General features: G+C 36.8%; 1 protein-coding gene across 1 annotated transcript; it reads left to right on the forward strand.

Moving 5' to 3' along the window:
* The first annotated feature begins 4007 nt into the window (after window positions 1-4007).
* LOC149846593 (uncharacterized) lies at window positions 4008-113680 on the forward strand. The gene is made up of 12 exons (XM_089996441.1): window positions 4008-4372; window positions 4454-4535; window positions 4616-4703; window positions 77725-77874; window positions 78197-78328; window positions 108315-108471; window positions 108583-108621; window positions 108950-109024; window positions 111239-111298; window positions 111470-111534; window positions 113278-113368; window positions 113492-113680. Exons 1-12 carry the CDS (start codon window positions 4250-4252, stop codon window positions 113552-113554), a joined length of 1125 nt encoding a protein of 374 aa, XP_089852567.1. The 5' UTR covers window positions 4008-4249; the 3' UTR covers window positions 113555-113680.
* The last annotated feature ends 9033 nt before the right edge of the window (window positions 113681-122713 follow it).

Here is a 122713-nt window from a genome sequence, read left to right on the forward strand (position 1 = left end):
CGAGTTCTCTCATACTTGCGAGTGCACATTTGGGCATGTTGGTCTCTGGGCTGTCGATGGTCCTTTTAGAGAATCAGCCTGTACCGAGCCAGCCCATTGATGGCCCAGCCAACCTTGTCAACGGTAGACACTAACCTGATTAACATATAACCTATTCTTAAGTAATTTAAAATATATCTAAAATAAATTTACTTGCATTACAGGTAGGATCAAGAATCTCATTTGTCAACCTAAATTGTATTCTGTAGCACCTAAATGGGTCTGATACTTTTTTTTTTGAAAGGCAAACTGCCAGTTATACAACTATACCATTGGGTTTTGAACCTGCAGCGTCTCAACATAAGGTGACGTGCACTAGCTGCTCCTACCAGACAAGGCAGCCCTAGTTTCATCCATTGCCACATATCTCATAATCGGATTTCTTGATAGCAAAATTCAAATTTTTTTTGAAGTATCTTAGAAAAGAGCGCTTCTATGGTGGTACTTTATACACTTGATTTACATATAAATTTAAGCTCCAAATGGAAAATACCTTTGGATCATGTTTAAAAAGCTGGGTGAGATTAGCAATCTTATCCAGCCTCCTTTCTCTGGATCCCACTTGTACTGAGCTACAGTACAGTGAGGTGGGGTTTGTGCTTGTAAACGCTGTGTGAGATTAGCATTCTCACCCAGCGTTTTACAGGATCCGTTCTCTCATGTTTAACGTATTCTACTTACTATTTGCATGGGTTAAAGTTTGACTGAAATATGATGTTTTATATAGGGGTGTCAACGGGTGGGGTTTGGTCGGACACAGGTGGAACCAGACCTGGCCTCGATTTTTGGGTATGATATCGGGTCCGGACTTGAGTTTAATCGAACCCACCATAAGAGCAACAATACTCAAATCTGATAAAAACTACATAAACCAGACCTCGGACATACCCAGTAAAATAATATTTTTTATTATTTTTACATTAAAAAACTGTGGGTCTTAATTGAAATTCGGGTTGGGCCTGGGTCTGGGTCTGGTATAAAATTTTACAAATTATACCTGGATCCATGTATTAATGGGACCTTCTGGTCCGAAGCTGGATCTTAATCAAGTCTTCTTATTTATAACCATAACCGGACCCTATAAGGTTTGGTATGGATCGGGTGTGGGTAAACCTAATCCATTGACACCCCTAGTTTTATACCAGTCATAGATCACTGTTATTTTCATGAATTGTAAGCTGTTGATTTTCAATGTCTCAAAAATATTTTCTTATGCTGTATTAAACATGATAAAACCTTTTAACATAATAAATAAAATATGCTAAAACACATCTGTACATTGTTGGTAGCTGGATCAATCCAAATAAGAGTGTACAAAACCACCTTATATTTTTCGCTTATAAAAATGGTATCATGTATCATACAGGCTGCACGTCTAGGCTCCACGTCTTAGTATTTTTTCTTTGAAAAGGCAAGCTGGGGTTATGCAGACCCCTATCAGTTATACAACTATACCATTGGGTTTTGAACCTGCAATCAGTGTTGTGAGAGGCATACGCCTCAGTACTTGAAGCGTACGCCTCACAGGCGAAGTGCACGCTCAAGGTACTGAGGCGCACACTCAGTACCTGAAGCGCTGCCTCCTCAACGGGGATTTTGAGATTTTCTTTTTTTAACGGTCATGGTCAGGTAAAAAATGATGAAGATATCAAGCATTAAATTCAATCCATTAACATCCCTACAAAAATGCCACATATTTTTACGATATTTTAAATATACCACGAATACTTGAGAGTCTCACTTTGTGAGAGACGTACGCCTAAATTCAATCCATTAACATCCCTACAAAAATGCCACATTTTTACGATATTTTAGATATACCACGGATACTTGAGAGTCTCACATTGTGAGATACGCCTTAGAGGCGAAGCGCAGGCTCAGCGCCTCGCTTCGCCTCATCGCATTTAACAACCTTGCCTGCAATGTCCCAACACAGGGTGACATGCACTAGCTGCCTCTACCAGACAAGCGGAGTCCCCGTTGGGACGGCTTAATATTTTTGGTAAAATATATGAACACAAAAAAAAATTGAACAACATAATTTTTAAAGACCTGTAAAATTTTACTACGATATCATGATATCTTGATAAGTTGATATTTTGCAAATTCGTGCCTTATCAAGATTTCGTTACTTTTGATATTCACAACTGCGGTCTTGCCATTTTTTGAGAACTTTGGTTAGTGCATGTTTCGTTTCAGGACGCAGATACCAGGGTCGAACTATCTCACAGGGCACACCATTTTGTTGCCGTGTCGTGAATATGGTCAATGATATGTACGGTGGTTATTTTAATATCATTTAATGTTTTTATTGTAATTTCAATCAAAATGCATTTTTATTATTAAAATATCAAAAACTAGCTTTTATTAACTAAAAAATTTAAAATTCTGTATACTCTTGTCTTACTGTCTTACTGTTCAGTTCTGATATACGTTACGACCCGTGCAACAAATTTGTGGCATCAGAATGCCAGTGAAACTTCAACTTTGATATGCGGGCTTAGTTTTTTTTACAGGCAAGTTGGGGTTAGGCTAGGGATGGCAGTGGACGGGGGGCGGGGGACAAGGTCTCCACACCGGCCTCGTTCCAAAATCCTGCCCTCCATTCTCAGTCTCCATCCCCGCACAGGTTTTGATTTTAACCTTCTTCCCCGTCTCCATGCTCGTTTCATGTCTTCCATTCCCAGTCCAAACCAGGTGAGGAGGGGTGGGGGCAGCTACATCTTGGTCCATTGCCCTCCCTAAAGAAGGATTGAGGATGGAGCAAGGCGGGGCAAGCCGGGGATGGGGCAGGGGAAACGTAAGTCCATCCCCGCATGGGTTTTGATTTTAACCTCCATCCTCATTTAAGGTCCTTCATCCCCGGTCAAGAAAGTGTGAAGCTGAGCGGGGGCCCATTTTCCTTGGGTCAACTAGCATGCTTAGGTTAGGTGGACTCCACGAGTTATTTTTCAACATATTCTCCTTGGTGCTTATAAGTTATTGCGTACTTTGTTAATGTCACCAATATTTTGAAAATATCATGATTTTGTCATAATTTTTTCGTAGATCAATGTCACTTATTTTTAAATATTGCATTGTTAACTAAGAACTTTTTAAAGTTTTATACTTTTATATATTAGTAATGATAAGGTGCTCCCCCGAGTACCTAATTTCACCTAATAAAATATTTAGTTTTTCAAATTTCTTATACTTTTTTTTGTTATCATACCATGATCTATAATAGGGATGACAGTGGACCGTGGCTGAGGCAGGGGACCACCCCTGCCCCGTCTCAAAATTCTGCCCTCCATCTTCGCCTTCATCCTTGCAAGGGTTTTGATTTTAACCTTCATCATCACCCTATAGGTATTTTAGTTATTTTACTAACAGGAATCAAATGCAGGGCGAAGCAGAGGAAAGTGTAAGTCCATCATCGCCTTTATCCCTCACGGGTTTTGATTTTAACCTTCATTCCCACCTCTATCTCCGTTTCATGTCCTCCACCCCCGGTCCACTGCCACCCCTAATCTATAAGCATTAGATAGTAGAAAATAAGTTTTAGATCATGTGAATATAGCATACATGGATGTCTTTAAAGACCTTTTAAAATTCAACAACTCACAATGTATAAAAAATTCATTATTTTTATATCCGAAAATCATGATTGTGCATGATTCCTGTCAAATAAACTATGTTGAGCAGATCATAGAGCCAACAACCATGATTTATGATACGTGGGAGTAGTTTCTCAGGAGCACCATAGCATTACTCTTTATATATTATCGTTTATATTATTCATTTTTTAAGATTTTATGCCTGACAAAATATTTTCCCAAAAATTTCCGGAAAAACAAAAAGTTTGATTTATTGATAAATTTTCCCTCGCAAAGAAAATGCCGAGACCAAGATTTGTGACATTTGGTTCTGACCTCTTGATCCGAACCGAATCAGACCTGTTTAAAGATACCCGTGAGTAAATTGTACGCATCCAGGAATGTGGAGCGAAGCGGGTGTGTGGTTGGGAATCTTCTCTCTCTAGCCATGAATCCTAGGGAAAGGTGATCCCCCCCTCCTCTCTCTCTCTCTCTCCCACTGGATCGCGCCATCCGAAGTCCGAAAGAAATCGCGGGAATCCGTGCGCGGAAATGCAGGGTAGGGAGAGGAGAGATTCGCCGCTCGTGAAGTGAAGAAGGCGGATTCCTCGAAGCGTCGACTTTTACAGAGATTGATGCCGGAGAAGATGATCGCAGTCGCACCAAACCCTAATTTCCAGACGCACAGACTCTTTAGGCAGCTCTCTTTCGCACTCCCGACCGCGGAAACCTCGCATTCGGCCTTCGTTTCTTCTCAGGTAAGATCTCGACGATCGGAGCTCGTTTCTTCGCGAAATTCGCGTTTCTCTATATGAGTTTGTTTCGATCGGAACCTGCAGGCCTTTAGTTATCGGAGGAGGCCGCGTTGTGGCCTGAGGTTCTCGTGCTCGTCGCGCTCGGCATTGCAGGAGAGAGCTAATGGTGGAGTCCGGACGCTCTCTGTGCTTCGGTTGCTCTGCCGTTTTCGATTGCTCAATAGTGATGGATCGAGGTTTTTGCAGGTGGTTTCGATTCGGATCTCCGGTCGGTGCTTGAATTGGCCACGGATAGTGAGCTGTCTGAACTTGCGAGCATTCTCTTCGGTCGGAGGTAATTCGATAGTTTCGACTGTGTCGGTACTGATTCCACTATTGATTCCTCCTTTTCTGCATTGGTAGTTCGATTCTGTAGTAGGTGATGGTATACAGAATGCTTGAATTGCTACTCAGGAGTTCTCGTCTTTTACTTTTTTCTTTTCTCTTGTTTTAATGTGTTAAATTGAATTCATTTCCCTTCCACTGAGAGGGAGAGGGAATTTATGTGTTTAAATTTGGTTAAGTTATGTGAACACATTGCCTAGAAAGTGAGAAGAGGAATCTAGACGCTTAAGATAAAATGCGTTGCGCTAGTTAATTGTGAATGCCGTGTGCAAGTTTTGGAGCCAACACGTGATTAAGATGTGACAAGGCATCTTATCCATAAACACTGCTATTGAATTGTTTGATTAAGAATTTTGTGTACGTGAAGATTTTCTTGATAGTGAGAGCAATTAAGATTGGCCTTTTCTGCTGTTAAATAGTGGGAAGAGATTGTACTAAGCGATTAGTGTTCTCTTTTTTCTGCTTGCAAATGGTGAGAGGGGTTCATACTTCATACTTTCCGAATCAAGTTTGTTTTCTTATTGTTTCTCTCCAGAATTTGTTAGTTTCTCTATCTCGTTGTCAGTGGACTATTTAATGATGTTTGAAGATATTCCAAGTTCTGCTTCATTAGCGTTTCTTGAACTTGATGTGGTGTCCTCTTTGTTAGAGAAGATAAGGTCAACAAGAATCGTGTAGACCATGAAGATCAGCAAGGAGGCCGATCAAATCAAGACTCTCAAGAATCATGGAGTCTTACCAAATGTGGAGTCGTTGAGAATAGCAAAGATATATCCAGCTTGACAAATAAAGAAAGAAACCGAGTAGATCTTACCAAAAGTCGATCCAGAGAATCCACTATCATCAAGAGTCTAAATATAGCTGAAAGCTATGTCACATAGGTGTAGGTGTGGGTGCGGCGATGTGGCACTTTAAAAAAACTTGGGTGCGGGAGTATATATATATATATAATTTTTAATAGTTAACAGTAACACTAATGAAATAAAAAACAATGATCATAATATCATCAAATCAATTCATTATGCATGCAATAAATCAAATTAACAACTATGTCACATGGGTGCGGCAAATATATATAAAGTCCAAAAGTTGGACATAAATGACTCTGGGTGCGGTCAACGCACCCAGGGTCAGCTGTCTCATCTCTCTGAGGGCTTTACTCGTTGGGCGTAGGTGTAAAACCCACGATTTTACAAAAAAAAAATGGACCCAGACCAAAACCGAGTCCATCCCTTTAAATTTTTTTTTAACGCCCCCGCAACCGCAGGCCTTCGTCCCCCCCTGATAAGGGAAACCCCTTTGGGGTTTCCCGATTTGCGTCCTCTCGTGCCCTTTAAATCACGCAAGGGTGAGGGGGAAGCCCTCACCCCTGCGCTCCTCCTCCTCTCCCTCTCGATTGTGCACTCTCTCGCTCCCAGCGTGCGACCAAACCCCGGTGCCGCCGCCGCTGCCGCCGACTCTCTCTCAAGTACACATCTCCTTCTTCTTTTCTTCTTTGTCTCCTTCTTCTGTTTGCCGAAGCGCCGACAGGAGGCCGATGGCTCCATGTCGTGCCCTCCCTCTTTCTCTTTGTGTTCGTCGGAAGGCTGACGCCCCCCTGCCGCATCCTTCCCCTCTCTCTGCGTTCACCGGAAGAAAAGTTGGGAGCATTTTTTTTGTCCAAAAATTGGACACAAATGACCCTGGGTGCGTTGATCGCACCAAGGGTCCCGTTGACCGCATCGGGTGTCACACCCGCATTGCGTCGACGCGGTTGCGACACCCAGTTTGCCAAGTCCCTGTGACATAGATTAACAATCTACAATTCTATTCTTCGTAATAAAAATTAACACCACAATTAAATTAACCTAAATATATTATAGAAATAATCAAATAAGTAAAGCAAAAAAAAAGTAAATTATAAGTATACTAATAAAAGAAGCAAACAATGCATAATTATTACATATCAAAAGTATATCCTACACAATGTATATGACGATGAGGTAATGAATCCTAATAATTTTCTGCTTCATCATCAAATACATCATAAGAAGGAAGACTAGGCTCAGATAAGTCCATGTTTGTAATGTTGAAATCATGCTCTCCCTCTAAGTCACACTCTTCTGGGTTTACATCCCAAAATTTGGATGATCCTTGTCTGCATTACCAACTCAATTTGAAAATGTTAAATACAAGTATATTTAAATGAAGAAACTAAGAAATAGTCAAATAACTAAGAGAGCAATTAGTACCTGTATTCATTATTGGTTTGTGAAAGTAGTCGAAGATTAGAATAAACATATACTAAATCCTCTGCACACTTGCTCGTGAGTTTGTTTCTTTTCATGTTGTGGATTTTAGAATATGTGCTCTATTTTTTTTCACAATAGGATGAACTAGCAGGCTGAGATAACAATCTCAATGTAAGACGTTGGAGAAGAGGAGTTTCTGATCTAAATGTTGACTACCATGTGATATGATCTATATTTTCCTCCACCCTCGCTATTAATGACTGTCTATATAATCTCGAAGATGAAAATTTTCCAAACTCTTATGTGACTTGATTTAGAATATGTGATTCTCGATAGTCTTGCCATACACATATTTCTATGCCTTAATAGCTATGGGTCTAAATTTGGAGGGACACAACCAACACCACTTTCCTGCCACTTCTTGACATAATATTTGGGATTGAGAGAATGCGTCATGTAATGCAAATGCGTGTGTTGCTCTTATCTCATATTCTAACTAAAATTGAATGAATATTATTAAAAAATTCTGATTAATCTAATCTAGGATTTTTTTCTTCATGCTTGAAAACTACAACTTGTATTTTTTTAATTATATTATCTCACATTTCATAAACTTTGTAAAGCATGGGCTCATCCTTATCAATTTCTCTCAACATTTCCCAAATAGGTCGCGTAAACTGAATTAAGTATACGACTCTATCCCAAAACTCATCATCAACAATGAATTTTTTAATTTCTTGAGCCTTGACAACATTATCAGCATGATAAAATGTCCAATTCTTATCAGTTACCATGTTAACCAAATCATTTTTTCACTTAATCCTTTTTACCATCACAATGATAGACGCAAAACGTATTTTAGCAACCTTCAACAATTTCAGATCAGAATGCCTATTAAATATATCATTAGCATGATGGAGGTTGACAACAAAATTCCTAATGCTTTTGACATTTTTTTCTAATTCCTCAATCCATGAACATAGAGCATATGCTCATGATTTTTCTTCTTTTTTGGGGTTGCAGATGCTCTTGAAGGTCAGATTCAAGCTGTGTGCTACACAGGGAGTCCAAAAAATATAAGGATACTCACTTTCCAAATTCAATGTGGCAATTTTATAAACTAGAGTATTGTCTGTGATGATTTTCCCTACTTTATGATCACTCACTTCTTTTATTACTTCTATAAACAACCCCTTCAAATACTCAATATTTTTATATTGCCTAAATGCATCAATTGCTTTCAAGAATACTAGGCCACTAAGCGAAGAAGTAATGAAATTAATCAGTAGATGCTTTGAATATCTGTCAACCCATCAGAAACAATAGAAACTCCATTTATTTCTCATGAATATTTCTTAATCTCTAGCAATCTCTCAACTTTTGCCCTCTCTTCTGCAAAAATTGTCGTTCGTAGTTTTTGTGAGCTTGGAGGTATATAGAGACTCAAATTACAATTTGCCAGTGAAGTAATTAAATCTTTCCAATAAGGATTTCTAGCTGCATTAAATGGAAGTTAACTAGAATAAAAATACTTCCATACTTTTTTATTCATATCCTCCTTTTCATATATATTGAATAATGCTTTTTTTGTTCATCTTCATCTACCTCCTCTATCCATTTTTTTTTGAGCATCTTCTTGGTGGCTTAAAAATGGTACACTAATTGCACAAGAATCACTCATTGTCTTCCTCTTCTTATATTCATCTTGTATTGTCTTCGCATTGCCTCATCAACTCTTTTGCATCCTGAAATGCCATGTCCTGATATCTTCAACAAATGAGCCTTAACTCTTTTATCTTACAAAGCTTGCATCAAAATCTCTTGTTTCCACCACCTCCTCCAGTTTTTACAAGCTTATTCACATGTGCCCATAGTGGCCCCCCATTATCACATGTTACAGCTAACGAACTTGAATCAACACTCCCACTACCACTACCAGCAACACTAGCAGTAGAACTTACACATGGGGATGAGGATGATGCAAATTCTTTCCCTTTATCCTTCATTTTTGTCTTAAAAACAAAAATAAAATTATATTAAAATCAATTATGCATATAATCAAGATTGAAAACATTGAATACAAGGTCAATAAGTTATATATTTGGATGATTTCACAGTAACACACTTGCAAAGCTTGTCTGACCTTTCTTCTAAAAAATATAGTACGTAAAATTATGTTTTAACAATAATAAAAATATGATAAACAAAAACTAAAAAAAGATCTTTCACTTGTGTTCACAGGAATAATTAAAAAATTTGACAAAATTGTAAAGAAGTGTGTAGAAATATAACTCAAGAATGCACAAGCATTTACAAAGTCCAATAATGGACAAACACTAAGGCATACAAGTAAGAAGTCCATAATGGACTACACAAAAGCCTAAAAAGGCTACACAAGCATGAAAAACAATGAAATATTTATTAGAGAGAGCCTTGAAAGGCATAAGCAATGTTAAGATAAGTCGACCACTTTAAAATTTATTTATTCTTAAGGTTGTTCTGGTATTTTCTAAATAATGAGGGACCCAAATGTAAATTTACTCTTTTGTCTAATCTCTATTTAAATTAAAGGAGATTAGACCTAATTAAGTTTTTGACGTCTTTCCCTCTCTCTCTCGTTTCTAAGTATTCTATTAGTTTTTTGTTCTACATGGTATCAGAGCAGTCGACCTTGAGAGCGTGATCTCGTGTTCTACGCCAAAGCTCGAGTGAAGGGTATTAGATTGCGTGAAGGGGATCAAATCTAAAGGTGTGTCTGATTTTTTTTTTTGAAGAACGAGTGGTACAAATATGAGGTCTGACAAGAGTCATGACTCAGATCTGTAATCAGATCTAAAAGTCGCGGTGGATCTATGTGTCTATGTCGACCTGATCGGGTAGATACAAGTATGGGTGCTGTGCAGAAGTTGTGAAGTGGGTGACGTTTGACAATCATTTTTTTTATTAAATGGAGTCTATTGTCGTGGATCTGCATTTTTTTTTATCGTATGCTCTGGGTGGTTCAAATCTGATCACAAATCTGCGTGTGGTGAAGATTAAATATACTTTTCATTAGTGGACCTGCATACTTTTGTTTTTGGTTCGTTCATATCAGATCATCGATTAAATGCATCATCTGTTCAGTCGTGGACCTGGATGTCGGAGAAAAAATATTAAATAGCCATGGATCTGTATTTTTTTTTCAGATCTGATCATTTATTCTGGTTAGTTCAGATCTGATCATAGATCTGGTGTCGTCGTGAGTTCTGCATAGTGTGGAGCAGTTTGTTTTTTATTCGTTCATATTAGATCATCGATTAAATGCATCATTTGTTCAGTCATGGACCTGGATGTCGTGAAAAAAATTTATTACATAGTTGTGGATCTGCATATTTTTTTTAGATCTGTTAATTTGTTCTGGTTCGTTTAGATATGATCACAGATCTGGTGTCGTGGTTAGACTACTCACCGTAGTGGATCTGCATAGTGTAGAGCAAATTGTGAGTTGAATCTTTCAGATCTGATTTCTTAGTGGATTGGAGAGTCAATCTGAACGATTTTTTTTGGTAGTCTACCAAATTTACAAACTGTGACGATTTTTTTGTACAGATGGACGTTTATTGCAGCAACGATATTGGTTGTGACTCCTGAGTTAGTGTTATTCATTATGGGTGAAGTTCCGAAATCTGATTACAAGAATGAGATTATTGGGGAATATAAAGCCTTCGCAAATCCTTTCTCTTATGGTTCTTCCGTGAAATTAAATGAAACAAATTATGCAAGGTGGTCCAGAACGCTTATGATGTCGGTGTCTGGACATCGTAGAAAACATATTTTGTTGAAAACTCAACCAAATGATAAAGCGAGAAAATACATTACTTGGGAAGAAGATAATGACATTGTTATGTCATGGATCATGAATAGCATGAAACCTCATATTGCAGATGGTCTAATTTATTATAATACAGCTAAACAGATGTGGGACAATCTTCGAGATACGTACTCTCAAGAGACTAATGTAAGTCGTATTCTCCAAGTTGAATAGGAGATATATAATTTGCAGCAAGGTGATCAGACCTTGGCCCAATACTATGCCTCTGTTAAAGCTGTTTTTGAAAGGCTTAATGCTCATAGGCCACCGTGTTGTTCAAAACAAAAGGATCATCAAGAACAAACTATGGTTGTTCGGTTCCTCACAGGCCTATCTTCAGAGTTCTCAGTTGCTAAAGTCCAAATGTTGTTCGGGTCTGATGTTCCTACCCTTGTTGATGCATACAATCGTTTGAGTAGACTTGCCATCTCTCTTCCACAATCTCAACCTGCATCTCAGTCATCTGCTTTAGTTGTTCCATCTAGTTATGGACGAGGAAATACTTTGAATGTTAGAGGACGAGGTCGTGGAAGAGGTATGGGAGGTAGAGGTAAACTTCAATGTATCTTTTGCGGAAATTCAGGACATTTAGAAGATCGTTGTTGGGATAAACATGGACGACCTGCCTTTTCTCCATTGAAGCCTAATGTTCCAAAAGCTAATATTACAAAACTAGAGTTAACGAATGAAACCAATTCTCCTAATGATTGTATCACTCTTAGTCGTGCAGAATATGATGAACTGGTCGCTCATCGTCCTTCAAGTTCCTCTTCTCCTGTAGCTGGTGTGGCCTACTCAACAAGAGACCATCTTTCTCCCCATGATAGTAAGTGGATTATTGACTCTGGTGCATCTAGACCTCTATGTGGAAACTCTAAAAAAATTTCAGATCTAAAGGCTATTACTGCACATCGGGGAGTCTCATTAGTTGATGGGAGTTCCTCCCCGGTTATTGGTCAGGAAAATGTTCTTATATCCTCTTCCTTGCAGTTGAACAATGTCCTTCATGCTCCTTCATTTCCTCAAAGTTTACTCTCAGTTAGTTGCCTTACGAAAGAGCTAAATTGTAGAGTGATATTTGATCCTGTGTGGTCATTTTCAGGATTTGCTCATGGGGAAGAAGATTGGTGGAGGCTATGAAGATAATGGAGTCTACTACCTACATCACCCTGTGGGAAATATTTATGCTGCAGTCGATTATTTTTCGAGTCCTGTTTAGTGACATTGTCGTCTCAGATATCCTTCATTGTCGAAGTTTCGTCGTGTCATTCCTCAAATTCTGTCTACTACATCATTCCGGTGTGAAGCATGTCAGTTGGGCAAGCATCATAGGAGTTCGTTTCCTTCTAGTAAGAGTCAACCCAGTCATAAGGTCTTTGAACTTCTTCATGCGGATGTATGGGGTCCTAGTATGATTCCTACCGGGACCCAATGTTGTTATTATCTTGTTATTGTCGATGATTTTTCTAAGCTGCCTTGGGTGTTCTTAATAAAAGAAAGCTCTGAAGTTCCTAGTGTTAAAATAGAGCATGCACATGGATCTGGATCCAGATCCATACGCACGTCAATTTTTTTAACTATGCAACTGACGTCTTTCTCATTAATGGCACTTATGTAATATGAATGTTATGGTGTGATATTTTAGTCCCCATTGTAAAAGCCTTTTAATCTGTTAAGAATCCAGAGTATACAACTTGGAGGAAACGAGATCAGTCTTTGGTTGCTTATATTACGTCAACACTTTCTCAAGAAGTGTTGGCTACTCTTTCAGATGATTGCACTGCGGCAAATCTATGGAGTAAGCTGTCTCAGACATACTCTCAGATATCAGAAGCCCGAGTTATGTACTTAAAAAATGAGTTTCAAAGTTTGAAGAAAGGCTCCATGACAATTATGGAATACATAGGCTGCTTGAAGAGTATTACTGACCAATTGGCAGTTATTGGAAGTGCTATTTCAGATAAAGATAAAGTTTAACAACTCCTCAATAGATTGGGCCCTGATTTTGACATGTTTACCACAACTTTGTCCTGCCTTCCCCACTTCACCTTTGACGACCTTCAAGCGAAACTTCTCCAACATGAGATGATTATGAAACAAAGGGTAAAAGAAAATGAATCAGCTCGTTCTCATTCAGTTTTGGCCATTGACACTTTTGTAGGTTTTGGATAAGGGAATGGAGGGCATTAAGGAGGCAGAGGCCACAAACGTTTTGGGCAGGGAGGACGTTGTATCTTGCCTACACCTAATATTTCAGGTGTTTTAAATGCAGGGAATCAGAGGAGAGTGCCCACTTGTTTCTTATGTAACAAAAGAGGACATGTGGAAGCTGATTGTTGACTTAATCTGCAGAACAAGGGAAAACTAAACAAAATTGAGAATAAGTCAGCTACTACTGTGGACATGAAAGCGCCATCTACAAATGTGCAACAACTTTTGCTATCAACATTATCACAGATGACGATCAAGCAAAATGAACAAGGAGAATGGTATATTGATTTCGGTGCTACCACAAATGTCACGGGTAATGCGGGTAAGTTATCTCACTTATTGCCTTATCTAGAAAAATGTAGTATAGTTACGGGAGATGGAACTTATCACTCCATTAGTCATACCAGCAATGCACATATTCCTATGTCAAAATCCTCACTTCACTTGTCTAATGTCCTTCTTGCTCCTAATATTAAAAAGAACATTGTCTCTGTAGCTAAACTTGTTGACGATATAAATTCTTCAGTCGAATTTACTCCCTCTTCTGTTTATGTTAAGGATCTACGAACAAAGGAGACGTTAGCTAAGGGGGAGCGACGAGGAAACATGTACGTCTTCAAGGAGATTCCCTCAGTTCCAGTTCTCCAGTTGAAGCCGTCCAAGCATTCTTCAATGTCTTTGTCTTTCACTCCATTGGAAGTTTTTAATTCATCTTATTGTAATAAGCCAGATATCTGGCACAGTCGCTTGGAACATTGTAGTCGGGGTTTCGTTGAAAGTCTTGTATCTGATGGTCTTCTTCCAGAGTCTAGCTTATGTTCTTTTTTAGAGAATAAAAAATGTTCATCTTGTGAACTTTGCAAAAGTCATGTTCTTCCTTTTCATATTATTAATAAAAGAGCTTCAAAGCCATTTGAAATTGTTTGTTCCGATGTTTGAGGAGTCACACCTATTCCTTCTCTCTCTGTCAGTCGTTACTATGTTATCTTTATTGATTCTTGTTCCCGCTATACTTGGATATATTTTTTGAAACACAAGCATGAAGTTTTCCAAATATTTCGAGAATTTCATTCGATGGTCAAAACAAAATTTTCCTGTGATATTGTGCACTTACAATGTGATGGTAGAGGTGAGTATTCATCGAACGAGTTTATTGCCTTTCTTCGGGATAAAGGAATAAGTTGACAGGTTTCTTGCCCCCATACCCCTCAACAAAATGGGGTTGCGGAGAGGAAACACAGGCATGTTGTCGAAAGTGCGATGGGCATGTTACATGACAGCAATGTGCCCATTAGTCTCTAGACAAAAGTTTTTCACATATCTGTTCATGTCATAAATCGTCTTCCTATGGTACTTCTGGATCGGAAATCCCCTTATATTTTATTTGGGCAACATTCCTCTTATGATGAGCTGCGTGTTTTTGGTTATGCATGTTATGTGCATATTGATTCATCTTTGCGAAATAAGTTTCAGGACAAGACCGCTAAGTGCAGATTTGTTGGGTATGCGGATGAATACAAAGGCTATCGATGCTATGACCCTACTACAAAACGTATTAGGACTTCCAGGAATGTTGTTTTCGATGAGCAAAATTTTCAGATCAATGACTCCGAAGCGTTGCCATCTCGAGAAGTAGAGGTATGTGATCCATGGATGAGCGCAGATCTTTTTGCCAATACAGGAGAGACATGTCAGGCGACCTGCCCTTCCTTCGACTTGAGTAGGGAGTTGGATGACTCACAGATGTATGTTGAGCCATCTTCAGTTGAGCCACCTCCAGTTGCACGCTTTTCTGGACAGATATACACTAGAAGAGACAAAAATACCGAAGGATATGGAAATCATCTCTAATGCTCTAGCTCAAAGGCCGTTACGCATCAGGCATTCTATTCAGCGATGGGTGAGTTATGAGACCTTTTCTCTTGATTTTAAGTTGTTTCTATCTCAGCTCACAAAGCAGAATGAATCCACTTGTTTTCGTCAAGCTCTTCAATCTCGTCATTGGATTGAGGCTATGAATGAAGAAATGGAAGCTCTTCATGAGTGTCAGACTTGGGAATAGTACCTCGGCCAGAAGGAAAGAATGTAGTTGACTAAAAATGGGTTTATAAAACACAATATAAGCCCGAAGGAAGTATTGACAGATATAAAGCGCGACTTGTTGCTCGGGGATTCACACAACAATATGGTGAAGATTACGATGAAACTTTTAGTCTGGTAGTCAAAATGGGCACAATTCGTGTCATCATATCCTTAGCAGTCGACCGAGGATGGAAGCTTAGCCAGATGGATGTTAAAAATGTATTCTTGCATGGAAATTTAAAGGAGGAAGTATATATGGAGCAACCTCCTGGGTATGCCGAGAAGGATCCTACTGCCTGGGTGTGCAAGCTAAGGAAATCTCTGTATGGGTTGAAACAGGCGTCTCGTTCTTGGTTTGAAAGTTTCTCCATGCAAATTCAAGGCTATGGTTTTAGAAGATGCTCTCTGAACCACTCGCTCTTTATTTACCAGAAGATGGACATCGTTACACTTCTTCTTATATATGTTGATGACATTGTGATCACTGGGAGTTTAGATAATCATGTGCAAGACGTGAAGCGATTTTTGATGAAAAATTTCAAGATGAAAGATTTAGGGGAGTTGAGGTACTTCCTTGGTGTGGAGGTTGATAGACAAAAAGACACATTGACACTTATGCAACAGAAATACACGCTTGATCTTCTAGAAAGAGCCGGGATGACAAATTGCAAACCAGTCAAAACTCCGAGTGTATTACATCAAAGGCTGAGTTCTGAAGATGCCCACCTTTGTGTCAACCCTACAACGTATAGAAGCCTTGTAGGGATGATGCAATATTTGATCTTTACCAGACCTGATATAGTTTATGCTGTCAATCAGGTATCCCAGTTTATGCATGCTCCAACGGAAGGTCATATGGAAGCTGTGAAGCGCATTCTACGCTATTTAAAAGGAACTATAGGAGACATACTTGTTTATCGCAAGAACGATAACCTACATAAAGGACATGAACTCATCACTTATACAGACGCAGATTGGGCACGGGATCCAGATGAGAGACAGTCTGTCTCTAGATATTGTGTATATATTGGACACAATTTAGTGTCTTGGAGCAGTAGAAAACAAAAGGCAGTGGCACGATCGAGTACAGAGGCTGAATACAGGTTGATGGCTGCAGGCACGACAAAAGTTACATGGATTAGACATTTATTGAGTGATCTTGGGGGAGACAATTATTCAATCATTTCTTCTATGCGACAATCAAAGCGCAATAAACATTGCGTGTAATCCTATTCAACATAGCAGAACGAAGCACATTGAGATTGATCAACATTTTATACGGCAGAAAGTCGAGATGAAAGAGATAGAACTACGTCATGTTCGAACAGAAGATCAAGTGGCAGACTTGTTTACCAAAAGGTTAACAACACGTCAATTTTGGCTATTGAAGAGAAAGTTGTACATGCTCCAAAATCATGTACAACTTGAGGGAGGGTGTTAAAATAGAGCATGCACATGGATCTGGATCTAGATCCATACGCACGTCAATTCTTTTAACTATGTAGCTGACATCTTTCTCATTAATGGCACTTATGTAATATGAATGTTATGGTGTGATATTTTAATCCCCATTGTAAAAGCCTTTTAATGTAAAGAGATTAGGGCTTGGAGGTCGTGTCTAACGTTAGCCGCCCCAGCCATTCTATATCTCCCTCTCTTCCTTTTCTCTCTTTTCTGTGTAGGCTGAACAAACCCCTCACGAAATCTCATACCTAGTATCCTCAAATCATTGGTTATTGAAATAAAAACTCAGTTTGAATCTGTTGTCAAGATTATCCGCACTGATAATGCCCTTGAGTTTAAAACCAAAGCACTACTGCAATTTTATCGAGACCGTGGCATTCAACCTCAAACTACTTGTGCCTATACTTCCCAACAAAATGGGGTGGCTGAGCGAAAATACATGCACCTCCTTGATGTAGCCCGTACCCTTATGATTCAATCCAATGTTCTTGCTTCATATTGGGGTGATGCGGTTACCACAACTTGCTATTTGATTAACCACATGCCTTCATCATCCGTGGAGGACCAAATTCCTTTGCAAATCTTGTATCCTAATGTACCTCTCTTCTCTCTTTCGCCCAAGGTATATGGGTGCGTTTGTTTTGTGCACAAACTCGGACCTGACCGTGATGTTTATAGGCTACTAAGCCTATGTTTATAGGCTATCCAAAAAATCAAAAGGGGTATCATTGTTATGATCCGATTTTCCGTCGGGAGTATGTTAGTGCGGATGTATCTTTCTTGGAGTCTCTTCCATATTATTCCAGTACGGGTGCTCCGATGCAAGCTGATCAAGATGACTCCTTTCCTCTTCCTGTTCCTCCTTTTCCCTTGGAATCAGTGCCCCCATTACCGAATCCAACTCCACCTACCTCACGGTTTCACAATCCTTCATTGGTGTATATGCGTAGAGCTCCACCTCTTCCAGTGTCTCCATCTTCTTCTTCTCCTGAGGTAAGTGCTCCCGATAGCAATGACATTCATGTTGATGATAACATGCCAATCGCTCTACGAAAGGGGACACGACAATGTACCTTATATCCTATGTCTCAGTTTGTGTCAGATGCCAGAATTGGTAATCAGATGAAAGCATTTATTTCAGCCTTATTTGTTGAAACTATTCCTCTGAGTTATCAAAAGGCAGTACTCGATAGCAGGTGGAAGCAGGCTATGCAAGATGAAATGGATGCTTTATTGTCTCAACAGACATGGGACCTTGTTGATCCCCCATTGGATGCGGACATTGTTGGATGCAAATGGGTATATACCATTAAGTACAACTCAGATGGTTCAATTAAAAGATACAAGGCCAGGTTAGTAGCAAAAGGTTATACTCACACATATGGTGTTGATTTCTTTGAAACATTTTCTCCTGTAGCACGGATGAACACCATTCGTCTTGTTCTCTCCGTAGCTGTTCATCGTGGATGGAGTTTGTGTCAACTAGATGTGGAAAATGCATTTCTATATGGGGATCTGTCTGAGACAGTCTACATGCAACAACCTCTTGCGTTCGAGGTTGAGGGGGAGTGTCAGAAGGTGTGCAGATTGAGAAAGACGATATATGGTCTAAAGCAAAGTCCTCGTGCATGGTTTCAAAAGTTATTTGAGGTGATGTCAAAGTTTGGTTTTAATAGGTCAACGTCAGACCACACATTATTTATTAAGAAAACTAACTCAGGCATAGTAGTTATGGTGGTATATGTGGATGATATCATCCTTACAGGAGATAACATAAAAGATATTGCAGCTACGAAGGCTCATCTTCAAAAACATTTTATTACAAAAGACTTTGGTCCTCTTAGATACTTTCTGGGCATTGAAGTGGCCAAGAGTAGTGAGGGAGTGGTTTTGTCTCAACGGAAGTATGTTCTTGATTTATTAAAAGAGACAAAAATGTTGGGAGCTAAACCAACAAATATTCTCATGGATCACAAAGTTCATTTATTGGATGAGGGGTCAAAACCTATTGATAGCAGGAGCTATCGCTCATTGGTAGGGAAGTTACTATATGTGACAGTGACTGGACCTGATATTGCTCTCGCTGTAAGCAAGGTTAGCCAATTCATGGACAAACCGACTGAGGTACACTGGAATGCTACAATGATGATACTAGGTACTTAAAATCTTCTCCTGGAAAAGGGTTATTATTCAAGAAAGGGGTACCCTGGAGGTAGTTGCTTACTCTGATGCTGATTATGCTGGGTCTGTAGAGGATAGAAAATCTACCACAGGATTCTGTGTATTTGTGGGATGTAACTTAATTTCTTTGAGAAGCAAGAAGCAAACCGTGGTTGCTAGGTCGAGTGCCAAATCAGAATATAGGGCTATGGCCCAAATGACAGCTGAATTGATGTGGGTTCGAACTGTGCTGACTGATCTTCAAGTGAAGATTTCATCTCCTATGATGATGGTGTGTGATAACAAGGCAACTACATATATAGCCAATAATCCGATATTTCATGAGAGGACAAAACATATTGAAGTTGACTACCACTACATAAGAGATATGGTTCAAGCTGGACATATATCTACCAAGCATGTAATCTTTGAGGATCAAGTTGCAGATATTTTTACAAAGCCTCTTGCCAGGTCCAGTTTCTCAAAATGTTGCGGCAAGCTGAGCATGATTGATATCTATGCTCTAGCTTGAGGGGGAGTGTTAAGATAAGTCGACCACTTTAAAGTTTATTTATTCTTAAGGCTGTTTTGGTATTTTCTAAATAATGAGGGACCCAAATGTAAATTTACTCTTTTGGCTAATCTCTATTTAAACTAAAGGAGATTAGGCCTAATTAAGTTTTTGACGTCTTTCCCTCTCTCTCTCGTTTCTAAGTATTCTATTAGTTTTTTCTTCTACAAGAAATACAAGGGGAGAGGTCCCCTATTTATATAAAAAGTGAAGACATGATAAGCCACTGGGGGTTCCCACATAGTCGTTGGGAGCCCCTAACGACGACTCTATGTTGGGACCCCCAATGCATAATATAAAAAAAATACAAAAAAAAAGAATCAACTTAGTTAAAATTGTTGTTTCTAGAAACAATTATGTTAAAAGACTAAAATACCCCTATCAAGTATATTGACTAAACTACCCCTATCAGTATATATATATATATATATATATATATATATATATATATATATATATATATATATATATATATATATATATATATAAGTACATATATTTTGACACCCTCCTTCAAACTTTATGGGAAAAGTTATCCCGAAAGTTTGAAAATACAAAAAAAAATCAAGGGAAGGAATCCAAGTCTTCAAGGAAAATCTCTATTTTATGGCATATAAGAGGATTTTGCAAATATAAGTCTTCAAATGTTTTCATTGGTGATCATCCTCAAGCACCTTCATTGGCTATCTCCATGATGTATAGAAGGTATTACATCTTTAAGAACCTGTAGAGAAAGAACAAACCAAAAGAAGACTCCAAGTACATGAAAAATATTCTAGCCTAAGAGTTGCAAAATTTTTAAAACCAATATATTTTAAAACAAGAATAGAATTATTTAAATAAAATAGTAATAATTTTCAAATCATTAGATAATCATTAAGAACGACAAGAGGAATATCCCTCAAAGATGATCTTTTATGAAATTGAATTATAATCAACTTATTTTTCAAGAAACCATAACATTGATCATAAAAAAAATTTGATCATTAAAAGACATGATTCGTCAAGAAGAGATAAACAATTATGCATAAATAATATCCTAAGCATTTCAATTATGCAAATAAAAAGAAGAGCTAATTAAATTCATGCATACAGTTATGTGAACCAAGCTAATACACACATATATGCATCATGCAGTTAAAGCATATTTAATACACATGAAACAATAATTGAAAGATAACTATTTTTATCAATAAAAGATGAGTTAATTAAATTTATGCGTACAACAATGTGGACAAGATAATCAATTTAGAAACATATATATATATATATATGCAATATATTTAATGCACATAATAATGAATAAGAGCAATCTCGTTAAAATTCATTCACACATCTTAGAATGAGTTTAAGTATAGAGGACCAAATAACAATATATATATATATATATATATATATATATATATATATATATATATATTATCAATGAAATGCATGAAATTTTATCGATAAATATTTTTCCATACATGAAAAAAAATAAGTAGTAAAGGTTTGAAAAATCTCACATAACAAAGGGAATGATATATGCAAATCAAAACCAATTTGCGGAAGATAAGAAGAGATTTAAAAAATCCCATAAATATTTGCAAATCTCAACAATAGTTTGACCACCACAAGCAACTAAAACAAGAGCATAGACACAATGCCACTAAAGGGCCAAAGACAGACATAAAGATGTATAAACATCTCTTGTCTACATATAATGACACTTAAAACTAGTGTATCAGCGACTGGAACAAGAGCACAATGTCAACAATGGGCTAAAATCACACACGAAGGTGCAAATAAACAACCCTTGTCTACATATAATGACACTAAAGATCAAGAGTATAATGCCAACAATGGGCTAAAAACACACGAATGTGTGAATAAACATCTCTTGTCTATATATAATGACACTAAAAAAACAAGCGTATCAACTACTAGATCAAGAGTATAATCTTAATGCCAACAAAGGGCTAAAAACACACACGAAGGTGTGAACAAACATTTTTTGTCTATATATGATGACATTTGGATAATAGGCATAAAAAGGAGAAGACACCTCAGGTAAGAAAACTTGTAATGGAAATACACTAATGCTATAAAAATACCATATTTCGAAACACCATGGTTTCAAAAATAAATAGCCATCAGAGATACACATAATTATAAGCATCCATAATAAAGACAATGGCCATTAACAAATGAGTGATTCAACACACTCACAATCAGAGTTCACATAACTGTCAGTTAGAGTCAAACTACAAGTTGATAATATAAAATGACATAAAACGAGGTGCACACAACTCACCCCAACAAACATCTCTAATTCAACAATAACAGGTCAAGAGAAAAGAATGCATTATATAAAATTTTGTGATGGACAATCCAAATGCCATAAAAAGGTAATACATACGGAAATCAATTTCCAAATGAGTGAGTTTATATCAAAAAAACTGATTTAAAAAAAAACAAGTTTCAAATCAAATTCAATAAAGGTAGATGACCAACCTCAGGATAAATAAAGTGCATTCATATGTACAACAATATGTCTCATGACAACTTTTTACCATCTTGAATAAACAAGAATCATGCTTAATATAATCAATTCTTCAAATTGAAGTCATAAATTCACTAATCAAGGAATAAATGCACTAAGGCACATTACATTATAAAGGATCTAATAACTCTTAAAGAGAAGACACGAACATATTATCTTAAAATGAAGTCTTTTAAATCAAAAGTCTACTATGAAACAAATAAAACATGTAACATTAAGGAGATAACACATATAAAGTTTTTAGAAGAATCTTTTACAATCCTAAAAGTAAACGTAATTACTACCAACCATGAATAATTAAAGCAATAAGATAATCTAATAACTCATAGCTGAAAAAGGTGAATAGTGTTTCGGGTCTGGATCCTGTACCAGACCTGAATTCACTCATGTATTAGCCCAGACCCGAGTTCATTCATGTATAAGCCTTTTTTTTTATTTGTATTCGTGTTCGGATATTACACCAGACCCGACGCAACCCACTGTGTACACTTAAGTGTATTAATACAACCATTAGGTCACGATTTCTGTATGAAGAAATCGTGACAGCCGCAGTCGACTTTTTGATTCCCCTTCTCGCCTCTCTCTTTCTCCCTCTCTTTCTCTCTTTTCTCTCTCTCAATGCAGGTACAAATGAAAATCTAACATGGTATCAGAGCATAGATCCATCTAGAGGCAAAAAAAATTCTGGCACGTGACAACGATCAGGAATTTGAGGTTTTCGTTTCTCTCTCTCTTTCTGTTCTCCTTCGTCCCTTTTTTTTTCTGTCCCTCTCTGAACCTTCCTACGTACTCACACCTCACGTGAGTTTTACCTTTGTGAATCTGTGATTCACGTGAACCCTATTCACGTGAACCCAGATCGTGGATTGACAGCATTTCACGTGAACTGGTTCACGTGAAGCATCAAATTATTCCCAGATCGTGGATTGACAGCATTTCACATGAACTCGTGAATTGATTCACGTGAAACATCAAATTTATCTTTATTAATTATTTGATTCCCTTTTATTCTACCTTCTCCAAAGTTTATCTCTGCATATTCGAATGCTATAGTGTTTCCCTTGATTCCTTGTGTTTTGCTGTGCATTCTAATCCTTGATTATTCTTTACTGTACTAGTAAAAAAAAAGGGGGGAAAGGAATACTTAACGTGTGATTTTTTTATCGCGTAAACCTCCTTTTTGGTGCGTAGAAAAGTTCCAGTTCCTTCATTCTCTGAATTTAACAGTCTGTGATCCTCTGACAGCTGCAAAAAAAAAGGGTTGGACGAGGGTTGAACATTTCTGTTGATTCTTATTCTCTATGGATCCCTATCACTCTCAATCAAATCTTTCTTCAAGTTTTCTCATTCAACTTGTTTATGAGAAGTTGAATACCTCAAATTTCTTGATCTGGAAGAGGCAAATTATTCTTTTCATAAGGAGTCAAGGCCTCTTAGGTCACATGGATGGAACCACTCTAGTTCCACCCGAATTTATTCCGAGAGAAGAAAAAGATGATCAAGGGACGAGTTCAATCGTGTATGTCAAAAATGCTGAATTTTTCATTTGGGAAAGAAAAGACCAATCACTTGTTGCATACATCACATCAACCCTGTCTCAAGAGATTCTTCTTGCCATTCCTGACAATTGTACAACTCTACAACTCTGGGAACGACTGGTTCAAACGAATTCGCAGGTTTCTCAAGCAAGAGTAGTTTTTCTAAAAATAGAATTTCAGTTAAGAAAAGATTCCATGACCATCATGGAATATTTGAACAAGATAAAGGTCATCACAAATCAGTTTGCAGTTATAGGGTGTGCCGTTAGTGACAATGACATGGTGCAACAAACCCTGAGTGGATTGAGATCTGACTACAATATGATAGTCACTTCACTATTGTGCCTCCCTGTTCTTCCTACCTTTGATGAGCTATGAGCCATTGATCCAGTATGAAATGACTCTGAAGGGATTCTCTCAAGAAACTCATAATCATCCAAATTCTCAAGAAGTTTTTGCTAAAGGAGTGACTTATGGTAGAGGACGGGGACGAGGAGGACAAGGGCGAAGTGGACACGGAGGGCGTGGTCTACTTCCTACTCCAAACATGTTAACTCATGCGCAGGGACCAAGACCCATTCCTACTTGCTTCCTTTGTAACAAGAAGGGGCATATCAAGGCGAATTGCTGGCATAATCCAGAGAATAAAGGAAAGGGTCCACAGACAGAAACCAAAAGAAAGTTCTCAAATACCAGAGACAGTGGAGAGATTAAAGAATTGTTGATATCTGCCTTGTCAGAGTTAAAATTGAAGCAGAGTGATGAAGGCACCTGGTTTGTCGATTCAGGGGCAACAACTCATGTAACCGGCGATGCAGGTAAAATTTCTAACCCTATTCCTTATTTCGGAAAAAGTAAGATTGTCATTGGAGACAGATCCACCATCCTGTTTCTCATGTTAGAAAAACTGTCATTCCCATGTCACATTCCATTCTTACTCTTTCTGACGTTCTTCATGCTCCTGACATTAAGAAAAATATTGTCTCCGTCTCCAAACTTATTGATGATAATAATGCTTCAGTTGAATTCACTCCCTTCTCTGTGCAGGTCAAGGACCTACGCACGAGGGAAACATTCACTGAAGGAAAGAGACGAGGCAACATGTATGTCTTTGAAGAAGCTCCATGTCATGATGTTCGCCCTTCTCACCTGATTTCGAAGCCTTCATCAGAGTCGTGTTCATCTTCTTCTGCCAATGTTTTTAGTATCTCTGAATGTAATAAGCCATTCTTATGGCATAGTAGGTTAGCACATTGTGGGAGTCATTTTATTGAGAAACTTGTTTTTAATAATCTCATTCCAAAAGAAAGTCTTAATGGGGGATGAGAGCAGTCATAAATGTTCCAGTTGTCTTTCATGCAAGAGTCATGTATTGCTTTTCCATTCCATTAATAAGAGAGCTTCAAAACCTTTTGAGATTATTTGTTCAGATGTGTGGGGACCCGCCCCAATTGTCTCTGGGTCTGGAAGCAGATATTATCTAATCTTTGTTGATAGTTATTCTCGATACACTTGGATATATTTCATAAAAAATAAGTCATAAGTCTTCTCTTTGTTTCAAAATTTCCTTTCCTTGGTCAAAAACCAATTTTTTGAGTCCATTCAATTTTTTCAATGTGATGGAGGTGGGGAATTTTCATCCCGTGATTTTATTTCTTTTCTTCGAAATAACGGAATAGGAAGAAGAGTGTCCTGCCCTCACACTCCTCAACAAAATGGGATTGCTGAACGAAAACATAGACATATCGTTGAAAGTGCCATGAGTATGCTTTATGACAGCAATCTTCCCATCAACCTATAGACCAATATTATTAAAAACGCGCCTCAAGGCGCAAAAAGCGCGCCTCGCCTCAAGGCGAGGGGCTTTATGCCTTGAGGCGCATGAATAAAACGCAAAATCTCTAAGGCGTGCGCCTCATACGCCTTGAGGCGCACGCCTCGAGGCGAGGCGCGCCTCAAAGTGAGGCATATACGCCTTTACTGCTGGTGGTCAAATTAGGGTCAAAGCCCAGATTTGACTAAAAATTGGGGTATAAACAAAGAGCGCCCGACCTTAATTAGGGTTTTATTTTTGCTTTCTGTTTCTCTCTCTCTCTCTCACGCAGCTTCTCACTCTCTCATCGTTCACACGCAGGCTCTCTCTCGTCGTTGAGCCCAGAAAATAGGTATGTTCCCTCTCACATGCCTGGACTCTCTCTCGTCTCGTCTCTTATATGCATGTACTCTCTCTCGTCTCTCATGTATGTGACTGTGTGTATCACGCAACTTCTCTCTCTCGTCGTTCACACGCAGGCTCTCTCTCGTGGTTGAGGTTAAGCCAAGAAAATAGGTACGTTGTCTCTCTCTCTCTCTCGTCTCTCACAAAAAAATCTACGATATGCCAACATAATGATGGTAGCCACTAGCCAGCATTACGGAAACAATTATAAATTCAGAGAAAAATGTTGGCAAGCAACCAACAATTAGACAGCCCCATGCCAAGAAATCAGCTACCAGTTCGTAAATATTTTGGCAGTGTATAAGCAAGGTTCGTGCTATAACTCTTTCCATCTCTGCTGTTTTTCATAAGACCAAAGCAAGAAAGTCTTGGATCACCATCCTGCAAGTACAAATAAGAATATAAGCTGAAACACAGCCACAACCATGTGTGCGTGCATGTGTGCATGCCCCACTAATGTTCTCAGGAAATTCTTGACAGGATAGTATTTAGGGATAAAACTCATTTCTCCTGGAAAATATTGTGAGCAAGTCGTGAAGCTGTCTGTGCATGCTCCACTGGTCTCAAGAAATTCTTAGGGAGATTTTAAAATTCACTTCTCCTAGAGAAAAAAATTGCGAACAAATCAATGATGTACAGGGACTCTGCAAGCTATAAACAAAGTCCAAAATTTCCAGCTATTTCCAGCCTCTTCCAGTTGAGAGAAGGGCACCTTCTCTCAATTAAACAACTCAGACTAAATGGGACTAGCAAACTTTTCTAATACAGGATTCTGTTAAAATATATGTAATTCATATATTTATATATATATATATATATATATATATATATATATATATATAAAATACCCGATAGGGGTATTTCTGTCATTTCACAAGTACCCGATAGGGGTACTTGTTTTTCTTAGTTTATTTTTCTCTTTATTTTTTGTAAAATGTATATTTTATTTTTTTGTTTTTTTCTCACTCAAAAGGGGCCCCACCATGTAGTCGATGGGGCCTCCAACGGTCACATTAGTGACCGTTGGGGGCTCCCAACGACTACATGGGGAGCCCCCTAGGTGGCTCTCCTTTTAAGGCCTCTTGGCCCTCTCCCTCTCCTTCTCTTGTGTATAAATAGGGGTGCTCCCCTCTTGTATTCCTTACGCTTGAGAGCTCTCTCTCTTTCAATAAGAGACATTTATATTTTTATATTGTGTTGTCTCTTGTGGGTTTGGGTATTAGCCCCTCTTTGTTTGTTCATTAGTAGATGTTGTAAGTGCTTAGTGCACTCTTTGCTTTTCCGCATATTTCATTACATGGTATCAGAGCCTTGTGTATGCTCTTCTTTTTAATATAGCTAGTGGTGTAGCTATATTTGTTTTCTTGTTTCTCTCTCCTTGATATTCTCTTGTAAGTGGTTGTTATGGAAGGAGAACAAAAGATTGATCTCTCCTTCAAGCTCAATGGTTCCAACTACATGATGTGGGCCGCCGCCATGGAAAACAACCTCAAAGGGAAAAAGCTTTGGGGATACGTTATGGGCACCATTCCGGAACCACAACTCCAACTAACTAAGATGGAAGGCGATCAAGAAAAAGCTCTTGAAGGAGATGCCCGCATAAAGGCCATTGAAGATCACCAATCTAAAATAGAAGATTGGGAGAGTAAGCATGCCAAGATTCTTGCTTGGTTCATGAATAATGTGGAGCTCAAGATTTGCGCCAACATTGCAAAATTTAGGATGGCAAATGAAGCATGGTTCTTCATGAAAGGTATGTTTACACAAAAAGACCTTGCTCGTCAATTCTTTCTTCAAGAAAAAATCCGGACTATCAAGCAAGGAGAAATGAGTGTTAGGGATTACTTTAGCACTCTTGGCCCTCTATGGGATGAGCTATCCTTACTAGAACCAAAATGGGTTTCTAGTATAGATGTGGAATTAAGGAGAGAACAAATGGAAAAAGAACACTTTTTCCAATTTTTACATGGGCTTAGGCCCGAATATGAACAAGTTAGATCCTCCCTCCTACATAGATCAAAGCCTCTTCCCTTGGAAGATGCCATAGCCGAAATATGCCAAGAAGAAACCCGTCTTGGCATGATTAAAGGAGGAAATGATGTCTTGGCCGTATCCAAACCCGGCAACCATATGAAAACCTACAAACCTCCACATTTTGGAAGACAAAATAATTATAATGGCAACTATAGAAAAGCCATTTGCCATCATTGTCAAGAACCGGGTCATATAAGACCTAATTACCCTAAGTTGAATGAAGCACCAAAAAATAATGTTGCTTCCGTTGAAGAAGCTACTCAAAAGAAAGAGGAAGCAATCAAAGGAACGAACTCTTTTTCTCTTGCTCAACTATCAGAGGCACTACAAACTCTACTCAAGATTCCATCAACTTCGGGTGCCGCCGTAGCTTCCTCCTCTCCTCCAGGTATGTCGTCTTGGATCCTTGACTCTGGAGCTTCCTTTCATATGACCCCCCTTGAAAATGAGCTTTCCGATTTATGTAATAACTTTAAAAACTCCTATGTTTCAACTGCCGATGGTACATCTTTACAAGTTAAAAGTCTTGGAACCTTAAACTTTTCAAAAGACTTCTTTGTGCCAAACGTGAGAGTTGTACCTCAACTTAATTTAAATCTCCTCTCTATTGCTCAAATATGCGATCATGGATGTAAAATCTCCTTCTCAACTAAGGATTGCTCTATACAGGATCTCCGGTCCGGGAAGCTGATTGGGCAAGGCCATAGAAGGGGAGATCTCTATTACATGAGCAACTTGAAACTCCCCAATAACTCTTTTTGTAACCATGTCCAAGATAAAAATATTGATATTTGGCATCAAAGACTTGGACATCCAAGTTTCTAAAAAATGTACTCCTTTCCATTTGGAAAGAAATTTTGTAATGAGAAACATTTTGTTTGCAAGAATTGTATTTTTGGCAAAATGAAATCTACTCCTTTTCCAAACCGGACTTTTGTATCCAAAAGACCTTTTGAGTTAGTCCATTCGGACGTTTGGGGTCCTTCCCCCGTCATGTCTAAAGGAGGGTACTCCTATTATGTCACTTTCATCGATGACTATACTAGGTATGTATGAATCTACTTTCTCAATTTAAAATCCGAAGTCTTTGAGTTTTTTAAAAAATTTCATATGATAGTTAAAAATCAATTTTCAAGTAATATCTCTACTCTTAGATCCGATTCGGGTGGAGAATATTTATCAAATGAATTTCAAAACTATTTAGAAGTAAATGGGATTTGTCATCAAAGATCGTGTCCTAGGACTCCTCAACAAAACGGCTTGACCGAAAGAAAGCATAGACATATCATGGAAACCACTAGGACACTCCTTATTTCCAAAGAAATTCCAAAGAATTTTTGGGCCGAAGCGGCCTTAACCTCAACTTATTTAATAAATAGAATGATATCTTCATCCTTACAAAATACATCTCCATACGAAAAACTATTTGAAAGAACACCTGACTTCAATAGATTAAGAGTTTTTGGATGTAAATGTTTTGTCCTTACTCATAAGCGGGACAAATTATCTCCTAAAGCTATTGAATGCGTTTTCTTGGGTTATGGAGAAAATCAAAAGGGTTTTAGATGTTTTGACTTGAAAAATAACAAACTCTATGTATCCAAAGATGTAACATTTTTGGAAAATGAAAATGGTTTTGTGAAAACTAAAGATATTGACGAAAGTGAATATACTTTTTTATTTGATCTTCTATCTCAAGAAGATGAGACTCCTCAAGAAGAGGAAATCTCTAATGAGTCTTTGAATGACCTAAAAGAAATCCCTCTTGATAATGCTGTAGATGAGAATAATAGACCAATCCAAACATATGTTAGGCGTGGTCAACAAACTCAGATAAGTGCCTTAGAAAAATACTCTCAAGGATCCGACATTGAAGAAACATCTTTAAGGAGATCCAGTCGGATCTCCAATCTTCCAAATAGGTTTGTTTCCTATGAGTCCCTAACTCCTAGATATAGAGCATGTCTAATTGCATTACATTCATTTCATGAACCTTCACACTATAATGAGGCCAAAAATATTCCCCAATGGGTTGAAGCTATGAACTTAGAGCTTAGTGCCCTTGAAAAAGCAAAAACTTGAGAAATAACTTCGTTACCCACTGGAAAGAAATCAATAGGATGTAGTTGGGTCTTCAAAATTAAAACCAAGAGTGATGGTTCATTAGAACGTTATAAAGCACGATTAGTAGCTAAAGGATATGCTCAGGAATATGGTATAGATTATGAAGAAACCTTCGCACCTGTTGCTAGAATAACTAGTGTTAGGACTCTTATTGCTATTGCGTCTGTAAAGAAATGGCCTATTTATCAACTTGATGTTAAGAATGCATTTCTAAATGGCGAATTAAATGAAGAAGTTTACATGGATCTCCCACCAGGAGTATGTATTGGTAAAAATAAAATTCTTAAACTTAAAAAGGCATTATATGGTTTAAAACAAGCTCCAAAGGCATGGCATGATAGATTTAGTAATGTAATGACAAGTTTAAATTTTCGTTCATGTTATACTGACACTGCTTTGTTTGTGAAAAGTGCAGGGTCTTCTGTAGTTATTTTACTACTTTATGTTGATGATATGATCATCACAGGAAGTGATGAGCAAGGCATTAATGATATTAAAAAGGTTTTGAAAGAAAATTTTGATATGTCTGACCTTGGTTTCTTAAGATATTTTTTAGGAATTGAAGTGGCGTACTCTCCTCGAGGGTACATTGTCTCTCAGATGAAACTTGCTGCTGACATCTGTTCCAAATCGGGTATCTCCGATGACAAGAAGACAGAAACCCCAGAAGTCATCAATGCAAAATTAAGGTTGGAAGATGGAACACCTCTCGAGGATCTTACTCCCTACCGGCAACTTGTTGGGTCTCTAACCTACCTATCCATCACACGGCCTGACATTGCTCATGCCGTCCACTCTGTCAGTCAGTTTCAACATGCACCTACAACCGTGCACATGAGTGCAGTCTTAAGGATTGTCAGATATATCAAAAATACCATAACTAAGGGAGTTTTTCTTTCTTTTGCCTCGTCACTTGATTTAATTGCTTATACTGATGCAGATTGGGGAGGAAATCCCAATGACCGTGTCTCAACTACCGGTTTTTGTGTTTTCTTAGGTGACTCTATGATTTCGTGGAGATGCAAGAAGCAACACAAAGTATCATTGTCCTCGACGGAAGCAGAATATCGTGCTATGGCCACTACAACCATGGAACTTGTGTGGCTAAGAAGCCTCCTCAGTGATATGGGCATTGTCATCTCTACTCCTTCCAAGATGTGTTGTGACAACAAAAGCGCAATCTATATTGCAAGCAATCACACCTTCCATGAGCGTACTAAACATATTGAGATGGACTGCCATTACGTTCGGGATGAATACCTAAGAGGAACTATAGCACTACCTTACGTCACATCAGAGTACCCGTTGGCGGACTTCTTCACTAAGGCTCTTGCGGCTCCTCGGTTTTTGTTTCTCCTTAACAAGCTTTCGGTTATATCCCCGTAAAGCTTGAGGGAGGGTGTTAAAATATATGTAATTCATATATATATATATATTTATATATATATATATATAATACCCGATAGGGGTATTTCTGTCATTTCACAAGTACCCGATAGGGGTACTTGTTTTTCTTAGTTTATTTTTCTCTTTATTTTTTGTAAAATGTATTTTTTATTTTTTTGTTTTTTGCTCACTCAAAAGGGGCCCCACCATGTAGTCGATGGGGCCTCCAACGGTCACATTAGTGACCGTTGGGGGCTCCCAACGACTACATGGGGAGCCCCCTAGGTGGCTCTCCTTTTAAGGCCTCTTGGCCCTCTCCCTCTCCTTCTCTTGTGTATAAATAGGGGTGCTCCCCTCTTGTATTCCTTACTCTTGAGAGCTCTCTCTCTTTCAATAAGAGGCATTTATATTTTTATGTTGTGTTGTCTCTTGTGGGTTTGGGTATTAGCCCCTCTTTGTTTGTTCATTAGTAGATGTTGTAAGTGCTTAGTGCACTCTTTGCTTTTCCGCATATTTCATTACAGATTCTTGCTGCACTTGAGACAAGCATACATTATTACCTGATCAAAGAGAACTCTGTATGCATTGAGATCATGATACAATGGATGACCTTCACTACTACAATAGTCTAAAGCTTCGGCCATATAAAGAGCAACTCGTAGAGTTCTAAAACTAAGAGAATACAACAAATATCACAGACACATACACACACACAAAATTAACATTGCAGTGCCTAAACTCTGTGTACTTTTGTATAGTCCTGCAGTACACAAATATTGAAATTTATGCTTGACAGCACAAGTGGGAAAAGATCACTGAGTATACAAACCAAATTGACATGGATTTAGAATAGGGATAAAAAATAAACACGAAAATTTGAAATTAATTAAATATCCTAATACACACTTTTAATCATGGTTATTTAAGCCATTAAATTTATCAAAGCACATTAATCATTGAAATATCAAAAACTATGGGAACATAAAAAGAAGCAACAAAAGTTGCTTCTGGAAGAAATATGCTCTTTAAAATGACTGACTTCTTGAAGTAAGATTCTAACCCGACATCTAGGTTTCCTTCCAATGATGGTAAGAGAACAAATAAACAAACATCAGTTTGCTTATTTGTAGGAAACTTGATCAGCATACTGTTACTCTGTTTCAAGTTTGCATTCTGTTACTTTGTTTTATTATTTAAATATGTTGATTCATGTTGGACTGTTACTTCCTCTGATCTTTTAAGCTGATTATTATATTGAATTTAGATGGGAGATAAATACTTTCTGTCTCCCCTTTTTAGTTTTTCCATGGGTTCTTTCTTTCTTCTTACTTCTTTTTTTGATGCTATTTTTTACATTTTAATTTGTCCATCGGAAGCCATTGATTTTATAAAATCTGTGTGTATGTGACTGTGTGTCATGCATGGTTGCATGCTATGAAGGAATTTGATCTTTGCACGTGTGTTCTCTTTTTAGTGGCAAGTAATTCAAATTGGGTCCTAAATAAAAAAAATTTAAACTAACAATTTTCTAGTTCTCACTGACTTCGTTTGTTTGTGTTTTCATTAGTTTTCAATTTATATATATATATATATATATTGATTCTTATTGTATTTTTGCAGTTGAACAATGGCAAAAGATGTAGGATGGGATCATGGAGTTAAAGTTCCAAATCCTACTAAAGATCCCAAACTCGTAGGACATGTAATTTGCAATTACTGTCATAAACAGACTACAGGAGGCATCTATAGGCTAAAACATCACTTAGCTGGCACAAAGCATGGTGTAAGCATGTGCGAAGCGGTTCCACCTGACGTGAAAAGATTTTTTCAGAATCATCTAAAGGATCAGAGGCTAAAGAAAGAAGAGTTAGAACAAACCAAGTTGGATATCGGGAGAAGTGTTTATTTTGGATCATCAACCGGCGATAATGTGAATAAAGAAGCTAGTGGATCAGGTAGTGATGCAAAAACAAGTGCAGCTGGTCCTATGAACCTTTTTGTGAACAAAGAAGCACGACAAACCACAATAAACACTGCTTTCAAAAGGGATGAAAGAAAAAATGTATGTCGTGCCATTGGTAGATTTTTTTATGCAAATGCTTATCATTTAATCTTTGCAATAGTCCATATTTTGGTGCAATGGTAGAAGCTATTGCAAATTATGGGCGAGGGTTCAAACCACCTTATCACGAGATCAGAACATGGATTTTAAAGGACGAGGTTGATTGTACTCACGAAATTTTAAAAGAGTTCAAAAAGGAATGACCAAAGGTTGGTTGCAGCATTATGACAGATGGTTGGACAGATGGAAAAGGAAGAAACTTAATTAATTTTCTTGTGAACAGCTCATCTGGAACAATATTTTTGAAGTCTGTTGACATAAGCGACATGGAAAAAACTGTTGCAAATTTGTGTAAGTTGTTTGAAGAAGTTGGTGAAAGTAATGTGGTGCAATTCATTACAGATAATGCACCAAATTATGTTGTAGCTAGAAATATGCTAACAGCAGAAAAAACATGTTTTTGGACACCATGTGCAGCGCATTGCTTGGATCTTATGTTAGAAGATATTGGAAAGATATCAATTTTTAAAGATACAGTCGAAAAAGCAAAAAAAATTACAAGATACATTTATAGTCATGCATGAGTATTAAATTTAATGAGAAAGTTCACAAAGAAGAAAAAACTTCTACGTCCTGCCGTCACTCGTTTTGCCACAACATATCTCACACTTCATAGTATTGGATGTTATAAGAAAGAGTTAAAGTCGATGTTCTTATCTTCAAATTTTAGATCATCTAATTACTATAAGAAATCTGATGCTAAAAACATTTCTTATATTGTTCTTAATGATCATAAGTTTTGGGCTGCCATATCATATGCAATTAAAGCTACACTGCCTCTTGTGAAAGTGTTGCGATTAGTTGATGCAGATGAACCTGCTATGGGATTTTTGTATGAGGCAATTGATAGAGCAAATGAAGAAATTGCTTCAAACCTTGACAAGGTTGAAAGAAAATATAAACCTATTTGGGATATCATTGATAGACGATGGGACTTGCAACTTCATAAGCCTTTGCATGCAACTGCCTACTATTTAAATCCACATTTTCATTATGCTGACAACTTCAACCCAGATGGAGAAGTGATGAGTGGCTTTTATGATTGTGTTGAAAAATTGGTTTCTGATGCAAATATTCGGTTGAAAATTACAACACAAATCGATGCATTTAAAAAGGCAAAGGGGTTGCTTGGTAGAGAGGCAACTGTTACAACAAGAAAATTAAAAAGTCCTGGTAAGTTTGCAATTATGTTGTTATTTGTCAATAATTTTTTTTATGATTTTATTAATTATGGCATTCTTAATGTTTTTATTATTTTTTATTTTTTTATTTGAATGCAGTTGATTGGTGGAGTTCATTTGGACACGAAAATTCTGAGTTAATGAATTTTGCAATTCAAATTCTAAGTTTGACGTGCAGTGCATCGGGCTGTGAGAGGAATTAGAGTACTTTCTCATTGGTTTGTGACTTTGTATTTTATTTTTGAAATACATTTTTATAAGTTTAATTATCTTATAATTGATTATCAATGATTTGAAATTATAGGTACATACAAAACGAAGGAATAGACTTGAACAAGAGAAGATGAATGCATTGGTTTTTGTAATGTACAATATGAAATTAAGAGAGAGAAATATGAGAAGGAGGGCTACCAAAGACCCTATATGTCTAGATCATATAGACTCAGACGACGAGTTGATTGTGGAGAAGGAAGATCCAATGCTGCCTAGTGATCCTAATTGGTTGGAGGATTCATGGTTGGATCCAAACTTCGACATAAATGCCATTGAGAATGTGCCTATTGAAAAGGTCACTTCACCTCATGATTTACAAAGTGGTTCTAGGCAAGAAAGATCTTCAAGAGATCGAGGTAAAGCTATATTCCTTTTACCTTGTTATGAATATAAGTGTATTTTTTTAATTACATAACATAAGTATTTAATACATGATTTTTTATTGAAGGAAAAAGAAAAGCAAAAGAAGTTATCGAGGACGTGGAGGAAGAAAGTGCAGACGATGAAGAGTCAGAGAATGAAGATGAAGGAGAACCTATTTATATGGATTCCTCCGATAATGACATTGAAGACTTAGATATTGATGATGATGAAACACAAGAAGAGTCTAGGCCCTAATTCATATTATAGAGCTATGGCCATTTATATGTTTTTTTATCTTTGAATTGTAATTATGAATGTTAACACTTTCATTTTAAAGAGTTTTGGATAAATATATTAACATTTGGTTAATGTTAACATGCATTTTCTAATTATGACATGATGTTGTCAGTGCTAATATGCATTTTGTTGTTAATGTTAATTTTTTATTGAATGATTGCTCATATTTTATTTCTTAGATACTTACATAGATCAAGTTCTTGCATTAATATTACTTTTACATGTTAATCTCATATTTTTTCCGTATTTATTTGAGATTTTTTATTTTTTGTTGGTTGTTGCTTCATCAATAAAGCATTTTTTATTTATTTATAATTTTAGATCATTTTTATAGTTTTTTTTAAGTTTAAAAAAAAATTTGTTGAGGCTTACGCTTTGCGCCTCGAGGCTTACGTCTCGCCTCAGATTTTGGTGGAGCGCCTCGCTACGCCTTAATGCTTTTCACAACACTGCTATAGACAGAAGCTTTTCATTCTGCCGTGCATGTGATAAATAGATTGCTAATGGTCGTTCGGGAAAATAAGTCTCCTTATCACTGTCTCTTTGGAGCTCATCCCAGTTATCATGATCTGCGTGTTTTTGGATGTGTTTGCTATGTGCATATTGATCTGTCCCTGTTGAAACAAGTTTCAAGACAAGGCCCAAAAGTGTAGGTTTGTGGGATACGCAGATGACTACAAAGGATATAGATGTTATGATCCCACCAACAAACGTATCAGAATCTCAAGAAATGTTGTCTTTGATGAACAAAATTTTGATAACAAAGCTGATGCAATGAATATACCAACTGAAGTTTACTATCCTTGGTTGAGTTCAGAACTTTTTGCTGGCTCCAGTGAAGCATGTTAATCAGATTCCATGCAGCAAGAAGAAGAGATATCTGAAAACACTGAGACGTTGGGGCCACAAAATTCAGAAAAGGTACCGGGCAGATACAAAGGCATTGTCTATTCTAGACAGAGACCGACAACATCAAGCCATTTAGATCATGTCTCAGTCAGCAATCCGACTCCTTCTCACACCCTTGAGGTTAGAAAATCGAACCGCATACGACATCCCATTGACAGGTGGGTTAGCTATAACAACTTCTCCTTGGATCTTCAACTTTTTTTAACTGCTCTCAATAAGGAAGATGGGCCCACTATGTACTACCAGGCAGCCACTTCTACCAAGTGGGTAGAAGCCATGAATGCTGAAATGCAAGTTTTGCATGAATGTGGAACTTGGGAAGTTGTTCTCAGACCGCTTGGCAAAAATGTTGTCGGATGTAAATGGGTCTACAAGATAAAGTACAAGCCAGATGAAACCATTGAACGATACAAGGCAAGGCTCGTGACAAAAGGATTCACTCAAGAAGCAGGGCAAGACTATGATGAGACTTTTAGTCCAGTTGTAAGAATGAGAACAATTCAGATTATTATCTCTTTGGCTGTTGAACATGGATGAAAGTTGAGTCAACTTGATGTAAAAAAGTGCTTTCTTGCATGGAGACTTGAAGGAGGAAGTGTACATGGAGCAACCCCCTGGATATCAAGAACAAAATTGTAAAACTCATGTGTGCAGGTTAAAGAGAGCTATCTATGGTCTGAAGCAAGCATCTCACTCTTGGTTTGATAGCTTCTCACTAGAGATTCAGAAACATGAATTTTCACGTTCCATGCTGGACCACTCATTGTTTATTTTCAGAAGTCAGACTGTGATCACTCTGTTATTAATTTATGTCGATGATATTGTTATCATAGGAAACTCTGCGGCCCACATCCAAGAAGTAAAAAACTTACTAGGTCAGAGGTTCAAAATGAAAGATCTTGGAGCTCTGCGCTATTTTCTTGGTGTAGAAGTTGATAATCAGGCTCATGGCTTGACACTCACTTAACACAAGTACACCGTAGACGTTCTCAGCAAGGCAGACATGAAAGACTGCAAACCTCTGGGAACTCCGAATGTGCTTCATAAAAAACTTAGCGCTCATGATGAAGATCTGTGTGATGACCCCACCAGGTATCGAAGCATAGTAGGAATGTTACAGTACCTCACATTCACTAGACCTGATATTGTTTATTCAATCAATCAAGTGTCTCAATTTATGCATGCGCCACGTACTGGACATATGGAAGCTGTCAAGAGGATCCTTAGATATCTGAAAGGGATTATTGGGGATGGATTGACATACTCACCACAATCATATGGCAAAGATGAACATAGATTCACTCTATATTGTGATGCAGACTGGGCAGGAGATCCTGATGAACGAAGATCTACATCAGGATATCGTGCCTTCATTGGAAGAAATTTAGTCTCTTGGAGCAGTAGAAAACAAAAGGCTATCGCTGGATCAAGTACTGAGGCTGAGTATAGATCTATGGCTGCTGCTACTGCCGAAGTCACATGGATCAGACATCTACTGACTGAAGTAGGAGAAAAGATCTCCCACACTATCTTGCTATGTGACAACCAAAGTGCTATAAACATGTCATTCAATCCAGTACATCACAGTCGTGCTAAGTACATTGAGATTGACCAACACTTTGTGAGACAGAAAGTTGAAGAAAAAGAGATTGAGCCTGAGTTCGTCAATACTGAAAGACAAGTTGCGAACCTATTTACGAAAGGGTTAACAAAGGATCATTTTTGGATGCTTAAAGGCAAGTTGTGCATGGTGTTAAAATATATGTAATTCATATATATGTATATATTTATATACATATGTATTTGTATAATCTAAAATACCCGATAGGGGTATTTTAGTCATTTCACAAGTACCAGATAGGGGTACTTGTTTCTTTTCTTTCTTTTTGTAAATTTCCTTTTTTATTTTTTGGTTTTTTATCCACCTAAAAGGGGCCCCACCATGGAGTTGATGGGGCCCCCAACGGTCACATTTGTGACCGTTGGGGGCTCCCAACGACTCCATGGGAGCCCCTAGGTGGCTCTTCTTTTGTGTATAAATAGGGGTGAACCCCTCTTGTATTTTTCACTCTTGAGAGCTCTCTCTTTTTCAATAAGAGACATTTATATTTTTATGTTGTGTTGTCTCTTGTGAGTTTGGGTATTAGCCCTTTTGTTTGTTCATTAGTAGATGTTGTAAGTGCTTAGTGCACTCTTTGCTTTTCCGCATATTTCATTACACATGGTCCATAACCATGATCAACTTGAGGGGGGGTGAAAAAGGTGAATAGTGTTTCGGGTCTGGATCCTGTACCAGATCCGAATTCACTCATGTATTAGCCCAGATCCGAGTTCATTCATGTATAGGCCTGTTTTTTTATTTGTATCCGGGTTCAGTTATTACACCAGACCCGACCCGACCCACTCTGTACACTTAAGTGTATTAATACAACCATTAGGTCACGATTTCTGTATGAAGAAATCGTGACAACCGCAGTCGACTTTTGGATTCCCCTTCTCGCCTCTCTCTTTCTCTGTTCTCTCTCTCAATGCAGGTACAAATGAAAATCTAACAATAGCCACATAGGCTATACAGAAGTTATGAAATTTAATATACCAAGCATCATTCATAATGCATTAAACATAAACCTTCTAAGGGGCACAAGCACTAGAACCCCCTAAGGGTCAAAATACAATCTATTTTGTATGTCTATGACACATTTTTAAAGAAAACAAAAATGCATTCAAAGCATCCAATGCAAGATTCATTTTCTATATGAATGTCAAATAGAGATGAACACAAATATCTAAGATCATTCTCAAGCGTAATCAATCGAGTATGTTTTTTAAAGAATTAGTTTGCACAATAAGAGAAACATCTTAAAGTCAACTATTGAAATCACATAAAATATGGGACATGAACATGTCAATATACAAAATATCCACGGTATTACCAAAGAGTTAAAAAGACATGATGACTTTAAGATGTTTCTCTCATTGTGCAAACTAATTCTTTAAAAAACATACTCGATTGATTATGCTTGAGAATGATCTTAGATATTTGTGTTCATCTCTATTTGACATTCATATAGAAAATGAATCTTGCATTGGATGCTTTGAATGCATTTTTGTTTTCTTTAAAAATGTGTCATAGTCATACAAAATAGACTGTATTTTGCCCCCTAGTGGGTTTTAGTGCTTGTGCCCCTTAGGAGGTTTATGTTTGATGCATTATGAATGATGTTTGGTATATTAAATTTCATAACTTTTGTATAGCTTATGTGGCTATGAGTTATTAGATTATCTTATTGCTATAAGTATTCATGGTTGGTAGTAATTATGTTTACTTTTGGGATTGTAAAAGATTCTTCTAAAAACTCTATATGTGTTATCTTCTTAATGCTACATGTTTTGTTTGTCTCATAGTAGACTTTTGATTTAAAAGAGTTGTTCTTTTTTTCTCTTTAAGAGTTATTATACATCATACAAGATTCTAAAGTTTTAAGGAACACATAAAATTCATATAATATACCTAAAAATCATGTTTTGACAATGCCTAGAATCACCAATGATCATTATGATAAAACCAAATACATACAACAAGGGAGTTAGCAACATGAAAGACATATAAACATAATATTTAAGATTTTAAAGGAAAAACACATATTCTTGTAAAATATAATTTTTATGACGATATGCATAATTAAAACAAATATTTTATGGAAACATGCTTACCCATAAGTTCTAATAATTAATTTAAAAACCTATTCATTTTTAATATATTTAGCAAGAAGCTATTACATTTCAAATATATTTTCAAATGCATATCATAAATATTTGAAGTAAAGAATTCAAAGAAAATACATATATCTAGTTCAAATAAGTTTTAATAAAAAAACAAGTCCAACGATTATTAAAAAACCATTTAAAAAGATTTTTTTGTTTTAAAAATAACATATATATATATATATAATGATAAAAAAATAAGTGTTTTCTCATGCATAATGCATGAAATAAATAATACAAGAAATACTTAAAAAATATGAGAAACATACTGGGTAAATACTTCCTTGAATCCAAGCCACACAACGATCATGATTTTGAAAGAAACTTTACTTTTTTTTCCAAATTTTGAGTGGCATGTTTCCCGATACACCAAAAATAAATTTAGCTTGATTACTAAGCTCTGATACCATGTAAGGAAGTATGCGAAAATATAACTTAAGAATGCACAAGCATTCACAAAGTCCAATAATGGACAAGCACTAAGGCATACAAGTAAGAAGTCCACAAGGGACTATACAAAAGCCTAAAAAGGCTACACAAGCATGAAAACAATGAAATATTTATTAGAGAGAGCCATGAAAGGCATAAGAAATACAAGGGGAGAGGTCCCCTATTTATACAAAAAGTGAAGACATGAGAGGCCATTGGGGGCTCCCACTTAGAGTTGTTGCAAGCCCCCAATGACTATGTTGGGACCCCCAATGCATAATATAAAAAATAAAAATAAAAAGTAAAAACATAATTAAAATAGTTGTTTCTAGAAACAACTATATAAAAAGACTAAAATACCCCTATCAGGTATATTGACTAAACTACCCTTATCGGGTATATTGTACATATATATATAAGTACATATATTTTAACAAAAATCAGTACCCAAAAAAAGTACATTCAATTGAAATCCCTCTATCGAGTGAACCAATTAATCATAAAGATCTATATTTTTCTTAGAGGGCATTTTTTATAAAGTAGCACTGCATGATGCAACATCGCTGCCGTTGCTGACAACCACCCATCTTAACATTTCGCCACCATGAAGACAACCACCCATCTTAACATTTCGCCACCATGAAGAATCAATTAATCAAGGTTCGATTCTCATGGGCGTCGCTTCTCTGCGCAAGTCAATGCGTAGCTTAGGCTTCCGGAGCAGGGGTCCTAACTTTGGAGCTTTATGCTGCTGGTACGATGACCGTAGGTATGGCAGGCTGAGCCAGCGCAATGTGCAGGGTGCGGTTTCTTAGGGTTATAAATTCAAAAAAAGTCTTCAACAAGGTTTGTTTAGCTAAAAAAACAAGGTGCTTGGTTTTTAAAGATGTATAATAATCAGGCGTCAAGCCATAACAATAGTTTAGAGACAAACATCTCTAGAAGCAACAAACAACGCAGAGACCCAACAAAAAACAAATATTGAGAGGGGCTAAGTCATAGGGATTCAGCCAATCGGGTGCTGCACCCGCGTCAATGTGACGTGGGTGCACGTGCGGGTGTGGCACCCAGTGCAGTCAACAGACCCTGGGTGCAGTCAATGCACCCAGGGTCATTTTTGTCCAAATTTAAGACAAAAAAACCCTAATCCTCCTCCCCAGCCTCCCTTCTGAAGCTGACGCCGACATCGCCTCTGACGACTTTGCCGATGCCGACGTCGACGTTCTCCGACTCCTTCCAGCCGCTCCTCACTTATCAGTTACGTCTCTCTCTCCCACTCTCACTCTCTCTCTCAGTCTCACGAGCTCTCCATCACTCTCAGTCTCTCTTCTCTCACTCTTAGTCTCTCTCTCTCTCACTCTCCATCACTCTCAATCACTGTACCCTTACCTGCAAACCTACACCCGCAAAGGCACCTGTACCCGAGTTTTCTTCTTGTTGGTTTCTGCTATTTTTTGGAATTGTTATGTGAACATTGGGCCCTATATGTGTGCCAGAAAATGGCCATTATGAATAGATTTCTGATATTCTGTAAAGCTCTCAATGAAAGCGTGAGCTGTTATTAAAACATTATAAAGTTAATTATTCTGTAAAACATAGGTTTCTTGTAATCTGTAAACGATTAACCTGTTAATGACAAGTTATATTTTTTCTCTGATAAGCAAGCTAGGCGATAACCTTCCTGTGTTCGAACTGGAGGACCTCATTTAGGATAGTGGGACCTATCTCATTCGACCCTATAGCCTGCCATATGTTGCTGTGGAGTGTTTGTTCTGTCACTGCAGCACCACCCTCAGTTTAATGAGCTGAAAATTTTGAGATGCAAGTTATTTTTCGAGTGTAAATGCGACTTGTGTTCTGTCACTTATTTTTTCTGGGGGGTGTTCCTAAGAAATAACCAGGCAACGAATAGTTAGGCTTATAAAATTTCTAATACCTAAGATTCCTATATTGGTGCAAGTGCCACTTATATATAAATCTATAGCATTATGTTCGTAAGTTTCTTAAGATAATTTCCCCCCCTTTTTACTCCCTTTCTTTAAACTGTTGTGACTATTCATTGCATTCATTTGTTAGCTGTGACCATGTAAGCAACAATGCTTTTTAATTGTTTCCCAATCATTAATCATCAAGATGATGACCACATAGAACTCTTAAGCAGTTTGGCGTTGTGGTTGGTCATCTCCAATCAGCGCCCAGCATTAGAGGCCTATCAATGTATCTCAATTAGTCTAAGTTTCCATCAGTGGTGTTGCACAAGAAACATAGGAACAAGCGTAAATCTTCCACATTTCCATCAGGGGTGTTGCACAAGAAAGTTTGTTTATTGTGAATATGCTTAGAAGATACTGCAATAGTGCAGGTTTTATTCAATGTTTTTATATTATTGTTGCAGTCTTGGATGTGCATTAAAAATTCAAAATGAATGTGATTTTGTCTAACTGATTCACATTTTTTGATATTAGAATGGGTTTTGACTATTTTTTTTGTGTTTTCAGGACAAAAATGATGGATAAAGCGAAAGGACTTGCGTCATCCTCATCCCCACGTGTGAGTTCTGCTGCTAGTGTTGCTGATAGTTGTAGTGTGAGTGGTGATGTGAGGCCACTATGAGTACATGTAGATAAGCTTGCAAAAACTGGAGGAGGAGGTGGTGGAAAGAAGAGATTTCAATGCAAGCTCTGTGAAAGAGATTTTGTTGGGTCTTACAAAAGAGTTAATGTTCATTTGTTGAAGATACCAGGACATGGCATTTTAGGATGCAGAAGAGTTGATGAGGCAATGCAAAAACAATACAAGAAAATACAAGAAGGATATGAGAAGAGGAAGACAATAAGTGATTCTTGTGTAATTAGTGCGCCATTTTTAAGCCACCAAGAAGATGCTAAAAAAAAAGAAAAGTGAATGTAGGAGGTAGAGGAAGATGAACGATACAAGCACCATTCAATACATATGAAAGGGAGGAGATGGATAAAAAAGTAGCGAGGTATTTTTATTCTAGTTCACTCCCATTTAATGCAGTTAGAAATCCTTATTGGAAGGATTTAGTTACTTCTTTGGCAAATTGTAATTTGAGTGACTATGTACCTTCGAGTTCAGAAAAACTACGAACAACAATTTTTGCAGAAGAGAGGGCAAATGTTGAGAGATTACTAGAGATTAAGAAATATTCATGGGAATAAAATAGAGTTTCTATTGTTTCTGATGGGTTGATAGATATTCAAAGCATCCACTGATTAATTTCATTACTTCTTCGCTTAGTGGCCCAGTATTCTTGAAAGCAGTTGATGCATTTGGGCAATATAAAAATATTGAGTATTTGAAAGGGTTGTTTATAGAAGTAATAAAAGAAGTGAGTGATCAAAAAGTAGAGAAAATCATCATAGACAACACTCTAGTTTATAAAATTGTCACATTGAATTTGGAGAGTAAGTATCCTCATATTTTTTGGACTCTCTGCGTAGCACACAGCTTGAATCTGACCCTCAAGAGCATCTGCAACCCCAAAGGAGAAGAAAATTCACCAACATATGCTCTATCTTAATGGATTGAAGAATTAAAAAAAATGTCAAAAGCATTAGGAATTTTGTTGTCAACCATCATCATGCTAATGTTATATTTAATAGGCATTCTCACCTGAAATTGTTAAAGGTCGCTGAAATACGTTTTGCGTCCATCATTGTGATGGTGAAGAGGATTAAGGAAGTGAAAAATGCTTTGGTTAGCATGGTGACTGATGAGAATTGGATATTCTATCGTGCTGATGATGATACCAAGGCTTAAGAAATTTATTATTGATGATGAGTTTTGGGACAAAGACATATATTTTCTTCAATTTACTCAACCTATTTGCGAAATGTTGAGAGAAGTTGATAAGGATGAGCCCATGCTTCACAAAGTTTATGAAATGTGGGATAATATGATTGAAAAAATACAAGTTATAGTTTTCAAGTATGAAGGAAAAAATCCTGCATTGAATGATTCAGAATTTTTTAACCATATTCATTCAGTTTTAGTCAGAAGATGGGATAAAAGCAACACTCTTTTGCATTACATGCCATATTCTCTTAATCCAAAATATTATGCAAAAAAGTAGCAGGAAGGTGGTATTGGTCATGTCCCTCCAAATTTAGACCAAGAGCTATCAAGACATAGAAATATGTGTATGACAAAACTTTATCCTTAATCACATATTCTAAATCAAGTCACACAAGAGTTTGGAAAATTTGCATCTTCGAGATTATATGGATAAGCATTACTCGCGAGAGAGGAAGATAATATAGATCTTATTATATGGTGGTCAACATTTGGATTAGAAACACCGCTTCTCTAACGTCTTGCATTGAGATTGCTATCTCAGCCTGTTAGTTCACCATGTTGTGAAAGAAATTGGAGCACATATTCTCAAATCCACAACATGAAGAGAAACAAATTCACCAGAAAGCGTGCATAGAATTTAGTATATGTTCATTCAAATCTTCGACTAATTTTGCGAACCAATGATGAATACATGTACTAATTTGCTCTCTTAGTTATTTAACTATTTCTTAGTTTTTTCATTTAAATATACTTGTATTTAACATTTTCAAATTGGGTTTGTAATGCAGACAAGGATCATCCAAATTTTGGGATGTAAACCTAGAGGAATGTGGCTTAGAGGGAGAGCATGATTTCTCTAATGTCACGTATTTTTACACTTAGTTAAATTTGAGATTTTTAAAAATTTGGCTAAGTTTGAGGCTCGATTTTTAGACTGAAGTCTTTGAGTTTGGGCTTGACCCAGGTTCCATCGACAAGGTCGAGGTGAGCCAAACGAAGCGTGAGAAAGAGTTTTATTTTGACCTTTAAATTCAAGCGAAATTCGGGTTATTTTTAGGCGAAATTCAGATTTTGATATTTGTGTAATATATCGTTGGATGCGTCTTGGAATTCTGAGTGCAACGATATTTTGTTTTTCTGAATTCGAGTTTTGGTTTGTCCAAAAATCATGTTTTTCTAAAAATTGAGCAGTTTGTCGGGTCGGAACCGGATTTGGATCAGACCGAATCTGAGGGATTTGATCCAAATTAATATGGATTTGGACCCTATCCAAGACCCATATTAATCTAGATTTAATCCAGATCTTGATTCATTTTCTTTTTGGGTATGAGTTTGGATTTTGGATTTGGATCCAAATCCAAGCCTCATGTTTTTTTAGCCTTAAATTCAATGTAAAGCTTTAATTTGGGGTTTAATAAGGTTGAGAAGCCTTCTAGGTTAATTTGGTTATTTTTGGGTACCTTTAGATAAATTTTAATTAATCAATAATTATTAATTAATTAAATAAATAATATTAATTTCGGATTTTTATTTTAGGGCTGAGTAGGACTCCTTAAAAGAGTCCTTAAACTTACTTAAAGAGAGTTTTAAAAGGGTTTGGAAAGTTAAAAAAAACAACAAATGTGAAAAAATCAACATTTGGAAGAGTTTCAAAAAAATTAGGAAACGGAGAGAGAGAGAGAGAGAGAGAGAGAGAGAGAGAGAGAGAGAGAGAGAGAGAGAGAGAGAGTTTCATCTTTTGAAAACTCTCTTAGAGAGGGCTGGAGAAAAAGGGAGGGGCGACCTCCCCTATGGGGCCTATAAAAAGACTCAAAAAAAGAGAGAGAAAAGAGAAAGAGAAGGAAAAAAAATGAGAGATAAAGTGAGGAAAAGCGAGGAAAAAGGAGGAAGAAGAGGAGGAGTTTGGGCCATCTCCATGTAATGAAAAGAGGCAGAAACTCCAATGGAGTAAAAAGCACTCTTTAAGAGTGACCTCAAGAGCCAAGAACACAAACACTAAAAGTGCACACACGAAACTCTCAAAAATAGAAAATGACTTAAAGTCATAAGTTGAATTCATTGAAGAAAGGAAGAGAAGGGTGAAAACCCAATGCTTACAAGATGAGAATACCTCCTCTATTTATAGAGGAGGGAAGCTCAAAGAAGGGACCACAAGGGGCTCCCTTGTAGCCGTTAGGAGCCCCAACGGTCATAAATCTGACCGTTGGGGCCCCAACGACTACAAGTGTGGGGCCCTTGTGGTCTTACAAAAAAGGAAAAAATGAAAAAGAAAAAAGTAAAAAGAAAAAGAGAAAAAGAAAAAAAGTAAAAAAGAAAAGATACATTGTGGTTTTACAAGAATACCCCTATCAGGTATTTCACAAAAAAGGAAACTGTATATATATACATATATGTATATATATATATACTTATATCTTATATATATACGAATGTATATATATATAAGTATATGTATATATATATACATATTTTAACACGCCCCCTCAAACTTTACGGGGAGAAGACCAAAAGTTTGCTAAGAAGAAACATAAATCCTGGAGTTGGGAGCGCCTTGGTGAAGAAGTCAGCTAGTTGATACTCTGAAGTAACATATGGTAATGAGATAGTCCCTCTGAGATATTCGTCTCGAACATAATGGCAATCCATTTCGATATGCTTGGTCCGCTCATGAAAGGTGTGATTGCTGGCAATGTATATCGCACTTTTGTTATCACAGCAGAGCTTGGTAGGAGTGAAAATGAGGACGCACATGTCACCAAGGCCGATATTCAGCTTCAGTGGATGACAGTGAAACCTTCTGCTGCTTCTTGCATCTCCACGAAATGAGGGATTCACCTAAAAAAATACAAAGACCCGTTATTGAGATACGATCATTGGGATTTCCTTCCCAGTCTGCATCAGTAAAAGCAGTTAAGTCAAGAGATGAGGAAGAGGATAAAAAGAGTCCCTTGAATATAGTATTTTTGATATATCACACAATTCTCATTACTGCCGCCATATGAACCGAAGTAGGTGCATGCTGAAACTGGCTTGCTGCATGAACCGCATGAGCTATATCTGGACGTGTGATGGATAGATAGGTGAGAGATCCGATTAATTGACGATAGGGGGTTGGATCCTCAAGAAGAACACCATCTCCAAGTCTCAGTTTCACATTAATAACTTTGGGAGTCTCAACTTTCTTTTCATCAGATATTCCTGATTTGGTACAAATTTCTGCAGCTAATTTCATTTGGGATAAGATGTATCCTTGCGGGGAATAAGCCACTTCAATCCCTAAAAAATATCTCAAATAACCAAGGTCATACATATCAAAAGTTTCTTTTAACATGGACTTTACATCATTTACTCCCTTTCTGTCATTCCCAGTAATGATCATATCATCAACATACAGCAGAAGCATAATAATGGAGTCACCTGTCCTTTTAACAAAAAGAGCAGTGTCAGTATAACAAGAAAAAAATCCTAAATTGATTAATACATTACTAAACCTATCATACCAAGCTTTAGGAGCTTGCTTAAGTCCATATAAAGCCTTTTTTAATTTCAAAATTTTTCCATTTAAATTCATACCTGGAGGCGGTTCCATATAAACTTCTTCATTTAAATTACCATTCAAAAAGACATTTTTGACATCAAGTTGAAAGATTGACCATTTTTTAACAGAGGCTATAGCAATAAGAGCTCGAACACTAGTCATTTGAGCAACTGGGGCAAAAGTTTCATCATAATCTACCCCATACTCTTGGGCATATCCTTTGGTTACCAACCTAGCCCTATATCTTTCCAATGAACCATGACTCTTAGTTTTTACTTTAAAAACCCATCTACATCCAATGAGTTTCTTGCCATTGGGAGGATCAATGATTTCCCAAGTTTGCGCCCTTTTAAGAGCATTAAGTTCTAGTTCCATAGCTTCATTCCAATGAACATATTGTTTAGCATCATTGTAATGAGATGGTTCATGAAAGGAGTGAAGAGCAAGTAGGCATGCTCGAAAGTTAGGAGAAAAAGAATCATAGGAAACAAATCTATTGGGTATTTTGGAAATCCGATTTGATTTTCTTTGAGAGGTCTCTTCGATTGACTCACTTTGAGAAAATTTTTCAAGGGCACAAGGAGGATTTCTTTCATTCCTTCTAGAGTAGACTTGTATTTGTCTTGAAACATTTTCTTCTAAGTTTTGATCATCATTGGGATGTTCAAAATGATTTTCACCAAGGGGTTCACTAGGATCAATATGATCATCTATGATGTTTTCTTGAGGCAATAAGTCAAATAAAAAAGAATAATCAATATTTTCATTTGGTTGGTGCGAAAAACCATTTTCTTCTTCTAGGAATGTGACATCTTTTGAGATATAAAGTTTGTTTTTGAGTATGTCAAAACATCTATAACCTTTTTGTTTTTCGCCATATCCCAAGAAAATACATTCAATAGCCCTAGGAGAAAGTTTATCATTTTTGTGAGTTAGAACAAAGCATTTACATTAAAAAATCCTGTCTTTTATAATCGGGAGACATATTGTAAAGTTTTTCAAATGGAGAAAGATTTTTCAAAGAGGATGAAGGGGTTCTATTGATAAGATACGTTGAGGTTAGAACCGCTTCGGCCCAAAAGGATTTTGGGATATTTTTTGAAATTAATAACGTTCTTGTAGTTTCTATTATGTGTCTATGCTTTCTTTCCGCAAGACCAATTTGTTGCGGAGTGTTGGGACAAGAACGTTGATGACAAATTCCATTTTCTTTTAAATAGCTTTGAAAATCATTGGACATATATTCGCCTCCCGAATCGGACCTAAGAATAGATAGATTTCCGAAAAATTGATTTTTAACCATTGCATGGAATTCTTTAAAGAAGGAGAAAACTTCGGATTTGCGACTTAGGAAGTAAATCCACGTGAATCGAGTGAAGTCATCAATAAAGACCACATAATACGAAAATCCTCCTTTAGACAAAATAGGGGAAGGTCCCCACACATCGGAATGAACAAGTTCAAATGGCCGAGTGGTAAAGTAACTTCTTTGAGGAAATGGAGTAGCTTTAGATTTCCCAAAAATGCAATCTTTACAAGTCATGTGATTGTCTTTACAAGTATTGTTCAAAAACGGAAAAAGAGACATTTTTACAAAATTTGGATGACCAAGTCTCTCATGCCAAATTCCAATACTTTTGTCTTTTACAAGATTGCAAGATGATTTAGATGGAAGAGTCAAAAAGTCCATAAAATAGAGATCACCCCTTCTATGGCCTTGCCCAATCAGCTTCCCTGACTGGAGATCCTGCACGGTGCAATCTTTAGGTGAGAAAGAGACTTGACATCCATGATCGGTGATTCGAGAAACGGAAAAAAGATTTAAATTATTTTTTGGAAAGATTCTTACTTTAGGAACAAATTTTTTTTGAGATTTTTTAAAATCAAGCTTTCCGATACTTTCAATTTTCAATGACGTTCCATCGGCCGTTGAAACATAAGAGGATATGGGTTCGGAAAAAACATTTGAAAGAGTGTTTTTATGAGATGTCATATGAAAAGAAGCACTGGAGTCTAGTATCCACATACCTGGAGGTGATGAAGAATAGGCGATGTCGGCTCCGGATGTTGAGGAAGAAGTCTTGAGAAGATGTTGGAGAACTTCGGAGATATGATTAAGAGTCTCTTTGATATCTCCCTCTTTGGCATTTTCTTCTTCCTTCTTTGGAGAATTTTCTCCAACCGCGACTACTTTTCCTTTAAGTTTGGGATAAACCGGTCTAATGTGTCCCAGTTCATTACAATAATGGCATATTATTCCCTTTCTAGGCCCATTACTTTTTTTTTTAAAGTGAGGAGGTCTATAGACTTTAACATTTGATTCGGGCCTTGTAACGGCCAAAACTTCATCATTCTTAATGCTTAAGCCAAGTCGAGTTTCCTCTTGGCATATTTCGGCGAGGGCATCTTCAATAGGTAGGACTTTGCTTCTATGGAGAAGAGATGCCCTAACTTGTTCAAATTCCGGGCGAAGACCATGAAGAAATTGAAAGAAGTGCTCCTTTTCAATTTGTTCCCTTCTTAATTCAATATCTTCCGGAGCCACCCATTTAGGCTCAAGAAGAGCAAGTTCATCCCAAAGAGGGGTTAGAGAGCTAAAATAGTCCTGGACACTCATATCCATTTGTTTGGTGGAACGAATTTTTTCTTGACAAAAAAATTGTCGAGCAAGATCCTTTTAGGTATACATACCCTTAAGGAAAAACCATGCCTCATTACCCCTTCTAAATTTGGCAATATTAGCACAATTTTTAAGGTCAACATTGTTCATAAACCATGCCAAAATTTTGGCATGGTTACTTTTCCAATCCTCAACTTTGGATTGATGGTCATTGATAGCTTTGATGCGCTCATTGCCATCTAAAGCTTTTTCAATCTCATTTTCGATTTTAGTGAGAACAAGAGAGGGTTCGGGAGTAGTTCCCATAACAAAACCCCAAAGTTTCTTACCTCTTAGATGATTTTTCATCGCGGAGGCCCACATGAGATAGTTGGACCCATTTAGCTTAAAAGAAAGCTCCACTTTAGAATCACGTTCCATCGGCACCAAATCTTTCCTTTCTTCTTAAAATTTGAGAGGCACACGTTCCAAGATAATAAAGAGAAGCCCAATCACCAACCGATCTCTGATACCATGTAATGAAAAGAGGCGGAAGCTCCAATGGAGTAAAAAGCACTCTTTAAGAGTGACCTCAAGAGCCAAGAACACAAACACTAAAAGTGCACACACAAAACTCTCAAAAGTAGAAAATGACTTAAAGTCATAAGTTGGATTTATTGAAGAAAGGAAGAGAAGGGTGAAAACCCAATGCTTACAAGAGGAGAATACCTCCTCTATTTATAGAGGAGGGAGGCTCAAAGAAGGGACCACAAGGGGCTCCCTTGTAGTCGTTGGGAGCCCCAATGGTCATAAATCTGACCGTTGGGGCCCCAACGACTACAAGTGTGGGGCCCTTGTGGTCTTACAAAAAAGGAAAAAATGAAAAAGAAAAAAAGTAAAAAGAAAAAGAGAAAAAGAAAAAAAGTAAAAAGAAAAAGAAAAAAAGTAAAAAAGTAAAAAAGAAAAGATACATTGTGGTTTTACAAGAATACCCCTATCGGGTATTTCACAAAAAAGGAAATTGTATATATATACATATATGTATATATATACTTATATATATACGAATGTATATATATATAAGTATATGTATATATATATACATATTTTAACACTCCAACCATTTACCCACGGTTTTCAACTTTTACCATCGTTTTTCTTCAAGTTTTTATTCATGGTATGAGTTTTCTCTCTTGAATCAAGTGAGAAATTGATATAGATTGGATTTCCATGCAATAATTTGATGAAAATCCATGAAAAAAGTGTTTATAGCTATGTTTTTGCAAAAACACATGGAGGGTGATGCATGGATTTCTTCCTCCGTGGTTGTACTGTTGATTATTTTCATTCTTTCATGAAAAAAAATTCTGTATATGCTAAAACAGAATTTTTATTGGTAGTAGATGTGCTTAGGTAAAGGTTTCTTTTGATAGGTATTGATTTTCATGGATGTAGTTTTGAGTTTATGCATTTTTTTCAAAGAGAAATTTTTTGTATATGTATCTTCCATGGTAAAACAGAATTTTAACCATGATAATAATGGCGTATTATGAGCTTGTGTCTTAATGGTTAGGGTTTCCATGATTAACATAATGTGTAAGTGTCTTAATGGTTAGGGTTTCCATGATTAACATAATGTGTAAGTGTCTTAGAGTGCATGTAGGTTTATGAAAGCATACATATTTTCAATACAAGTCTGTATAAGCACGCTAACAACCAATGAAAATATTCATGCAATGTATACTTGAATTTTCCACATGCATAGGGCTGCATACTACGCATATTTGAATGTAAACATGCACGTGAAGTATATGTAGAAACCTGAATTTTTCTCATATTTCTGAATGTGGAAATGCATGTACATGTTTATTTGCTTTTCAAGTCCGTACTTAACCATATCTGATAAAAAAACCCGGCCTGTACATGCATGCTGAAATATTTTTCTGAACATGAAGGTATTCCTACGTTTTCAATATATATATATATATATATATATATATATATATAGGAAAATTTTCTGTTGGGTTTCCGAGTAGGCTGGCTGTCAGGCCAGCCGAACCTGGCCTGGCGTGCCAGGTATGGCTGGGGTCTAGTTGGGCTAACCCAGACCCAGCAGGGTGCTGGCTGGGGCACCTGGCAGCCCAGTCAAGTGGCTCGACTGGGCATGCCAGGCCGTGTCGGGCCTTGTCCAGCCTGCGGCTGGGCTAGTGCAGGCCTGGCAGCTCCCTGCCAGGACTGCCTTGGGTCAGACCCAGCTGATTAGGTTCAGCTGGGCCTGAACCGAACCCCAGCCGACTGGGTCGGCTGAGTGCAGTTGGGTCATGTATTTCAAAAATAAAAAAACTTAACAATGCATGATAAATTTTCAGTTTTTGATAAGTGTAAACATATTTTGATTTCAATACGTATTAGGAGTGAAATTTCAGTATGCTTTGACTGGATTCGACATGCCTACGTATTATGTTATCTTCAGTTTGTTCTAGTGCGTATGCGTATATATAATGAATGTATGCAGCTATGTATTAGATTTTCCATATTGGTTTAGTGTATAAAGCCTTGGTTATACACATACTAGAACTTGGAAATTTCACATGCTTGACTCGATATATTATGCATGATCAAAGTACTATTGCATAGTTGTCTCAGGGACATGTGTACACTTGAAGTGATATGTTCTTGCATGTAATAAATACATGAGTGTTCATATGTTTGTTTTATGAATGGGAGCCGACATTTGACGTGTATATGTGCATTGGGTGGAAGCATGCATTTAATGTGAGTGTGTGAGTTCATGCTCATGCATATGACTGTGGTAGTTCATGCACATTGTTAAATTGGTATGAATGAATGCACATTTGGAAACATGGTATCATTGCATATTGTTATGATTTTTGCATACGATGCATCGATGATCGAAATGAATCATCATGGGCCTGGTTGGCATCAGGCTTTGGTTTGCTTTTTCTTTATGTATTTTAAATGCATCGCAAAAATCATATTTATTTTGATTGCACTGTTCTATGTGTTTCCACGGGTGGGAGTCTCGTGTAGAGTTACCGGAAGCTTCTTAGATAGGTGGGAAGCTCGCTTCCCGAAAACTCACTTCGGAAGCGCGATACTCCTTGCTTCCGAAACTTGATGAGAACCTCGATTCCCCCACGCTTCTCCTATGCTCTCCACACGCTTCATTTATTCTTATTATATATTCTCTTACTCAACTTTTCATGCTTTTTATGTGTTTTCTCTAACACTTCTCACTCACTTCCATGTGCTTTCGCTAAATTGGTAGTCATCATTTTTAGATTTTGTTAAAAATTTAATTCTTATACTAAAAAGTTATGAAATTTAATATTAGTCACTTTTATTTTAGTTTTTATTTGTGTTTTATTTTGATTCTCATTCAATTCTTATATTTCTTTTTTTTATTCCTCGCTTCTCACTTCCTATATATTTTAAAATGCATCGCTTCTCGCTTCCGCTTCTCGTACCGTTTCTCGCTTTCGCTTCCTAGTATGGCAACCTTGATCCCGTGATGGTTTTTCCAGGGGTAAATGCGAGCTTTTGCCTTTGCTTTTGCACGTTGAATTGCAAAATTTAATAAGTGACTTTTAATAAAAAGATAATAAATAAGAACAATGTAATATATGTTCTGAGATCTCCCATTGAAATAATGAGCATTTCAGTTTTGGGGGACCACGAGGATACAAAAAACTCTGTGTGCACTAATGATTACCCATGAACAACATTGATGTTCTTTCTTCTGACCACGGTTTTAGGGAGAGTCTGCCACTTTACCTAAGGGTGGTGTGTTCGACACAACTGTTGTTTGGTATATCAAGAAACTGACACTATTGGATGTGGAGGTCCGTACTGTCCCGACATTAGATGTGGAGGTCTAATGTTCCGAAGATGATTCGGTCGAGGGCTAAGTTTGAAACCCGGTAATAAAATACAAATTTGTGTGCTAAGTTACCCTGGGAACCTAACTTGACCTCGGAAAATTGTATCCGTTTGGTGTATCTGCGGACAATGATAATTAAAAAGATGAACTTAAATTGTATGCATTTAATAAGAACATGCATATGAAAAAGAAAACTTGACTAAAGATAATAATGTGTTCATACATATGCATTGAAGTCATGCATATTCCTGCTATGCATTAGATCATGCATATTTACTTGTTCTCTTAATTGTGATATATTGATGAATGCATGATGTTTCTTCCGTACTGCATGTTAAATGTCTATATTGCTTAACCTGTGATCCTTATTGATTATTAAATTGTTCCTCATGCTTAAAAATTATTCCCTATTATATAAATGATTAATTGAATTATGAATTTATCATAAATGCATCTCTTTAAATTATTGCATGAATTTTATATGTATTTTTTATGCTTATTTGTTTCATTAGAGGGATTCATATGCAGGATTCTTTGGATTCTTACACCCTACTTTTTGTAGTTTTCACTGCCGCAGGAGATCAGTGAAGCGACTAACTTCTGGTAGAGCTACGAGTATCACTGTAATAACCTCAAATTTTGTAATTTATTTATTTAAATTTATTTGAAAACAACGAGTATTTTTCTAAATTTGGGCCTCGGATCCGTTACCGGATCCATAATAGAACGTGTAAATAACCCACAATGGGGTATTAAAACTATACTTATAATAGTTAAATAATTAATTAATAGTATAAAAGAAAAGAAAAACCGAGTATTTAAGGTTGGATCCGTGTTTGGATCCAAATGGATCTAAGATCCATAAAATGGCCTTTATATCCATATTCATAATAAAACTAATAATATAATATATAAATAAAATTTAAATTTTTTTTTTTTTATTTATCCGAGGATCCACAGTTGGATCCATTCGGATCCAACTGATGGATCCATATGCAGTTGGGGGTCGGGTTACGGGCCTCGGGTCCGGACCCGAGCCGCGCCCCTGTAAGTTTTTAAAAGGCAAGGGGCAACCCGATAAGGGTTGCCCGATAAACCCTAACAAAACAGGAAAGAGGGGGGGGGGGTTACACAGGCGTAACCGAAACCCCACCCATCTCGGCAAGAAGGGGGGGGGGGGTTCGGCGATAAATGGGAGGTGGAAGAGGGGGGTCTCACCCTCTCCCCTCATCTCTCTCCCTTGATCTCTCTCTCCCTCTATCGCTCTCTCTGTCGAGTTGGGTGAGAGGTCGCCGGCGAGCTGCGGCAGCCCACGTCCACCATTGCCGACCTCCAGCGATCTCCCCGTCACGGCAGCAACAAGAAGCAGCCCAGCTGACCGTGCCTCCAACCTCCGACCGCCGGAAAGATCGTCGGAAAACCAGCGAACAAGGTACGGGTTTTTCCTGTGGGTTTAGTAAGGAAAACGAACATGGGTTCGACTTCCATGTAGCTATTTTGGTGTAAAAGCATAGGGATGAGTAAATCTAGATGTTTACTCTAAGATCCATGGATGAAATCCATGTATTTTTTCATCTTCTTGGAAGTTATTATGGAATAACATGCTTGTGGAAGGTATTTGTATAGTAAACTAGAGATTTTAATTCATAAAGAAAAGAAAAACAGGTATGGGTTAGGCAACAGTTTGGCCAATGTGGGGCAGACTGAGCCCTAGGGCTATGGTTACTGCCAGACTATTGGGCAGCAACCTTTACTCTCAATAAACAATTTTTTTTTTAAAACAAAGTTAAAATGAAACTTTTAAAATATGAGTGATGGGTATGGCTGGCAGCCAACCGAGTGAGTCTCTGCTGACTGCCATACTTTGGCAACATGGCAAGGGGGTGCACAGACCTAGCAAGATCGTGTGGCACCCATGTCAGGCATTGGCTTTTGCATATATTCAAGGGGAAGAAGAGGGGTAAATGTATGTTCTGCTGGCCTGTCTTTTTAAGAAACAAACAAACCAAGTCACTAACTCAGTATAAGTAATGCTGGTCCTCTATGCATGAGTGCTTTAGTCCATCGTACACAAAATACCTTGATCAGTACAGAGAAAATATACCTCAGTTAAATAGCAACTAAAATTTCATGACACCAATATGTATTTGGGATTGAAAAAAAAAAAAAAGAGACAACACTCAAGAAGATAATGTGCATTAACCCAATAACCAGTCTATTTTGGTGCATGTTGCTTGCCACCTTCTGGCCACATATCAGCATGATTAAATTAGTCTGTAATATTCCCAGACAAAAGATGATGCAGCATGATCTGTAATATCTACTAAATACTGGATAACAAAGCAGACTTTGGCATTTTTCTTCATGAGTCAATGGAAACTCCATTTAACTATCCCTTTGAGGTGCACAAAAGATACCTCATGTAACACCCCTTCTAGTAAGACCAGACTGGAAGACCTTAAAAGAAGTGTCTTGGAAATTTTTGTTTTTCGTGGGTTTGTTATCCTATTAACAGATTTTCTTTTCACAAACTGTTGAAGTCTGTCTCTAATGGCTAACAGCAGCTGCCTCTGACACATTCAACTTTCCAAATACCTAATGATGCTTCGATTGAAGTGGTTCTCATGAAGAGTTTCAGTGCTTCATTTATTTCTGGAAATTTCAGGGAAATATTACTAGAAATATAAAGGTGTTCATGTATATTTACCAAATACTTGCTAGGCCCATACATCATATTTACAAAGGAAAAACCTCACTTATAGGTATTATCCACTACCAGCCAAGCACCAACTCTTCTACAGGTATTTGAGATTCTTTGCATGACCTGTCATTAGGGAATTGGTTTGGGTGCATGAATAAAATGTTACACGAAAAAAAAATATATATATATATATATATATATATATTACGTGTATACTTTAACACTTAGTGTTATTTTGATTCTAGAGCTAGATCTTTAAATTTGCAAGTTAAATTTCCAGATTTAGTTATATGCATGTATGGTAATTTTAATACATGTTATGATTGAGATTGTTCATGTGCTTTGATTTGATCTGACATGCCTAAGTATGGTGCTATCGAAAAATTGGTTTAAGTGCATATACATACATGAAATCGATGTGGGTGTAACATATACAATAGTGCTTGAATGTCCACATGTGCTTATAAATCATAAATGAATGCATGTGTATGAAATGATTTCATAAAAGTACATGCACATGAATAGTGAACTCATGCACATGCATAAATATATTATTGTTTCATGCATATCTTTAAATTTTATCATATATATATGCATCGAAAAAACATGTGGAAAATTATGCAGGGAGGCATGTGATTGATGATTTTTGCTTATGAATGCATTGATGGTCAACTGGATCATCAGAGGCTGGGTGAGCCTCGAAAACCAGTTGTTCTCTATTTTAGTTATTTTGATGCAATGCAACAAATCAAAGGTGATTTTACCACACTGTTCTATGTGATCACAGGCTGTGGTCCCGTGAAAAAGCTTAGCATGCTGATGTGCAAGCTTATGTTATTAATTTTGCATGTAAATTTGCAAATGTAAAAGAAACGAATTAATAACCAGATAAAAGAAAGTAAAGAACAGTGTAATTCACTTTCTCCTTGATGTCCCTGCTTTAGCGTGGGAATCTTGGATATTGCGGTTTAGGGGAAACCGTGAGGATACAAAAACTCCGTGTGCATTTTGTTGCCCCTGAACCCGATATTGAGGTTCTTCTCCTGGCCACGGTTTTAGGGAGAGTCCGCCACTTTACCCGGGAGTGGTGTGTTAGTCACAGCTGTGAGTTTGTTTTGGTATACCAAGAAAGTGGCGCCAGTGGATGCTGTTTTCCCTGGTGTCCCAGACTTTGGATGCTGTTTTCCAAGGTTCCGATGGATGGTGCTGTTTCCTGATATCGGTCGAGGGCTGAGTTTGGAACCCGGTAATAAAATACAAATTGTGTGTGAAGCTACCCCGGGAACCCTACTTGACCTCGGGGTTTGTACCCGTTTGGTGTATCCGCGGGCCACTGTAATTAAAAAGAGGAACTTAAGGATGTGTGCATTTAATAGAACATGCATATGGAAAGAGGAAAACTTAAATGGAAGATAATAAATGGTTCATGCATTGCACACAAATCATGCATATTCCTGCTATGCATTAGTTCATGCATATTTACCTGTTCACTTAGTTGTTTATGTTGATCATTGTATGATGTTGATCTATTTTACATTTAATTGCCTTATTGATTAAGTTGTGATCAATGTTGCATATTTCGTGTTCCCTCTTGTTAAATGTTTAATTATGCATGAATGGTTAATTGACTTAGAAATTGATTATAATCGTATTCCTCAAAATATTACATGGATCTTATTTATGCTCTTTTTCTTATTTGATTCATTAGGGAAACCTGTACGTAGAATTCTTCGGATTTCTGACCCTCTTATTTTATTGGTTTTTCCCAGGCACAGGTGAATCAGTGAAGTCGACTCGCTTCTGAGGGATACGAGGGTCACATTTGTTTCAGACGACTTCACTTACGGACAGAGTGGCTCTACTGTTATTTTCTTTTAGTTCTTCTGATTTCCTGCAATTTGATATTTCATTTTTGATATGGAACATATTACTCTTATTGATTCATTAATAAAAGAATTAAGTGGATTGGTTATGATTGATAAATGTAAGTTGCTTTGTGGTGTGTGGTTATCCAACTGAAATTGGAACTGTAGGGACCCCAGGTCTCTGGGAAGTTTTCCGCGACTCTTAGAAAAAAAAAATATTCCGCATTTTTCAAAGGCTGGATTGGGGTCGTTACAATCACACTTTTGTTGGACGGTTCACGGAGGAACAACGTGGCTCAGTCTTTTTCTTTATTTACTTTTTTGTCATTAAAATAACTTTGATATGTCTTTTGCAATTATTGTTAGATATTTTTTCTTTCATAATTAATAAATAATAAGTTGCTATGGTTTGAGATGATAAATGTAAGATTTCTTGTGGTGTGTTTGGTTATCCAATTGGGAGTGAAACTGTAAGGGCCCCGGGTCTCTGAAAATATTTCTGCAATTGATTTTAAATTTTTTTTTTTGCATTTTCAAGGGGTATGAGTTGGGGTCGTTACAATTTCAACATTACAAACATGGATTTATTTGAGCCCAGTCTTCCTTCTTACGATGCATTTGATGATGATGAAGAAAATTATTAGGATCCATTACCTCATCGTCATATACGTTGTTTAGGATATACTTTTGGTATGTAATTATGCATTTTTTGCTTCTTTTGTTAGTATACTATATAATTTACTTCTTTTTTGCTTTACTTATTTGATTATTTTTGTAATTGTGGTGTTGGTTTTTATGATGTAGAATAGAACTGTAGATTGTTAATTTGATTTATTGCATGCATGATGATGAATTGATTTGATGATATTGTGATAATTATTTTTTATTTCATTAGTGTTAATGTTGTTAACTGTTAAAACTTAAAAATTATATATATATAACTTTTTTTTGCCGCACCCCCACCCATGTTTTTTGAAAGTGCCGCACCCCCGCACCCGCACCTGCTCCTGCACCTGCACCCATGTGACATAGGAGAGGGGGGAGAGAGAGGTACACAGAGAAAGAGGGGGCGGGGGTTTAGCCGAGAAGAGCGAGAGGAGAGAGATTGAGAGAATGAGAGAGGTACAAAGAGAGAAAAGGGGGGCGGGGGTTTAGCCGAGAAGAGCGAGAAAGATGAGGGGAGAGAGATTGAGAGAGAGAGGTACACAACGAGAGGGGGGGGGGGGCAGGGGTTTAGCTGAGAAGAGCGAGAGAGATGAGGGGAGAGAGATTGAGAGAGAGAGGGATTGAAGGAGAGATTGAGAGAGAGAATGGAGACATACCTCGCAGTGTCGGAGTCCCCGCGCCGCTGGGTTGGAGACGGAGAAGAGGAGGCAGCGGGGTCGGGAGGGGGGGCAATTTTTTTTGCCCTAATCCCCCTCCCAACCCATTTCATCGGGATTTTTTTAAGTCTAAAATTGGACACTTAAGACCCTGAGTGTGTTGACCACACCCAGTGTTGGTTTGACTGCACCGGGTGCCGCCCCCTCCCCCGACTGGCCGAATCCCTATGACATAGGCTGAAAGTATAGAAAATATGTTGGAAAATAGGCAAGAGAAGATTGATGAAAATCTTGCCATTTACATGTATTTAAAGCCTAAAGGAAATATCAAACCCACTCAAGAGAGAAATTAATTCTTAGTGAGGATTCGTGGACGTAGGTCATCTCAGACCGAACCATGTTATATTATTCCCCCATATTGATCTCGTTCGATCTTGTGGGTTTTGTTGATGGGAGCAAGCTTGCTCCACCAAAATTTAAGGAAAATTCTGTTGAACTCAACCTAGATTATATAGACAGGCCTATCATCTTTGACTGAGCAAATTCACAGTCAAATAGTTGGTTTGTCTTCATCGCTTGAAGTATGGTCTGCCCTAAAGACATCATATGCTGCATATTCAAGATCTAGAGTGATGCAATTAAAATCTCAACTCCAAGATATAAAAAAGGATCAAAATCAATAGATGAATATTGTAAAAATGTAAAACTGTACATATATATATATATAATAATATTATTATATATATAAATATATTTTTCATTTCTTTCTTTTCTGTAACTTTTTTTCCATTATTTTTATTTTTTGTCTTTATGTCATCTAGTTCAGTTTGAACTAGAATGACTGTTGCTAATCAAGTCCTGTGCAGACTTGACTAGCAATAGAGTTGTTGGACGGTGTCCAACAACTCTATTGAGTCCTTCTCTTTCAGCTGTGTATATAAAGGGGTGCAACCCCTCTTGTATTCCATTTCAATGCTTCTTAAGCAATTGGTTTTTTATATCAATAAAGAATACCTTTTTATTTTTATTTTGTTTCCAGTTATACCCTTTTTAAGGGTTATGCTTTAGTGTCATTCATGACACTTTCCCTTGTGAATCTAAGTTCGTGTTTCGAAGATTCCTATTTCATTTTATGGTATTAGAGCCGCGGAAGTACTAGATCTTAAGGAAAAGTTGCCTCGGTTTCCGTGCCCATTTTGCAAAAGTGTTCGCCACTTGAAGAGAAGTGTTTTATCACTTCATTGGGAAAGATTTCACATCTTTTTGTATTGTATTTTCTTCTTTCTTTTTCATTTCTCTTCTCGTTTCTCTTCTATCCCTATTCCTTCTCTCCTTGTAATCAATGGATGACAATGATAAAGTCACCATGATGCTTATGAAACTAAGCGATACGAACTATGTAACATGGGCTTCAATCATGAAGCACCATATATGGGGAAAAGGCCTATGGGGGATTGTGGATGGTTCCGATTCGGAACCTAAGCTATCTCTTACTAAAAAGGAGGAAGATAAATAGGCCCCTCTATCGGAAGAAGAGAAAATCAAGGCTCTTGCCTCATACGAGAAGAAATTGATATTATCTCATGCGAAGATAATGTCATGGCTTATCAATAGCGTTGACATTAAAAAATGATCAAGTCTTGCCAAATTTGATCATGCCGATAAGGCATGGGAATACCTTAAGAATATGTATTCCCTTAATGATATTGCACACGTGTGCAACCTTCAAGAAAAAGTTCGAATGATGACACAAGGAGACAAAACTATTCGTGAATATTACAATGGGTTGTCTGAAGTTTGGGAAGAACTTTCCCTTTTACAACCAAAGTGGCATTGTGCCGAAGACATCGAGCTTCGTCAGAAACAACTCGATGTTGAACATTTTTACCAGTTTATCACTGGATTAAGGCCGAAATTTGAAACCACTAAATCGGCCCTCCTTCACCGGGAAAAAATTCCTTCTATTGTTGAAACTATTGAAGAGTTAACAATGAAAGAAAATCGTCTCCGGAAAGGTTCTTCAAAAATTGAAGATGATTCCGTTTTAGCCGTGTCTAGATCAGGGAATCATGTTCGATCATATAGGCCTCCTCACTTTAACCGACAAAATGGTGACTATGATAAGAAGAAAGTTATTTGTCATCACTGTCATGAATCGGGACACTACATGCCACAATGTCCCAAACTTAAGGAGCTGAGAGAAAAAAGAGTTGCAATTGCTGGATCAGAGCCTAAAGATCAGGATGCATCAGTTTCTCTGGCCCAACTAATGGAGATTCTTCAGCCTCTCATCAAATGTGCCTCTTCCTCATCTGAAGCTTCAACCGACGCAACGGCCTCATCTTTTTCTGATCCAGCTAAAATTTCTTGGCTCCTTGACCCTGATGCATCTTTTCATATAACCTCAAATAATCAAAGTCTATCCAAATGTGTTAAAAATAAAACATGTGTGTCAAAGGTCTTTACTGCTGATGAGACTTCTCTTGAAATAGAAGGAATAATAAATTTTGAAAAAAATTCTAAAACAAAAAAAATTTCTATTCCAGAAATTAGACATGTTCCCAAATTAAATTTAAGTCTTTTATCTGTATGTCAAATTTCTGATTATGGGTGTAACATTTCCTTTTCTTCTCATGGTTGTTAGGTCCATGATCGCCAGTCAGGCAAGTTGATTCATTCAAATCATCCTGACTATAGCTATTAGTCATTAGTGGGTCATAAAACAACTGGATGTCCAGAATGCTTTCCTGCCTGCATGGTTTCCATACGAAAGATGTTTACATGGATTAACCTCAAGGGTTTCAAGACCCAGCACATCCAAATTATGTCTGTAAGTTACAGAGATCCCTTTATGGCATGGCTTAAAACAAGCTCCACGAGCTTGATTCTCTAGATTGAGTTCATTTTTTTTTTCCTTGGGATTCATTGGTGCCAAGCCAGATACATCATTATTCATATATAAATCAAAAGAGATAACTCTGTTCATGCTTGTTTATATTGATGATATAATTATCACAGGGAACTCATCTTCTCATGTTGAAAAACTCATCTCAAAATTGTGGACAAAATTTGCTCTAAAGGATCTAGGGCCTATTCATTACTTCTTGGGGATTGAAACCACTCAAACAAATGATACTTTGGTTCTATCTCAGCAAAAGTATATTTTAAATCTAATTCAAAGAGTATCCTTACAAGGAGCTAAGCTGGTTTCCACGCCCATGGCTACCAATTCTCCTCTCACAGCAGACAGTGGCTCATCTTTAAATGATCATACTCTATATAGATGTATTGTAGGTACTTTACAGTATGCCACTATAACTTGGCCAAATATTTCATTTGCAGTAAACAAAGTATGTCAATTCATGCATACTCCTACAGACATTCATTGGAGTGCAGTAAAACACATTCTTTTCTATCTAATGGGAACCCTTGATTGGGGTATTTTACTTTCAGCATCTAAAGATATGGACATCTCTGCTTATTTAGATGCAGACTGGGCAGGATGGCCAGATGACAGGAAATCTACGGGCGGATACTCTATTATGGTCGGAAAAAGTCTGGTCTCATGGAGTTCGAAAAAGCATTTCAAGGTCAAGTACTGAGTCAGAATACAGTGCTTTGGCTAATGCTACAACTGAAGTAATGTGGATACAACATCTTCAAGAATTGAAAATTACCTTTTTATGTCCTCCCACACTGTGGTGTGATAATATCAGAGCATCATACCTTGCAACTCGTCCAATGTTCCATAACAGAAGCAAACACATTGAAATAGACATTCATTTTGTTCACGAAAGAATTTCAAAAGGTCAACTTCAAATGAAGTATATTTCCACCAAAGATCAAGTTGCAGACATTTTTATGAAACTGCTGTCTATAGATCAATTTAAAGTTCTTTGCAACAAGCTCAACATGACTCTAGCCCCGTTGAGCTTGAGGGGGGCTGTTAGAGAAGATAAGGTCAACAGGAATCGTGAAGATCAGCAAGGAGGCCGATCAAGTCAAGACTCTCAAGAATCGTGGGGTCTTACCAAATTTGGAGTCGTTGAGAGTGGGAAAGATATATCCAACTTGACAGATAAAGAAGGAAACCGAGTAGATCTTACCATAAGTCGATCCAAAGAATCCGCTATCATCAAGAGTCCAAATATAGTTGAAAATATAGAAAATACGCTGGAAAATAGACAAGAGAAGATTGATGAAAATCTTGCCATGTACATGTATTTAAAGCCTAAAGGAAATATCAAACCCACTCGAGAGAGAAATTAATTCTGAGTGAGGATTTGTGGGTAGGTCATCTTAGACTGAACCATGTTATATTGTTTGTCTTTCTGCAATAGTTTTCTTTTTGTTTGTGTTTTTTCACTTTCCTGCTACCCTGTCTAAAGTCATTCATCCATTCTAAATGAAAATTAAGATTCTCTTACCTTGTTCTAACATTTGATATTCAATCATCATTTTGTTTTGAAAATCTCTCTCTCTCTCTATGTATATATATGTTTGCTATTGTCTACAATATGTAGAATCTAGTTGGGAAATCATAGATGCAAGTTGCACCCACTCAATCTTACCATGGATCATATTTTTCAATGTAAAAACATGATCTTTTGATCCTTGAAAATCTGACACATTATGGGTCGTTGATTTTTGAATCCCTTGGAAAACCTGCATAATGTTTCAAATACATATCTAAGACCTATTTTCTATTAAACAAACTATGTAGATCACATCTATAAGGTTAGCTTTACAAAAGAATTGCAAAAAAGTTGAAAAAAATGATGTTTTGTACTAGATTATATGTACAAACGATTGTAGCATATATCCCTTGATTTTATATTTGCTTTGGTTTTATATTATTCTCTTGTTAAACTCTCCCACAGTATGATGCTTCTAGTGATATAAAGCAAGAAGGTTGAATGCAAAAAGCATGCAAAAAAGAATTTATGAACGTAGTATGGTACATATATACTCAAATTGTGAGGAAAGAAAAACAAATACAGTAGTTTGATGAAGATGAAAATGAGGAGGATAAGGATATGCTGATTAAGGAGGGTGTGCACCAAAAGGGACAAAGAAAAGGAGGAATAAATGATCAATGAGAGTGATAGAAATAGAACCATTCATATGGCAAAGTCAAGAGAATTCAATGCCAGAGTTACCATAAGCTTCTTAGATAGGTGGGAAGCGTGCTTCCTAGAAACTCACTTTGGAAGCACGATGCTCCTTGCTTCGGAAACTTGTTTGGAATCTTGTTTCTCTCACTTTTCTCCTATGCTTTCCACACGCTTAGTCTATGCTTCTTATATGTTCTCTCACACTTCTTTTCATATTTTTTATGTACTTCCTCTAAAACTTCCCACTCCTTTCCCATGTGCCTTTTCTAAATTAGTCTTCAGTTTTAGATTTTGACAAAAGTTTAATTATTAGTTTATTACTCTAAAAATTCATAAAATTTAATAATAGTCATTTTTATTTTTGTTTTTTTTGGTGTTCATTTTGATTCTCCTTCAAATCTCATATCGATTTCTTTTTTATTCCTCACTTCACGCTTCCTATAAAATTTAAAATGCCTTGCTTCCGCTTCCCGTATTGTATCCCACTTCCGCTTCTTAGTCTGGCAACCTTGATTCAAACACAAAAACATGTTATATATGAAGGGAAAATAAACATGATAGTATACGAAATCAAGGTGGAATTTGTTAAAATGTGTATATATAAATATATATATATACATATACTTATATATATATATAAGTATATATACATATATGTATATATATACATATATATTCTTTTTATTTCTCATTGTACATTCAAATACCTGATAAGGGTATTTTTGTAATTATTCTGTACATTTTTACTTTTAGGTTTTTCTTTTTTATTCTCTTTTTATCTTTTTTTTTCTTTTTATTTTTTAAACCTTGTAATAGGACCACTAGGGGCCCCACCATCTAGTCGTTGGGGCCCCAACGATCATTAATATGACCGTTGGGGCTCCCAACCAAGGTTTTAAAACCCATAACTCGGAACTCAACTCGTTCTTTATTGACTCGTGACTCGGCGGGTCAACTCGGTGACTCGGACCGGGTTTTGTTAACTTTTGATTTTAAAAGAAAAACAATATATAATTTGTCTCAAACCATGTTTTTCAGTAAACATACAGTCTAAAGAGTTGACAATAAAAAATTGCAAGTTCAGAGTAGAAAAAGTACAAACTTCTTCATAACAAGGTCACATGGAAAGATCAAGTTACATGAAGAAACTTCTTCATAACAAGCATGTCTTTGGTATTCAATGAAGGCCCCGTGTAACTGAGTCTAGAAACATACTTAAACTCAAGTTTCTAAATAGAATGGTTTAGGAATTTCAGCTAAACTTCTCCAGAAGACACCCTAGCTTTTGTTAGCTTTCCTTTCTAGTGATCTCACCTCATTGAGAACAGCAACACATCATCTTGCATAAAAAGCCAGATTGAATTAGTTGCAACAAGGTAAAACAACAATAAGAGAATGAATCACCAGAAGAAATTCCAATTATGACCAAGGGAAATGCTGTCACATGGATACATGTACAAGCATACTGTACAAGATCAGCACAACTGGTATGATATGGGTGTTTCTGTCAAAAAATAAGGATGACAGGGTACAGATTGTTATGCACAGGTGGGATACAGACTTTGTATAAAAATGTATTTTTATATACAATGAAGGATATGATATGTGTTCATAAAACAACACTCAAAGGCACCCAACACCAGAACATGAAGTACAAGCACCGATACGTGTATGCTTCACTTTTTTGCTAGATCTTTGAATCATTTTTTTTGCCAATATGTTTAATCAACACATAAAGATTGATAGATTATTGTATCTTTGAACTGGTTTGTCTTGTAATTTATTATTTATTATTAAACTGCTATTTTGAAATACCAAAAAATCAAATTTCAAATATCCCAGAACTCGGCCGAGTCAGACCGAGTTAGGCCGAGTCAAGGCAAGCCGAGTTTACCCTGCTGGGTTGACTCGTTGGAGGGCTGAGCCGAGCCGAGTCAACCGAGTTGACTCAGCGAGTTTTAAAACCATGCTCCCAACGACTAGAAGGGAGCCCCAAGTGGTCCCTCTCTCTCCTACTTTTCTCCTCTATAAAAAGAAGGCTTTCCCTCTTGTGTTGTAAGGGTTTTTTAGCCTACTTTATCTCTCTCTGCAATATATTTTTGCCTTTTACGCATTTTATGTTAAAATATATATATATATATACATATACTTATATATATACATCCGTATATATATAAGTATATGTATACATATATGTATATATATACATATTCTATTGAAATACCCGATAGGGGTATTCTTGTAATTCTGCCAATGTACCTTTTTACTTTTTATTTTTATCTTTTTCCTTTTTCCTTTTTCACTTTTTCCTTTTTTGTTTTTTATTTTTCTTTCTTTAGGATGACCACAAGGGGCCCCACTCTTGTAGTCATTGGGGCCCCAACGGTCAGATTTCTGACCGTTGGAGCTCCCAACGACTACAAGGGAGCTCCCTTGTAGTCTCTTCTTTAGTGCCTCCCTCCTCTATAAATAGAGGAGGTGTTCTCCTTCTCATGTATGGGTTTCATACCCCTCTCTTCCTTTCTTCATTAATGTTCAACTTATGACTTTAAGTCATTTCCATATTTGAGAGTTTTTGTGTGTGCACATTCGGTGTTTGTGTTCTTGGCTCTAGTGGTTACTCTTAAAGAGTGACATTTGCTCTATTGGTGCTTCCGCCCTTTTTCATTACATGGTATCAGAGCCAGGTTGGTGATTGGCCTTTTCTTTGGAACGCGTGACTCATTCATTTTGAAGAAAGGAAGGACTTGTTGGTGCCGATGGAACGTGACTCTAAAGTGGAGCTTTTTTTTAAGCTAAATGGGTTCAACTATCTCATGTGGGCCTCCGCGATGGAAAATCATCTTAGAGGTAAGAAACTTTGGGGTTTTGTTATGGGAACTACTCCCGAACCCTCTCTTGTTCTCACCAAGATCGAAAATGAAGTTGAAAAGGCTTTAGATGGCGATGAGCACATCAAAGCTATCAATGATCATCAATCCAAAATTGAAGATTGGGAAAATAACCATGCCAAAATCTTGGCATGGTTTATGAACAATGTTGACCTTAAAAATTGTGCTAATATAGCCAAATTTAGAAGGGCCAATGAGGCTTGGTTTTTCCTTAAGGGTATGTATACCCAAAAGGATCTTGCTCGACAATTTTTTTGTCAAGAAAAAATCCGTTCCACCAAACAAATGGACATGAATGTCCGGGACTATTTTAGCTCTTTAACTACCCTTTGGGATGAACTTGCTCTTCTTGAGTCTAAGTGGGTGGCTCCGGAAGATATTGAATTAAGAAGGGAACAAATTGAGAAAGAACATTTCTTTCAATTTCTTCATGGTCTTCGCCCGGAGTTTGAACAAGGGCATCTCTTCTTCATAGAAGCAAAGCCTTACCTATTGAAGATGCCCTTGCCGAGATATGTCAAGAAGAAACTCGACTTGGCTTAAGCATCAAGAGTGATGAAGTTTTGGCCGTTACTAGGCCCGGATCAAATGTTAAAGCGTATAGACCTCCCCATTTTAACAAAAATAATAATGGACCTAGAAGGGGAATAATATGCCATTATTGTAATGAACCGGGTCACATTAGACCGGTTTGTCCAAAACTCAAAGGAAAGGTTGCCGCGGTTGGGGAAACATCTCCGAAGAAGGAAGAATGTACCAAAGAAGGAGATATCAAAGAAACTCTAAATCACATCTCCGAAGTTCTTCAACATCTTCTCAAGACTTCTCCTTCAACATCCGGGGCCGCCATTGCCTACTCTTCATCACCTCCAGGTATGTGGATACTAGACTCCGGTGCTTCTTTTCATATGACATCTCATAAAAATTCTCTTTCAAATATTTTTTCCGAACCTATATCTTCTTGTGTGTCAACGGCCGATGGTACATCACTAAGCATTGAAAGTATTGGATCACTTGATTTTAAAGATTTTTTTATTCCTAAAGTAAGAATCGTTCCTAAAATAAATTTAAATCTTTTTTCCGTATCTCAAATCACCGATCATGGATGCCAAGTCTCTTTCTCACCTAAGGATTGCACCGTGCAGGATCTCCAGTCAGGGAAGCTGATTGGGCAAGGCCATAGAAGGGGTGACCTCTACTTTATGGATTTTTTGACTCTTCCATCTAAGCCGTTGTGTAATCTTGTAAAAGACAAAAGTATTGGAATATGGCATGAGAGACTTGGCCATCCAAATTTTGTAAAAATGTCTTTTTTTCCGTTTTTGAACAATACTTGTAAAGACAATCACATGACTTGTAAAGATTGCATTTTTGAGAAATCTAAAGCTATTCCATTTCCACAAAGAAGTTATTTTACTACTCGGCCATTTGAACTTATTCATTCCGATGTGTGGGGACCCTCCCCTATTTTGTCTAAAGGAGGTTTTTCGTATTATGTGGTATTTATTGATGATTTTACTCGATTCACGTGGATTTACTTCCTAAGTCGCAAATCCGAAGTTTTCTTTTTTAAAGAATTTCATGCCATGGTCAAAAACCAATTTTTGGGAAATCTATCTATTCTTAGATCCGATTCGGGAGGCGAATATATGTCTAATGATTTTCAAAACTATTTGAAAGAAAATGGGATTTTCCACCAACGTTCTTGCTCCAACACTCCGCAACAAAACGGACTTGCGGAAAGAAAGCATAGGCACATAATAGAGACCACAAGAACGTTGTTAATCTCAAGACACATTCCAAAATCCTTTTGGGCCGAAGCGGTTCTAACCTCTACATATCTTATCAATAGAACCCCTTCGTCCTCCTTGAAAAATCTTTCTCCATTTGAAAAACTTTACAATATGTCTCCCGATTATAAAAGACTAAGAATTTTTGGATGTAAATGTTTTGTTTTAACTCACAAGAATGATAAACTTTCCCCTAGGGCTATTGAATGTATTTTTTTAGGATATGGCGAAAAACAAAAAGGATATCGATGTTTTGACATACTTAAAAACAAGCTTTATATCTCTAAAGATATCACATTCCTTGAAGAGGAAAGTGGTTTTTCGCACCAACCGAATGAAAATATTAATTATTCATTCTTATTTGACTTATTGCCTAAAGAAAACATCATAGATGATCATATTGATCTTAATGAATCCCTTAGTGAAGATCTTGTTGAACATCCAAGCGATGATCAAAACTTAGAAGAAAATGTTTCAAGACAAATTCAAGTGTACTCTAGAAGGAATGAAAGGAATCCTCCTTGTGCCCTTGAAATTTTTTCCCAAAATGAGTCCATCGAAGAGACTTCTCAAAGAAGATCAAATCGGATTCCTAAAATGCCAAATAGATTTGTTTCTTATGATTCTTTTTCGCCTAACTTTCGGGCATGCCTGCTTGCTCTTCACTCTTTTCATGAACCATCTCATTACAATGATGCTAAGCAATATGCTCATTGGAATGAAGCTATGCAACTTGAACTTAATGCTCTTAAAAAGGCTCAAACTTGGGAAATCATTGATCCTCTCAATGGCAAGAAACCCATTGGATGTAGGTGGGTGTTTAAAGTAAAAACTAAGAGTTATGGTTCATTGGAAAGATATAAGGCTAGGTTGGTAGCCAAGGGATATGCCCAAGAGTATGGGGTAGATTATGATGAAACCTTTGCCCCCGTTGCTCGAATGACGAGTGTTCGAACCCTTATTGCTATAGCCGCAGTTAAAAAATGGCCAATTTTTCAACTTGATGTCAAAAATGCCTTTTTGAATGGTAATTTAAATGAAGAAGTGTATATGGAACCTCCTCCAGGTATGGATTTAAATGGAAAAATTTTGAAATTAAAAAAGGCTTTATATGGTTTTAAGCAAGCACCTAAAGCTTGGTATGATAGGTTTAGTAACGTATTAATAAATTTAGGATTTTTTTCTTGTTATACTGACACTGCTCTTTTTGTTAAAAGGACAGGTGACTCCATTATTATGCTTCTGCTGTATGTTGATGATATGATCATTACTGGGAATGACAGAAAGGGAGTAAATGATGTAAAGTCCATGTTAAAAGAAACTTTTGATATGTCTGACCTTGGTTATTTGAGATATTTTTTAGGGATTGAAGTGGCTTATTCCCCGCGAGGATACATCCTATCTCAGATGAAATTAGCTGCAGAAATTTGTGCCAAATCAGGAATATCTGATGAAAAGAAAGTCGAGACTCCCGAAGTCATTAATGCAAAACTGAGACTTGAGGATGGTGTTCTTCTTGAGGATCCAACTCCCTCCCGTCAATTAATCGGATCTCTCACCTATCTATCCATCACACGTCCAGACATAACTCATGCGGTTCATGCAGTAAGCCAGTTTCAGCATGCACCTACTTCGGTTCATATGGCAGCCGTATTAAGAATTGTCAGATATATCAAAAATACTATATCAAAGGGACTCTTCTTATCCTCTTCCTCCTCTCTTGACTTAACTGCTTTTACTGATGCTGACTGGGGAGGAAATCCCAATGATCGTATCTCAATAACGGGTCTTTGTATTTTTTTAGGTGAATCTCTAATTTCGTGGAGATGCAAGAAGCAGCAGAAGGTTTCACTGTCATCAACTGAAGCTGAATATCGGGCCATGGCAATGACAACTATGAAAATCGTATGGCTCAGAAGTCTCCTTGCTGACATGGGTGTCCCCATTTCCACTCCCACCAAGCTCTGCTGTGACAACAAAAGTGCGATTTACATTGCTAGTAATCACACCTTTCATGAGCGGACCAAGCATATTGAAATGGACTGCCATTATGTTCGAGATGAATACCTCAGAGGGACTATCTCATTACCATATGTTACTTCAGAGCATCAACTAGCTGACTTCTTCACCAAGGCGCTCCCAACTCCACGATTCATGTTTCTCCTTAGCAAACTTTCGGTCTTCTCCCCGTAAAGTTTGAGGGAGCGTGTTAAAATATATATATATATATATACATATACTTATATATATATACATCCGTATATATATAAGTATATGTATACATATATGTATATATATATATATACATATTCTATTGAAATACTCGATAGGGGTATTCTTGTAATTCTGCCAATGTACCTTTTTACTTTTTATTTTTATCTTTTTCCTTTTTCACTTTTTCCTTTTTTGTTTTTTATTTTTCTTTCTTTAGGATGACCACAAGGGGCCCCACTCTTGTAGTTGTTGGGGCCCCAACGGTCAGATTTCTGACCGTTGGAGCTCCCAACGACTACAAGGGAGCCCCCTTGTAGTCTCTTCTTTAGTGCCTCCCTCCTCTATAAATAGAGGAGGTGTTCTCCTTCTCATGTATGGGTTTTATACCCCTCTCTTCCTTTCTTCATTAATGTTCAACTTATGACTTTAAGTCATTTCCATATTTGAGAGTTTTTGTGTGTGCACATTCGGTGTTTGTGTTCTTGGCTCTAGTGGTTACTCTTAAAGAGTGACATTTGCTCTATTGGTGCTTCCGCCCTTTTTCATTACATTTTACCCCTTAGTGGGTTATTTGTGCACTTTACGTGTTTGTGTTCTTGGCTCTTTGTTTGACTCTTTTAAAGAGTTCTTTGGATTATTGGTGCTTCTGCTATTTTCATTACATGGTATCAAAGCTATTGGATTTTCAATATTCTTGAAAGATCTTTTGAGCTCTTCACTTTTATCTTTCCCGTCATCAATGGAGCATAAATCAAGAGTTGAGCTCTCCTTCAAACTCAATGGCGCAAACTATCTTATGTGGGCATCGACTATGAAAAATCATCTAAAAGGTAAGAAGTTGTGGGGTTTTGTGATGGGCACCACTCTTGAGCCCATCTTAAAGCTCACCAAAATTGAAGGAGGTGTTGAGAGAGTTCTAGATGGAGATGACCGCATCAAAGCCATTGATAAACACCAATCCAAGGTAGAAGATTGGGAAAGTAACCATGCCAAAATTTTGGCATGGTTCATGAACAATGTTGATATTAAAAATTGTGCCAACATTGCAAAATTTAGGAGAGCCAATGAAGCATGGTTTTTCCTTATGGGTATGTATACCCAAAAAGATTTAGCTAGACAATTTTTTTGTTAAGCAAAGATTAGATCTACTAGACAAGCGGACATGAGTGTCCATAATTATTTTAGTGCTTTAACCCCTCTTTGGGATGAACTCGCTCTTCTTGAGCCCAAGTGGGTGGCTCCGGAAGATATTGAGCTTAGAAAAGAATAAATTGAAAAAGAGCATTTCTTTCAATTTCTTCATGGGCTTAGGCCCAAATTTGAACAAGTTAGACCATCTCTTCTTCATAGAAGTAAAGCCTTACCTATTGAAGATGCTCTTGCCGAAGTATGCCAAGCGGAAACTCGTTTTGGCATAATCCTTAAGAATGATGAAATTTTGGCCGTTACTAGGCCGTGAACAAATGTAAAAGCATATAGACCGCCCAATTTTTCCAAAAATAATGGGTATAGAAAGAGAGTGATTTGTCACTATTGTAATGAACTGGGGCATATTAAGCCGGTTCGTCCAAAGCTTAAAGGAAAGGTGACCGTGGTTGGAGAAAACACTTCAAAGAAGGAAGAAGAAAATATCAATGGAGGAGATATCAAAGAAACTCTTTGCCAAATTTCCGAAGTCCTCCAACATCTTCTCAAGACTTCTTCAACATCAACTTCTGAAGTCGCGATAGCCTATTCATCATCACCTCCAGGTATGTGGATACTAGACTCCGGTGCTTGTTTTCATATGACATCTCATAAAAATTCTCTTTCGAAATGTTTTTTCTGACCCTATATCTTCGTATGTTTCAACGGCCGATGAGACATCTTTAAAAATTGAAAGTATTGGAACACTTGACTTGAAATCCTCTCAAAACTTTTTTGTCCCTAAAGTAAGAGTTGTTCCAAAAGTTAACTTAAATCTTTTTTCGGTTTCTCAAATTACCGATCATGGTTGTCAAGTCTCTTTCTCACCTAAAGATTGCACTATGCATGATCTCCAGTCAGGGAAGCTGATTGGGCAAGACCATAGGAGGGGCGATCTTTATTTTATGGATTTTTTGACTCTTCCATGCAAGTCATTTTGTAATTTTGTAAATGTCAAAAGTATTGAAGTTTGACATAAGAGACTTGGTCTTCTGAACTTTTTAAAGATGTCTCTTTTTCCTTTTTTGGACAATACTTGTAAAGACAAACACATGACTTGTAAAGATTGTATTTTTGGGAAATCTAAAGCTATTCCATTTCCTCAAAGAATCTATGTTCCCACACGGCCGTTCGAACTTGTTCATTCCGATGTATGGGGTCCCTCTCTTGTTGTATCTAAAGGAGGTTTCTCATATTACATTGTCTTTGTTGACGATTTTACTCGATTTACATTGTTTTACTTTCTAAAACGTAAATCTAAGGTTTTCTCGTTTTTCAAAGAATTTCATGAAATGGTTAAAAATCAATTTTTAGGAAACCTATCTATTCTTAAATTTGACTCGAGAGGTGAATACATGTCCAATGACTTTCAAAGCTATTTAAAAGAAAATGGAATTCTTCATCAACGTTCTTGTCCAAACACTCCACAACAAAATGGTCTTTCGAAAAGAAAGCATAGACACATAATAGAGACAACAAGGACTCTATTAGTTTCCAAAAATATTCAAAAATCCTTTTGGGCTGAAGTTGTTCTTACTTCAACATATTTCATTAATAGAACACCCTCGTCCTCTTTGAAAAATCTTTCTCTGTTTGAAAAACTTTACAATATGTCTCCCGACTATAAAAGACTAAGAGTTTTTGGATGTAAGTGTTTTGTTCTAACTCACAAAAACGATAAACTTTCTTCAAGGGCAATTTGATGTATTTTCTTAGGATATGGCGAAAAACAAAAAGGTTACCGCTGTTTTGATCTATTAAATAACAAACTTTATACCTCAAAAGATGTCACTTTTCTAGAAGAAGAAAATGACTTTTTGCCTAAATGAAAATATTGATTATTCTTTTTTGTTTGACTTGTTACCTCAAGAAAAATGCATAGACAATCAAGTTGAATCTATAGAACCTCCTGAAACTGTCATTGAGGATCATATTGAACCTCAAAATGATGAGCAACATGATCTACATGAAAACATAAATAAAAATATAACAAGTCACACACAAGTTTATACTAGAAGAAATGAAAATGAAAATAATCTCAAAATGAATCGTTAGAAGAATCCTCTCAAAGGAGATCAAATCGTATTTCTAAAATACCTAATAGATTTGTATCTTATGATTCTTTTTCTCCAAATTTTTGAACTTGTTTGTTAGCTATTCATTCTTTCCATAAACCATCCCATTATAATGATGCCAAACAATATGCCCATTGGAATGAAGCAATGTAACTTGAACTTAATGCACTTAATAAAACTCAAACTTGGGAAATCATTGATCCCCCTAATGGCAAAAAACCCATTCGATGTAGATGGGTTTACAAAGTAAAAACTAAAAGTGATGGTTCTTTAGAAAGATTTAAGGCTTGATTAGTAGCCAAAGGATATGCCCAAGAATATGGGGCGGATTATGATGAGACTTTTGCCCATGTTGATCGAATGATTAGTGTTTGAGCCCTTATTGCAATAGCCTCTATTAAAAAATGACCCATTTTTCAACTTGATGTCAAAAATGCCTTTTTAAATGGAAATCTGGGTGAAGAAGTTTATATGGAACCACCTCCTAGCATAAATTTAAATGGTAAAATTTTTGAAATTAAAAAAAGTATTATATGGCCTTAAGCAAGCTCCCAAAGCTTGGTATGATAAGTTTAGTAATGTATTAATCAATTTGGGTTTTATTTCTTGTTATACTAACACTGCTCTTTTTGTTAAGAAAATAGGTGACTCCATTGTTATTCTACTTCTGTATGTTGATGATATGATCATCACTGGAAGTGACAAAAATGAAGTAAATGATGTTAAGTCTATGTTAAAGAAAACTTTTGATATGTCTGACTTGGGGTTTTTGAGATATTTTTTAGGTATTGAAGTGGCGTATTCTCCTCAAGGATACATTCTATCTCAAATGAAATTAGCAGCAGTACCAAATCAGGAGTTTCAGATGAAAAGAAAGTTGAAACTCCTGATGTTATAAATATAAAGTTGAGACTTGAGGATGACGTTCTTCTTGAGGATCCTACTCCTTATCGGCAATTGATTGGATCCCTTACTTACCTATCCATCAACCGTCCGGATATTGCTCATGCGGTTCATGCTGCAAGTCAATTTCAGCATGCTCCTACTGCAGTTCACATGGCGACCGTGATGCGAATTGTGCGATATATCAAGAACACCATCTCCAAAGGGTTTTTCTTATCCTCTTCTTCATCTCTTTAATTAACTGCTTATACTGATGCAGACTGGGGGGAAATCCCAATGATCGAATCTCAACTACTGGTTTTTGCATTTTTTTAGGTGAATCCCTCATTTCGTGGAGATATAAGAAGCAACAAAAAGTTTCTTTATTATCACACTATCATATGTTACTTCAGAATATCAGTTGGTTGACTTCTTCACCAAAGCGCTTTCATCTCCGCATTTTATGTTTCTTCTTGACAAATTTTTGGTCTTCTCCCCGTAAAGTTTGAAGAGGCGTGTTAAAATGTGTGTATATATATACATATATGTATATATATATACATATATATTCTCTTTATTTCTCATTGTACATTCAAATACTTAGGGGTGTTTTTGTAATTATTCTATACATTTTTACTTTTAGGTTTTTCTTTTTTCTTTTTTATTTTATCTTTTTTTCTTTTTATTTTCTAAACCTTGTAATAGGACCACTAGGGCCCCCACCATCTAGTCGTTGGGGCCCCAATGGTCATTAATATGACCGTTGGGGCTCCCAACGACTAGAAGGGAGCCCCAAGTGGTCCCTCTCTCTCCTACTTTTCTCTTCTATAAAAAGAAGGCTCTCCCTCTTGTGTTGTAAGGGTTTTTCAGCCCACTTTATCTCTCTCTTCAATATATTTTTGCCTTTTAGGCATTTTACCCCTTAGTGGGTTATTTGTGCACTTTAGGCTTCCACTATTTTCATTACAGAATTATGTACATCAAAAGGGGATGCAAGTAATATATTGGAAATTGGTGGAACATAATCAATATGCAAATTATAAACTATTCCTAACTATGCCTAAACAAAATAAGGATAGGAACCTTTGGTCTAATCTTAGATTGGTAGTACATCACATATGATAAAAACTGTAATGAGTTTAAGTCATTTCTTGTTTTTTGTCACTGTACTTTGAGGATAAGATACATGAAATAATATCCTTGTTTTTTATTACTCATGGTATGCTTATATTTGTATAACAGCATTTGTATCTATTCTTATATCTAGGTGCATGTACTAAGCCATTGGGTTTTTACTGTTTTTCGTTTCTTTACCTTTTGACCAGCTACTTTAGTCCATTGTTGAAGTCCATCACATATGGAGGTAATGCTGATGATGTTATGCATGGAGAGGCCTGTGAAGTAAGGGATGATTTCATTGAGCTCCTAGAGTCTCGATTTTTGTTCTTGGCTGCAGATGCTCGGGCAACATTAAGGCAAGGTTCTAATTTTCTGTGAGCTTTATTTCTCTTTTTGTTGTTATAATCGAGGAACTTTTTTCAGTGATATGTACTTTTGTTGAATATGAGAGTGAAATGTACTTATAAAAATTTGATTATGTCACAGCAAGATGTTTTTATTAAAGCTTAAAAATAAAAAACAGTTTCTTTTCCTACATTGTGGCATAGTTTTTATTAAAGCGTAAAAATAAAAAAGAAGTTTTTCTTATTCTGTGTAAGCAACCTCATTGATATCTTCAAGTTTCACAAGGTTTCAATCAGCATTTCATCTGATTTCATCTTTCACTATTACTACAAGGGGTTGGAAGCCTTCCTACAGGGATGTTTTGCTTGACTTGAGGAAGAAGCTAAGGGTTCCCTGTTCCACCAAATTGACAACAGGGGACTTGGAGGCAGAGATATTTCTGCACCTATTGCAGGAGTACTCAAGGTAGTATTTGCCATGTGTAATTTTCTGTGAGCTGGCTGCATCATCAGTTATCATGTACTTGCTTTGCCCTAGCAAACTATTTTATTATGATATTTAGGGGTGAAACAAAGATGCAGGTTCTGAATGTTATCTAATATATTTCTTGCCTCTTTTATTCTCCAGTAGGAAGTGCATGAGTAGCTTCTTTCTTTTTTGAAATATGTTTACACTTTATACATATGGCTAACTATTATAACTGTATCAATATTTGTTATTTAAAGATAAAGTTTTGTTAATTATGAAACACGATTTTTATGGTCAGTACTACTGACTTATTGCATTTATTTTGAATGTTACTGTTTCTACCAAAATATTAGGCCAAAGTATTTTAATGTCATTACCTTTGCACCACTAGGCTACTAGTGTAGTAGGTGGCATTTGCATCTGCTAACAATAATTATTGTTGCCAGTTAAAGAGGTTAAGTTCACTAGGAATGTTATATTTATCTTTTGCTTTCATACATAACTTTGATTGGACTAGGTGCAAGGCTCTTTTTGTATGGTTTTTTTACTTCAAAATTGATTTCATCAAGACCGTTCAATGTTTTATCTTGCCCATCTCACCTCTTTCTTTTTATTGAAATTTATGTATTGCTTTGATTAGAATATCTGAGAAGATGCTGTTTGTAGTTCCAACAAAGATGGATCTAAAGATGGAAATTAGAAGCTTCTCATTTCCATCCCAACATAGTTTATTAGTTTTAGAGTGTTTTTGTGCTGCTTCAAAGATAAACTGGAATTTTTTCTTATACTATTTAACTATTTTACTCCTCTAAGTTGACCCCAATTGTCCATTTACTGGATCAATCTAGTAAATGGAACTGAAACCTGCAATGTGTATATATATATATATAGGGTTAATATAACATTAAACTAGTTGTGTTTAACATTAGATAGAATTAACCTTATGAAAATGACTAAAATCAAGGTTGTAAGTATTGTATCGTCACTCGTATTGGTCGGGTCCAAAATAAGACACGTATCATATCATAAAAAATCATAATTATTTAATAAAAAAAATTCACAATTTCCAAAAAAATCATGAAAAATTAGCAAAAATTCTAAAAAAATCATAATACATGAAACAATGATGAATTGCACAAAATACAATAATAAAATCACATATGAAGTATGTATCTATGAGTTGCATAAGACATCATAACCAAGTTTTTTAAAAATAACACATACCATCAATCATCATCATCATTATCTTTTTCTTCTTCTTCTTCTCCTGCTTCGACATTCACATCATCTCTAATGTACGTGAGGTCTTCATCATCTACGTCATGAGCTCCTTCCACGTTTATCCACTGAATGTCTTCTTCATTAAGAATGTCTACTTCTTCTTGAACCTATGCATCCAATACATCTAAAATTTTCAAATTAATGGGATCAAATTGCTCTTTGTGCCTTTTTTATGATAACTTTTCTATTTGCCTAAAGAAATGACATCAAAAAAATTAAAATTAGTTGAGTTTTGTATGATATAATTTTCTTTTAAATAAACACATGAAAATGACAAATAAACTTTATAAATTTATATACCTTTGCCTCAACCATAAGTTGTAGTGAATGTAGATGAGGTCATTGAACCTTTTGTGCTCCAATCTATTTCTTCGGTTTGTATATATTTGCTCAATGACGCTTAAATTTCTCTCGCATCCACTTGCACTACACGTTTGACTAAGAATGCGAATAACAAAAGCTCTCAAGTTTGGAACATCACTTCTAAACTTGGTCCACCACATGTCTGAAAAAAACAAAAAAATAAGAAATAAATAAGACTAACAAATACAATCATACAAAACATCATCACTAAATAACAACATGAAATCAAAATTGAAATAAAAAAATAAATTACTTGGACGCATCGTGGCATGATTTCACACTGTTGCAGGTCTCCCCATATTATACAATGCATTATCATAAATCTTCATTTCCTTATGAATTTGATTTTGAATGCTATAATTAGGGTTCAACCTTTCAATGCAATCCATTTTAAATGTTGGAAAATATCTAAATGCAGGATTTAAATAATATGCTGCAGTATGAATAGGTTGATGATGTTCCATATAAGGATGTACAATTTTTTCTTCCCATTCAAATGATCTCTAATGACCTCTTTTGTCTTATCTATGGCCTCATATAGATAACTCATAGTTGGTTTGTCTTTACTGTCAACCTATCGAAGCACCTTAACCAAAGGTATAGTTATTCTCAACAACTTGATGTAAGAATCCCAAAATTCACTTCTAAATACAATATCTATAGTTTCTCTTGGCTTTATTTTTTACATGGGGATATGCTCATGGATGGAAAGTCTCTTTCTCATCAAAATATTGCATCGTGCAAGATCTTTAGTAAGGGAAGCTGATTGGGCAAGGCTATAGGAGAGACGATCTTTACTTTATGGATTTTTTGACTCTTCCACCTAAGTCATTTTGGTAATTATGTTCAACAGAAAAGTATTGATACTTGACATAAGAGACTTGAGCATCCTAGTTTTTTAAAGATGTATCTCTTTCTATTTTTGGAAAATATTTGTAATGTAAAGGATATATCTTGTAAAGATTGTATTTTTGGAAAAATGAAAGCAATTCTTTTTCCCCAATGAACTTTCATTTCTACTCATCTTTTGAGTTAGTGTATTCAATGGGATCCTTCACTGGTCATATCAAAAGGAGGTTACTCCTATTATGTTATTTTTGTTGACGACTTCACTAGATATACATGAATTTACTTTCTAAATTTTAAATCCGATGTGTTTTGTTTTTTAAAGAATTTCATATAATGATTAAAAATCAATTTCTTATTAACGTATCTATCCTTAGGTCCGATTTAGGAGGTGAATATATATCAAATGATTTTCAAAGTTATTTGAAACAATACAACATTTGTCATCAAAAGTTGCTCTAAAACTTCTCAACAAATGGATTAGCGAAAAAAAAACATAGACATATAATAGAAACCGCTAGGACTCTTTTTATTTCTAGGGACATTCCAAAAAATTTTTGGGCCAAAGCCGTGTTAACTTCAACCTACTTAATAAATAGAATACCTTTATCTTCTTTGAAAAATGTCTCCCCATTTGATTTTTTTTTTCAAAATGACTTTTGATTTTAAAAGATTAAGAATCTTTTGGTGTAAGTATTATCTACTTATAAAGATGATAAACTATCTCAAAAAGCTATTGAGTGTGTTTTCTTGGGATACGGGGAAAATAAAAAAGGGTATCATTGTTTTGACCCAAAGAACAACAAACTTTATATTTCTAAAGATGTTACCTTGTTAGAAAATGAAAATGGACTTGATAATAAAGAAACTAAAGCAGAAATTAACTATACATTTCTATTTGATCTTTTACCAAGACTTGATGAGTCTAACAAACTTGACTCTAATGATGTTTTTGATCTTTGTTTGACTTTACGACATGTTTAATAACTCTTCACTCTTATTATGAACCATCTCATTATAAAGATGCCAAAAAATATCCCCATTGGATTGAAGCAATGGAAATTGAGCTTGATGCCCTTAGGAAAAGCCAACACTTGGGAAATAGTTGATCTTCCTCTAGGCAAGAAAGCTATAGGATGTAGGTAGGTGTTTAAAGTTAAGACAAAAGGCAATGGATCCCTAGAAAGGTATTAAGCAAGGTTGGTTGCCAAAGGGTATACTCAAGAATATGGAGTAGATTATGAAGAAAACTTTGCTCCCGTCGCTAGGATGACTAGTGTCTGCACCTTAATAGCCATTGCCTTTATAAAAAATGGGCAATTTATCAACTAGATGTTAAAAATACTTTTTTAAATGGAGAACTTTGTAAGAAAGTTTACATGGATCCTCTGCCGGGAGTTGATATTAATGGTAAAAATCTAAAACTAAAAAAGGTCTTGTATGGTCTTAAACAAGCACCTAAGGCTTAGTATGATAAATTTAGTTATGTTTTGATTGATTTGAGATTTATTTCTTGTTATATTGACACTGCTCTATTTATCAATAAAACAATTACTAATATTGTGATACTTCTACTATATGTTGATGGCATGCTCATTATAGGAAATAACAAATGAGTTATTGAAATTAAATCTGTTTTAAAGAAAAATTTTGATGTCTAATTTGGGGTTTTGAGATATTTTTTAGGAATTGAGGTTGCCTACTCACCCAAAGGATATATCCCCTCTTAAATGAAATTGACGGTTGATATATGTGCTAAGTCAAAAAATTTTGATGAAAAGAAGGTGGAGACTCTAAAAGTTATAAAAGCTAAATTATGACTATCGACAATTGATTGGATCACTCATCTACTTTTCTATCACCCAACCTGATATCGCTCATGTGGTTCATGCAGCAAGTCAGTTTCAACATGCTCCTACCACAACACTGTAATGAAAATAGCGGAAGCACCAATAAACCAAAGAACTCTTTAAAGGAGTCAAGCAAAGAGTCAAGAACACAAGCACGTAAAGTGCACAAATAACCCACTAAGGGGTAAAATGCCTAGAAGGCAAAAATATATTGAAGAAAGAGAGAAAGTGGGTTGGAAACCCTTACATTTACAAGAGGGAGAGCCCTCTATTTATAGGAGAGAAAAAGGGAATAGAGAGGGACCACAAGGGGGGCTCCCTTCTAGTCATTGGGAGCCCCAACGGTCATAAATGTGACTGTTGGGGCCCCAACGACTAGATGAGTGGGGCCCCTTGGTGGTCCTATTACAAAAAGAAAATAAAAAAGAAAAAAAGAAAAGAAAGAAAAAAGGAAAAACCTAAAAAAGGGAAATTACATGGCAATTTACTAAAATACCTCTATCGGGTATTTGGATGTACAAAAAAGGATGTATGTATATATATACTTATATATATACGTATGTATATATATATATATATATATATATATATATATATATATATATATATATATATATATATATATACACACACACACACACTTTAACACGCCTTCTCAAACTTTACGGGGAGAAGACCAAAAGTTTGCCAAGAAGAAACATGAAACGTGGAGTTGAAAGCGCTTTGGTGAAGAAGTCAGCCAATTGATATTCAGAAGTAACATATGGTAGTGTGATGATTGTAATGAAATATGCAGAAGAATTCAAGAATGCTAAAGCATTCACTATGTCCAACACGGACGAATGCAACAAGCATAAGATAGTAATCCACTAAGGGATATACGAAGGGCCTTATAAAAAGGCTACACACATAAAAATAATATCTCTTTTATTGAAGAGGAGCTCTCAAAAGCAATACAAAATACATGGGGGGTTCCCCCTATTTATAAGAAAAAGGAGACCAAAGGGGGCTCCCAATAGAGTCGTTGGGAGCCCCCAACGGTCACAATTGTGACCGTTGGGGGCCCCAACGACTCCATTGTGGGGCCCCTTTTGGTATCCCAAAATGCATTTTAAAAAATAAAAAAACAAAAATTAAAAAACAGGAAAATAAAAGAAATAAAACAAGTACCCCTATTGGGTACTTGTGAAAAGACCATAATACCCCTATCGGGTATTATGGTGAATACATCTATATTTATATATATATATATAGATGTATTATTAATATGTCTTAACACCCCCCTCAAACTTTACGAGGAGATGACCGAAAGTTTGCCAAGAAAGAACAAGAAGCGAGGGGCAGGCAGGGCTTTGGTAAAGAAATCTGCAAGTTGATATTCTGAAGTGACGTATGGCAGTGTAACTGTCCCACGAAGATATTCATCACGTACATAGTGACAGTCCATTTCAATATGTTTAGTCCTCTCATGAAATGTGTGGTTGCTGGCAATATAGATGGCACTTTTGTTGTCGCAGCAAAGCTTCGAAGCACCGGTAATTTCGACTCCCATATCTTGAAGAAGACTTCGAAGCCACACAAGCTCCATTGTAGTAGTTGCCATAGCCCTGTATTCTGCTTCAGTAGAAGACAATGAGACTTTCTGCTGTTTCTTGCATCTCCTAACAATTAGCGAATCTCCTAAGAAAACACAAAAGCCAGTAGTTGAGATTCGATCATTTGGGTTTCTTCCCCAGTCAGCATCAGTATAAGCCAGTAAATCTAAGGAAGAGAGTGAGGATAGGAATAGCCCTTTAGTCAAAGTATTTTTGATGTATCGAATGATCCGAAGCACAACACTCATATGCACAGATGTAGAAGCATGCTGAAATTGGCTTGCAGAGTGCACAACATGAGCAATATCAGGCCTGGTGATAGTCAGATAGGTGAGGGAGCCAATGAGTTGCCTGTAAGGCGTAGGATCATCCAGCAGAACTCCATCCTCCAGTCGTAGTTTAGCATTGATAACCTCGGGAGTCTCCACCTTTTTGTCATCTGAAATCCCAGATTTGGAACATATGTCTGCAGCAAGCTTCATCTGTGACAATATATACCCTCGAGGGGAGTATGCTACTTCTATACCAAGAAAGTACCTGAGAAAACCCAGATCAGACATATCAAAATTATGTTTTAACATGGTTTTAACATTAAGAATACCACTTTCATGATCATATCATCAACATAAAGCAGAAGGATGATGATACTATTTCCTGCACGTTTAACAAAAAGAGCAGTGTCAGTATAACATGAACGAAATCCCAATTGTAACATGATAGCACTAAATCTATCATACCAAGCCTTAGGGGCTTGTTTAAGGCCATATAAAGCTTTTAATAATCGAAGAGTTTGACCTTGGTTAACACTAATTCCCGACGGAGGGTCCATATATACTTCTTCATTCAACTGTCCATTAAGAAAGACATTTTTAACATCTAATTGAAATATAGGCCATTTCTTAGATGATGCTACAACAATTAGAGTTCTAACGCTTGTCATGCGAGCCACGGGGGCAAAAGTCTCTTCATAATCGATGCCATATTCTTGTGAATATCCCTTAGCAACTAATCTAGCTTTATAACGTTCTAGGGAACCATCACTTTTTGTTTTGACTTTGTAGACCCACCGACATCCTATAACTTTTTTATTTGAAGGAAGTTGAACTATTTCCCAAGTTTTAGCCTTATTTAAAGCATCTAGTTCAACTTTCATTGCTTCAACCCAATGAGGAATATTTTTTGCTTGATTATAATGAGAAGGTTCATAGTAAGAATGCAAGGCTATTAGACAAGCTCTATAGTTAGGTGAGAGAGTTTCATATGAGACAAACCTATTAGGTGGAATTGATTCTCTAGAAGATCGCCTAAGGGAGGTTTCTTCTAGGGGTTCATTAAGCCACACGAATTTTTCTAAAGCACTAATAGGTTGTGCTTCCTCACGCCGAGTGTAAACTTGGAGATTGTCACCATTAGTTGGTGATACATCATTATCATGAGAATCATGAGTATTTTCTAAAAATTCTGGATGACTCAAAGAGTCATCATTTGAATCTTCTAAAAGATCATTGATAAACATATAATCAATTTCATTTGGTTTTTCCAATATTTCAAATCCATTTTCATCTTCTAAAAAGGTCACATCTTTGGAGACAAATAACTTATTGTTTTTAAAATCAAATCATCTATAGCCCTTTTGATTTTCACCATATCCTAAAAATACGCATTCTATGGCTTTAGGTGACAATTTATCTCTTTTATGTAAAAGAACAAAGCATTTACACCCAAAAATACGAAGACGATTGTAGTCGGGTGTCATATTGAAAAGTTTTTCATAAGGAGAGATATTGTTCAATTTTGAAGATGGCATTCTATTGATTAAATAGGTGGAGGTTAACACGGCTTCGGCCCAAAAACTTTTAGGAATATTTTTAGAAATGAGCAAGGATCTAGTGGTTTCTAAAATATGTCTATGTTTTCTTTCTGCTAGACCATTTTGTTGAGGAGTTCTTGGACAAGATTTTTGATGACAAATGCCATGTTGTTTTAAATATGATTGAAACTCATTTGATAAGTATTCTCCACCCGAATCGGATCTAAGAATGAATATTTGACTTTGAAATTGATTTTGAACTTTTGCATGAAATTCTTTGAAGAAGTTAAAAACTTCCAATTTTTGGTTAAGAAAATAAATCCACACATATCTAGTATAATCATCAATAAATGTAACATAATACGAATAACCACCTTTGGATAGAACCGGAGATGGTCCCCATACATCGGAATGCACCAATTCAAAAGGTCTTGTTGTCACAAAGGTTCTAATAGGAAAATGAATAGACTTCATTTTTCCAAAAATGCAATCTTTGCAATTGATATCTTTTTCTTTACAAAACTTGTTTCCAAAAGGAAAAAGATACATTTTAGAGTAACTTGGATGTCCAAGCCTTTTATGCCAAGTTTCAATATTTTTGTCTTGGACATAAGTACAAAATGAGGTATTTGGAAGCATTAAGTTATCCATAAAATAAAGATTTCCCTTCCTATGGCCTTGCCCAATCCGCTTCTCGGACCGGAGATCCTGCACAAAACACCCTTGGGATGATAAAGATATTTCACATCCATGGTCGGCAATTTGAGAAACGGAAAAGAGGTTAAGATTTAGTTTAAGAACTATTCACTTTTGGAACAAGAAAATTTTGAACATTTTTAGAATCAAGAGTTCCAATACCATTTATTTTGAGAAAAGTTCGATCGGCCGTAGAGACACAAGACATTTTTGAATTGGTGTGCACGTTGGTTAATGCATTTTCATGAGGAGTCATGTGAAAAGAGGCTCCGGAATCTAAAATCCAAGAGTACGTACCGGGAGGTGATGATGAGGCAATGGCGGCACCGGAGGTGGAAGATGTAGCCTTTAGAATTTGTTGGAGAGCCAAGGAGATTTGACCAAGAGTATCTTTGAGATCCTCGTTCTTGCCGTCATCTTTTTTGGTGGATGATTCTTCAACGGAAGCCACCTTTGGCTTGAATGCTCTATTTAGGTTTGGGCAAACGAGTTTAATATGTCCCGGCTCATAACAATGATGACATATAATCATTTTTCTTCCACCACTCCCTTGTTTACCAAAATGAGGTGGTTTGTATGTTTTAACATGTTTGCCGAGTTTAGATACGGCAAGAACTTCATCTATGCTTTTACCCATGCTATGCCTAGTCTCTTCTTGAGTAATCTCGGCAATAGCCTCTTCTAAAGGAGGAAATGTAGATCTATGGAGAAGTGAGGATTTAACTTGTTCAAATTCGGGACGAAGCCCAAATAAAAATTGAAACAATCTATCTTGTTCCATTTGTTTTTGTCTTAGTACCACATCCTCCATAGCCACCCATTTAGGCTCTAAAAGAGCCAATTCATCCCACAAAGGATTTAGAGCACTATAATAGTCTTGTATGCTCATGTCACCTTGTTTTGTGGTTCTCACTTTTTCTTGCAAAAAATAAGCTCTTGCAAGATCCTTTTGGGTAAACATACCCTTTATAAAAAACTAAGCTTCATTTGCCCGGCGGAATTTTGCAATATTTGCACATACCTTATGTTCGACATTATTCATAAACCATGCTAGGATTTTTGCATGGTTGCTCTCTCAATCTTCCATTTGGTGATGATAATCTTCTATGGCCTTGAGACGAGCATCACCTTCAAGTGCTTTCTCTTGATCTTCTTCCATCTTTGTGAGCTTAAGTTGGGGTTCCAGAACGGTTCCCATTACATAACCCCAAAGCTTCTTGCCTTTGAGATTATTCTCCATTGCGGATGCCCACATCATGTAATTTTTCCCATTGAGCTTGAATGATAGATCGATCTTGACTTCCATTGCTACAAAATGTAGATGTGAAAGAAAAAAAAGGAAGTAGAGAGAGACACAATTTTACCTTAGAAGATCGTATGGCTCTGATGCCATGTAATGAAATATGCGGAAGAATCCAAGAATGCTAAAGCATTCACTATGTCCAACACGAACAAATGCAACAAGCATAAGAGAGGAAATCCACTAAGGGATATACGAAGGGCCTTATAAAAAGGCTACACACATAAAAATAATATCTCTTTTATTGAAGAGGAGCTCTCAAAAGCAATACAAAATACAAGGGGGGGTTCCCCCTATTTATAAGAAAAAGGAGACCAAAGGGGGCTCCCAATAGAGTCGTTGGGAGCTCCCAACGACTCCATTGCGGGGCCCCTTTTGGTATCCCAAAATGCATTTTAAAAAATAAAAAAAACAAAAATTAAAAAACAGGAAAATAAAAGAAATAAAACAAGTACCCCTATTGTGTACTTGTGAAAAGACCATAATACCCCTATCGGGTATTATGGTGAATACATCTATATTTATATATATAGATGTATTATTACATATGTCTTAACAATGATTCCTCTGAGAAATTCATCTCGAACATAGTGGCAATCCATTTCAATATGCTGGGTACGCTCATGGAATGTATGATTGCTTGCAATGTAAATCGCGCTCTTGTTATCACAACACATCTTGGTGGAAGAAGAAATGAGGATGCCCATGTCACAGAGGAGACTTCTAAACCACACAATTTCCGTAGTTGTCATTGCCATGGCCCGATATTCAACTTCAGTTGATGATAGAGAAACTTTTTGCTAATTCTTACATTTCCATGAAATGAGGGATTCACCTAAAAAAATGCAAAAACCAGTAGTTAAGATTCAATCATTGGGATTTCCCCCCAATCTACATCAGTATAAGCAGTTAATTCAAGAGATGAAGAGGATAAGAAAAGCCCTTTGGAGATGGAGTTCTTGATATATCGCACAATTTGCATCACGGCCGCCATGCGAACTTTAGTAGGAGCATGCTGAAATTAACTTGCAGCATGAACCACATGAGCAATATCTGGACGTGTGATGGATAAGTAAGTAAGGGATCCAATCAATTGTCGATAGGGTGTAGGATCATCAAGAAGAACGCCATCCTCAAGTCTCAACTTTGCATTTATAACTTCAGGAGTTTCAACTTTCTTTTTATCTTAAACTCCTGATTTGGTACTGCTGCTAATTTCATTTGAGATAGAATGTATCATCGAGGAGAATATGCCACTTCAATACCTAAAAAATATCTCAAAAACCCCAAGTCAGACATATCAAAAGTTTTCTTTATAATAGACTTAACATCATTTACTCCCTTTTTGTCACTTCCAGTGATGATCATATCATCAACATACAAAAGTAGAATAACAATTGAGTCACCTGTTTTCTTAACAAAAAGAGCAGTGTCAGTATAACAAGAAATAAAACCCAAATTGATTAATACATTACTAAACTTGTCATACCAAGCTTTGGGAGCTTGCTTAAGGCCATATAATACCTTTTTTAATTTCAAAATTTTACCATTTAAATTCATGCTAGGAGGTGGTTTCATATAAACTTTTTTACCCAAATCTCCATTTAAAAAGACATTCTTGACATCAAGTTGAAAAATTGGCCATTTTTTAATAGAGGCTATTGCAATAAGGGCTCGAACACTAGTCATTCGAGCAACAGGGGCAAAAGTCTCATCATAATCCACCCCATATTCTTGGGCATATCCTTTGGCTACTAATCGAGCCTTAAATCTTTCTAAAGAACCATCACTTTTAGTTTTTACTTTGAAAACCCATCTACATTCAATGGGTTTCTTGCCATTAGGAGGATCAATGATTTCTTAAGTTTGAGCTTTATTAAGTGCATTAAGTTCAAGTTCCATTGCTTCATTCCAATGGGCATATTGTTTGGCATCATTATAATGGGATGATTCATGGAAAGAATGAATGACTAACAAACAAGCTCGAAAATTTGGAGAAAAAGACTCATAAGATACAAATCTATTGGGTATTTTAGAAATACGATTTGATCTCCTTTGAGAGAATCTTTCAAGGGCACAACGAAGATTATTTTCATTTCTTCTAGTATAAACTTGTGTATGACTTGTTATATTTTCATTTTGGTTTTCATGTGGATCATGTTGTTCATCATTTTGAGGTTCAATATGATCCTCAATGGCAGCTAAAGGGGGTTCAATAGTTTCAACATTATTGTCTATGCATTTTTCTTGAGGTAACAAGTCAAACAAAAAAGAATAATCAACATTTTCATTTAAGTTATGCGAAAAAACATTTTCTTATTTTAGAAAAGTGACGTCTTTTGAGATATAAAGTTTGTTATTTAATAGGTCAAAACAACGGTAACCTTTTTGTTTTTCGCCATATCCTAAGAAAATAATTTAATTGCCCTTGGAGAGAGTTTATCATTTTTGTGAGTTAGAACAAAACACTTACATCCAAAAACTCTTAGTCTTTTATAGTCGGGAGACATATTGTAAAGTTTTTCAAACAGAGAAAGATTTTTTAAAGAGGACTAGGGTGTTCTATTAATTAAATATGTTGAAGTAAGAACAACTTCAGCCCAAAAGGATTTTGGAATATTTTTGAAAACTAATAGAGTCCTTGTTGTCTCTATTATGTGTCTATGCTTTCTTTTCGCAAGACCATTTTGTTGTGGAGTGTTTGGACAAGAACGTTGATGAAGAATTCCATTTTATTTTAAATAGCTTTGAAAGTCATTGGACATGTATTCACCTCCCGAGTCAGATCTAAAAATGGTCAGGTTTTCTAAAAATTGATTTTACACAATTGCATGAAATTCTTTAAACAAGGAGAAAACCTCATATTTACGGTTTAGGAAGTAAATTCATGTAAATCGAGTAAAATCGTCAACAAAGACAATGTAATATGAGAAACCTCCTTTAGATACAACAGGAGAGAGACCCCATACATCGGAATGAACAAGTTCGAACGGCCGTGTGGGAACATAGGTTCTTTGAGAAAATGGAATAACTTTAGATTTCCCAAAAATGCAATCTTTACAAGTCATGTGTTTGTCTTTACAAGTATTGTCCCAAAAAGGGAAAAATGACATTTTTAAAAAGTTCGGATGACTAAGTCTCTTATGCCAAATTTTAATACTTTTGACATTTACAAAATTACAAAATGACTTGGATGGAAGGGTCAAAAAATCCATAAAGTAAAGATCGCCTCCTATGGCTTTGCCCAATCAACTTCCCTGACTGGAGATCCTGCATGGTGCAATCTTTAGGTGAGAAAGAGACTTGACAACCATGATCGGTAATTTGAGAAACCGAAAAAAGATTTAAGTTAACTTTTGGAACAACTCTTACTTTAGGGACAAAAAAGTTTTGAGAGGATTTCAAGTCAAGTGTTCCAATACTTTCAATTTTTAAAGATGTCCCATCGGCCGTTGAAACATACGAAGATATAGGGTCAGAAAAAACATTCGAAAGAGAATTTTTATGAGATGTCATATGAAAAGAAGCACCGGAGTCTAGTATCCACATACCTGGAGGTGATGATGAATAGGCTATGACGACTTCAGAAGTTGATGTTGAAAAAGTCTTGAGAAGATGTTGGAGGACTTCGGAAATTTGGCAAAGAGTTTGTTTGATATCTCCTCCATTGATATTTTCTTCTTCCTTCTTTGAAGTGTTTTCTCTAACCACGACCACTTTTCCTTTAAGCTTTGGACGAACCGACTTAATATGCCCCGGTTCATTACAATAGTGACAAATCACTCCCTTTCTATACCCATTATTTTTTGAAAAATGGGGCGGTCTATATGCTTTTACATTGTTTCTCGGCTTAGTAACGACCAAAATTTCATCATTCTTAAGACTTATGCCAATACGAGTTTCCTCTTGGCATACTTCGGCAAGAGCATCTTCAATAGGTAAGGCTTTACTTCTATGAAGTAGAGATGCCCTAACTTGCTCAAACTCGGGCCTAAGCCCATGAAGAAATTGAAAGAAATGCTCCTTTTCAATTTGTTCTCTCAATATCTTCTGGAGCCACCCACTTGGTCTCAAGGAGAACGAGTTCATCCCAAAGAGGAGTTAAAGCACTAAAATAGTCACAGACACTCATGTCCGCTTGTCTAGTAGATCTAATCTTTTCTTGACAAAAAAATTATCTAGCTAGATCTTTTTGGGTATACATACCTTGAAGGAAGAACCATGCTTCATTGTCTCTCCTAAACTTAGCAATGTTGGCACAATTTTTAATATCAACATTGTTTATGAACCATGCCAAAAATTTGGCATGGTTACTTTCTTAATCTTCTACCTTGGATTGATGCTCATCAATGGCTTTAATGCGGTTGTCTCCATCTAGAGCTTTCTCAACACCTCCTTTAACTTTGGTGAGCTGTAAAGTGGGTTCAAGAGTGGTGCCCATCACAAAACCCCACAACTTTTTACCTCTTAGATGATTTTCCATAGCCGATGCCCACATAAGATAGTTTGCGCCATTGAGTTTGAAGGAGAGCTCAACTCTTGATTCATGTTCCATTGATGATGGGAAATATAGAATATGAAGAGCACTAAGGATCTTTCAAGAATATTGAAAAACCAATGGCTCTGATACCATGTAATGAAAATAGCGGAAGCACCAATAAACCAAATAACTCTTTAAAAGAGTCCAGCAAAGAGCCAAGAACACAAGCACGTAAAGTGCACAAATAACCCACTAAGGGGTAAAATGCCTAGAAGGCAAAAATATATTGAAGAAAGAGAGAAAGTGGGTTGGAAACCCTTACATTTACAAGAGGGAGAGCCCTCTATTTATAGGAGAGGAAAAGGGAATAGAGAGGGACCACAAGGGGGGCTCCCTTCTAGTCGTTGGGAGCCCCAACGGTCATAAATGTGACTGTTGGGGCCCCAACGACTAGATGAGTGGGGCCCCTTGGTGGTCCTATTACAAAAAGAAAATAAAAAAGAAAAAAACAAAAAAAGGATAAAAAGAGAAAAAAGGAAAAACCTAAAAAAGGAAAATTACATGGCAATTTACCGAAATACCCATATCGGGTATTTGGATGTACAAAAAAGGATATATGTATATATATACTTATATATATATATGTATGTATATATATATAAGTATATGTATATATATATTTATATATACACACTTTAACAAACACATATGAGAACAATTATGAGGATTATTCACTATATTAAAAATACAATCTCAAAAGGGATTTTCTTATCCTCATCATTAGATTTAACTGGTTACACTAATGCTGACTGGGGTGGTAATCCAAACGATAGAATTTAAACTGTTGATTTTTGTGTTTTCTTAAGAGATTCTTTAATTTCTTGGAGGTATAAGAAACAACAGAAGGTCTTGTTGTCTTCAACATAAGCAAAATATCGAGCAATGGCTACGACAACAATGGAGCTTGTATGGCTACAGACTCTTCTCCATGACATGGGAGTTTTCATTTCTAAATCTTCGAAGATGTGTTATGATAACAAAAGTGCAATCTACATTGCAAGGAACCACACCTTCTATGAAAGAACAAAGCACATTGAGATGGACTGCCATTATGAACGTGATGAGTAAGGAACTATTAAATTACTGTACATTATATCAGAGTACCAGCTTGCCAATTTTTTCACCAAAGCTCTTCCTGAACATCGTTTTATTTTTCTCCTTAACAAACTTTCAGTGATCTCACCATAAGTTTGAGGGTGTTAAAAAATAAATAAATAAATAAATATATATATATATATATATATAGGGCTCTATGGTCATTAAACCATAGAGTTGTTGGGATTTCATCCCAACGGTCATAAATATGACCGTTAGGGAGGTCCCAATGACTCTATGGGAACCTCCCCTTGGTCCATTTGGTGTATAAATAAGGGTTGTTAGCCCCTTTCAATGTTATGATTTTTAGAGCATTTTATCATTAATAAAATCATTATTTTTATGATTTTTGTTACTCTTTGAGAGCATTGAGAATAGCCCTTAGTTGGCTCTTTGTATCTTGCCCATTAGTGGCTCTGCATTTGTGTGGTTGTGCACTCTTCATAGCCCTTTGTGGCATCTCTCTTGTACACTTAAGGTTTCATTACAACACCCAATTTGTCTCCATGACTGCCTCATCTCATCAGAATATGCCTGCACTTTATTCACATTAGTATCCAATTTTTTTTCTATCAAACCATGATGTGAAAGGATTTTATATCCAAGCCTGATACTGGTTATGACATCTATTATGACCTTAAAATGAAAAGAATTTGTAGCATTGAAAGGAATGCAAACATCATAAGGCCATCTCTCAACCACAACATTCGCCTGGTCAACTAAATGTTGAGGAGTTATAACAGTATGAATGTCGGGTTGCGCCCTAGGAGCAGTCCTAGGAGGGAAAAAACTCCTAATAGAGCCTCTAGCTCTACCTCCTCTCGAAGAATTCCCTCATACGTCTCTTTTTTTTGTGACCGCAACACTACTACCAACACTAGTCACACCTTTCCCTTTTGCTGCAGAACTTCTTACTTCTGGTGTTATGTTGGAGGTTGTAGGATCAGAATTAGGGAGCTCATATTCGTCCTCCTAAGGTTGTGCATACTATATTTCTGCTTTACTTATCTATTTTTCTTGTCTTTTTTCTCTCAAACTAGTAAGTAATTGCTTGCATTGTCATTTAACGACATCCGACAAATTCCTTGATATGCAAGTCGCAACATTTAGATGTATCTTGACTAAATGATGCTTCAAGTGAGAGATACTGCCCAGAAAAACAATATGAGAATAGTTGTACTCGATTCTCAATCGGTTTTCACTTATTATTCGAGTGCCCCTTTTCTATGCCGGATCATTTGATGCCATCTTCCCCCCAAAAAAGCTTAATAAAAGGCAAAGAATAAGTTTTTTTTTTTACCTTAATCCACTTCCTTGAGTGAAAAAATGACAGAAATGCATTCTTAAACAAACCACAAAAGCCCTCTCTCTTCTGCACGTATCGACTCTTAAATCGCTCTAACGAGTCCTAGGGTGTGTGAATACCTCTCTAATGGCTTCTACACAAATGATGGAGTCAGCCTTTAAAACCCAAAACTGAAAAATTATGATTCGGCCTTTTTTTAAGTGCGTCGACCCTGTATCGTACGATACACCTTGTATCGTACCATACAAGCATGTATCATACAATACATAAAACACAAATACGATACACACTCGTATCACGATACAAGTGCGTATCATATCGATTTTCTTCATAGTAACGGTTCGTATCGTACCATATCGTATGATACAGTACGATACATACAACCTCGACTAAAATACAACCTTGACTAAAATAGTCTAAAAAGAATGGTAGTTTTAGAAATGCATGACTATTTTTTGGGCATTACAGGTCTTTTGAACTTGAAGAGAATTGAGAAGTTAAACGCCTTTTCCAAAAAAGTAACTATAAATCCATTAAATTTACCTTTTTGACCTAAAAAAGTAACCATATATTTTAAAAAATATCGCTTTATAAGAGTATTTTAGTCATTTTAATGTGATTGAATTCATTTAATGTTAAACTAGCTATGTGACATGGGTACGGGTACAAGTGTAGATACGACACAAAAATTTCAAAAAATGTGGGTACGGGGACACGACAGTATATATATAAATTTAAATATAAATATCAAATATTACATAAATATAAAATAAATTTCAAAAATCAAAATCTATTATTCCAACATGAAAACATAAATTAATTTAACATTTTAACAATTAACATTTAACAACCAACTAAACTAGTAACAGAACATGCTAACAGCTTTTATTCAAAGAATCAAAATTCAATAACAAGTAAAGCTACAACTACAACTAACAAATTAACATTTAAGAAACAAGTTATAACAATTTCAGATAAATAGATAATAAACATTAATACCTAACAATTAGCTCTTGGCAAACAAAACTATATCTAGATTATTAGATATATTCAGTAGAAAATATCTAATAATCTATATTCTGTCTGAAAATAGACAATCTATATTCGGTCTGAATATCTAATAGTATATACAAGTATAACTGAAAAAGTCCTTAAAACAAAAAAAACTGAAAAACAGCTTGAAACAATTTGAAAGAGGGAAATCGAGAGGGAGACAGATGGGGAAGACGAGAGCAAGAGAGAGGGAGACAAAGAGAGGGAAGATGAGAGAGAGAGAAAGAGCGAGAGAGATGAGTGAGTCGAGTCAAGATGGAGACATATGAGAGAGGCGAGAGGCAAGTTGAGAGGGAGATAAAGACGAGAGAGAGGGACATAGACGAGAGGAGTAAGTGAGTTGCGCATAGAGGGCGATGTTGTGAGAGGCTGAGAGAGGCAACACTGTGAGGGGTGTTAAAAGGGGAGCCCTCGTTCTCCTGCCATCGAGCGAAAGAGAGAGAGAGGAGAGAGAGAGAGAGAGAAAAAGAGGGATTTCAGAGAAAGGTCGTGCATGCCTCGTGACTGCACCTTTCATTATATTTAAAGTTAAGTGAATACAACTAGGGTACAGAAATACCCCTTAACAGCATGCTAATTTACATTACACTAATTGGATATGGACCCGATCCATTATATAAGTGGATCAGGTCAACCATATACACGACGACTTCTTTTCACCCTCCCTCAAGTTGTGCATGGTGCTGGACCATGAACAACTTGTTTTTCAGAAACCAAAATCTATCCTTTGTCAACCCTTTAGTGAGGATGTCAGCAACTTGTTCTTCAGTTGGCACATACATGGGCTCAATCTCTTTATCTTCAACCTTTTTTCTAATAAAATGTTGATCTATTTTAATGTGCTTTGCTCGACTATGGTGGATGGGATTGAAGGACATGTTGATGGCACTTTGATTGTCACACAACAACAGTGATCGAGCAATCGGTTCTCCCATTTCTGTCAGGAGATGTCTTATCCATGTAGCTTCGGTCGTGGCAGTGGCCATCGATCTGAATTCAGCCTCAGTGCTTGATCTAGCAACCGCCTTTTGTTTTCTACTGCTCCAGGATACCAAGTTTGGCCCAATGAAGTTGCAATAACCGGATACTGATCGTTGTTCGTCTGGATCACCCGCCCAATCAGCATCAGCATAAGTGACGATCTCATGGCCCTCACGGTCCCCGCCTGGATCTAAGTCTCTTTTCTTGTATACCAGCCCATCACCAACTGTACCCTTCAGGTAACGAAGTATACGTTTGACTGCCTCCATATGTGACATACGAGGTTCATGCATAAACTGGGATACCTGATTAACCGAATATACTATGTCAGGTCTAGTAAAAGTCAGGTATTGCAACATGCCAACTAAGCTGCGATACTTAGTAGGATCTCCATATATATCCCCTTCCTTTGAACTCAGTTTCTGATGAATGACACTTGGAGTTGTTAACGGGTTGCAATCTGTCATGCCTGCTCTGCTGAGAATGTCCAACGTGTTAAAATATGTAATCTCATATAATATCTCATATGTAATCTCATAGACATGTAATGTTTTATCTCCTTTCTAGTTAGGATTTTTCGTTTAATTAATTCTAGTTAAAATACAACTAGAATTAGCCAAACCAGTCCATCATTGGACTGATTTGGCCTTTACCTTTTTGACTAGTCAAAAAGGTACCTTTTTGACCAAGTCAAAAAGGTAAATCCAAAAAGAGTTGTTGGACTCCCCAACAGCTCTATTAGAGCCGTTGGAGAGTCCAACAGCTCTCTTAAGGCTTCTCTCTACCTCTCTATAAATATGGGGCTATTCCCCTTGTAAATACTTACTCTTGTTTTGGGTTTTTATCTCAAATCAATAAAATTGTTTATTTTTCATTTTTATACCCGTTTCGGGTTGTGTGTATTCTTAAGTTCTCTTTGTGAACCTTTGTGGTTCTTATGATGTATTTGTGAGAACTTGTTGAGAGACATTTGTTGTAGCGTATTTTTCACTTTCTTACATGGTATCAGAGCAAGGTCGGTGGATGTGTATTGGGAAGCGTGCCATGCAACTACTCTTCAAGAAAGTGAAGTCTCTTTGAAGGAGTGCTCGTGTGTAGCCTTGAAGAGCGTGGAAGGCTACTTATTTTCGATCTTTGTGGTTAAAATATTCCTCTTCCCACTTGCTTTTCTTCTTTCCCTCTCATTCCCAAGCTTGTAAAATGGATGACAATGATAATGTCACCATTAAGTCCATAAAACTCAACGATTCAAACTATGTAACATGGGCTTCAATCATGAAGCATCTTATTTGGGGAAAGGGTCTATGGGGCTTAGTTGATGAAACCGATAAGGAACCTAAACTAACGCTCACTAAAGAAGAAGGTGGAAGAGAAGTACCTCTTTCGGAGGTGGAAAAAACTAAGGCCATCTCCACATATGAAAAGGAATGGAAAGAATGGAGAATGGGTCACGCCAAGATCATGTCTTGGCTAATTTCTAGTGTAGACATAAAGAAGTGTTCAAGTCTCGCAAAATTTGAACATGCTAATGATGCGTGGGAATATCTTAAGAGAATGTATTCTCTTAAAGATATTGCTCATATATGTAACTTACAAGAAAAGGTTCAGAATATAGTTCAAGGAGAGAGAAGTATTAGAGAATACTACAATAGCTTATCTGAACTATGGGAAGAGTTGGCTCTTCTTGAACCAAAGTGGCATTGTCCACAAGACATTGAGCTTCGCCAAAATCAAGTAAATGCGGAGCATTTTTTTCAATTTATAAATGGGTTGAGACCCGAATTTGAATCAACCAAGTCCACTCTTCTACATCGGGGAAATGTTCCCTCTATTGAAGATACCATTGAAGAGCTAAGTATGGAAGAAAATAGACTCAAGAAACGAGTCGACAAAAGCGATGATGATACAGTTTTAGCTGTATCTAGACTAGGTAATCACATTCGCACATACAAACCTCCACATATTGGGAGAATAAACAATGAAAGGCAAGGAGGCGATTTTGAAAGGAGAAAAGTTATTTGTTATTACTGTCATGAACCCAGACATGTTAAAACTTACTGTCCAAAGTTGAAAAAATCTTATAAGAAGAAGGTAGCTGTTGTTGAATCAAAAGAATCAAATGAGACATCCATTGGAAACATGTCCCTGTCTCAGCTGGTGGAGGCTCTACAACCTCTTCTTAAAGGAACTTCTCCCTCAGCTGGAGCTGCGATCTCTTCTGTTGGCACCTCCAATCCAGGTAAACCCCTATGGCTTCTTGACTCTGGTGCTTCTTTTCACATGACACCAAATTTAAAATTACTGTCGCATTGTTATGACTCAAGTGGATCGAGTGTTTTTACTGCGGATGGAACATCCCTTGAGATAAAAGGAATAGGAAATTTCAAAAATAACTCTCAAAACTCAAAAGGATTTTGTGTTCCAAAGATTAGATATATCCCCAAACTTAATCTAAATCTCTTATCTGTTTCTCAATTAACTGATCATGGGTGTAATGTTTCCTTCTCTTCTCATGATTGTCAAGTACAGGATCACCAGTCAGGGAAGCTGATTGGGGAAGGCCATAGAGAAGGAGGCTTATATTACATGGATTTTTTGGAATTACCTAAGAAAACATTATGCTGCAATGTTCAAAAAGTAGGCTTGGATCTTTTACACCAAAGATTTGGTCACCCTTGTATATCCAAGCTTCAGTACTTTCCAAACATGGAAAAAATTTGTAATTTTGAAACTTTCACTTGTGAAAAATGTATTCTTGGAAAAATGAAACGACTAGCATTTCAAGAAAGAACTTTTGTCTCCACTCGACCACTTGAATTAATTCACTCTGATGTTTGGGGTCCTGCACCAATTACGTCAAAAGGTGGGTTTTTATACTATGTAATTTTCGTGGATGACTTTACACGATATACCTGGATTTACTTTCTCAAACACAAATTTGAAGTGTTCTCTTTTTTTCAAATATTTCATAATATGGTCAAAAATCAATTTAAGAATGATATTTCAATATTTCGCACTGATTCAGGGGGAGAATTTTTATCAACTGAATTTAAAGAATATTTGAACTCACATGAAATTTCACACCAAAAATCTTGTCCCTATACCCCTCAACAAAATGGGTTAGCTGAGAGAAAACACAGACACATTATAGAAACAACTAGAACACTACTTATCACACATCAAGTTCCTAAAGTTTTTTGGGCCGAAGCTATTTTAACTGCTGTGTATCTTATTAATAGGATGCCCTCATCCTCAATAAAGAATATTTTTCCTACTGAAAAGCTTTATAAACAAAAACCTGATTATTCTAGACTGAGGGTGTTTGGGTGCAAGTGCTTTGTTTTTACAGATAAGAATGATAAATTCTCTCCCCGTGCTATACCCTGTACTTTTTTAGGATATGCAAATAATAAAAAAGGATACAGATGTTTTGACCCTAAAAACAACAAGTTATACGTTTCAAGGAATGTATCCTTTCTAGAAAATGAAAGTTTTTTTGAAAACAAAAATTCTATTGAAATAGATGAGTATTCCTTCTTGTTGGATCTAGTTCCAAAGGATAGTGAAAGAGAAATTGATCTAGATGATCAGATGGATGTGATTGATTCTGATCCTCATAGAAATAGTCAAGATTGTATTCAATACTCTAGACGAGGAAATTTAGAAAGACAATATGCCTTGGATAAATACACAAGGGAACATGAATCTGCCTCTTCATCTAGAAAATCCACTAGGATCTCGAGGGTTCCTGCAAAGTTTGTGTCATATCAGTCTTTTTCACCAAAACATCAAGCCTTTATTGCTCTAATTCATTCCTATGAAGAACCTCCCAGTTATGATATAGCCAAGGATCAACCAGAATGGGTCGAGGCTATGAAAGTCGAATTAGAAGCCTTAGAAAAAGCAAATACTTGGACCATTCAAGACCATCCTCCAAACAACAAGAAACCTATTGGTTGTCGCTGGGTGTACAAGGTGAAAACCAAGAGTGATGGCACTCTTGAAAGATTCAAGGCCCGGTTGGTGGCAAAAGGCTATTCTCAAGAATATGGAATAGACTATGAAGAGACCTTTGCCCCAGTAGCTAGAATGACCACTGTTAGAATCCTAATAGCTCTTGCATCAATAAAGGGATGACATATCTTTCAAATGGATGTTAAAAATGCTTTTCTAAATAGAACTTTAGCTGAAGAAGTATACATGGACCCACCACCAGGAATGAATATACCTAAAGGGAAAACACTTCGCCTAAACAAGGCTTTATATGGTCTCAAGCAAGCTCCAAAAGCTTGGTATGATAAGTTTAGTAAGATTATGCTTGATTTTGGTTTTCGATTTTGTCTTACTGACACAACTTTGTTTGTTAAGAATTTTGATACAGGTATTATCATCCTTCTACTCTATGTTGACGACATGATTATCACTGGAAGTGATAAACAGGGAGTTTATGATATTAAAAAATTTCTCAAAACACATTTTGAAATGAGTGATTTGGGTTTTTTGAAATATTTTCTTGGTATAGAAGTTGCCTACTCACCTAGAGGTTACTTGCTAACTCAATCTAAGTTTGCATTAGATATTGTTGCCAGGTCAGGTATTTCAGATGAAAGATATGTTGATACTCCTAAGATTGTGAATGTCAAAATGAAGATTGATGATGGAGAGTCACTCGAGAATCTGACTCCATATAGGCAACTTGTTGGGGCTCTATCGTATCTATCTATCACAAGACCTGACATTACACATGCGGTCCATACAGCCAGTCAATTTCAACATGCTCCAACTTTTGTTCATATGGGAGCTGTTTTGCGTATTATTAGATATATCAAAAATTCTATTTCTCGAGGATTATTTTTATCCGCTTCCTCTAACTTAGAATTGCTTGCTTATACTGATGCAGATTGGGGTGGTGATCCAAATGACCGCCACTCAACTACAGGTTTTTGTGTCTTTTTAGGAGAATCCTTGGTGTCTTGGCGATGTAAGAAGCAACAAAAGGTCTCTCTCTCATCAACTGAAGCTGAATATAGGGCAATGGCTACAACTACTATGGAATTAGTCTGGCTTCGACGTCTACTTTCCGATATGGGAGTTGAAAGTCCAAAAGCATCAAATCTGTGTTGTGACAACAAGAGCTCTATCTATATTGCAAGCAATCAGACATTTCATGAACGCACCAAGCATATAGAAATGGATTGTCATTATATTCGAGAGGAATTTTTGCGTGGCACCATCAATCTTCCCTATGTTGCTTCAGAATATCAGCTGGCCGATTTCTTCACCAAGCCTCTCGCTGCTCCTAGGTTTCACTTTCTCTTAGGCAAACTTTCAGTTATCCAACAGTAAGTTTGAGGGGGAGTGTTAAAATATGTAATCTCATATAATATCTCATATGTAATCTCATAGACATGTAATGTTTTATCTCCTTTCTAGTTAGGATTTTTCGTTTAATTAATTCTAGTTAAAATACAACTAGAATTAGCCAAACCAGTTCATCATTGGACTGATTTGGCCTTTACCTTTTTGACTAGTCAAAAAGGTACCTTTTTGACCAAGTCAAAAAGGTAAATCCAAAAAGAGTTGTTGGACTCCCCAACAGCTCTATTAGAGCCGTTGGAGAGTCCAACAGCTCTCTTAAGGCTTCTCTCTACCTCTCTATAAATATGGGGCTATTCCCCTTGTAAATACTTACTCTTGTTTTGGGTTTTTATCTCAAATCAATAAAATTGTTTATTTTTCATTTTTATACCCGTTTCGGGTTGTGTGTATTCTTAAGTTGTCTTTGTGAACCTTTGTGGTTCTTATGATGTATTTGTGAGAACTTGTTGAGAGACATTTGTTGTAGCGTATTTTTCACTTTCTTACACAACGTGTATTTGTGTTTATTAAGGGTGAGTGTATCATTTCTATTATCAACTTCTACCCCAAGAAAATATCGCAGCTCTCCCAAATCTTTCATCTTAAATCTCTGATTTAATAACTTCTTTACCTGCTCAATGTAACTTTTACAGTTCCCTGTGATGATGATGTCATCTACATATATTAATAGAAGAGTAGTGACTCCTTGCTCATTGTGAATAAATAATGAGTGATCCAGAAGGGACCGAGAGAAGCCATGCCGTTGTATTTCTAAAGAAAAATTGTCGAACCAGGAACGAGAAGCTTGTTTCAATCCATAGAGGGCTCTTTTTAACTTGCATACATATTTTTTTGGCGTCTCGTTCGGCATATCCAGTGGGTTGTTCCATGTAGACCTCTTCTTTTAAATCCCCGTGCAAAAACGCATTCTTAACATCCAGCTGGCTCAATGTCCATCCATGTTTAATGACTAGACTCAATACAATGCGAATGGTCCCCATTTTAACTACAAGGCTGAAAGTTTCATCAAAGTCTTGGTCTTCCTCTTGTGTGAATCCCTTGGCTACAAGTCTAGCCTTATACCTTTCGATGCTCCCGTCTGGTTTATACTTTATCTTGTACACCCATTTTGACCCAACAACATTTCTGTTTAGTGTTCTAGGTACAATCTCCCATGTCCCACATTCATGTAAGGCCTCCATTTCTTCATTCATTGCTTCTACCCATCTTCTAGAGCTCGCAGCTTGATAGAACATGAGGGGCTCATCCTCTTTACTTATGGATGTCAAGAACAACTAAAAATCCAGTGAAAATTTTTTATAACTTACCCACCTGTCAAGCAGATGTCGAATCCGTGAGGATCTTCTGACATCCATCGTCTGCGAAGCGGATGATCCAGATGGATCTATACTCGTGCAAGAAATGAATGAGGGCTCTTTCTCTCGCCGGGTGTACACAATACCCTTATACCTTGTTGGCTCCAAGTCATGTGTAACAGTCTCCTCCGTTTGAGTTTCATTGGCTGATTCCTCACGTGTCTCCTTCTAACTGTAATTTTCTGGACAGTCTACTTTACCATTGGAAAAGAGTTCTGAATTTAACCATGGGTAGTAGACCTCAATGCTGGGGCTCGAGTTATCAGCATGAAAGGTTGAATTAGCATCCTGACCATCAAAGTTCATTTCATCGAAAATTACATTCCTTGATATTTTGACACGCCTACGCAAGGGATCATAGCACCTGTACCCTTTGTAGTCTTCTGCATATCCTATAAATTTGCATTTTAAGGCTTTATCTTGGAACTTGTGCCTGAGTGAGCTGTCAATGTGAACATAGCAAACAAACCCAAACACACGTAATTCATGATAATCAGGTTGTATGCTAAAAAGAGAGAAATATGGTGACTTGTTTTCTAAGATACTCATGGGCAATTGATTTATCACATGAACTGTGGAGTGAAAGTTCTCAGTCCATAATGATACAGGGAGGTTGCTCCCATGCATCATGCTCATAGCAATCTCAACAATGTGTCGATGTTTCCTCTCAGCAATCCCATTTTGTTGAGGTGTATGCGGGCAAGACACTCTTCTCTTTATCCCATTATGTTGAAGGAAACTAACAAAGTCACTCGAGGAGAATTCACCTCCTCCATCACACTGGAAATTGAGAATGTTGGTAGAGAAATGATTTTGAACAAAAGAATGAAATCTCTGGAACAATCCAAAGACTTCTGATTTGTGCTTCATAAAAAATATCCAAGTATAACGTGAGTAACTATCAATGAAGGTAAGATAGTATTTACTGCCAGAAAGAGAAGTAAGTAGGGCAAGACCCCAGACATCTGAACAAATGACCTCAAATGGCCTTGAAGCTCTTTTATTAATGGAAGTAAATGATAAAACATGACTCTTACATAAATGACAACTAGAACACTTTGTATCAACGACTTCTGAACTCAGACTGGACTTAGGGATGAGATTATTCGAGACAAGTTTTTCAATAAAATGACGACCACAATGGCCAAGACGAGTATGCCAAAGTCTTGGCTTATTACATTCAGAAATAGTAAATATAAAATCAAGATCAAAAGATTGACGTTGGTGAGGCTTCAAGGATGAATAGTTGGAATGAATGAAGGAAGGATCTTCTTGAAAGATGTACATATTGCCCTATCGTTTTCCTTCAACGAATGTCTTCCTCGTGCGAAGATCCTTGACATAAACAGAAGAGGGAGTAAATTCAACTGAAGCATTAGCATCATCAACAAGTTTTGAGACAGAAACAATGTTCTTTTGAATATTAGGTGCATGGATGACACTTGGAAGTTTGAGAGAGGACTTTGACATGTGTATAATGGCATTTCCAGTATGTGAGATTGTGTGATGAGATCCATCTCCTGTGACTATGCTATTCTTACCAACATTAGGAGTGAGAGTCAAGAGTTTACCTACATCACCCGTGACATGAGTAGCTGCTCCGGAGTCGACATACCAAATTTCTTTGTCATTTTGCTTCATATTCAATCCTGCCAAGGCTGCCAGCAGCAACTCTTTTATTTCTCCATCCTTCCTAGCTTCTGCTTGTGGAGCTTTCCCTTTGTTTTGAGGGTTAAACCAACAATTCGCTTTAATGTGCCCTTTCTTGTTGCATAGGAAACATGTGGGAGTGGGTCTTTGTCCTTGTATATTGGGTGTTGGAAATATGCCACGACCTCCATAGGTATTTCTCCCTGGGTCCTTTTCCTCGAAAAGAACTTCCTCGTCCTCGACCATAACTCATTCCCATAGCCAACACATCCTGTGTTCCTGAATGCCCATGAGTATCTTCAGAAGATCCTTTCAGAGTCATTTCATATTGTAATAATTTCGCACGAAGATCTTCAAACTTTGGAAGTTCTGGTAAACATAGTAAGGTTGTCGTCATAACATGATAGTCTGGCCCCAATCCACTCAAGGTTTGTTGAACTTTATCTTTTTCACTGACAAGACACCCAACAACAGACAGTTGGTCTGTGATGCTTTTCATTTTATTCAGGTATTCCATGATAGACATGGAATCTTTCTTCAGCATTTGAAACTCTCGCTTAAGAAACATAATTCTTGCCTTAGAAATTTGAGAATATGTTTGAACTAGCGTATCCCACAGTTCTTTGGCCGAACAATCATCAGGAAGAGCAATAAGGACCTCTTGTGAGAGAGTTGAAGTGATGTATGCCACTAGCGATTGATCCCTTTTCATCCAAGCAACATATTCTGGATTCTTGTGAAGAACAACAGATTGTTCTCCTTTATCATCCACTTTTTTCTGCGAAAGGAATTCTGGAGGAGCTGGAACCGATCCATCCAGATGACCAGAGAGATCCTGACTCTTTATAAATGGGATGATCTGTCTTTTCCAGGTTAAGAAATTGAGGTTATTCAGTTTTTCAGAAACTAGTTGACCGAGAAAACTTGAGGACAGACATGATTGCCCATGAGTAAAATCCATTGGAGGGAAAATCTGAACTCACACTTAGTTATATAAAAAGAAACAAAGCAAAACAGAAGGTTCAGCTAACAGGACACTCGGTTGACAGGTGAACTGGAAGACAAGTTCACGTGATTTCTAGGTGCTGCAGAGAGCTCGGCTAAGAGGCTGATGTACCAGATGATACTCGGCAGTCAGGAATCAGTAGAATTTCAGAATTTCGGAATGAAAACACCAGAATTTCAGAAACAATGAAAACATCAGAGATTAACAGAGATTTCAGAAGTGCAGATTGTAGAAAATCAAAGGAATCACAGTGATTCTGAAATAGAGAGAGATTTACGTCACCACAGATGTTGAGTTTTCTCTCAGCAAGAAAGAACGAGGGCTAAGAAAGCTGCACTTTGCGTTTCCAGATGTACTCGGCTGAAGGATGGTGAAGGAAGACTCGATCAGACTCAACAGATCGTGGCCTGGTTGACAGGCGAGATGAAGAAAACATACGTGACAGGTTTGGCTCGCCTGATTGGAATGGAACAGGCGTGATTCTGGTTGACAGGCGTGATGAAGAAAACTCGATCGTGGCTGAAGAAACAGGCGTCGATCGTGGCTGTAAAAGCAGGCGTGATGGAGAAAACTCGATCAGACTGGTGATGGAGAAGACTCGATCGTGGCTGAAGAAACAGCAGATCGTGATTGGCAGATCGTGGGTGGAGAAGACTCGATCAAACTCAGCAGATCGTGGCCTTCTAAACAGGCTTTGATACCATGTTAAAAGGGGAGCCCTCGTTCTCCTGCCATCGAGCGAAAAGAGAGAGAGAGAGAGAGAGGGATTTCAGAAAAAGGTCGTGCATGCCTCGTGACTGCACCTTTCATTATATTTAAAGTTAAGTGAATACAACTAGGGTACAGAAATACCCCTTAACAGCATGCTAATTTACATTACACTAATTGGATCTGGACCCGATCCATTATATAATTGGATCGGGTCAGCCATATACACGGCGACTTCTTTTCAAGGGGTTGAGAGAGGCGGTGCTGCAAGGGGCGGAGAGAGAGAGAGAGAGAGAGAGAGAGAGAGAGAGAGAGAGTTGGGGTGGTCTTTAAAAAAAAATGCGGGTCAGGTTTTTTTTGGACCTGACCAAGTGCGGGACCCGTTCCACAGTCATCTGGTGGCAGCACCGTAAATGGAGTGTCCGTGTTACATAGACAACTAGCTTACCCTATATATATATTTGGCTACACTCGTGGGTAAGGAACCCCTTAGTGGAAAAAATGTAATTTTTTGATTTTTTTTTCAGTTTTTTTTTTTACACATCTGACCCTCCGGATGTGATCTACATATTAAGTTTAGTAGAAACTGACCTTTGGATAATGTACCAAATTTTCAAACTTCAAAAAAAACATGCTTTCATGTTCAAAATCTATGATTCAAGAGTTGATTTTTACTATTTTGACCATACTGAACACATCCATGAGGTCAGATTTGGTCAGAACAACCTCTCCCTATGAGTTCTAAGGGGTTCCTTACCCACGAGGGTAGCAAATGCCATCCCTATATATATTAGTGTTGAACTTCATTTTATATAATCTCAAGTTAAAATTTCATTCTTTTTGTCTAAACTGAGGTGCAGTTCTTGAATTGCCAGATAGGAAATGTCAATTCTGACATAGTGTCCTACATGTATTAAATTTCTAGTTCTCTTTTTTGTTCCCATTCTTTTCTCTTACCTATTTCTTAAAATTCAATGCTTTGGAACTTGATCTCTTGGCTATGACAAAAGAAAGAATAAACAACTGGCTTTGCATTGGTTGCTAAATTTAACATGTACGGATACTGGTTTGCATGTCTGGCATTGTGAACTGTTCATATTAATATGCTTGATCTATTTTCTGTGAGGCTTAGCCTTACATTCATATTGATTTATTTTGTCTATTTTCAGTGAGGAAGAGCCTGGTTTTTTCTTCCCCTGGGAGAATGGCAAGTTTTCCAATTATTATGCTTATACAGATGGGCAACTTGGTCTTAGTCAGTGGAAAGTGCATGCACTTGATGTGTTGAGAGTTGGGGCAAAGGGACTCCAGTTGATAGTTTTGAAGGTTATTTTATTTTCTTTTTAATATTTGTTGTGCAATTTCATCAATGAATTACTTCTGGATTTATTCTTAAAATTATCGGTTAGATGAATATTTTATTGGGTTTGTGAACAGGGTGGTGGTATGCTGACTCTAACCAAGATATATCAACTGGTATGTTATATGAGCTGGTCCAATTTGAATGGATCTGTCTATTGAGCTATGTCACAGGGACTCGGCCAACTGGGTGCCGCACCCGAATCGACGCAACGCGACGCGGGTGAGTGTGCGGCACCGGGACTTTTGGACTTTTATATATATATATATATTTGTGCCGCACCCCCGCACCCAAGTTTTTTGAAAGTGCCACACCCCCGCACCCGCACCTGCACCTGCACCTGCACCCACACCCGCACCTGCACCCATGTGACATAGCTATTGAGCTGTTAGAACAAGTTCTTGCCACTCCTGGATATGCTTAGACATTTCTCTCCTTTGATAGTTAAGAAGGAGCTTATCGGGAAAGTTGATGTTTGAAGCTGCCAACTACCAAATAAAGCGTGAAGCACTAAAAAAGGTAGACTATTTTTTGAAATATCATTTGAATGGTAATTGAGCTTTCACCCATCTAACCATCAGCTATGGGGGCAGTAGGTTTGCAAAGTTGGCAGTCTTGTTCATGCACTATCATCATTGTAGATTCGTCAAAGAGTTCAATGTAGATACATCTGAACCTACACCTGGTATTATTTTCTGATGCTGCCAGCATTGTCTCTTCAGCTGATTCTGACTTGTATTACATCTGAACCTACTGTTCCACTAATCGTTTCTGTCTGCATTGGGTCCTGACTAGGTCAAGCAGAAAAAAATTTAAATACAGATATCAACTAAGAAAATGTCTAAAAGAACATACAACATGGAAGGTGGAAAGAAGGGTTTCACTTGACTATGGCGTCTCTAGGCGTTCCATTCCTTAACAGAAGGGGCCATACTTCTATGGTAGGACTTCCTTGTTGGTGGGAGAGGTGTCCATCGAATTGAACAAGGCAGTGGAGTGCTTTGAAACTCCTTTGATTGGAGTAAATCCATCTGAAGCTGGATACTGTACTTTGCCTACCAGACTATAGCTAGACAGCTTTTTTTCCCTCTTTTGGCTAACTTTTAGCTTTACCGTGTCATTTTGACCATGGCAGTTATTTCAGCTAGAAATGCTATTGTTTCTTGCATGTGTAGGTTGAATTAGTGGCTAGAAAAGAGAAAGGAAAAGGAGTTGAAAAAGCCTCTGAAAAAGTTTTAAATGAAACCTAGGTTAGGTTAGTGTGATATTGCTTGGTTCTATGGTTATGTATATATATGTGTGTGTGTGTTGTAATGAAGTGTTCGGGAGCCACAAAAGAGAATGATCCAACGAGAACACACGATCACCAAGCAAGAAAATAATACGCTATGGCACAACACAAGCACATAACATAAGTGCTAAATAATCTCAAAAGAGACAAGAACACCCATAAAAAAATATAATTTTATTAATGAATAGCTTTAAGAAAAGCTTGAGAATACAAAGAGGCGTTTGAGCCTTATTTATATACAAATGAGAGGCCAAGGGAGCTCCCATTATAGACGTTGGGGGAGCTCTCAACGGTCATATTTGTGGCCGTTGGGAGATGCCCCAACGTCTATAATAGGTGCAATGACAACAATAACCCATTGAAAAAAGAAAATACAGAATTTAAATGGCAAAAATAGCCCCACATGAAATGACCAAAATGCCCCTGTGGGCAGACTAAAACACCAAAATACCCGTGACAGGCAAACTACAACAACAACAACAACAACAACTACGCCTTCATCCCAAAACAATTGGGGTCAGCGAGCAAACTAAATTACCAAAATACCCCTGTATGAAATGATGAAAATGCCCCTGATTAGCAGACTAAATTACATTAAGATATATCAAGATATATATTAACATGCGTGTGTGTGTGTGTGTGTGTGTGTGTGTGTGTGTGTGTGTGTGTGTGTGTGTGTGTGTGTGTGTGTGAAGTGGTTTGCTTCCCGTTTCATAAATTCATACCAGTAAACACAATGTCATGTTTCAGTTGGGTTCTCTTCCTTTATGAGGTTGTCCTATTTTCTCTTGATATGGCCTCCAATAGTTGTTACTATTTTGCTCTTTTTTCTTCTTTATCTTCACCTTAGTGAGGTCATTGTTCTTATTTCTCTTTACCTCTTTTAGTGCGAGACCTGTCTGGATAGATTGATTCAGTTTTATGTTTTTTATATTTGCATCCAAATCCTACCCTGATTCTGTAGCTAATCAGATCCAGATTCTTTAAAAGGTTTGTTCGTCTGTATATGAATCTGACTCTTTAGCTGATTAGTCTACAACCAATTATGTTTGACTTGAACCTGACCCGAGTCTGTTTACATCACTTCATTATATTTGTATCCTCAAGAATATAACTGCTACTCACACACACACAGACACATACATGCATTCGCACACACACATGCAATGTGTTTGATTCTTCTGTTCATAATAAATTTCCCCCGTGTGCTCTTTTTCTATTGGAAACTCAAACATCTTTCCCTTCCTCTCTTCTTCCCTTTTTGCATCTTCAGTTGACATTCTCATGATGCCAATGTATTTCTGCCATTTTGCTGTTAGGACAACTATATCACATATTGCTGCTAAGATTTGATACATCTTTTGTATCACCCTAATGAATTTCTTCACTAGAGAATGCAGTCTAGACATGTGAATAACTAGAAATTTCCATTTTGTTGTCAGGGTGGGCAATTGGCTGCCATTAGCTTGGAATCTAGAGTTACATTGCTTGCTGCTAAGAAGGTGACTTTTACTGTAGTGCTTTTATCACCCAATGTTTCTTGTGGATAGAATGTACATTCTCATCAATATCCTGATTCATTTCAGCATCCAATCACTTGCTTTTGCCAAGGGATAGAGACATTTTTTGCACTTTTGATATGTATCTGAAGCTTTTGTTTTGTAATGATCTAGGGTTTGGCTTCTGCAGCATCACGATATTTTGGACTACGGAGCATGATGATGTTACTTGGTCCAGTGTATGCCATTCTGTTTACATATTTTTAATTTGTACTACTTATTCTGGTTTCTTGCAGTGTGCCTTTCGCTGCACCATCTTTCTATTGTTGTCATATTGCATAAGATGGAAGTTGAAGGCTTTCTGTATCTGCCTTGCTAAGCTGTAAAATGTTATGTTGACAATGGAAGAAATGGAAATTTTGCCGCATCCTAAGTTAACTTATAATGAAATAGTTGAAGGAATGCATAACTACTCAGTAACAGCATAATACTGCCTTGGAAGCGTTGTTTATTTATTTCCCTTTTCACTACTAGGGAAAACAGATCAGGGACTCTGTGGTCTTCTTATAGAACTCTTCAATTTTCTTTCTTGATTCTTGGATGAAACTGGCACCCCGTTATCTGGTTTACTATTTTGTAGGCAGTAATTTAAGAAATTCATTTATTTCATAGCCACCAATTTATCTGTTTTTTAAACTAGTTTGCTGGTCTCATGACTTTTTAATTTCTTGATTAGATACATGAATGATGTACTCTTCTCAAATATTTTCGGTCTTGGATAGTATTTGCTAAAAATACTTAGAAAATTTTCAGACATCATGTAAAACTCAATAGGCTGAAGAAACTGCTGGTATAAATTCTAGCTAATCATGAAGCTAGAATGAAGCTGCTCCAGAAAGTGAGTAAGCTTCTGTAGGTTAAACTCCACTAAATGAGGTGATAATGGATCTCTGTCAAACTGTTAGGAAATATTTAATTTTCCTTAAATATATCCATCAGGTGTTGTTCCTCAGATCCATAGTGACAAATATCAACATTGTTTTAAAAAATGCAAAAAATTATATAGCAGATAAAAATGTAAATATCACGATAATTTTTTTTTTTTTAGTTTTTTATTTAAATTTTTTCCTTTATGCAAATTACTTTTTATTTTTAAATTAATTTTTTGGTGATATTTTGCCAAAAATCATGTGAAATATCAAAATTTTCAATTTCTCATGAGACTTTTGTTGCTGATATTTATCATTATAAATATTTTATCACTATGCTGGGATCCTGTCTCATAGGTTTTACCAATTTTCTTTCTCCCTTCTTTCTGTCTTGTTTTCTTTTGTGGTATTTTTGATTTGTGTTCACTTGATTTATTATTGAATAATTTTGCTGTTGGTTTTTCTTTGTCCCGTGTCTGCTTACTTAGATGTTTGGCTTTTTCTTACTCTAAGAATTGGTCATCAGCTGTTCTTTTTAATGACACACATTATCTACTATCAGGTTTATGGCCAAGAATCTTATGATGTATTATTCAGGTCTTGAAATAACTATTACTATCATTATCACCATAATAATAAATCATATGGTTTTTGCCATTGATGGACCCTCATCAGTTATCACCTTCCTACTTTGTTTATTTAATTGAGTTTTCTTTTAATTGATATTTAGAAAAGGAAAAAGAATGCCTCTCCACTTTTTTGCTGTAAATGATGAAGATGGTTACTGGGTAAGATGCCCAAGGTATACCGGCCAAAGGGAAATATGGGCAAAAGGACCATATGGTTAAGCTCAGCATTCATAAACTGTTGCTGAATCTGTATAAGTTGGAAAATGCTGCTATTTTCATGCAAACAGATTCTTATCAGTTCTTGAGAAAGGCATGCTGTTACTTCAGCGTTTCTTAGTCCACTTGCATTATCATGTTATCTGTGGTGCATCTTTCTCTGAATTTATAACAAAAGATCTATGCATTTGTGGCCCGAGTTCTGCAGGCTATGGGGAACGTTTCTGGCAGATATTGTAATTCAAATGATAGGCACAGATTATGCCAGGATATTGCGGGCCGTTTATGCATTCGCCCAGGTAATAAGTTGTGATTTGATCTATATCCATATGCTAATGCAATCTCAACAAATACATGGATGGAATTCTGTGTTATATCTCAAATTTTCAATTCTAATTATGTTTCATTGCACTTTATTGCAGATTCGCCTTACACGTACGTATGGGTGGACATCAAGCAAAGATCAGACAAGAGATATCATCTAAGAGGTTGTCTAGAAATGGAGTTGGTTTGTTGAATTTAGATTCCGCAGTATATGTACCTCAAGCCAGTAAATGTTTTAAATATATTGGTATTTACAAAATATAGTGATAGTTTTATTTAACCTAAAACCACCTTTTGACTCCGGACATGATTATTGCTGATATGTGCCACTTTAACAAACCCACAAACCAATGCCAGTCATACGGAAGTCTAACCGACGTGGAGATATCCCAACATCATGACTTCGAGCCCTGGAGAACATTTCTTTTATCACAATGAGGAAGTGACCGCATCTTTGTACAGACCAGATCCAGATCACATTCTGGAACACTTAGATATCTTATCTAAACTTGTAACGAGGCAAGAAAAAGAGGGTGATATTTTTAAGAACTTATTTTTGAAAATATTGCATTAACAAACTTTTAGTATTTTTATAGTTATAAATATTCATGTATTTTTCATATTTTATTTTTCTATATGCTGTTATTGTTTTCAAGTTTTTTTTAGAAAAGATTAGCCAGAATGCTTAAAAATGTTTAGAGATTTTCCATCAATAAGATATCCAGAGGAGCAGATTTGTGACATTGGGTGCTGGTGAAATCTGCCACATTTAACTCCCGAGAATGCCAGATTATAAAAGCCGCATCAACATATGTAAAGAGCGAGCTCAAGCATTCTTTTTATTAAGACATTCATTTCCCATTGATCTGTATAAGAAATGAGGTTTTAAAACCATTATCCATCTCTCGGGATGAACGGCATTTGTAGCAACTTGTATCAAGATGAAACCAAAAGGTTAAGTCTTGAATAATTCTGCCGTCAAAATTTTATTCTGCATAGACTTGTATGTGCTCATTTATTTTGGTGTACTTATTCAGGAAACAATTTCCCTTGGGGAAGGGAGTGAATGACGTCTATCTCTTTCTAACATAGCTCCTAATAAAAAATACCAAGTTTTTTTGTAAGATCCTCAAATTTTTAGCAACTTTCATGAATAAATTCATGAGGTATTTTCAGGTGAAAGTAACATTCGAGCTCGGAATGCAAAATAAATTGATTTCTACGAATTAGTTATACTTAGGATATTTGTATTTTCGTGAATATATGCTCAAACTGTCACATAGTCATAACTTTCTTTCTGAGTAAAATCAATAGATTTGTACGAACCAACTTTTTTAGTTACATCAGTACGAAGAGAATGACGTACTCAGATTTTTTCATAAAAAAATTGTCGAAAACTTAAAATTTTTACAGGATCCACAAAAATGTTGGTAAGACCCACAAAAATATACCTCAGAAAATATCTTGTGGGACCCATAAAATATTTCATGAAATATTCTATGTGGGCTCCACACAAAAGGAACCTTCTATCTTTATTCGAAAAGGCAAGGGCAAAAAGATAAAAAGATTACTTGAAGACCAAGTAATTTTGGCTATAAATAGCCTTGATCTCCTTCTCTCCTCTCATAAAAAAATGACCCCTCTCTCTCCTCTTCTCTCTCTCTCCTAAACCTCTCCTACTTAGCCTGCTTGAGTGGGTTTGAGTCTGCCTGACCTAGTATAAACCTACCTAATCTGGTCCAAATGGCTTGAACCTAGTTGAGTTTAGTCAAAGTCAAAGTCTCTTTTGGTCCTAAACCTATGTTTGATTCATTAGACCCATACACTACTTTGACTAAGTTTGAACCTGCCTGACCCAGTTGACTTGGATCAAACCCAGTTTGGTTCAAACCACTTGGGTTTAACAGCTTGACATTCTCTTCCTCATTCTCAATTAGGTCGAACTCATTTGACCTAGTCTGACCTCTCGAAAAAAGGTTTGAACCTTGTTCGAAGCAGTCAGAGCGTTCTGGAGCCGTTCTTCATTGATCAAAAGTAAGTTAGCTTCGTCGATCCATCTCTCTCAAGTATTGCTTGTTTGTATATATCATATACTTTTTGAAGTAATATCTAACTCTAGTCCTTGGTTGATGCTCTTTAGGATACTTCGGTGTTCATGCGCACGCCTTGTGACTCTCGTTGGATATATATGTTGAGTTACACAATATATGTGTTCTTAAAAATATTATTTAGCCCTACTCTTTGGTTGATGCCCTCTATGACATTTTAGTGTTCATGCGCATGTCTTGCGACTATCGTTGGATATTGATTCATGTGTATATACGTATTTAAAGATCTGTCGTTGTGTCGAATGATGTCAAGGCTACTGTTTTCTACAATTTAAATTATGTATTTTATCTTGTCAGTGTGTTGAACGATGCCAAGGCTCCTGCTTTCTGCAATTATATATATAAGATATTTCGTTCGGTTTTACCTACCGAACAATAAGTATATGCACTCATTTACGTTGACGTCATATAAAGCACAAGCTTCTGCTTATATTACATATAGTGTGCATAAATGAATATTCAAATGAAGATCAAACTCCAAATCGTCGATATGATTCTATTGCCGCTCCTCGATCAAGATTCTGCTTGACGAATGAAGCTTCTATTGGAAAGACTTTGCCTTTTGAGAAAAACTATTTTTTCGTAAAGACTTAAGTCACTTGCGCATGACCTGAATATGACCCAAGGTTCTATCAAACCTTGATGGATGCAAAGTATGCACAACAGTGTGCATCCATCCCCGAGTTAAGCGTAGCGATTTCTCCATCAAAAAAAGAAAAATGCTGCCAAATTTCTGAAAAGATGCTAACCGAGCTTAAAGGAAACACACGCTTCCTCAAACAAAGAGAGGGATTGTTGCTGAAATTTCTGAAGAAGCTCAGCAAGTTAAGAAAGGGCGTAGCGTGATACTCCATCATACAAAGAAGGTCCTGCCCAAGTTCTCAATGGTACTTTCTACAACGTAGAAATGATCGACTCACTCCTGCCGTCGAAGCAGGAGAAGTGCTGTCAAAATTGTTGGCAAAAGAGTTGTCTGAATCAGTTGAATGACACGAGGATGCCCTATTGTCGGAACGTTGCCAGAATGACCAATTTTCATGTTCACCTGTAAGGGCACTTTACTCGTAAGGGCTGTAGAGCCAGAGTAGTTGTCACGCCTTGACTAGGCCAACGGCTCGTTGCGGTGATACACGTCGTGCAGTCGATCCGTTGAGATCGTGTCATATGCATGCTTATTGAGATATTGTTACACAACTAAACTCGTAAGGGCCGTCGTGACAGAGTATGTTGTCCACCCGAAAGAGTTGAGATGCTTGTGATGGTCGTAGCAGCTGAGATCAGAGTCAAGCATGCATATGAATAAGACTTAAAGTCTGAATGAACTTCCGCGGTTAAAGACCATGTTAGTGAGAATTACTAAATAGGGTCGGGTACATATGTCCTCAGTGCAAGAGACATTGACTTGCCCGAATGACATGCACATATTCGATAGGTAATCGTAAGATCGACAGGCCTCTTCAGGACTATTGCTTACCGTGGCATACAATGATGGTACAGTCGTGAGTGACATGTATTTGATTATGAACCTGATAGAGTTCAATGAGACCTCCAGTCACTCAAGAGTTTTGAGGTCGTGGTTATCCTTAAATATCTAAGGATTGAACCCAACTACTATAGTAAATGATGCATCTAAACCAGCCTGTTAGGGTTATCTCGGTATGAAAACCACCGCCCTAACACGGATGGGGTCAACATGCCTCTAGGGTATCTAAAATACATGAAATAATCAACCCACATAATGCCGCATTGATGCCTGAACAAAACTTATTTCGTGTACCAGGGGGTGAACCACTAATATCGAAACAATGCGTTAGCTCTAGGTTCAACGATGTATTAATGTATGAGTGAATGAACATTGTTGTGTCAAGTCCTGCATAACCTTGAGAAAGATGTGATAATCGGTATATTACTGGACCAATAGAAAAAAGACCCGTGTTATATATGCACAACTAAGCGAAGCTTAAGGAGCTTGCGTTTAGGTTCGTGGGATACAGATGTGCCAAGTATGAAGACTTGAGCTTCGACATCCTAATTGAGTCTCTGAAGAGGCTTTCACTAATTCGTGGAGACTTGAGCGCGATATTCAAATCACAACCCTGAAGAGGCTCACGCTGAGTCATGAAGACTTGAGCAAAATGTTCAACTCATAGTCCTGAGGAAGTTCTTGCGATATACGCTAAGTCATGGAGACTTGAGCACCGTTATTGCGAACTGTGAACCTGAGTGGTCAATGCATTTGTTTGAGTTGAATGGATGTGTGGATGAATGCTTGCTTACCAAATCATCATTGGTTTTGACCCTGTTTAATGAAGATTTCAGGCGTTGAATCTGCGTTGCTATATGTGGAGCAAGACGACATCAAGTTCCAGGGTTTCTCTAGACAGGGTGATACTGCTTTCTTTATTAAAACTAAGTACTGCTTTTTCAGGCAGTGATGTTTGTAATAAGCAAGTTGTTTTGATAAATGAAACACCTTGGTGGTCAAGAAGTGCTTGGCCACATATCTGTGACTTGCCCAGAGTTTTCTAAAACTGACGACTCATTAACGTCTGATTTCACTGCTAAAAACTTTTCTAAGTTTTGCTGCAAAGAAAAAAAAAAGAAATTCCCAAAAATTTTAACTTAGCTTTGTTTTGAAAATCCGAGGCATTACAGAATTGGTATCAGAGCGAGTATTTGAGAAAGCTGGTTCAAGATCCATCATGTCCGCGGTATCACATTGTAAGTATAAATTTTATACTTTTTCTGATTTAGGTGCATCTTTATATAGATGGCAACTCACGACTCACGGGGCTATTGTTATCGGTGCAAGTTTATGCACTTTGTTTCTGAGTGTCCAACAACACCACTCCATCTGAATTCGTTCAGGAGCAAGTGAATGTTGCCCAAGGTTTTGCCAGACTGGTGCACCATCCTTATGCACCCACCTATAACCCGAGATAGCAAAATCATCCCAACTTCGCATGGAGAACTCTAGAAGAGCCACTCTATCTGCCCTCCCAAACACAACACAGACAAGGTAACTTCTCACAAGGTTATCTACGTCCCACACTTTCACAGGTCTACCCCTCGCTTAGCTTGCCTTCTCTTTAGGAGCCCACATCGAGCTCATCTTTTCAGGAGAAGCTGCTCGAGGCCTTATCTGTCATCAAGACCACCCTTTTTTCCCATACACAGTCGATAGCGAAGCTTGAGACGCAGATGAGACAGTTGGCTGAGACCGTGAGCAAGCGAAGCGAGGAAAGCCTCCCAAGTCAGTCTGTCATCAACTCGAAGGGTAAGGAACCCATGTATCACGACCTACACCTCACAGGCTCCCACCATGAGTAGGTCAACTCTGTTATGTCCCTTCGGAGTAGGAAGGCATTCCACCCTACTCAAGAATCGACTGACGAGCCCACTGTCATACCCACTGACCAGTTGATCTCCTCCACTAGGCCCGAGGAGAACGGGCATGGCCCACAACCCATGCCTTCTTTGTATATTCTTTGAGCCTCTGTTCTGCAGGCCTTAGAAAAATCGAGTGATTTCAGCAAGCAAGGGGCACACATGCACGAAATGCCTGGCATAGTCAAGCAGGTTTACAACAACCCTCCCTTGCTTGATGCTGCTTATATTGATAGATGTTCGGTTCTTGGCTCTCCACCATTTAAGAATAGTCTTCACGTGGAGACTAAACTCTTTCCTTCCAGTCTAGAGAGTCATCGTAGGATGCATAGGGGTAGAGTTGGAGAAAACATAGTGTGCAGTGTCACGGATGTCACCATTTTCCTTAGAACGCCTGATTGAGCATGACTTCACGTCCATTAATCTCATGGATGATGAAGGGTCATCAGAGATCTGTCTGGCTGAGAACATAAAACCTAGCGCTTTATCAGAGGCAACCCATATTTGTGATGTATCATTAGTAGCTTTAGTAGTTTTTCTTCATGAGCGTCAAGCCTAGATCATATATGTATTACATTATTTTGCATATTTCTATGAGTTGCAAACTGTGAGACAGGTGGAACCTCTGCAGAACCATTCACATACCGTATCAGGTAAGGTTTCATAGTGTGGATCAGGTGAATTCTACTCATTTTCTCTCAATCATATTTGTTCTTATATGCATTCACTTAGTTTGATGCAAGCATGGGGGGGTGCCACTGAGGACAATGTCATTCAAGCATGGGGGAGGGTGTAGTTTGCATACTCAAACTTTTTCTATCTTCGTATTTGCACTTTTGATGGTAACTCATAAAAGATAAGCTTTTAAGGAATGAGTTTGAACTTATATGACTGCTTTGCAAAATCTAATGTTTTTAAATTTTTTTTAAGCCCCATGATTTTTTTTTTCTGACGCAAATCTAGAAAATCATGATTGTTTATGTGGATTTCAAAGAAATGATGATAGATGCATGTTAGAGTCTATTTTGAATCACAAGTATGAATAAATATAATTTTATTTTTGAAAAACTAAGCAAATGAACAATATTGCATAAGAGCTCAAAAAGTGAAACGAGCATACGTTTAGTTGTTTGATCTGTTTGTATTCTCCAGTAGTTGAGCTCAAACACAAGTTGAAGTGTTTGATTCCCATGTCGAAAAGGATAATAAAGGAAATTACTTCTTTATCTAAGTTGATATTTGTGGCCTATTTTGTTCGAGCGAGTAGAGCCTGAAGAGTGTTTACACCTAGTGCTCTAAAGCCATCTGGTTTGGGAGCCACCGACCTAAAAGCCCGGTATATAGACTTTATAGAAAGCCTAATAGATGTTGACATTGCACACGACAGAGAAGCAAGCTATATGTAAACTATGAAAATTAAAGGTTTAGTAACTTGAGCGATTAAGTCTAAGGGATACTTTGTATCTGGTGCCCTAAGGTCGTCTAGCCTGGGAGTCACTGACCCAAAGCTCGTTACACGAGTCACTAAAACTGAAAATTTGATATAGTGTTCAACAAAAGAAAGAAAGAAAGAAAAAGTGTGAAAAATTAAAAATCAAAGAAAAAGAAAAAGAAAAAGAAAAAGAAAAAGAAAAAGAAAGAGCGTAAAAGAAAGAGTTCACTGCTTAGAAACAAATATTGAGAAAACCTGTGCAGAAAACATGAGTGAGGATAATAAAATAATAACATGTATATATTTGATTTTTTGAGAATAAAATATAAATGATTATGCTATTTAGAAAAGTGAAAGAAAATATTTTATTATATGGTGGTATGTAAAAGACTAATCATATTTTGATAATATAATGGCATGAAATATCTGTGAAAACAAATACCTTGACTGCCTAATGATTTTTAAAGTTGAAATTTTTATGCATACATGACATAGATGTTTGTGGGTAGCATCACTGTAAACCCTCACGAGACCTTACTCGTCCGCTGAGATAACCCAGGGGTTGAAAGAGCTTATTGCATATGCTAAATACAACTGTGATTCCTACAAAAGTGAGTTAGGTTTTGCTTTGATTAGTTAATTTAGTATTTTTGCTTCAGTTTGCTCGAGGACTAGCAAATGATAAGCATGGAGGTATTTGATTATGCATAATATTCATATTTTATTAATCATTATTTATGCATGATCCATGTTAAAATCACTCTAAAAACCCATTTTTATCGTTAGTTTTGAGAAACAACATTAAATTGAATTTTATTAGAAAATTAGGGTTTTCAAAGCTTTTCCTGCATTTTTAGTGTTTTTATTAGATTTAAAATTCTTAATTGTAGTTTAGTTAGCTTAGGTTTGTATTAGCTAATTTTTAATTGGTTTAGTAAGTTTCAATTTTTAGAAAAAAACATGTTTTCATAAGAGACCTTGTTTGGAAATTATAAAAATATTTGGACTCTTTTGAAAACTTTGTTTTAACCTAATTAGGCTTATAAATAGTAGTTTGGAGGGTTGGGAAAAACATTTTTCCAGCAGTCCTCTTGCCTTCCTTGCCTCCATCTTCCCTTTTCCCTTCTTCTTCTTCATTCTTGGCCGATTTACCCTCTTGAGCTATTTCTCCTTCTTCCCCTTCTTATTCTTCATTTCATCTGTCTTCTAAACCCGTTCTTCATCGGCTTTTCTTGCCTTCTTCGTCAGGAAAGCGTGGATGCAGCTGGATTGATCGTCTTCTCTTCTCAACCAATCCGTCAGAGGCGATCCACAACAGTTTGCTTCTTTTTTTTTCTCTTTTTTATCGTAGTTTTAGTTTTGTTTGATTTTGTCTATTTTGCATATTTAGTTCAGATTTATCATCTAAAAAAATATAAAAATACATGAATAATATAGTCAATGCATGTTAATCATTTTTTTTATTTATTGAAACCGCATAATATTTTATTCAGTGGGTATTTACTTTCAGCATTAGGTTCAACGTCTTGTTCCAAAGTTTTAGTTTATTTTGCTACATCGTTTTATTCTTGTCATAGCGTGAATCAACGTCAAACACGTTGTTCCAGCGTGAGTGACACTGATCTCATTGGCTACCTCAGTTGTTTAGTTGGTCATAGTATTTAGTTATTACATATAGTTTAGGTTCATTTAATCAACAACATAGCATCTGTATTGACGTTAATATCTGAAATCGTGTAGTGGTGTCACGTTATGTCTAGGTTTTGATTTCAGACAGTTAGTATGTTAGCAATAAAAGTCAGACCCTTCACTACCCTTAGTTTCCAATCATTCAGAGATTCAGACATTCTCCCTTCTGCTATTGCTTTCAACCAAGCAACCCAGCTGGTGTAAAGTAAAAGATGTGAAGTTGAGAACAAATGATCAAAGGTAATGCCATTGCATTAGAATGTACATGATATATACACTGCATTGATGAGATAACAACTTTTCAAATCTCCTTGCTATCTTTTAGATCTCCTTTATCCCTGATTTACCGTATTGTTGTCACCAGTCGCAAGCCAGTGCACCCTCGCCCGTTGTTTCCATCTAATTTAATCCTTGATCCATCATCTTTGCAGAAGCAAAGAAAGCTCAGTGGACCTGACCTTTAAGCTATGACTAGTTGAATCAGAAAGGGATTCTGGGAAAGACATAGAATGATGAATGCTCGACAACTCTTGCTCCCAGGCATCCATTTGCTGAAATTTACTGATATTATGATTCAGAAGCCAAGCTTTGATATCGCAGTTGAGACGAAAAAGCTTCTCATGACACCGAACAACAACCCTGACCGTAGTAGAAGGCTTGCTCCATGAACGATGGACCACAGATTTGAAGTCGGGCTCCTTCAA

The sequence above is a fragment of the Nuphar pumila genome, chromosome 2 (assembly GCF_984573655.1).
Source record: "Nuphar pumila chromosome 2, dmNupPumi1.hap1.1, whole genome shotgun sequence".
Taxonomy (NCBI): Eukaryota; Viridiplantae; Streptophyta; class Magnoliopsida; order Nymphaeales; family Nymphaeaceae; genus Nuphar; species Nuphar pumila.

Bases quoted from the DNA above. Each gene is read 5' to 3' on its own strand.
- LOC149846593 (XM_089996441.1), top strand. From the start codon at position 4,250: ATGCCGGAGAAGATGATCGCAGTCGCACCAAACCCTAATTTCCAGACG. The intron at 4,536-4,615 runs GTGGAGTCCGGA...AGGTTTTTGCAG, and splicing joins ATTGCAGGAGAGAGCTAATG to GTGGTTTCGATTCGGATCTC. The intron at 4,704-77,724 runs GTAATTCGATAG...CCTTTTGACCAG, and splicing joins AGCATTCTCTTCGGTCGGAG to CTACTTTAGTCCATTGTTGA.